The sequence below is a fragment of the Gastrolobium bilobum genome, unplaced genomic scaffold (assembly GCF_033153095.1).
Source record: "Gastrolobium bilobum isolate Gb01-03AN ecotype WA unplaced genomic scaffold, APGP_CSIRO_Gbil_v1 utg7290, whole genome shotgun sequence".
NCBI lineage: Eukaryota > Viridiplantae > Streptophyta > Magnoliopsida > Fabales > Fabaceae > Gastrolobium > Gastrolobium bilobum.
Window position 1 is genome coordinate 458,428 of NW_026898915.1, and position 120,277 is coordinate 578,704.

Below are 120,277 nucleotides of genomic sequence, written 5' to 3' on the forward strand. Positions count from 1 at the left end.
TAGGGTTTTACTCTTAATTTTTTATTGCTAGGCTTGGCTGCTAGTAGTGCATAATAGCCTAATCGGTGCAACATTTTTAGTTCCTTTTTTTTTGTGATCTCGTGTTTACAATTACAATAAGATTTGGAGCACTTATAACTCTATAGTCATTGGACCCAACATGATATATTAAGTAATTATAAATAATTTCAAATTAAACAAATTAAAAATAGCATTTAAGAATTAATAATATTGATGAATTTGTACATATATACTCAAAATATTTCAAAGTTAAATATTTTGAGTTAATTAAAATATCTTTTATTAATAATTTAGTGTAATTTTATTTATATTTTTAAAGCAATAAAAAAATTATATTTAAACAGTTAATATATAAATTTTAAAAATAATAATAACAAAGTTTGCTAGTATAAGCACTCAGTTTATGTTGGTTTACAGTTTAAGTATTATATTACATTCACGCCAGTTTACTCTGATTTATATGATTATGAAACAAAGCATTCAATTATAAAACAAAACTAATTCGATGGATACGAAGAGGGGCAGCGAAGACTTATTACTGTGCTTATAATAATTGTAAAAAACAACGAGCACAAGAAGGGAGTTAAAACATCTTATGCTTTGTACTAAAAAACAAAAAAACATCTTATGCTTACCATTCATGGATGCTTATAGCTTTCGGTTGTTCAAGTAAAGCAAATTAAACATTACATTTCCAAGGCCATTTACTAGAGAGAATGGCAACTCATGGAAATGTAAGATACCTCTTCGCCTTAATGTTCCTTGAAAGCCAACATTGGTAAAAGAAAAGGAAAAAAAAAAAAACAGAAAAAAAAGAAAAAAATAGTTGCGAAAATATAAAATTATAACCAACCGAAAGGGAAAAAAAAATGTAAATTATGTAGTTGACGTCCGAATGTGCCAGTTTTGAGTGAAAGAAAAAGCTTCTTGCTATTAAGAAATGAGTGTTATTAATCTCATGTTAAAAAAGATAAATTATTTCATGTCATAAAGATAAATATGTGAATCTCACTATTTGTAAAAATAAAAAAACTCATGGGACCCACTTTTTTATTAGTGTAGGAGAGAGAACATTGTCTCCTTTAACATAAAAAAAAATATTTTCCCTTAAGAAATGGCCATCTTGGAGCAATTAAGCAGAATTGTTAAAGGGTTTTATAAGAGTTATGTTGTAGGAAAAGTAATTGTGTAATGTTATAGAGATTCGTTTTGCGTGCTTTAATTTTTTATTTATTTTTTTTGTTTTAAAAAGTGTGGACCCCACAAAATGTTGTGAGTATAAGAAAGTTTGTTGTGTTATGTTAAAGGGTAAAATGAAAACCCATTGTTAAAACTATCTTTCTCTTTGTGTTTATGATACATAACTCCAATGACCAGAAGAAATATATTTCCACAATTGTAAATTATACATTTAGCTAAGTATATAAGAGAAAACGATGAACTCTTTTTTTCAAAAGGTATCTTTTTCTTGTTTTTCTAAATACTGAAAGTCAAAACGTATTATACGATTAAAATCCTAACTAAGTATTTCACGAATGACTTATATAACATATACGACTAGTCCTCGTTTCTGTTAAAACAAAATGTAACAAATAGGAGAAAAAGACAAGGCATTTATACGTTTGCTATATTTGTGCATGCCTACATTGTAATTTTTAAAACAACATCGTGTGTTTCTCTCATTATACGAGGTGAGCTTTATCTTATACATGCCTTATCATATATAAAGTTAACTTTGATATCCGACATTTTTGTATTAAAAATTAATATACATTTTATGACATAAGATTTATATGAATATATAGATATATAAAATAATTAAAAATAGTAAAAATAATAATAACACTAGAAAGCTATCATGGCGACCATTAATTTTAACTAAGTTGATCAGAACAAATAAATTCAAAATTGTCCTAATTTTGAAGTACATATATACGAGGAATGTTATATTTACAAAATTTATTTTTACAAACTACACTGTATTAGGGGTAGTACATTGAAATGTATCACCCTATTACGTAGTTTGTAAGAGTTTATAAACTAAGAGTTTGTAAATATATTTTCTACATATATATATATATATATATATATATATATATATATATATATATATAGGAAAATATTTTTCTTATGTTGTAGAAAAAAGTTACCTCATGTTGTACAGATAAAATTAAAAGTGAGACCCACAAGTAAGAGGAGAGAAAAAAGAGAGTGTGATGGAACTCAATGCCTTTTTATGTGTGTAATAACCCATATATATATATATATATATATATATATATATATATATATATATATATATGAGAAAGTTATATTAAAAACTTTTTGTTTACAAACTACACTAAGTATAACCGATCATACTTTAATCAAGAGTGCATGACCAGTCATACTTAGTTTAATTTGTAAAAAAAGTTTGTAAATAGATCATTCCCCTTATATATATATATATATAGAGAGAGAGAGAGAGATGGGGGTAAGATCCTTTGACACCAGTGTTAAATTTAAAATATGACACATCATCTGAGAGCTGTTAGATCAAAAAAATCAATGGTGACACATGCTTACAAATCAAAGTCGTTGATTTTTTTTATCTAACGACTCTCAGATAAGGTATCAAATTTCAAATTTGAGACTGGTGTCAAAGGATCTTACCTCATATATATATGGGGTAGGATATTCTTACACCGGTATAAGAGTTAAAAGTCTTACACTCAATCTTGACCATTGATCCACTTGTATCTAATGGCTCACCATACTACCAAATTTGAGCCCTTAGATATAGATGGGATCAACGGACAAGATTGAGAGTGTAACTCACACTGGTGTAAAATGATCTTAATCCTATATATAAATATATGTGTGTGTGAAAAAAGTGTTTCTCTGACGGAAGATAAAATTATCTCTTATAATCCCAAAACGACGTTATTTTAGGGTTTAAAATAAAAAATAAAAGATATTTTGAAAATTTTATTTTCCTATTGTAACATATATTTTACTAAAAAATACTCTTTATTTTTTATTCTAAACCTAAAATGATCATTTTGAGATTGTAAGAGATAATTTTATCCCATGTAACATGAGAAACATTAATCTCTATCATAGGAGATAATTTTATCTCCTGTAATAGGAAAAATACTTTTCCATATATATATATATATATATATATATATATATATATATATATATATATACACACACGATCCTTTGACATCAGTGTCAAATTTAAAATTTGACACCTGGTCTGAGAGCCATTAGATCAAAAAAATCAATGGTATCACATGCTTACAAATCAGAGTCGTTGATCTTTTTTGATCTAACGGCTCTCAGATGAGGTGTCAAATTTGAAATTTGAGATTAGTGTCAAAGGATCTTACCTCATATATATATATATATATATATAATGTTGATGACCATTGTACTCAATATGAATGAGAAAAAATATATATCAAAGAATGTGTTAATGGAACAAAATTCAAATCACAAAGTGCAACTTTTAGAATCACATTGACAAAGTGAGACTAGACCAACTTATATAATGGTACTAAGATTTATAGGTATAGGATTATAATACCAGAATTATTAAAATATACCCTAAACAGATCCATTGCTAACAACCAAGGGATCATGAAACCGGGAAACAACCGGCACCGCAACTTAAAACTTACACACTAATATTATTTTAAATTTCCATTTACTGAGCAATACCCTAATCAATTCAGTACAGGAATAAGAATTATAATTTTACAGGCAGAAAAAATAGTATATATAATCCTACGTCTTATAATTTAACAAGTAAACATGTAATGTTTTTCTGGTTGGTACTACATTGACCCTTCAAAGGTTTTATATAAATCGAAGATCATTCATGGATCAGCATGACCGGGAATGTCATCATCACTGAATCCACTTTCTTCTTCACTGATCTCCTCCTCATCTCCACTCTCCTCATCTGCTGTAGAGGTGGTAATGTTTTCCTTCTTAGCATACCTCTCACAATACTCTGTCCCCACAAATAGCAAAGCAATGTTTTACATATCTTTTGTCACCACAAAACACCCCCCATTCACCAAAGGACCGGAATTTTTTCAACAAAAAAAATTCAAATATTCAGATATTATGAGGCAGTCTCAAGTACAAAAACTATCATCATGTTTGAATAATTCATCCATTGCTCAAGATATGCAGTAGTAAAGCATTGCATGATATAACTTCCTAAGTGTTAGAAGAGGGAATACATAAACTCAAAAAAGCAAGAGACTGTTACGCACGGGTTTAAAGCATTAGTACGGTTTTATCATCATAAGACAATTATACCATCAATGAAGGACCAAAATTTAGATAAGTTTCTTCCCAAGATATTAAGCTATTCAATCAAAAACTAATTAATTTAGGAGATTCACATTAAGAATTACTATAATAGATTACAGGCACTACTCCACAAGCTGAGTCAGTGAAGTGGGATCATGGACTCAAATAGCAAAACCATCATAAGATTTGGTCTTAAAAGTATGAGAAATAGTAGCAGCTCTTGACAAACAATATGCTCACCTTTAACTTTTTGGTCATACAGCTTTTTATCCTTCATCATTAACGATGCTGCATCGCCATTGAGAGGATCTGAAGCATTTGGATAAAGCAAGAGTTGTGGAAGAAATACTTCAAAGACATTTAGAAGATCTGAAAAAACAGAAACCTTGGTCATCTATAAAAATCAAATACAAAATCAGAAAAAGGATAAATGAAGGCGGTCAGTCCATATAATCCTGTTAAATTTCACACACATAATTATGCATGCAAAAAGTTCATAAACCCTCTTGTGGTTTACTCTTTTATCACTTACATCCCCATATTTTTTTTCTTATCAATTAACCCCGTTTGATTTTTTTTCTATCCAAGTCCACTTTGAACATTGTTGATAGTTAAATTAACTTGCCCTTTTCACCCCTATGCTTCAGAAGCAGCATGTTGTTGTGTTCTGTCTTCTTGCAGCTGGTTCGCTCGAAGAACTTGTTTATTGACGTCAGCTGTACAAGCAGCAGCTCTCAAACATTGCTGTCTCAGGAAAGATGGAAAAACGATATTTTGAAGGTGTCTAGGTACCAAAATCTATGTCTTTTGGTTTGGCATTTCTTTTCACTTATTTCTAATATTTTTTAAAATAATTCCCAGAATTGCTTAATTAGTTTACTTGCAGGACTGCAAGGAATTCCAAGGGGAGCTTTTTGGAATTAGCAATTTATTTTGAGATTTATCTGATAAGCTATTTACCAGTGAGATCATTGAATTGAGTAAGGAACATAGGCAAAAAACAGAACAACAGGAAAAATTAAATATCTCTGAAGAAACATATTCATTAGTATCAGACTCTGAAACTGGGTTATGTACTGAATCTGTGAGGGCTGCAACAAGTTTTATTTAATGTTTTTACTTAACTAAAATCCTACTGTGAGATCAAGGGTAAAATGGGCAAGTTTGCTCAATTACCAACGGTGTTAAAGGTGGTTTGCATAAAAAACAACAACAAAAGGGTAATTGATAAGATAAAAAAACACAAGGGTAAAAGTGATAAAAAGAGTAAAATACAGGATGTAAGTGATAAAAGAGCAAAGCATAGAGGGTCATTCTACATGTCGGCGTACATACACAAGAATATGACAAAACAATAGAATCTTTAGATGCTGAATACTTGAAACATTTACTATGAAAAGCCTATAACTGCATTACCGAACATTGGGCTCCATGATTGGTTAATCACATCCAAGCACACAGAGCCAGATCTGCAGTTAACGAAATATACAAAGCAGAATTAGCCATAATCCGTGTGAACAAACTCCTACCAATAGCAAGTTGTTGCTGGGACGTAATCCTTTTAAGAAATTTTATTTCCCTCTTGTACAAAATCTCAAAATCAACACCATCTTTATCCCAATCAGGGTCGATGGTAGATGAACCCAAAAAATGGTACGGAAAGATTGTGAAAAAAAAAAACCTAAGAAAACTAAAAAAACTTTAAGAATATATATAATATTATCCATAGAAAAGCAGTACACAATTACAAGGAAAAACAAATTAAAATAAAATACAAATAAGAATATATAGGAGGACAGAAGAGAATAAGAAGGTAAGAAATAAAAAATCAAAAAAAATAACATAAAAAAGGATATAGGGAAAAAGGAAAAGAAAAACACATAAATAAATAGGTAGGAGAAAAAGATTAAAAGGAAAAATGGAATAAAAGAGAAAAAGGAAGAAGAAAGATGGGGGAGATAAAAAGGAAAAAGGATTAAAAAGGAACCATCCAGAACATAGGAATAAAAACAGGTCTAACCCTCCACCATGCTTATAGCTCTTCTCCACTCCGTCCTAAGACACACTGTCCGTCAATTTATATCCTACTCCATTAAATCTTGTTTTACTACCTTCCCTCAAGTAAGTTTCGGTCTACCTCTACTTCTTTTTATGTCAAACTCTTGGTAACAAACCTTTGTTCTTACGGAAGCATCCAAGTGTCTTCTCATTACATACCCAAACCACCTCAATTTATGTTCTCTCATCTTTTCCGCCACTGATACTACTCCCATCTTTCATCGAATATCTTCATTTCTTATCTTATCCAACCTTGTATAAGCACACATCCACCTTAACATCCTCATTTCCTCTACTCACATTTTATGCTCATGTTGCCTATGTGCTGACCAACATTCAGTTCCATATAATATTGCAGGCTTTACTACTGTTCTATAGAATTTTCCTTTTAGCTTAAGAGGGATTTTGCGATCACACAAAAACCCAGATGCACTACACTATTTCATCCACCCTAGTCTATTCTATGATTTACATCCTCATCAATCTCTCCACCTTTTTGCAAAACTAATCGCAGATATCTGAAAACATCTTTCTTGAGTACCTATTGTCCAAGCAGACGCACAAAATCTTAGTCTCTATCTCCAGCCAGAGAAAACTCACTTCATATACTCATTCTTACTCCGGCTTAACGTATATCCTCTTAACTCCAACGTGCTTCTCCACAATTCTAGTTTTCTATTAACACCGGCCTTGGTCTCATCAATAAGTACAATATTATCTGCAAAAAGCATATTCCATGGCACTTGCTCTTGAATATCTTTTGTTAGTTCATCTATAACTAAGACAAAGAGATCAGGACTTAGAGCAGAACCTTGATGTATACCTACTGTAATAGTGAAATAATTTGATGTTCCATTACACGCTTTCACACATGTAGTAGCACCATCATACATATCCTTAATTGCATCTATATACTTTGATGGTACTTTTTTCTTTTCAAGAACCCACCATAAAACTTTTCTTGGCACCCTATCATATGTCTTCTTAAGATCTATAAACACTATATGTAAGTCCTTCTTCTTTTCTCAACATCTCTCCATTAATTGGTGTATCAAGAAAATAGTACATCTTCCTGGTATAAAGCCAAATTGATTTATAGAGACCTTGCTCTCTCACTTCAAGCAGTGTTCAATAACTCTCTCCCACATCTTCATAGTATGGCTCATAAGCTTAATGCCTGTATAATTAGAATAATTTTGAATATCTCCCTTGTTTTTGTAAATAGGCACAAACAAACTTTTCCTCTGAATATCAGACATCTTATTTGTTTGAAGAATCTTATTGAAAAGATTGGTCAGTCATTTTATTACCACATCCCCCAGGCTATCTTTTTGAAAACAACGAACAACAAACCAACAGAAAAGCAGTATGTACACTAGACAAATAAATGAAAGTAGTTGATATGACATATCATGGGACCCAAACCTAAAAGTATTAAATCCACCACCAAAAATAAAAAGATTGGTTAATAGCGTATGGAGTGCTCACAACTCATCAACATTTGGGTGGAATATTTTATTCACAAATCCTATAGAAGGGGATTTGTACGGATAAGCGTCAGGGAGCTCAACTCGAATTTTCCAGACTCCACCTTCATAAAGGCCTGCAACAATCACATAAATGTAATAAATCAAGGAACAACCAGATAGCTTAAACATGATAATTAGTCTTGGCACTCGCAACCCTTTTAAAGATAAGGAAACCAATACCAAGCTAAAAGACGAGGTAAAACATGGAAAGATTAGATGGAAATTTATGCTAATAGAGATAAAGGAACTCCCGATTAAGGGTTTTTTGCCCTGCCTTTTTTGTCCTTGAGAAAGGAAAAAATGAAAAATCTTCGTCTAACAAGCATTTGATTAGTAAGAAATTCTTCATATACATGTGCAGTTTCATCAAACAAAAGACTAAGTTAGCTCTAGAATGTCAACAGTACTTTCTTTTGGACCATGAAACTCCACATTGAATTCATTGAGTCCATCATTTATCGTCTCCACTGTATAATCACTCATCATCCTGTAAAAAAGGAAGGAATATTTGAGAAATATGACTACGAATTTTTTTGCTAAGAGTGAATCATACATACGTGTACAAGAAATGGGTAAGATGTAAACATAATGCTAAGAGTGATAGTCTGAGTTCTCCTAACAATATAATAGGGAACTATCATGGGCATGCATCTACAAATTAGTACTTGCATATGCTTCTAATTCTAGACTGACGATGGTATCATAATTAGGATTGTTTGGGCAATGCCAAGTGCCTCAAAAGTACAAGCCTTTGTCATTTGCACATACTTCATAATCCTCACCATTTTAGCAATGCATTAAAGGATGTAAAAGTTACTTGATATTTTGTTCTAGGTACATATAACTAAATTAAGTCCATCCCATATAACTTCATTATCAATTTCATCCATGCTATTCTCGCCATAAATTTAGCAACTAATTCAAACTCTGTCTGCACTTTCCAATCAAGCATCTACAACAACACCCACCAGTCCACTATGATGCCAAAGCCCATAAGCACCGTATTGCACCAATACAGCATCTTTCTCCATTACAACCTTTATTTGGGTAACAAGAATATGCCCAAAAGATATTTCCACCAAGAGACCAACTTGTCACCGTTACTCAGTTTATTACCTATATTTCCCCATTGGGAGTGGGTCCTCTCATGCTCCTTTTTAACATGATCATGACATGTGAAAAATATGTAATTCATTGATAGATCAATAGCCAACAATTAAAGTGACCATGTTCTCTTTACAATCTTTGTTATTACACTTATGACCATTGATCTTTCAATGAATGACTGAGATTTTTTAATGATGTGATCATGTTAAAAAGAGACATGAGAGAGTCCATTCCTTGACTGATGTCAATAACACCAACGCAAAGGGAAAACTAAAAATAAATAAATGGATCCATAAATTTGTAATGGAGAGCATCAGATGTCATTAAGATTGGTTAATTTTTAGGAGGAAGAAAAGGAAAGTGGAGAGAAGGAAATCATTTTATAATGAGAATTTACTTTGACAAAGTATTACATGGTTTTCAATCATTCAGCGTTGAAAAAAAAAACAAAAAGGTTGCATTAGAAAATAAAATCATCAAGAAAAGTAGTGTTTTAATCCTATCACGGGGCAACATGCTGGTATAGCATTCACCTTCAGGCTTCAGCCTGGCAACACCACCACCTTCATAAAATAAAACAAAACACACGATTCAAATGAGACGATTACCCAACATTGCTGAAGCATTTTATTTATTTTTATTTTTTTGGGGGGGGAGGGTGACACTAGGGTTATCACAATTCTCACAGAAACTGCCAACAGGCTAAGACTAAGCAAGGTAGTTTTCAATTAATTTGAATTTCTTTTCTTCATTCTTTCCTCTATTGTTCTTAGTAATCTGCAAATTCCTATCCTAGTGAAGAAGGGTGACATATGTGTTATGACCAAAAAAAAAGATTATGCCAAAATGTGATGTGACGGAGTAAAATCATAAACAGTTTTAATTTTTTTATTTTACGGTAGGTTTCTACGTTTGACATATCATGCGTGACGAATTTGATTGGTTTCTACTGTTCTTAATTTGACAGGTTTGATTCATGTAATCAGCCTCTTGCGAATACAAGGTAAGACGGTCTACTATAGACCCACACAATGGGTTGAACCCTTTCCTGGACCTTGTGCATACGGGAGCTTTATATAACTTTATAGCACCAATTTAAACTGCCAAGTTTTGTAAACGGCTAAGATACATTTTACCTCCCTGAAGTATATCCCTTTCTCAACTTACCCCTAAAGTTATCTTTTTGTCACTTAAACCTCATGTTTGGTTTTAAGAAAAAAATTACTTTTTCAGTTAAATCAAATGGAACATAAGGCATTAGGAATGTTCCCTTACCATTACAAAACTGAGGTTTTTCTTTATCATTTGACACCCCCTCCCCCAAAGTTTGTCTATTTATCACATAACCCCCTTGAAGTTTGGTTTTAGGTGTCTAGAGGTTAACTTCTGTTTGGCTAACTAAAAATTAAATGATTTCAACTACAAGGGGTTAGGGGATAGCAAAAAGACTTCGAGTGAGTAAGTTGAGAAAGGGCTATATTTCAAGGGAGTAAAGTGTATTTTACCCTTTATAAATCTTACACTCCTTTTTTTTTAGTAATGGATGTCTTACTTCACACAAGCAGTCTAGGTCATTCTGTCAAACTGAAGTCTACTTTTGTGAACAGGCCCAAAACCGTAAATGAATCTCACATGTAAAGAAACTACAAATTCTTCCTATAAGTCAAATTACCAAATTCAGAAAAATCTTCCCATATTAAGAACTTGGGTTCAAGATCAAGCGATAGCAGAATAGAAATGACCATATCAATGTGCCAAAAGTGCTTCTACACGGTATGAATAATCAAAACAGATTTCAACTATAACATATTTCAATTAATTTGGTAATGTACCGATTTCCACCAACTTATGAAAAGGTTATCAAAACTAATTCAACAACAGTTTAAAAGAATATAAGTATCAAAACACAGTAAAACAATCTACTTACAATTTCATAACATCCATTTCTCTTCTCTTGCTCGGAGATGACATTTTGACTATAACAAATCACTTATTTCAACCTGCTAGAAGGACAATTAAGCAAAGTTAGTTTTTGTCAAATGTACATTATAGTTTCCATCTTGACTACGATAGAAGGTTCAAAAACAAAAGTCACTTCCAATATGTAGCCTATAAGCTCAATGCATTTCCATTAAATTTAAAAGAGGACGGGGAACTTGTTGATATAGCTCTGTTGCGGTGTGTCTACATAGCAAACTGACAATAGTTTTGCCCATAAAGATTCACAAGACGCTGATGAATGAGATAGAGAAGTAGAAAGCTAAAGTATAAGAAACCTTGAAATTGATTTGATGTCAAAAACAAGGATCAACAGATGTGTCTCTATTGATCCTGTTAGAGAATAATATAAACTATTAAAAAGGCCCTCACCCAACACCTTAAAGTTTTGGGTTGAAGTGGTTCTTTACATGGTATCAGTATCAGAGCCTCAATGACCACAAGGTCATGAGTTCGATCCTTACCGCCCCCCCACTTTCTAGTAAAATTAAATAAGCACAAGGTAAACCAAAAATTGAGCCTGTGTAATATCCACACTTCAAACCCAAAGGGCCCTTGCGTGAGGAGATGTATTAGAAAATAATATAAACTATTAAAAAGGCCTTCACCTAACACCTTAAAGTTTTGGGTTGAAGTGGTTCTTTACAGGTCCATAAAAAGAAATCATATGAGTAAACAAAGACATCATCTATCATATGAAAGAAGAAGAGAGTAAAAAGGAAACTGAATAAGCGTTCTCACTATGCAACATAAAAGAAATACGAATGCGTATACAAATGAAGGACAAGACCTCGAATAAAACAAACCAAAGGTTTTCATTCAATAGTGTGGATCCAAACAAGATATATATGAAGGACAACAACTTGAATATGACAAACCAACGATTTTCACTTCATCATTGATCCCCAAAAAAAGGACAAAGTGGACAAGGCGAATTTTAGAGCCCAGAAAGTTTACACTAGGAAGCATCACAGGAAACCACAACCCCCACTTGATGTGTCAGCATCCAGGCAGTTAGGAGAGAATATTCCCCAAGAAGGTGTAGGTGAGGGAATACACATTGATGCCAGCATGGATAACAGAATGAGTGAGGCAGTTGGAGGTCTTGGCAGTATTAAATAGGTGAATAGGAGTTTGCGGTAGGACACGGTGAAACTTGGGCTTGTATTGGGAGGGTCACAGAGCTCCTCGAATTGCTCTGTACTTTATCATTTTCGTTTACTGCCATTGTTTATTGTTCATTTTACAGTTCCTCATTTCCGTTTTCTTTTCTATTGATAATTGGTGACTGTATCACAATCTTCCATAATCAAAACATCAGTCATTTTTCAGTTCACAATTTCTTGGTATTGGTTGATTGTATCAGCAAACTATTCTATATTATGCTTGGTGCAACGAATGATCAATATGACACTCAAAGTCATAAAAAGCAAAAACGGATGAACACAAAGAAAGTTGGGATCCAGATTATGGAAGGAACAATTAATGCTCAAAATGTAGGGATCACCCACTAGACAATCACATCAGGCATAAGTAAATTAACAGTCCTTTAGCAATGGTTAAGTTCCTGCCTTCTTGTAGAAGATTACTATGTGTATAAAGCAACAGATAAAACAAAATCACTTCATATATTAGGGAGCACATAGCAAACTTGACAGAAAAATAGACACAATCATTTTGAGGTATATAGTTCTACTCATCGCAACACGTATTTAAGAAGTTTATAGGCAAACTTACACTAAATTTCAACAAAAATATAAACTTAGTATTGAAGAAGGCATCAAATGGTGAGAAATTCTATTACAATGATACAAGCATCTATGTGAATAAAAAAAGTGGACAAATATTTTCATCATTTAGTGTATTGAAAGACAAAGTCAAGAGATCCAAAGGAGGACACTAAACAACAGTAAATAAAGGCAGGGTCTCATAAGCTATGGAAATTTGGCAGAAACAAAAGCTATACAAAGTATGTGATACACAATGTGGCAAAACTGCTTGCTTTATATGGCACAAAGTAAAAATATAATCTTTTGTAAATGACTACGTCGATTCCAAACACAGATAAATACCCAGAATTCCTTAATTTACTTTGATCAACTTCCCAGCAACCAATGCGGCAATAATAGGCAAAATGAGAAAAAGGCATATGCACTGTAATTAATCAAGAGCAATACCAACACAGAATGCACCGACCCATGTTACAAAAAAATCAACATAGATTCTGATGTGAAGATCTATGGTTGACCCATTTAACCAGAAATAAAGAAAAACAATTGTGGATTGTTAACTATGCTTCAGATACTGGAAAATCAAAACCCAGAGAAGATAGAACAGGAAAAGTGGATTGATATCTTAGAACTGACACTAAAATTTCGGGAAAAATAATGGCTTGCCTGAAACACTTATTTGGCGTTTGGCGATGGGCTTCAAATGAGAGAGTAATTGCAGGGGAAAAGAAAAAAGGTCACAGAGAGAGAATGTAAATGAGAATGAGGAGGAACACATATATAGGGAGTGGGTGTGGGATACAAGAAGATGGATGCTAACGTTGGACATACCACGTGTTATCAAAAAGTTACCACAACGTGGCCATCAAGTTTCTGGTAAGTCCTAATTAGTAATTAGAATTTATTAAGGCACATAATGAAAATAAAATTATTAAATATGAAATAAAGTATTTATTATGAGTAAAGTGTGTGTCATTTTAAAGAACTAGTGTATTACCCGTGCGTTGCACGTAGGAAAAAAAATCGATTTATTTGTCTCGTAAAAACTAACGTAACATATGCAAGATGTCGAACCTACATTTGTGATCCTTCATCCTCTTAGAAATGAATTAGTAATATAATCTACAAATGAAAGTATGAAGAAAAAAAAACACATGAACATGTGAGTACAAATAAAAAGTGTTATAACAATACATCCATATATTGATAACCATGGAATATTGTTGGTTCAAAAATAGCAGTTAACAATATATCATGTGTGCATGAAAAGCGATTCCTGCATGAGAAAAAAAAAGTAGCAATTAAAAAAACCTAACGTTAACGAATATAAATAAAAAAGCACTTCATTGCCATTTTTTTTTGTCTTTACCTGTACCAAGGAGTGATGTTATCTCATAGTAGACAGAAGGAAATTCACAAGATTAATCTTTGAAATACTTGCTTGTAAATTATATTAAGGGTATTATTTATAACACAACCGTTTTCATCTAGGTTTTTATATTTTATCTCAGAAATGAACTTTCATTTACTACAATCAGATTTATAAAATAATAATAAATAATTATTATTATTGCAAGGATTAGTGTCGTTAGTCTTTGGAATTTCACAAATTTGTATTTACAAAAATTGAAATCAGATTTAGTAATTTAATTATAAAAGAATAAGGATAAAATTTCAGTTGAATTATAAAAATATATTGGCGGGCTGGCCCTCCGGGCCGAGCTCAGTTTTCCACCTCTAACTGTCATTTTTTATTTAAATTTAAAATTTAAAACTTTTTATATTAATTATACATATTTAGATAATTTTTTTCCATTTTAATTTATGATATTTATATATTTTTTTAATTGGTTATACATGTATATTTAAATTTTTTATGTTAAATATAATTTAAAAAATACATGTATATTATTTTAATTGGTTATACATGTATATTTAAAAATTTTATGTTAAAATTTTAATTTATTTTTAGTAAAGTATAAATTACGCCATTTCTTATTTTTTTTTTAAATTTAAAATTTTAAATAATTTTTATCGACTATAAATGTATTTTTATAAATTTAAATATTTTATTGTTTAATCTATAATTTTATATTAAATTTAAATTTATTTTATATATCTTTTTTCACTGCATAAATATTAAATGCTGAACTTTTTTTTCCACACATCAAGTTCACATAATTTTTCATTTAATATATTTACAGATTTTGAATTTATTTTACAATATAAATAATTTTGTTATTTTACAACTTTTTTCATGTTTTTGTTTTTTTATGCAGCATTAATAGGGCTAACAAATATCCATGCAAAAAATAGTGGGACATTGAATGAGTTGTCTACCACCATAAATGATTAACTTATTTTTTCATTGATTTATTTTGATTTTTAAAAGAAATTATTATTTATTTAATTTTTTATTTCCAAATCCTTTCCCACTGTTACAATTTGAAATTTAAAATTGAAATCCAAAATTTGAAATCAATTCAGAATTCGAATTTCAAAAGAGTGAGCAATTTCATTGCAGAAAGCATTTAAAAGAGCTGAATAATTTCAATGTACAAATGAGTGGGACATTGGATGAGTTGTCTGCATAAATAATTAACTTAATTTTCCATTGATTTTTTATTTTTATTTTTAAAAGAAATTATTATTTATTTAATTTTTTATTTCCAAATCCGTTCCCACCATTACAATTTGAAATTTAAAATTGAAATCCAAAATTTGAGATCAACTCAAAATTCGAATTTTAAAAGAGTGAGCAATCCCACTTCTTTGTGAGAGTAAAAAGATATAAGTTGTGTCATTTAAAAGGATAAATATTTTTTCAATTTATTATATTGAGAATGAGAAGTTAAAAAGTATTTATTACTTTTTTCGAAGACCTCTAGTAACTGCACAAATTTAGGTGTGAATTGGATTGAAATTTTAATTGATTGTTTTTAGACGAAAAAATTTATTGATATTTAATTAAGATTACAAAAAACTTATATGGTATTCTATTAGAATTTTAAAAGATTGTTTTAAAGTCCACCCAAATTAGATGATATTCAATCAAGATTTTAAACAGAGAAAAGTAATTTTGTGGTAATCAAAAAGGGTTCGTTTTTCTACCGTCAATGTAGATAATTTATCTACATTAAGTCTGAAATGACGTCATTTTGAAGTTGAAATCAAGGTATTTTTGTAATTATAATTTATTTCAATGTTATAATAGTCTTTTTCGTTATAATTTTTAATTTTTTAACCCAAAACGACGTCGTTTTGGGAGCGAATGTAGATAACTTATCTACATTCACCGTAGAAACATTAAAGCCATTCAAAAATATGACAATTTTAATGATTTTCTATTAGTATGGATTTTGTGAGACTTTTTAATGAGAAGTATAAATAGCATGCCTTTTTCACAATCTCACCCTAATCTCTGGAATTTCTTGAGATTTCTTTATTGCAATATCACACAATCTATCCTAGCTTTTTTCTCAAAGCCAAGGTATGTTCTTTTTTGACTTTCATACATTTTCTCTAGTTTTGGCATTTCTCCTTATGCTATCTTCTTCATGATTAACTGATAATTTATGGTTGTGTTTGTCGTCTCTAATGATGTGTTACATTTTATTTATTTATTTATTTATTTAATCGTAGCACTGGTAATACGTTGACGATAAACATGTTTAATAAACAGCATGTTGCCGATAAAAATTTCTCAAGACTTTTATGCATCATATTAGGCACACAATGAGAGACAAAATTTTAATATTCATTTGTTGAATAACAAGGAAAAAAAATCGTTGTTGCTATTGTATAACTTGCTTTCGTCACTGATTTAAAAGAGCATCTACTCAACAATGTTAAGAATTCTCATAACATAATGAATTCAAGTTACTATTTGGCAAGACAGTGAGTAGAAGAATAATGCACACTACATGTGACAGCTTTTCATTTTATGATCTATTAAATTGGAATAAATACATTTGCATTTACTATAATTCATAAAAAATATTTTAAAAAATATTGATAAAAAATAAATACAGCTTTTCATTTACTATAATTGATAAACATTTTTAAAAAATATTGATGAAAATGAAATACAAAATTTTAAATGTGAATAACATGCTCCATCACACTAATAACATGCAAAGGTATCACAAATTTTTAATTAATTTTATGCATACAAATTTTTGATTTGATTATCCTTCATAAAAATCAGTTTGAATGTTCGTTAAAAATTTATATATTTTTAAAATCTTATAAATTTATATTGTCCTTTCAAATATTATAAATTCTATTAAAATCTTTTAAAATTTAATCTTATAAAATCTTCATTATAAAAAATATCTTTTAAAAAAGACTTTAAAGTCACTATAATTTTATATAATCTTTTAAAATCTATAAGATTTTTTATATCAAAATAGTTTTTTAAAATTCTAATTCAATACCGCTCCTTACATTAGCCTCCACTTAGGACAATTGTATGATCTAAATTCGAATTTAGAATCCTCTGTTTATATGTGATATTTTTTTTCATTATAAATCTGAGATAATTACATTACCTCTATGTGAGGCTTAAGTGACGATAAAATTAAAGATCGACAAACTTTTACAATTCTATACTTTTCTTTTGCGCAATGTTTCTAAATTCTATACTGATAATGGCATTGTAATCAGGATTGTTTGAGAAACGTCACTCAAAATCCAAACGTTTGTTACTCGTTTTTATTTTTTTATTGGAGCTTAATATAAATACACATAGTTCGTAAACATCACCATTCTAGCAATCTATTCTATGTGGATTTCACGAAATTAACTATGAAAAATATTTTTCTTATGTTGTATGTTATCTCACGCAACATAAAAAAAGTAGGTGAGACCTACTAAAAAGAAGAGAAAAAAAATGGATCTACGTAATTCACATTAAATATATCCCAAATCCTAATATCCTATCACAAATTTTGCTACTATTTCAAACTAAGTCTTCACTTCTGATGAAGCATCTATAACAATAACCACCACGACGCCATAGCCCATATACTCCAATTAACACAAACACCGCCCTCTCTCAGTAACAATTGACAACCATTTTAGGAACAAGAATATGCCCTTCCCACCAAGAGACCAACATGACATCATCACTCATATTACAACTTCTATTTCCCCACTAGAGGATTGACAAATCTCATATACGAGGATAATATATGAGACATTCTAATTACTTACGGATAAATCAATAATATTGAGATATGAGATAAAAAAAATATTGTGATAGCAAGTAATAAAATCATCATAATTGATTTGCCAAGGATTAAGATCACCATCTCACATAAACTTCTCTGAAGAAAAATAAAAATAACTTAAAAATGCATAATTAAGTTTCTAATGGAATGCATCATATATGACTCAAACAAAGGGGAAGGTTATGCGTACAACCTATTTTCGTTTACAACTTCTTACAATCATATCTTAACCGTTGATTTTCGTCAATCAACGATTATCATTTATTGCGAATTAATAATTAATTAATAAATTTAATTTGCGAATATCTTAACCGTTGATTGACGGAAATCAACGGTTAAGATATGGTTGTAAGAGGTTGTAAACGAAAATAGGTTATAAGTATAACCTTTAACTTTTTTTTGGAAAAAAAAGAAAGAAAGTGTAGTACTTTTTTTATAATGAGAAATTTATATTTCTAAGTGGATGTTTTTGTTTCTCCCCTGGAAGAAGGGGGACGAGTATGTTGTTAAAACTTGTAACCAAAAACCAAAGAGTAAACTACTAAATCACTTCCTCGAAAATTTTGAAGGGAACAAATTAGAGCATATTTAAGAACTTTTGTTAAAAGATATGCCTAGTTAAAGCACGTCTGATATATTTAGCCAAAGTAATGCAATCAAACATATAGGTTGACTGTACGGGACCAGTAATGTCAAGTATCCTTACGGGACTAACCTCCATGTTAGCTTCTTCCATTCAGTCACGTCACCTTGGCCAACGGGTCTAGTTCCGTCAGGCACCCTGATGCCACTCATTCCCTTTTCCCCTCCACCTCTGCTTGCCGACACTTAAAACACTGAAAGTGTAAGAGACTAATATCGTAACTGATCCATACGGGAGTAGTCACTTATACTAACCAATCCCAAACTCTGTATATATACCCCCCTCTTGGCTACGAAAATGAATTGTTCAGTGTTTCATTCTCACCTTCGTCATTTCTGTATTTGATATTTACGTTGTGTTTCCTTTCATTATTATCATCCATTGTCACAGATTATGACTCACAATTTTTTTGGTTGTTTATCCCATCCCCATTTTGAGCCATAATCAACCCTCTAATTTTTTGTGTTTTTTTTTTTGCATAATACATAAGCAAAAAATGGATCAAATTCATTCATTCGTATATTACAATGGTTCTAAAATTATAGATGCAGGCGGATTGAGCTTTGAAGGGGGAAAAGAGCAATGTATATTGTCCAAGGCATGTCCGTTGAAGATTTAAATGAGAAGATCCGTCAAAAGTTGAAGCTGCAACAAAATCAGGTAATATCTTCAGTGACCAGCAGAGTTTCGTGTGGAAACCACAAATATGCGGGTTTTGAGATATCTTATGATGAGGTCGTGGATGTTTTCCTTCGAACATTCGTCGATAACCCTACGCCTCAATTTGTTGAGTTATACATGGATATTGAGACGTTAGAAGATCTATCAATATCGATTCATGGACTGGACCTTAATAGTTAGTCACATTATGTATCATCTTCTGTACCCTAGCCCACATAATCAATCGTTGCACATGGAGAAGAGAACGACTATATGGTAGATGTTGAACCTGACAATGAGGAGCAAGACGAAGATGAAGACACTCTGTTGGCCATGACCATGATCAGAACGATAACGATGCAGGTGATGAACGTCATGGTAATCCCATGTCACAGGAGATTGGTACCACTATATCCAATCCCGTAGTTGTTCCACAGTCATCAAGTTAGTTAGTGAGTTGTATTATTATATATATTTTTATTAGTTATCATGTTTTTGTATCTACCCTATTATGTGTGAATATGCATATGTTACACCATTTTGGAATGCGATTCCACATTATGAGGCTGTTAATTGAGATTACCCGAATAAAGATATATTGGATGTTGAAGGCTTAGGGTGGCGTCTGTGGACAAGAGGGAGAGAAATTGTATGTGAAAAAAGAGTTCGGGTCCAAGCACGATGTCTAAGCCACAATAAAACATTATTGCATGTAGGAATATCAAGAAGCTGTAGTGGTTAAGAGTACTACGACCAAGTTGTCTATGAAATGTCGGAACCATGAACAAGGTTACAATTGGCGAGTAAAAGCAATTAAATCGAAGAATAACAACACTTGGGTGGTTAGTAAATGGGTTGGAAATCATAGTTGTGTGAGCAAATAACTCTACCAAGATCACAGATAACTTGATTCTAGATTTATTTCTGAGGCCATAATAGGTACAATGTCCAATATTATGTGCTCGTTTTGATAATTATCTATGTTTATCAATGAACATAAATAACATTCCTAATGCGCAAGTGTAATGAATGGTTTTACAGAAATGGTCAAGGCTTGACCTTCAGTAGCTGTGATCTTGCTACAAGAAAGGGTGTCTGGTCTCTTTGGATTTCATGTTTCTTACAGGAACGCGTGGAAGGCAAAACAAAAAAACAGTTGCTAAGATTTATGGTGATTAGGATGAGTCATATGTGTTCCTGCCAAGATGGTTCGAGTACATATTTCATTTTTCCTCGGGATCTGTTTATCATATTCAAGATGAATCATATATCATCAATCTGTAGGTTGTTAATGGGTTTCAAGTTTTTCAACATGTTTTATGGACTTTCAGTCAATGTCGTGAGGCGTTCAAATGGTGCAAACCAGTTATACAGGTGGATGGTATGCATCTATACTGGTCCAACCCTTCAACTCGGGTGGTTCAGATCCTATTCGGGATGTGTATACACTGAAAAAGTGGAGGAAGAGAGACACAATACAGTGCAAATTTAATGACGAACATAGTTGTTTGAAGGCATTCACATATGCCCAGACATTAGGATGTATGTGAAATGGGGCGAGATGGAGATGATTCAATAAATCTATCTGGAATTCGGAAAAGGGAAATCGAAAGCCGACCTTGGTAAATAAGTCGCGATAAAAGAAGGAATGAGGTTTTTTTGAATTTCTCCCTGAACAGACATGCTCATCCTCAGTAAGGGGAAGACATTGTAGCCCACTGGGTTACCAATGGGAAGCCCTGCTACATCCTCGACACTCATGTTAGATTTAATGCTTAAAACCTCAGGAATGACCCGAGGGTATTCTGCTATCTACTCGGCACAGGGTGGTTCATGCCCTGGGTCAATTGAGGATATCTCAATTTCTACCTCTGCAGAGGGTGAGTCTATAAAAACCTAGAACAATGAAAACTAAAATCAAAAAATGAATTCACATACCTGAAGAAAAATAACAACTATTAGACGAGCTAGAAGTCTCATCTGATATCTCTATTGGTCGGGATACATTCCCAAAGATAGGTCTTGGCTCCACTGGATTCTAACAATGGATGCAATGCAATAAGGTTGATTCAGCTAGAGACTTCACGCCATGATTGGCGAGTTTAGAGCTTAATAAAGGACAAGCAAGACAAGCTCCAGAATTAAGATCTTTGATCTAGGTTGTTAGGGCTAAAGAGGTAGCTACAGAGGGAGGATCTCGGATCAAAGGATCAATGATTGGATGCTCAGCATTCTGATCCTTCGTGTTTTTGGAGGAAGCGCAAAAAGAGGCACTAATATCTCAGATCCTTGTTTCCGAGAAGTAACATTGGTTGCAAAAATAATGGCAGAAGAAGTTAAAGGGTTAAAACCCAGATTTATTGATTGTCGAGCATGACCTTGGCTTGATGGAAGTTTTGATTTAGCTTTTTTTTTTACCACCTCCACCACGGTAACCTTGAAGCATTAATGCTTGCTTTTCTTCTTCGGTTCGAGGAATACCCCAAAACCAAAAGTTTGGCCCGGCTGGTAAACTTTCTAGAAATTCTTTATCATCCTCTTCCATTTCATCACCTCGACCAAATCCCCTTTGACATGTTGGTTTTCCTCGGTCACTGATCCTTCCTAACACTCATTTATGAATTTTTTGGGGAAAAGAGTATATAAAGAAATACCCATAAGGCGTAAAATTACCCAAGAGATCCTACTCAGAAAGCGAATCCCAAGTGGTGGAAAAACACAAAAATAGTCTTCTTTAGCAACTTTAAAGAACCCAGGAAGACAAGAATGAATTCAAGGACAAGAATTTATCAATGGTGCTAACATGTTCAGCAAATATACGAGTATAACAAGTAAATGAGATTTCAAAAATAAACTTGGACAAAATGCAGGTACACTGAAAGGTAATCGGAAACAGTGACCAAAATACCACTGTTCACTGACTTTTTTACCTAAATGCCACGCGAACAGTGTTATTTTTCAATATGGCACGCGGGCAAGTTCGCTACAGTGTCCAACGAACTTCATTTGCTGATGTGGCATCTTTTTCATACTTAGTTCGCTACTGACAATAGCGAACTATGTGTCAGTCGTTGACTTGAATAAGTTCGCTGCATAGTGCAGCGAACTACATCCCTATATGTAGACACAGTACCCTATATGAACAACAGTAAAAGCTGGTCCTTTTTTTTAGCGCGTTAGTGTCTTAAAAAGTGCTCCTTGCTTTAGCTATTTTAATTTGGACTTTCTTATTTGCAGGTAAAGGTCACACAATTTTTATTTTTTTAAAACTAAGAAAATAAATAAAGGTAGAAAAAATATATTAGTTAAAATTAGAACGCTAGTAACAATTTTCTAAAGACTTAGAAATAAAGTGGATAATTTGTACGTTAAGTTTAAATACTTACTTAAAATTTTCATTGATTTTAAATTTACTTTTTTTTTGTGAAATAGTTTATACTTAAAATTTTATTGAAAGAGTTTTTAAAGACAACATAACTTTTTTGAAAATTTAATCAAAACCAAATATACATAAAACGTGTTAATAGGCAACAAAGCAAATATGAACAAAATCGCCCGAACAAACATAACATTTGTGTATATTTATTTATTTTGTACATTAAATATGAACAAAAGCTGGTCTTTTGCCAATAACAGAGGTGAAAATATTTTCAACCGAAAGCATTAACAGAGGTGAAATAGAAGTGTGGTTGAACCTTTTGCCAACTATTGGTCTTTTAATTTGACTAAATGTTAAGAGAATAAAGTTTCCATTATTTTGGGGCCAGCTTTTACTGTTGTTCATATAGGAAGCTTTTACTGTTGTTCATATAGGAGACTGTGTCTACATATAGGGATGTAGTTCCCTGCACTATGCAACGAACTTATTCAAGTCAACGACTGACACATAGTTCGCTATTGTCAGTAGCGAACTAGATATGAAAAAGATGCCACATCAGCAAATGAAGTTCGCTGGACACTGTAGCGAACTTGCGCGCGTGGCATATTGGAAAATAATACTGTTCGCGTGACATTTGGTAAAAAAGTTAATGAACAGTGGCATTTTGGTCACTGTTCCAGGTAATCGTAGAGGTACCTGAAAAGGTGAAGAGATTCGAAGCTCTGCGAAGTTGGAGGGGAGGAATGAACTAATGAAGTAATACCAGATAGGAAAATGATGATATTGAAAAGAGTAGGGGAAGTTGAAGCGATGGAAATGATTGAATGGTTTGGTGTGCAAAATCAAAAAGGTGGGGGCAAAATTGTCAAATCACCGCAAAATACATGGTCGAAAGAGACGTTCTGACAACCAGCACTGAATGCGAGCAGTGTGCTAACACGGCAAGCAGTCCTCAAAGCATGTCGTACCAATAAAAAAATGTCATATGTAAAGGCGTTATCATTACTCAGAAGATATAAAATGTAAAGTATGGACCCGAATTTGTAATCCAGGGTGTGAGTAAAAATCCACACAAAGAAAAGCTCAGTCGCAAGGCATAAGACGGGATATATCCAAGAGTCGTTTAAATTCAACCAAAATGTGAAACCTTAGATTAAAACACGACCAATCTCCATATGCATAAATGGTCGAGCTTCGCGCAAAGCTCGCATACTGGGATCTACATCATCAACATAACATTCAAAGATTTACTTGAACCCGGTTCGTCATCAAAATCATAATCTGGTTATATGAGCCTTGGTATAAAGCTCACCTCAGACACATCAGCATCCTGATAGCTCGGATACTCAACTTATCGAGTTGGGGGGCAACTATTATGGGCGGCTCATAAGAGGCCCATATTTTAGAAGACCCAATAAGGGGCAACATAAAAGGAAAGTCATGTGAATAAGGAAGATAAACTCCTATTTATGACAATCTTATCCAAACAGCTATGCAGTTGGACTTGAGCCCCCAAATAAGGTCCAAGATTCTGCTACCCACAGGTAAATTCTATAAACAAGAGATAAAGCCTACAGGTATTATCTAATCTCTCTCTTACTATTATGCGGTCACTGTGCACACATACCACCCTATTGGCAAATGTCGTTCATACTCGTGCACAGTGATCTGCAACCTCAAGGATATCTCTTTTATAGACATCTTAGAGAGAACATCAGATCCAAAATCAACTTACTAGTTGACTAGACACATCATCCCAACAGAACAACTACCATATACACTAATTTAAAAGAGTTTAAAAACTTTGGAAGAATGAACCAAAAACAAAACCTTCGGAAGCCTAGAGAGACCTCGAGTCAGGTTAATTTTTTGAAGAAATAATTTGCTTTGTCAAACTCTTTTCTGGAACTAAAATGGATGCACTGAAATAAAATCATGAAAGTTATAGTTTTGCAGCTTTTGGTTTTACTAGTTTTCTTTCCTTTTGGCTTTTTCTCTTTTGTTTCTTTATTTTCTTTTGTCTTGTAGTGTTTATTTTTATGTCAGACATATTGTGCTGTAATGGCATCAATAGGTTTGCAAGAAAAATGTTAGTCGACTATACATTTCTTTTAGACCTAAAGTGGAAAATACACATTTTCCTTTTCTATCTGTCCCTTTTCTCACGAAAGAAAGGTGTTAAGAAAGTGTAAAAATTCAAGGGTAGCTTCCATAATCAAGATGATTCTCTCGCTGTTTAAGCTCCCAACCCGATTCCTCCAGATTGCAACAGTCAATTGAGAGTTGTTTATTTTATTGAAAAAAGTATATATCAAAGTACACTCATAAGAATTCAATTGTTATGCATTGTAAGAAGTTTCAAAAGTAAGATGTTGGAAAGGATAAACTCAAACCAACAAGAAACCAAGCAATTCCAAAGTTAGAACTTTTCTTTTTTGGCCATTCAAAGTTTAACTCGATCGCCAAGGATTTTCTCCATAATAATAGGCAGTGCCAACCATGAGCGCCACCGTTGCACCTTGGACAACCACACGAGCCCTCATTAACTTCTGACCTAAGTGAGAATTACCTTGTCTAAAACTGATTAAGCCAGCCGTTAGCACACCAGCAGTGATAAGCGCACCTGGAATTAACACAGCAAAGTTAATAAAAGCACACTAACCAACAAAAGTTCAATGACAAGTCAAAATAAGCATAAAGAAGAACCAGCTCCAATCACCAAAACAAAAGAAAAAACATTAAGATAATACCTACTCGAGCAATCACCAAGCAATGTAAAATTGATGTTCCAACTTCCAACTAAGCCAATTCCTACTCGATTTGCAAATGCAAACAGAGACAATTTCAATTTCATATTTGCATGCAGTGGTGGACATTACGCAGGCGCGCAGGGGGGGGGGGGGGGGGGGGGGGGGGTTGCAAAAATAAAAAATATATTCTAAGTAATATAAAAAAGGGAAATAGAAGTGTCATGTTACATGACACTACTTCTTTTTCCTACACACTCAAAAAGGTGTAGGATCCACTCCAAAAAAAATTTCTCCTTTTCTAGGCAGTGGGACCCACAATGTTTATGTGTCTATGACAATACACAAGAAGTGTCATGCAAAATTATATTCATAAAACCCTATAAAAATACTTGATAAAGTTCATGTGATTTGCCAGCAAAGACAGGGCATTAGCCTTGGAAATACACTTGTGTTAGTTCCTCTCTTCAGTTGAAGCTTGCTTTGATCTCCATTCCTTTTAGTTCACTCCATCATGGCTCATATAATAATTTTACATAAATGGTGTCCATTACCCCAAGTGAATGGTTTGAATCTTCATTGGTCAGTTGTCCTGCTTTTGTGATCACTCCTGTCTCGAGTACTTTTGGTGTCTAACTTTATAGGTGAATAGTTGTTAGGAGAAGAGTAAAATAAAGGATTTTTACTAAGGCAGAAGTCGTAACTTTTCATTCAAACAATAGATTTTTAAATTACAAAACTTGTAACTCTACAATAAAGACACTTAACATCACAATAAACTCACATAATTTCAGAAACTTAAAAACATAAAACTGACATTTAACGTTTGCTGAATTAAACCCATTAAAAACTAAATTGATTGCTGAATTAAACCCATTAAAAATTAAACTGACACATAACTCCACATTTAACGTTTATTCAACAAAACTCCCCCGTAAACTTAAATGCTTCTGCCATCATTCATGCCGATCAATTTCTTGTAGTTGTCAAGGAGTACCGTCGGTAGTGGTTTCGTGAAGATATCCGCGACTTGCTCTTGACTGGTCACGTGTGTTAGCTCCACATTTCCTTCCTTTACTTGATCCCGGATGAAGTGAAATCGGACGTCAATATGCTTGCTTCTTTCATGATTTACCGGGTTCTTGGCTAGCTCTATAGCCGACTTATTGTCAATTCGGATCACAGTTTGGCCGACTTGTTTTTCCTCCAGCTTGCTTAGCAAATTCCTGAGCCACATTGCATGACAAACACACCAAGATGCAGCTACATATTCAGCTTCACATGTCGACAGTGTCACAATAGGTTGCTTCTTCGAAATCCAAGTGAATGCCGTGTTGCCCATGAAAAACACATAACCAGCCGTGCTCTTTCGATCATCTACGTCTCCACACCAATCACTGTCAGAATATCCAATCAACTTGTATTTTGCCGAGCTCGAGTAGTGTAACCCGTGTGAAACTGTACCTTGAACATACCTCAGAATTCTCTTTACCGCCTTCCAATGTGTGTATCTTGGCTCCTCCATGAACCGACTTACTATGCCGACACTCAACGAGATATCCGGCCTCGTGCATGTGAGATAGCGTAGGCTTCCCACCAAACTTCTGTACTTGCTTGCATCAACACGGTCTCCTCCATCAAACTTAGAAAGTTTTGAACCGGGTTCCATTGGTGTTGAAACCGGGTTGCAATCTTCCATCTTGTACTTTTTCAAAATCTTTTTTGCATAAGCCTCCTGTGACACGAAAATTCCCTTCTCATTTTGTTTTACTTCCAAACCGAGAAAGAACTTCATAAAACCGAGATCTGTCATTTCGAACTCTCTTGTCATTGTGCTCTTGAACTCTTGTATCATCTTGGCATTGTTTCCCATAAAAATGAGGTCGTCAACATAAAGAGCCACAATTAACAAGTCTCCTCCATTTTTCTTGACATAAACAACATGTTCATATGGACATTGTTCAAGTCCATTCTCCTTGAAATATTTGTCAATACGAGCATTCCATGCTCGTGGTGCTTGCTTCAACCCGTAAAGTGCTTTCTTCAATCTCAGCACCTTCTTCTCTTCTCCTGCCTTCATGTAGCCCGACGGTTGTTCCACATAAACTTCTTCTTCAAGAACACCATTCAGGAATGCCGACTTTACATCCATTTGATGTATTGGCCATCTGTATTGAGCAGCCTGTGAGATGAGTAGCCGAATTGTCTCCATCCTTGTAACAGGGGCAAACACCTCGTCATAGTCAATTCCAGCCTTCTGCTTATAACCTTTTGCAACTAGCCGAGCTTTATATCGTTCTATCTCCCCTTGAGCATTCATCTTCTTCTTGAACACCCACTTCACTCTAATGGGCCGACTTCCTTTTGGTAGCTCGGCTAACTCCCATGTGTTATTTCGGTCAATGACTTCAATCTCCTCATCCATGGCGTCTTGCCATTTCTTATCTCGGATGGCTTCTTCAAAACTTTTATTTTCAGAATCTGCAAGAAGACAAACAAAATGTACCTCACTTGTTGACTCATATATGTCTTGTATGCTCCGCATCCTGGGTTGTCGTACCTCGTCTTCATCATCAGAAGCTTCAGGACTCGCCGGGTTGATAATTTGTGTTGTGATTCCGTCTTCAAAGTTTATCTCAGATGAATTGCTCCAGTCCCACTCATTTGCTTCATTGAGCTTTACATCTCTGCTCACTATGACTTTCTTGTTGACGGGGTCAAACAGCTTATACCCCTTTGTTTTTTCATCATATCCAATAAAAACATATTTCTTGCTTTTATCCTCGAGCTTGGTTCTGAGCTGGTCCGGTATGTGTGCATAGGCCACACTACCAAAAACTCTGAGATGAGCCACTGAAGGCTTTTGACCGCTCCATGCTTCCTGTGGTGTTTTGTCATCCAAGCTTGAATGTGGACATCGGTTCTGCACATACACAGCACACTGCACAGCTTCCGCCCAAAACTCCTTCGGCATCCTTTTGTTCTTCAGCATTGACCGAACCATGTCAAGAATAGTCCGGTTCTTCCTTTCAGCCACGCCATTCTGTTGTGGTGAGTATGGTGCTGTTAGAAACCTCCTTATCCCCTGTTCCTCACAGAACGACATAAACGCTGTTGAGGTATATTCCCCACCTCTGTCAGACCGCACCGATTTGATATAGCTTCCTGTTGCTTTCTCAATCATCACCTTGAACTTTTTGAACACATCAAACACCTCGGACTTCTCCTTCAGAAAGTAAACCCAAGTTTTCAGTGAGAAATCATCAATAAAGGAAATAAAATACTTCTTACCGCTGAAGGAACCCGGATTGATGGGTCCACATAAGTCGGTATGTATTAGTTCCAGAGGTTGCTTAGCCCGGAATCTTGCCATCTTCTGAAACGTGGTCCTGGCATGCTTGCCAAGTACACAACTCTCACAAAACTTTCCTTCAAAGTTTATGTCAGGTAACCCGTCCACCATCTTTTTCTCTGCCAACTTGGTTAGACCACCATAATGTAGGTGACCAAACCGGAGATGCCAAAGTGACGCCTTATCTTCTACCTCGGCTTGTAAACATTCAACCTGTACACATTTCAAATTCAGTTTATACATACGATTCTTACCCATTTGAACTCGGACTATCATCCGACCTTGCTCATCTTTCAAATACAATACCCGGTCTTTCATAATAACCGAGTAACCTTTCTCCATCAGTTGACCCATGCTTAAAATATTGCTTTTTAGGTCGGGTACATAGTACACATCTCGAATTGAGCCAATTAACCCGTCCTTTTGTAGGAAACAAATCGTACCTCGGCCTTTTACCTCAACCTTTGAGGCATCCCCGAACGAAACATGTCCGGTTTCCACTTTTATCATCTCCTTGAAGAAGTGTTTATGTCCGCACATGTGGTTGCTCGCACCCGTGTCAAGATACCACTCCATGTCATCGTCAGGACTTCCTTCACTGTGTGTCATTAACAAGACACCATCCTTCATCTCGCCTTCTGTGGCTAGGTTGGACGTCTCCTCCACCTTTTTCTCCTCTCTGCATTCTCTTGCGAAATGTCCGACTTTGCCACAGTTGTAACACTTGTCCGAGTTACAATCTTTCGCATAGTGACCAAACTTTCCACATTTGTGACACTCGATGTTTGAATAATGTGACCGACCTCCTCGTCGACCTCGTCCTCGTCCTCTCCAGTTTTGTTGATTTGACTGTCCTACCTCATCACCATACACTTCTTGACTTCGGCCTCGACCTCTACCACCACGGCTAGTACCTCGTCCACTGCGGCCACGTCCTCTACCTCGGAAACTTTGAGAATAGAGCATCTTCTCATCTTTAATTGTTGCTTTGGTCTGAAGTACCTGCTCAAGAGTTTCCTCCTTCTTCTTCTTTCTTTGTTCATGCGCTTCAAGGGAACCCGCCAACTCGTCAATGGTGAGTGTAGACAGATCCTTGGACTCCTCTATCGCACAAACCACGTTTTCGAACTGGTCTGTCAAAGATCTCAAGATTTTCTCCACCACTCTGGTGTCAGGTATATCTTCTCCATTCCGTTTCAACTGGTTCACAATTCCTTGAACCCGGGCAACGAACCCGGATACTCCTTCCGTGTCCTTCACCTTCATTCCCTCCAACTCGGCACGAAGGGTTTGAAGCCGGACTTGTTTAACCCGGTTAGCTCCTCTATAGACATTTGCCAAGATGTCCCAGGCTGCCTTTGAGGTCTCACAATTTGCTATCTTCTCAAACCCGGATCCGTCTACAGCTCAGAAGAGCATGAATAACGCCAGCTTGTCTTTTGCACGCGTCTCTTTCAACGCTTTAGTTTGAGCCGCTGAATAGCCTCCAGTATCCTGTGGTTCTACAAAACCTGCTTGAACATTCTCCCAAGCGTCCTGGGATCCGAGAAGAGCCTTCATCTGGATGCTCCAATTCTCGTAGTTCTCCTTCGTCAACTTAGGTAGTGCCATATCACTCCCCCTTTCCATAGCTCTGATACCAATTTGTTAGGAGAAGAGTAAAACAAAGGATTTTTACTAAGGCAGAAGTCGTAACTTTTCATTCAAACAATAGATTTTTAAATTACAAAACTTGTAACTCTACAATAAAGACACTTAACATCACAATAAACTCACATAATTTCATAAACTTAAAAACATAAAACTGACATTTAACGTTTGCTGAATTAAACCCATTAAAAACTAAATTGATTGCTGAATTAAACCCATTAAAAATTAAACTGACACATAACTCCACATTTAACGTTTATTCAACAATAGTTCCCACATGACAACTTTTAATTCTCTAACTGTCTTTGGTAAGGTATCCTCGCTATCATTTTTTAGCAAAAAAAAAAAGAAAGAAAGAAAAGAAAAGAAAGTAAAAAAAAAATATTTGTCTAAGAATTCTAAAACAAGCACTCAGAAGTCATGTGATTCAGATTTCAGACCAAGAAAGGCCCAAACCTGCCAAAAGATTTGAATGAAAGTTTGAAAATAGACCATATAAAACTGGGTCATGTACGGGCTTCGGTGGCACGTGAGAGGAGATGCACGGAACGGAACAAAAGCTTCTGGGGTCTGTTCGATGCCGTTTCAAAAGGGAGTTCTGAATTCTGAACTAGAATTAGGGTTTGGTTTCAATTATCTTGCACAGATAATTACATATAATAATTTTTTTTTCAAGTTTTAGGGGTGTTTTTTTTGTGTGTGTGTGTGTGGTGGTTTTGGGGGGGGGGGGGGGGTGTCCGCCTCTCTTTGCATGCAGGGTGAAAGATAGCGTTCATTAGAAAGATAAATCCCTACCAAAATGCTACCATTACCCCTATGTCCTTCACAATTTCAATGTTGAAAAACTGAACAACAATCCTTGATCCACCCCCCCCCCCCCCCCCCCCCAAAAAAAAGAAAAAAGAGTAGTAAAAGTTATAATATCTAGGTTGCAGGAATCATTTCTTAAATCCTAGCATTCAATGGTCAGCAAAAGCAATCTATGAACTTGATTGATTACATCCAAAGTCGGTAAATTCAAGCTTTATGTATAAAATTCAGCAACCTCAGTAATGGCCACTAATATCTCATCCTTCACAAAGTAATGGCCATGCAATTAATCCTGATGATATATGATCAGATTCAAGATCAATAAAACAATGAAAATCACACACATCAAGATGCCAACTAAAACAGGTAAATCTTAGCTTCTAAGTTATATCTCACGCATATGAGTAATGCAGCATTATAAACCTATATAATTTCCACTCAACACTGTATTCGTCAGGAACATCTCCAAGTTATAAAAAAAATTCTCATTAGACAATTCCAGTAGCATAATGCTCCCATTTCCATGTTACCCTCATTTCTTATAGCAATCCTAATTCCCCAACCCTCCTACACTACACCACCTGTAATTGGCACCATGGGAGATAGGCCCCTCCTAGGTCATATTATAGCAATTCCTTACACCCCAAAACCATCAAATAAATCTTTTATACCAATGTTCTTCCCTAATTATAAAACTTCTCAACTTTTTCTCAATCCCATCCTCTTTCCCTTTATTTCAGTAAAAAATTTGGAGGCAAAAAAACTAAATAAATAAAATCCCGAAATTCATTAAAAATTTCTGCAATATCAATATGCCATCGATAAATAAATTGAAATATGAAAAAGCGTACATGAATATAACCAGACAAGGATATCAACAACTAAAAATGAAAAGCGTAAAATCCAAGATAAATAATAAGCAAGGAAAACGTAAAATAAAGTGATGATTTTTCTTTTTCTTACCAACGGGCACAAAAGGGTTCCTGACGCGCTTCTTCTCTTGAAAAAATTCTTCGGTACTGGGTTCCGAACTACCCATGATGATGCAAAAAACCGACGATCAAACCACGTTGAACCCTAATTGGACAACCTTGAAGAAGGGAAGCGACAATGAGGTTCTCTGGTTATGAAATAAATGAGATGAAAAAAAAAAAAACACCGAACCCGTGGGTTTTGAAAACCAGGTTCCGTTTGAGTGGATAAAAGGTTTAAGGCAACTTTCCCAAGAAGAGAAAAAAGTTTAATGGGGTGCGAGAAATTTTTATTTACTCGATTTTTAAAAATATAATTTTTATATTCAATTTATGATAATATCTGAAAATTTAAAATTTTAAAAATTTCAGTTTTTCGAGAATCCGAAAAAAATTCGTTTTCCAAACAGCCCCTAAGAGCCTATTTTATATTTTTTTTTTGAAAATTATTTGTCCTCGTAAAAAATATAAACTTATGATATTTTATTTTTTTATAATTATAAACTCAGAAAAATGCATAATTATAATATTAAAATTATTATTTTTTCTCTTCAAATTTTTTTTAGAAACTTATCAACTGACTTAGAAAGAGATAAAAAAGTAACTTTCATATTATAACTGTAAGAGGTAAAATGACATAAGTTTATATATCCTTTGAAAGAACACACTTTGTCCCGAAAAAAAAAATAAATACACATACTAACTCTCTCTCTCTCTTTTTAAGTAAAAAGTTATTTTTAAACTAAAACTAAAAAAAAAAGTTTAAAAATAAAGCTACAAACTGTTTGATGATTATATAAAAATTTTAGCTTAAAAAATTTTCATTTTAAAAAAGATCTAATACAACTTAAAAAAACTCATTTAAAAGTTTTTAACTTTTAATTTTTTTATTATTATAAAAAGACTCTTTTTATTATAAGAGTTTTTATAAAAATTTGTTTGGCCTAATTTTTACTTATAAGAAGAAGAGAAACTATAAAAAAATCTTCCAAACAATCGCTAATTAGTTTTTTTTCATTAGTTTTAGCAACTCAATTATACTTAAAACTGCTTTATAGGTGCTATTTTTTTTATTCATATATCTCAAACTCGTAATTTTTAATTAAAAGGATAAACTAATTACTTGAGTCAATAATTATTTATTTATTGAAAAGTATTTGTAAATTCATGAACTAATTTAAAATTTGGGGCGGATCCAAATTAAAACTTTAAATATATCCTAAAGATAAACACTTATTCTCATTTCTACTCTTATACGTCAAGTGTTTGGTAGCTAATAATTATTAGTATAGGCCCGATTTAATCACAAAATAAATTCACAATTTCATCAACGACACAAGTCAGTTCGAGGCAGCTTATTATATATAAATATATACACACGAGAGAAGTGATTCAAATACACGTTTTCTTCCATAAAATAAAATAGAAAATAGAAAGAAAAAAAATAAATAAAAATATGATATCGCATTCAATATTTATTTATTTTTGAGATGGATATCACATCTAATAGTTAATAGGATGGATGTGTTTGTACCTACCTCTATTGAATGTGATTTTGCTACATTTGCCCATGATCGATTGAGAAAAAGATTAAGTAAAAAATATTCAAGACATTCTCGGATTCAAGGTGTGTCGGAAACTTCCAAGAATATCTTTCTTGGCCTAAACTTTTTTTTAAATAAACTCCATACCTCTCTTTCACATTTTATAATCCAGTTAATTGTTACTTTAGTTGATTTCTATGTGCTAAATTAATGGATTTTTATTTCCTTACCATTTTTAAAAAAAAAATATACTACTCAAATTTTACATAATTGAATAAAGGAAGGAGGTTATATTTATAGGAGTAGGATAGTGTAACAACCAATTAGTATTACTACCAATATTACTACCAATCAATTACACCGTTAGATCAATTATGTTGATCCAACGATTATATTTATTTTCATTTTTATATGATTATGATTCCTCATATTTAATGTAAAAGCATTAATTATGAAAAATCATAACCATACAAAAATGAAAATAAAAATAAATATAACTATTGAATTAACATAATTAATTAAACGATTAAATTGATTGGTAGTAACATTAACAGTAACGTTACAATATTCTTTTCCATATTTATAACCTAAAATGACATTAAATAACAACAGTAAATATAACATCTCCCTTAATAAAAAGAAATCAAAATTGTTTACAATTATATCTGTAAATAAATTTAACAGATAAGTTTGCTACTTTTTTTTTTTTTTGTCAAAAAGATATAATTTTTGGAGAGGAAATGGTTTCCGTACAAAAGTAGATATGGCTGTATGCGTTGACCAGAGCAACATTGCAACAATGAACACTTGGAACTCTAGTAATCATTGCTTTGCTTGCTTACAATTTCGGTAGATTCTCTTAATACCCAAATCAAAAGATCTGTTAAACTTACACACACACACAGAGAGAGAGAGAGAGGGAGAGGGAGAAAGTTAAAATGGGACTGAGAAGCTTTTTGGTTGAATGGACTCCATTTGCAGCCATGGTGATTGTGGAGTTTCTTGATGTTGGGTTAGCAACACTGAGTAAAGCAGCCATGTCCAGAGGAATGAGCCACTTCGTCTTTGTTGTTTACTCAAATGCTCTTGCTACTTTGATTCTCCTTCCTTCCTCTTTCATCATCAACAGGTCTAAGCTTCTTTCCCTCTCCCCACTATTTCTCTTCACCAACACTATCAAGTTCTTTTCTTCTTGTTTGCAGAAAATCAACAAGACCCCCCCTTTCTTTCTCCCTTCTCTGCAAATTCTTCCTCCTTGGCCTTGTTGGGTATGTATGTAATTGCATTATATCCATTTTACTTGTTCCTTTCTGAGTAGAAAAAAAATATAAAGGTAATTTTGGGTTATAAAGGTAATTTTGGAAGATTTGCAGCATAACTGTCATGCAGAATTGTGTTTTCACTGGCATAAGCTACAGCTCTCCCACTCTTGGATCTGCCATGAGCAACTTGACTCCAGCAATTACTTTTGTGCTAGCTGTCATCTTCAGGTAATTAGGCTCTTTTCTTTTACTTTATCTTATATAATATAATTATACTGGGAAGGTTATATTTAGAAATTTTTTGTCTACAAACTCTTACACGTTACATTATGTTTGATCGATAATACACTCTTAAGTAGAGTATTACCAATCAGACGTAGTGTAATTTGTAAGTTCGTAAAAAAAAAAATTGCAAATATAACTCTACTCTAACTATATAGATAAGGAGTTTTCCTAACACATTGTACCACATGGTTTATAATTACAATTTACAACTTGGTTTTATAAAATATATGTTGTTGCTTGTTACTTGGAGCATTGGGAATGTAACGGAAATATTTTGTGGAGGTTCTTTGGACAACAGCGAAATGATCATTTTGGATATGCATAACAATTGGGTGATATTTTTACTGCATTAAAAACCATTCTAGGATGGAGAAGTTGGATATTGGAAGCTCAATAAGCCAGATCAAAATCATGGGCACAGTGCTTTCGATCTCAGGAGCATTACTTGTGACCCTTTACAAGGGCACTCCCATTGGCAGCTTTAGAATTGAACCCTCTCCATCACAACCATCCCCATCAATGTTGGCTGAAATCAGTAGCTGGGTCATTGGGGGTATCTTCCTTGCCATTGCCTCTTTATCTCTTGCAGTTTGGAATATTGCTCAGGTGAGACGCCTAGTTTGATTAGATATTTAGACCACTTAACTAAATAGGTGCTATGGTCTTCAATTTTAGTGATGGTTTATAAGAATATGGATCTGAATTGGTTGAGCATATCTGCAGGCAGCAATTCTTAAAGGATATCCATCTCAGTTGACCATAGTAGCCTTCTATTGCCTATTTGGAACCATCCAATGTGCAATACTTTCTGTTATTGTAGTCAGAGATTCAAATGCTTGGAATCTAAAGCCTGACATTGAGCTCATCTCCATACTCTATTCGGTAAATATATACTAGCAACCAAAAAAAAAAAAAAAAACTAAGAAAGTACGCACATATATAGTTGTAAATCATGAGGGTTTAATGCAAAACTCATTCCTATGTGGAAACCAATGTTGCAGGCAACTTTCGGGAGTGTGGTGACATTTTCTGTACTGACTTGGTGCATAAATAGGAAAGGACCTGTATTTGTTACCATGTTCAAGCCTGTGGGGATTGCCATTGCTGCCTTTATGAGTGTTGTCTTCCTTGGTGAGACACTTTATGTTGGCAGGTTACTCCCTCACTTGGAAAATATTCTTTTGCTATCTTGTTTACTTGGACGATGGGATTTGTTATCAAATGTCAAGTTGTCGCCAGAAGAATGCACTAGAGACTACCGCAAAAACCATTATAAAATGCCAGCATCATATTTTTTCATACATTTTTTTTTTTAAATGCACTCTTTATTATTGAGTAAATTTTATATGAATCCCATTAAATGATCAGAACCCACTCTCTATGTAGTAAAACTCAAATAAAATTCACCCATTCCTAAAAACAAAAGTACATCAAATAATGTATTCAAAAGAGTATATTAAATAGCGCTTTTTGTCACACCTATTAGAGAAGTAATGGTTGATGTGTAATTGAAATTTCAGTGTAACCAACATCTCTGTCTTATATGTAACTTTGCAGACACACCTGCTTTCTATTGACTTTGTTCATTGTATTTCCATTCTGCTTTCAGTGTCATTGGCGCACTAGTAATCGCCCTCGGATTTTACACAGTACTGTGGGCACAATCCAGAGAAGGGAATTACAAAAGCCTCGAAGTTGATACACTATCATCCCCGTCTGCCCAAGCGAGTCCTCTACTAGAGTCGCCATGAAAGCAATGTTATAGCATAACCATTGACCGGTGTCTGCTAGTTCATCTTCGTCAACTTATTCAAAAGAGATCAATTATGAAAAAACCTTTTATTTTTCAGGAGACTTTTAATAGTATATGGTTCTGTTTTGTATTGCCCGCACTGGGCAAGTCAAAAAGATATCATTGGTGAAAGTAATAGAAACTCTTTGCATAGCTCAGTTCCCTCAAAATTCAAAAAGGAAAATGTAACTTAAGACAATTAATTGTAAATCCTGCTTAGCTATCTACGATTCCTTGCAAAAAGCGGAATCATCAGTCCCAAGATAAATTACCACTAACATGAAACACTCCATAACTCCCAATATCATGCAGGGAAACAATCTAACTAAAAACATAAAATGAAACATTCCAGCCTACACATCTGTATCTTTTTTAACTAGATGCCGAATCTACCTACAATATGATCCAGATCATGACTTAAGATCATCAGACATTGCTGATGGAATGCAATGTGTTGCAAGAATATCTAGAGTAGCTGCTTTTGCAGTCTTCGCACGAAGGACCACTATCTGCATAGAAGATGATGAGTTAATAAAAGAGCTCATGCCATTTTCGCATAAACACAAAAAACACAGGGATGGAGAAGGCACCTGATCATAATCTAGATCAAATTTAAAATATTCATCATCGCAGCTCTCTACCATACTGGCCAAGCTCTTAAGATTTTTCACGGGTTTACTGTTGAAAGCAAGGACCTTCACAAGTATACGGAATAGAAGGCAGTTAACAATTAAGTGGTTAAGCCAATATATAGCTATCAACAAGAAAAAAAAATGGAGCATAGCCATTATCAACCTGGGTGTTAACAATATCTTCATATCCAATGTTGATATCAGCCACCAGCACCTTCAATGTGTCAAAGAGATAATCAGACTCAAGAGAAACAGCAGAAAGAAAGACTGACAGATAGAGCGTACCTGAGAGAGTACAACAAGTTGTTCATCTGGTGATTGTGGCAATGAATGCAGCAGTTTATCCAAAAGCTTGACTGGAGCTTCATACACATACTCCTTTCCATACTGTTCATACATGAAAAAAAATGAGTTGGAAATGGCTCCACAGGAAAGCATAGCAATTACAGGTTGTATTAATGAATTTAATAATTAATCCCTAAGTAAAGTATCTCATAAAGCTACAAGTTACAAGGTGTAATATGCACAGCTCACATCATGATTGACACCTTAATAGTGAAAACTTCAAATAACGGTAAATTATAAAACCCTACATGTCACTAGATAGACTAGACTTGATTAGATTTAACACAGGAAGATACATATTGAACTGGACTAAATACATATCTATTGTAAACAGCTTAACCACCAGCTCCAACTTTTATACAGAGGACCATGTCCCTTACATAGAGCTCATTACACATTATGGGCCATCTAAATGCAGCAGATAGCAGGAAAAGAATTTATATTGCAATGAAAACTGAACCACATTACTCATCCATGAAAGCTGTGTAATAAATTTACCAGCACTGTTCATTATATCACTACAGTAGTTAAGTGTAACATTTTTAAATCACACTGATAGAACCCAGAAAAATGACCACAAACCACTGACATATTTCTATAAATGCAATTGTTCGGAGGAGACAAGCTCCTTTACAATACTGATAACAGCAAGAAACAGAGCCTCAACACTCTGAATACAGACTCAAACAGCAACAAAAATACAAGACAGTAATTAAATGACAATGCAAGAAAGATAAACCAAAAGACCTCAACTCACCCTCAAAGCCAACATACCTAAGAAATCCTTACCCAGATCCACTCCAAATTTACTCAATACATGCATACCTCACTACACACACTCCCCTCCCTTATATCGTATCAACCAAGAACCTTCTAGAATATTTCCCTAACTAACTAACTAATTCACTCATTCCTTCCCTTTCAGCCCACATAGGCCCATCAGACACAAATAATGTTAAACTTCTAAACATCAATAATCTCAGCAATAATGATCACTGCATTAAGTTTCATGCAGCAATAACAAACAATTTTCCATTTATCAGACACTTAAATACCACTTGGAGTCTTGGACAAAGAAACATACAGAGAACAATATATACTATAAACAATAGAAAAAACCAACAGCATCACCTAGTCACCCAATAGCTGCACTATTAAAGCATAGGGATGCTGGATTAACCACAAACCTCAGAACGAAGATATGGAACTGAAACAGTTGTAAAAACAAATCCTGCAATAATATAATATGAGGGAGGCCTGCCCTTGCTGTGTGCTGGAATAAGTCTTTTGTGACTATCGAGTTTAATGTCAAATTTGAAATTTTCTGAATTTCGCAATACTTTAATTGCTGCCTCGTCCCCAGTATACTTCTGGGATATGAGATAACTGAAACCAATGCGCTCTCCATGACGAAAAGGAACTGAAAAGAACACCAGGAGTGTAAAGCATTACATGACAGACTGTTAAGCTCAAACTGTTGATATATTTAATATTGGCCACAGGCAAGATGATTCAATTACACAAAGTCTCGTGATTGCTACCTAAATACACACATAAAACAGTGCATGGATATAGACTGGCTCTATCATTAAACTGCATAATAAGATCTAGAAGTGATCAAGAAAAGTATTATGACTAATTAGAGATGGCAGAGTTTCGTTTTTCCTCTTCTTTGTATCTAAACTGAAACTAGTAGAACAGAACCTAAGCCATATAAGAAGTACTAATCCAAATAGCAAGTATTAAAAATGGACAGATCTGCAGAGATAGAGATCCCAACAATCGTATATATACAGTTGTGGAGTGTTTACATTCTTCACAGAAGTTCCAAGTTATTACGATATTTTGCAAGGCACTTTCTTAGCCACAAAACTGGTATTTTATGTAAAAGATCAAAATATGAGAGCCATACTGTGGAGAATGCTGTCATTGTGACTAAAAGCAGTCACACGTTTAAAACTACTTTCTTATCATAGTTGCTATCAAATAAGAAATGACAAGTCCTCCCAAGAAAAAAATTTAGTAGCTAAACAAATTGCACCTAAACAAGTATGAGCTACATAGCATGCATAAATGTATAAAGAAACTGAAACATAACCACTAACCTGTTCCATCATTGGCAATATCAACTCCATCAAAGCTAAGGATAACATCTGATGGCTTCAAAACCTTAGATTCTGGAGCAGTAGGATCAATTCTTTTAATACGCACACCTTTCTGATCAGGTCTCATGCCCATTGCCATTCGTAGATCAGGATTTTCCATTTTCTGCCACTCAACCCCAAGAATAGGGAACCCTAACAGCAGATTGAGAGAGAAAGGTCTTAGTAGATAAAACTTCAATGCTTGAAAATTTTACCATGCTGAGGTAACAGCTTGTTAAAGTAAAATATACATCTTAGTTCATAGCAACCATATTTACCAGTATATCCTCCATTCTTCTCATAATCCTGGATGAAATGTATGATAACTGGTGTCGGAATGACATATCCTATATTCTCCACATCTTCGTTCTTGAGGGACTGAAATGCAATCCCCACACACATTCCTTTATCATTAAATGCAGGCCCACCAGAATTGCCAGAATTTATAGCAGCATCTATCTGCAAAAACAACATTGATGAAGGAAAATCAGGATATGTTAAATGAATCATAACTAAATGAAAAAGGTGAAAAATCAATCATTTCAACATAACCTGTAAACCTAGAAGTTCAGTGGAGCCATGGACATAAGATAGAATCTCAATGCGGGATACAACACCACTGGTCACAGAAATAGTGTCTCCACCAATTGGGTAGCCCACAACAGTGACCGCATCTTGAAGTGTGGGCAAATCCCCAAACTCTACAGGTGACATCCCTTGCCAGAACTCATCATCATCAACTGTAAGCATGGCTGCAAGTGTAAAATCAAATGCATTAATTTGAATTCATATTAGAAAGTTTAGCAAAGCCCCGTTTATGATACTTTAGACGTAGTCCAAGGAGCACGGACACTTTGGATACTCTTAACTACACTTTGCAATTTTGTTACTTTTATTTTTTGAAATTTTTATATAAATACAAATGGAAATACTAAAATAATTAGAAAAATGATAATATTTCACTAACTAATGCTAACTTCTAAAACATTGATTCTCTCTTCTAATTGAAGATTTGTTCTTTTATGCTAAATTTACACTAATTTTATTGAGTTGTACAATAGCCGAGTTGTGTTCAATAATTTCTAAAATTCAATGCACCCCCTTGTTCTTCATTGTATTGTATCTATGTCCCAGTGTCGTATCCGTGCTTCCTAGTATGTATCTGTGCTTGTTAGGATGTAGTAAATTAGTAAAGCTAAAGCCACATAATGAGGAGGCTCCACACAACAACTTATTCTTCATCCTCACAATTATTGTTTTATGATCCTTGTAACTGCTTTCATATAATAGCTGTATCCTTCATTTATTCATTATTGTCTTACGATTCTACTCTATTCCTCCTCCTGAAATATTCAAAGTTAATACATTACACAAAATTAATTATGCTCGACTTTTCAATATCATGTACACCGAATGATTCAGTCTTCACATGCAAAACAAGACGCATAAAATTGAAGAAAGACTGAGCAATAACTAAGCAAAGTGTAATAAAAGAAAATGCAAAATGGAACTCTATTAAATGTTCGCTTCCCAAAAACTACATTACACTATTCTCATAGAAGAAGACATCTTATTATCATGAATCACAACTCCAAAACTAATTTTTTTTTTTCCAAAATTAATACGATTTCCAATTTGATACATATTAACATAAATTAATAAAAAAATAAAAAATCAGAAGACGAATAATACATAGAACCAACTTGGTTACAGATAGAGATATGTGTGAAGGGTGAAGAGAAAGAGGTTACCAATGTCACACTCAGTTCCGATGGCAAGTACAGTGGCCAAGTACTTAGTGTCAGAGCCACGTTTCTTGAGCTTGACCTGTGTATAGTGCTCCACAGAATGCGCATTGGTGAGAACCCTCCTTCCCCCGATCACAAACCCACTGCTACTTGAGCTGTACTGTCTCTTCCTCTGCCACGGCAGCGAAAAATTCGGCTCCGTGTGCACGCAAAATACCTTCACCACCGAGTCCATCGCCGGCAACACCCTATCCGAAACGCTCTCCCACGCCGGGTCCACTTCCGTTTCCATGGCCACCGCGGCGGAGCCCCCGACTTCGCCGCCGGGAACCGTACAATCGACGGAGTTGTCAATTGGGCGAGCGAGGCGGCGCCCCGTGGCAAGAGCGGGGGGCTTGTCGGAGTGGTTGGGCAGCTTCTTGGGTCGGCCGCGGCGGCGACGGAGATCGGGAGAAGTTGTGTTGTCGATGAGCTCGACGTTGCCGACGGAGAAGACGTCGTCCATGGTGGAATGGTTGGTATTGTTGTTGTTGGTGGTGGCGGCGGTGGTTGTGGTGGTGTTAGGGGCGGCGGCGGCGGCTGTGGTGTTGGAGGGTAAGTCTAGGGTTTCGGAGGCGGGGTTTTTGGGTTTGCGTCCCCTCTTACGTTTGTTATCTCCCATTTTTGGAGGTATTGTTTATTAGTTAAGATTATAAAGAACCCCGATTATGTGAAAATGGTGTCAATTAGTACGAGGTTCATCCTCAGACCTCTCAGAGACGCAAAGAAGGGAAGACAAGAGAGAATTGAAAGTACAGAATGTGCAGAGGAGGGAACCCAAACCAAATCGAAAATGGAGTGGGAGCTTCATATAATATAATATAATATATGTAAACGAGGTGGGATGCTTTCGCACAATTTGAAAGTTCACATCTCATTTGATCGTTATCAGAGGAAAAAAAAGATCAACGACTCTGATTTGTAAGTATATGATACTATTGATTTTTTTGATCTAAGAGCTCTCAGATGAGGTGTCAAATATATATATATATATATATATACACATAGAGGTAGGATCCTTTGACACCTCATCTGAGAGTCATTAGATTAAAAATGATCAACGACTCTGATTTATAAGCATGTGACACCATTAATCTTTTTTGATCTAACGACTCTCAGACGAGGTGTCAAACTTTAAATTTGACACTGGTGTCAAAAGATCCTACAGCATTTTGAAATTTGTAGGATCCTTTAACACCAGTGTCAAATTTGAAATTTGACACATCATCTGAGAGTCGTTAGCTCAAAAAAAATCAATGACTTTGATTTGCAAGCATGTGACACCATTGATTTTTTTTATCTAGCGAATATTAGATGAGGTGTCAAATTTAAAATTTGACACCGGTGTCAAAGGATCCTCCTACCTCATATATATATACATACATATACATATATATGTGTGTATGGTGGGGGGACAGGTTCTTTTTACACCAGTATAAGACTGACAAATCTTACACTGCATCTCAACTGTTGATGGATGAAAATCATCGGGTGGTATTTATAGTGTCATTAATGATTAATTAATTAATTAGCATGACTTCCAAAATTATAATCGATGGATGCACGGAAATCAACGGTTGAGATGTGGTGTAAGACTTATTAGTCTTATACTGGTGTAAAATGATCTTGATCATATATATATATATTAGAAATCATTTGACTTGAAAGTCTTACTCTCCATCTAATGGTTATTATTTAGGAAGTCATGTTAATTAATTATTAATTATACTACAAATGACAACCGTTGATTTCCGTCCATCAACGGCCACGATGTGTAGTAAGACTTAAAAGTCTTACACAAGAGTCAAAAGAACCCCCACACACACACATTCCTGTTGCGTGCGGATGTAGCTAAGTGTCTGACTCTATTGGTCATAGTTCCCTGCTGTTGCGGCCAATGCTCGTTTGCGCGCGCATGAACCGACCCAACAAACAAGGAAAGGATGCCTCGAGGCATATAAGAATGATTTGAGTCGTATGAAGGGAAACTATCACGTACAATTTGTGTTTTTTTTTGGGGGGGGGGGAGGGAGGAGCCCGAAAGGGTCCTAACTGGGATTATCCGGGAGAACGCTACCTGCTCGAAACTCCCGCTGCACGGGAGTGGTGCCTCTATATGGCAGCTGTCGATACCGGCACTGGCTCCATACTCCCTATCGGGAGATTGGGAATGTGATAAATGTTTTAACTCACTTACCACTTCTCTCTCTCCTTCTAAGACTACGCCCTTTCTTACCTTTTGAAAATCCGATAAAGAGGCTTTAGTCTTAGGGAGTGGTGAAGTTGAGGCTTGAGGCCTTCGCCCCTGAGGGTTCTGTTGTGTGTCTTATGATGCCCGGGGGCTCTTATCTCATTACATACCTCTTAATTAATTATTAATTCTCAATAAATGATAACCGTTGATTAGCGAAAATCAACGATTAGTATTTGTTGTCAAATTTCAAAGTTTGACACAAGTATTAAATGATCATATATATATATATATATATATATATATATGGGTCAGGATTATTTTTTATTTTTTTTTGATAACATTGATCCCACTTATAATTACTACCTCTTTTTCTTAATACCTTTTACTATCAAATCTTAACCATTGATTTCCATCAATCTAACGGTTATAATTTATTAGAAATTAATAATTAATTAATAAGTATGACCCAATAAATTATGACCGTTAGATTGACAAAAATCAACGGTTAAGATTTAGTAGTAAGAGATAATAAGAAAAAGAATTAGTAACTATAACTCTCCATATGTGTGTGTGTGTGGTATGAGAAAAAAAATGCTCTCACATACTTATATACATATATATATATGGGATTATCATTTCTCAAGCTGCTTGAGATAATTTTCTCTCCGATTACTAAATCATAACCGTATAAAGATTGGTCAATGGTGATAAAGGAAGAGAGAGAAAAATAGAATCATAACCATTCAAAGGTGAATAAATTAATATAAGGAAATAAATAAATAAAATGACGTAGTTTTGGAGTGGCTGGAGATAAACTTATCTTAAGCTGCTTGAGAAATATTTTTCCCTATATATATATATATATATATATATATATATATGTAGAGAGAGAGAGAGAGAGAGATCATTTGATTCTAGAGTAAGACTTATAAGTCTTACTCCCCATCCTAGCCGTTGATTTCCTTCCATCCAACGGTTATAGTTTAGGAAGTTATATTAATTAATTAATTACATTAAAAGAACCCTCCCCATATATATATATATATATATATATATATATATATATATATATATATATATATATATATATATATATATATATATATAGGGGATAAGTTAGTCTATCACTCTATCTATTTTTTTTCTATCTTTGCCTACCACTCTAAAAGACCATTAGATCATAATCTTAATTAACATTTTTTTTCTCTTCTCTTTAAATTCTGATCTAACGATATTAGAGAATGGTAGGTAAAAGTTGGCAGAAAATATGGTAGATAAAATAACATATTCCTATATATATATATCTATATGCCGCCTCAATAGAAAACTGAAGAGTAACGGCAGCAAGTGATTGAGTTCAGTAGCTCTTCATATAAGATTATGGACTCTAGAGATATAGTAATATGGAGAAGACAAAATTGTTTCAAGCACCGATGTGAAAATTGTTATGGATTAAATTATAAGAAATTGTTTCAATCCAAAATGAATATTTGTGAGCACTGTGGATATCATTTGAAAATGAACAGTTTAGATAGAATTGAACAATAAGAATTGAATTTTTTGCAATGGATAGTTGTAACTCCCGAAAATAGAATAGGGTCCATTTTCTTACAAAAAATACTCATATATGTGTCTATAACATATCCATTTTTTCTATAGATACATTCGGTTCATTTGATTCGCGCTTATATATATATATATATATATATATATATATATATATATATATATATATATATATATATATATCTTCTACAACATAATAAATAATAAACCCATAAATATATATAAATTTGTACATTACCCTGATCTATATTACCGTGAACCAAATATTACATTGACAAATTAAAGGGGTAAAAACCTCAAATGGGTCAAAGAGCCTATATATGTCAACATAAGATATCCTTTAAATACATGTCATATCTGAAAATAATTGTAGTAATTTCTGTGATTCCGGAAAAAGAATGACAAGACTCAAAATTAATCACATACTACCCAATATTATCCATTAGAGATATATTAGTCTGTGAGCAAAAGTTGACGAAGTACAATTTAGCTGCGTGAGATAGTGGATGATGCAAACCCTTCTTCACCCACCACGCGTTGCTGAATGCTGACTGAAATTCTTTGTTGCGCTTAATACAAAATATTCACCCACCACGCGTTGCTGATTCTAATAGTTGTTCCTTGATAGTATTATTTTGTTAAGTGGCTATTTTTTTTATCATATTATCGTCCTACAAAGTTTTGAAATAAATAGTCAACAAGGAGACAAATGCTTTCCTATTAGTTGCTTAATTGGCATCTTTAAGCCTTAGTAGTTTATATGACTTTGTTTGTTTGTCTTTATTAAAGTCGCATAGAATAATAGAAATTGAATTTGTGGGATCCAATTTCACGAACTATATATAAAACATATTACAAAGTTCATGATAAATGTAGGCCAGTGTGTCACTGCCAGAGTGGTAGGTGTTTGGTGGTTGCTTAATATTTCAAAGTTGAACTTTTCAATGCTTTTGTTAAAATAAGTTAATTGCTTGTTGCAATAACACTATTGGATATTTGAGACATTATACATCTTCATATATATACTCTAGTAGTAAGTGTCTCATGCTCATGAAGTAATAATGAATATTTGAAAAAAATTATTAGATATTTGATAACATATATCATCCTGCCCCTGAAGTAATAGGTATGAAATGATATTAAGCATTTGACAATGTATATCCTCTTAGTCTTTAAGTTATCAAATGCGAATTGTGGCATGACGCGGCCAACATAGCGCTATAACGGGTTGCGGTTGCGAAAATAACGGAATAGATATATGACAAGAAGAAATGTTTTTTAAAGACAGAGATAACATAAGTGAAAAAGAAAGATGCAAATAGACTAAAAAACCCTTAAAAAATTTCAGTTATACATTCAAATTAGGACAAAATTGATAATCGCCTTATGACAACAATATGGCCGCGATTTGGCCGCAAATGTGATAGCATTGGCCGCTATTGCCTTTCAGTGCGGCGCGACGCGATTTCTTGCGGCGAGGCACTACAACGCCCATACGGCTCGATGGTGCCATTGCAATGCAATTACTACTATGCAATTAATCCTGCAGTAGTAATGAGTGTTTAAAAATATCCTTATTGGTATATGAGAAATTATATCATTTTGTTCTTTAAGTAGCAGTGAATGGTTGACAACAATCCTTATTATTAATTTAAGGATTTTTCAATATAATGTTATGTCTAATGTTGAAAAGTCATATTTTCACATCCTTGAAGTGAGTGAAAATAATTATAATTTTAGACTTGTTGGTTCAAAAGCATTTCTTGAAGCGAATGCCAAATTTATGAAAATCTCTAGCTATTTTGACGGCTATGAACGCAAGCAATGATATAACCATTGAATGGGTGGTTAAAAATTCAACATTGGGTCAAATCATGAAAAGGAAAGAAGTCAAACGAAAGTGGCTAATGAAATAAATATGGTTAATTAAATTAAAGGAGAGCATGGTGTAATATTAATATTTTGGTTAATCATATTTTGGTTATCTTCAAGTATCTACCCATGATATTAATATTTTACATTGGTGGAATATTTTGATGCTGAATATATGTCTAATAATCACAGATTAAATATGCATTTCTTTGTGGAAGCACTACAATGTAATGGAAAGCTATAAAAGCAAAGCCTAGTTATTACTTCCTTAAATCACTATGAGACTATTGGATTATATCTCAAGAATGCGTGATTTATCCACAATTGATATTACCCCATCGTCTTCTTGGGTTAATGCATCTTAAATTGCACATATGAATGACATATATTTTAAGAGTGACAATCCCACAGATTTATTCGCTAAATCCCTCATCTGCTTACAAAATTGAGAATTTAGTATATGAAATAGGTATACATAAACTTAATATATTACTTTCATCAGGGGGAGCAAATTAATCATGATTATCCCCGAAGGATAGAGCCTTGAAGGTTTATTACTATACTCTTTTTTCCTTACCAAGTTTTTTCCCAAAGGGTTTTTCTTGGCCAAAGGTTTTTTTAATGAGACAGTTTATGCAATGTTTTGGTAACGTATGTCATGTACTCTTTTTCCTTCACTAGTTTTTTCCATTTGGTTTTCTAGCAAGGTTTTAACGAGACATGAATATTAGCGCAATGATGTCCATGTGAAAGTGTTATAAATGGACATTACTACAATTTACTATAGGAGAAAATTAAGATATTGTCATTATGGAAAATTGTAATTGTTGCTCCACTTCCTTAGCTCTAGTAGTAGCTATATAGCTTAATTGAGAGAGTTATACGCATGGTACTCGTTTTTTCTTTACCAAATTTTTATCACACTAATTTTTTTTGGAAAGGTTTTTAATGAGTCAATCTAAGTTAGGTATAAGAAAAGATTGTATGTTAATTATGAATATTGTACTTTTTTTCCTTCCTTAAGTTTTTATTCCTTTAGGTTTTTCTTCGCAAGGTTTTGATGAAGCATATTCATATATAGTGAAAAGTGATCTAAGGGGGAATATGACCTTGGGCTTTTCATATGCCTGATGATGTGTGGATAACCATTTGATTCCCCATGACTTCTAATATACTATGTAACCACTACACTAATGGTGTATTGAAGTGTATTTATTCGCTTATTCTCTCTTATTTCTCCTCACTTCAATCTCTTTATTTTATAACATGTTGCACATTTAAGTCTTAAGTGATACAAATTTTAACCATACTAATCAGTTTCAATTTGTAGGAGTTAAATGATGTCAATGTAATCACAAAATGTTAGAGAGATATAATATAAAATCATTGAAGGTCCGTTAAGCTTAAGTTTTTGAGTTGAATTGGTTGTTTTACATTGTCGGTGATCACAGAGTCACGAGTTTGATCCTCGTCGTTTCCCGCTTTCTAGTGGAATTAATTCAGCACTCCTATGCAATATCTACGCTTCAAGCCCAAAGAGCTTCACACCATCATGACTGGGGGTATAGTCGACCTTCCAGAGATTTAAGCAGATGGTATCTACGACTTTGCACACCAAAAATCTGCAAAAGCTGCCATTGCACATAGCTCTATCATCCAGACCATGTGTCATCGGGAAGGATTAGAGATACCCACAGAGCACAAGCTAGTGGAAGTGTGCCCCCCATTGATGCTGCTCTCATCAGAACCAACATGGGCGTCCCATCTTCCCCCCATCATCTCCAGCACCTCCAGTACCGCCAACAGCACCAGTCCGACATGCAAGACAACCAGATCTCCTTGCTATATGGGAAGCGTTGCAATCACTGCAACGCCAGCAGGGATATATGCAGAGGAGAGATATATACTCTCAGAGCAGACAAATAGTGTTTCAAGACTACATGAGTGCACAGATGGTGGAGTTATGCTGACAGCGGGATAAACAGGCATTACCCTTTGAGTATCCAGCATATTCTGGATCTGATGAGGAGGCTACAGGCATGACCTCTACACATGCTGCTGACACCGAGACGGCTGTCGCTGAGGTCGATACGGTACACATTGATGATGCTACTGCTGCTGAGGCTACAGTTAGAGATGACCAGGAGGATGCGGAAGATGAGGACATACCCACGACCGATATGGAAGAGGATTGATCCTCATATCAGCTTATCAGTTTTCGGACTTTTATATTTTGTTTCAGTTTATTTTGATGTTTTTGCTGTTAGTTTAGTGCATGTTGATATGGATGTATATTGACACTGACCTTGACATGACTATGATTGTTTTGGATATATGGCATGCTGACGTAGTTTCTTATCTGTGACATGTGTGCAGAGTACAATATCAAAATTTTATGATTTTTTTGCTTAGGATTCTTTTAGATTTAAATTTATTGCTGAGGACAACAAGATTTAAATCTGGGAATGGGTACCATGCAGTTCATCAGACCACAAACTTCACACGGTCGGAAGGAGAAACTCATGATTACACAGAAATATCCAAATTACAAATGCAGTGATTCAGGGGAGTTTCTCAATATTATTTTCATACTATTTTAAATATTTCGTATTAGCTTATTTTAGAAATTATTTTGATTAAGTATTAGTTTATTTTAAGGTTTTCATATATATTAGTTTACTTTAAAAATTTAAAGTTTTCAAATTAGTTTTAAGACCCCATCCATCCTTAATCACTAAATATTTAGTGAAATTTTAAAATGGTGATTCTTTTTTAATATTCCATTGTGCTTGATGTATATGCATAGTGAATAATTACAGTAGATTGATTGATTACTGAAATTAAGAGTATGATGATGTAAATTTATTTTCACACATAAATGAGCGTCAGCCAAGCATGCTTCATAATTCACTGGAATAAGAGAAAAATAACTAAAGTGATCAGATAGTGAGCGGAAAAATAAGTCTCACACCCTTAGCCATGAGCTATTGAGCCAAAACAGAATTTTTTTTTGTGTGGTGTGAACTTCACTGTATGAATCACTCTTGAACTTGTTTTAATTCTCCTTGAGATGGTCTGTGATATACAATTGTTGAAATGATAGAGGCAGTTCTTTCTAAAAGCTAGATAGCCAAATAGCCACCCTGATGTTTGTTCTTAGATTAAGCCCCTTTGAGCCGAGGCCTGTTTGTTCATTGACAGTATATTATGAATAGCCACTCCATATACATCCTCACTTGATATGATTAAATTTCAAATTTAAATGAGGGACTAGATATGATTGAAACAAAAAGAGAAAATCAAACTATAGTGTATGGAAGAAAAGGTGAAAAAAGGAGAAAGCCACAAGTGGTAGAAAAAGAAAAATGAAAAGAAAAAGGTTGAACTGTGTATTTGTACAAAAACAGAAAAAGAAAAAGAAAAGGAAAAGAAAAGATTCATGTTATATGAATAAGTGGAAGAAGAAAAGAGGAGAAAACAAATAAGAAAAATCTGTTTGTTAAAGTATTGAACAATTATATTAGTTCCTCTTTGAGTTTGACTTTTGATTAGTAAGCCACTTATCCAGATAATTCTTTCCCTTTTACCTAAGCCACATTACAACCTTAACAAAGACCTAGTGATTGACTTTGTATACTTACTAGATTGGGGGGAGTGAGAATATAAACAAGCCTATAGTAGTGTTAATTCAGTGAAGTAAGAGTGAAACACAAACCCTCAAACATTTGAGTGTGAGTGAATAAATAAAAATCCCAGTGAGAGGGTGTTGTGGATCTGAATGATACTACTCTTTATTTTGAGAACTCAAGTTATGATTCTATGACTGGTAAATGTGAATGTATGCTTGAAATTGTTATGTTATTGTTTTCAATGCAAATACTCTGATATCTCATGATTACTTAGTTTTCTGTCTGTTATTTATTAAGCATGATTAGCCGTCTCCAAACTTTCCCATGGTTTTATTCTAGTTAATTGCTGAGGACAACAATGTTCAAATCTGGGAATTGTTTGATAAACCTTTAGTTTATCTTGTTTTATAGACTAAAATAATATGAATTATCTAGTTGAACTAGTTAAAAACTAGGGTTTTAATAGGATATTATGAACATTATCTGATTATTACTTAATTAAATAATATTTGCTATTTTTAAGGGATTTGATGACAAATGGAGTCAAATATGAAGAGATGGATAAAGGGAGATCAAATCAGAAGATATGAGGATCTATCCAAGAAGATCAAAATCATCAAGTTGTTGAAGAGGAAGCTTAAGCCCCCATAAATATCCCAAAATTAGCAAAGACCACTGCCTCTGGGCGCTTAAGCCCCCAACTCAAGGCTTAAGCGCGAGCCAAGAAGAAAACTTCAACTCGAGGAGCGCGCTTAAGCGCCTTCCAGAGCGCTTAAGCGCGCAACGCGAACTCTGCAATCACCGTTCTAGGGGGCTTAAGCGCGATGAAGTAAGCTTAAGCGCCCCAGAAACCCAACTTAGGCCCAATTCGAGTTATTCATTGCAGGCATGATTCTTGGCCATTAAAAAGATAGTTCTAGGCCAGAATTAAATAACTTTTGAGATTGAAAAACAACTCTTGGTGCTTGAAGGCGGAGAGGACGCGGAAGATTCATCGGTTCATGTTCGTGAGCGGCGGAGACGGATCAACATCAAGTTTTCACTGGAGATATTGAAAATTCACCAATCACCTATAGAGTTTGGGGGAGCTTTTATATTGTCTTTTGTTCTTGATTTTGCTATGTCCGGCTAAATCTTTAAGTAGTTAGGGTTAGATGGAATTTAATCGATTTATTATGCGTTGAACAATTCGTATGTTAATTTTCCTTTATATCATGAATGAAATTATCTGTTTTTAATGCTTTACATAGGCTTGAATCTTATATAATGATCATAGGTAAATGCATGACAATAGGAATGTTGGCGTGTGATCCCTATATGATAATTTCATCGTACGCTTTATGATTCTAGGGATAGACATAGAGTTTGCATAATCTTTAAGATTCTTGAACTTAATGCTCACGTTCTTGGAGAATAACCGGGAAACTAGGGTTCTTCTAAGATCGGGAAGGTTTAGGGTAACAAGGGATTGAGCCCTAATTACATGTGAAAGAATTGATTAGATTGATACTAAGGACGATTAACGTAAGGAAGGAATTCAAACGTAATAAAGAGATTGAAGGAAATCGAAACCCTAGCTACGTTTTTATTTTATCAATTTATTCAAATCTTACTTTCTTGCTTTTAATTCTTGCAATCAATTAGTTTTAATATTTTAATTTTTCAACTCAAATTCTGTTTCCAAATACAACTTTGATTGTCCAACTAAATTTGCGATAGTGAATTAGTGCTTGAGTATAATCCTCGTAGGAACGATCTCTTATTCAATCATTATATTACTTGTACGATCGGTGCACTTGTCGTGAGTAGCAACAAATTTAGTTTTGAATAAAATTCAATCATTATATTTCTCTCCCGTGCGTAAAAAGGTGTGTTAGAGAAATATAATATAATTTTATTTCTCTATTAACTATTTAAAATAAAAATTTCATGAATATTATATCATGAACCAACTTCTCAAAAAATCAAGTTATTGGGTGATGAATAATTTCTATACCTTTTAATCAGGATGGAAGTATCTTCTCCAACTCATGTTATATCTCCAGCATATCAATTATTTGGTGCAAGTTAAGAGCGAGTTAATAGTTAATAGAGAAATATATAACGGAATAAATATGTGGTGGTTTTTTTTTTTCTCCCTCTTTGTTAGGATTTTTTTGCATGGCGTCAACAAGGTCTTCAATGGGAGCTACGAGGAGAAATCCAGACAAAGATTCAACCATTTCAAGAAGAAGTGTCAAATGATCAAAGAATGGAGAAAAGTTATCCATCGGCTCACCAAATCGTTTTGGGGTTTGTACCCAAAGCGCAAATGGATCAAAACACAAAATCTTTTGTCGAAGCCTTGGGAACAGAAAATGGCATCTCAGGCGAGAATACTGCCTAGATACCAGGAATGGAAGATGATGAGTCTAAACCGGAAAGGGTTCCTCTGTGTAATTTAATATGATCATGTCATGTAGGAGGATCTTAACCATTAATAATTATAACAACGGTGATGATTGTGTAACTTTTTATCCTTATATTTTTTCTCTCTCCTTCCTTATCACCACTAACTCACCCATTAACTCACCTATGTATGATTATGATTGCCCCACATGACATAGTCATGTTAATTAACACATGAAAGAATCCACTCCCGTCCAAACCACTAGTCCCCATGCTAGGGGAGGTCTCTGAGTGGGGCTTTCAGGTTGTAGTGGGACTAGATGGTTCAGTAAACATGAGATGTTCAAAGAAGACCAAACAGAGGATAAGAAAACCTTAACAAAATGCTCTAATGTGAAGCTCGTACGTGAGAAAGAAAATTGGAGCGGGGTTTATGAAAAAATGTTGTAGTCAAAATTTGGTGCCACATTATTACAAACTTGGGGGAATGATTTATACTCAACTAAACTTGTGAGCTATGATGCACGGACACGGGACACGACACGACACGACACGCCGACACGTTAATTCTAAAAAATGTCATATTTTGACACGTTGGGACACGTTTTGATATTAAATAAATTTTTTAATATATATAATATAATTTATATTTAATACATATAAGAGTCCATAATAAGTCATATAAATTAACCAATCAAATATTTAAATTTCATAACATAAATATAAATATAAATATTTTTTCATACTTTATTAATTTTTCATGTCAAATTTCATAAGAGAAAAAAATTAATTTACAAATTATTTCTTTTATATTTAGTTAACAAAATAAAATTAAGATTTTTTTTTAAAAAAAAAAATGTGTCCGAGCGTGTCCCAGAGTTGACCGCGTGTTGGAGAAAGTTGACTGCGTGTCGAAAAACGTGTCAGAACGTATCAGAGAGTTGACCACGTGTCCCCAAATGTTGACCGTGTGTCCGAGCGTATCCGTGTTGGACACGTGTCCGACACACAATTTTTAAAAAAAATAACGTGTCCGTGCTTTGGAGCTTGTGAGCTTGGAGGACCTAATCTTGCAATTATAGGAGAACCGTGTGTTATTCTGGGTCACTATACTTAACTATCTAAAAATGGGAACCTTGCTTCGACCCGAAGGGAGCCAATATTCATAAAGTAGCTGTATGGATTCGCTGCTAGGTATTTCACATGAATTTTTTCAATATCCTTTTTCAAAATACTTAGGTAATAATAATATAGGAAAGGTGCCGAGAGTTGACAAAACTACCTCCGCTTGTGAGAGAAATCGTTTTGCTAGGCTCTATGTTGATTTGAACTTGTCTACACCCTTGAGAGCGGAATATTAGTTAGAGGGGTGTAAGAGAATGGATGAATAAATTTAGAATTTCATATGACATGCATATAATTGTGAATAATTGTGAATTTGGAATATATATACATAATTTAAGAGAACTTAATTTAGATTACCAAAAAAAAGAGAACTTAATTTAAACAGTATAATTTTACATGAATAGTTAAAACTGATTGTATTTAAATTTAATATTATTTATACATGCAAGGCTGCAAGCATTAGATTAGGTTCTCGCTCTTATTTGATTCATCAAAACGTACTCATAATTTACGTGTCCATCCATAAAAAATTCTGTGCTCTACTACATTTTCAATGAGCAAAAAAATTTCTGCGTAAGAGGTTTTTTTTTTTTTTTGGTAAACTCTGCATAAGAGGTTAATAAGGGTATGTGGGCGATACAAGTTATATATTCTTGCAAGTTGTGGTTTATTTTAGTAAAATATTCAATTTTCACAGTTTGAGAACTTGCTGTAGTTTTGAAAAAACGCATACTTTTCATTGTAGATTTGTATCACTGCCGCTAAATAAATAAATAAAAGTGACATGTTCCATTACGTACGTTGGAGTGTTTTTTTTTTTTTTTTAACTTTACCTTAGCGTGTACTTAATGTTAATTTCATTGACAGCGTGTTATATTGTTTAATTTGAGAATTTAATTTTGTGTAAAAGATTTTATATCATAATCTAATATTTAATGTTAAATTGTTAAAAAAATAAAGATTTACAAAAAAAAAATTGTTAAAAAAATATAATAGAATTATTCACATGTCTTTATTCAATGATTTGAAATTTTTGAAGAGATGATTTAACATATGGTACCAGAATCTATAATTAAGTAATGTAAGGTTTAATCATTGTCGTCTTCATTTCTGATAAAAATTATTAAATTTATGCAGAATGTGAATTTATATATAGTTATTAGTATCGTACGATACACGATACAATTCATACTATATGATACGATTCACAAGTTTAGTGATATGTATCATGGGATGTATCAAAAATGAATTTACATCAAACGATACGAAACAATACGTGTATCATACGATACGAAAATTCAATTAATTTTTTAATTTTTAATATAAAAATAAAGAAATAAAGATTTGATTTATAATTTAAATTCAAAAATCAATATAAAAAATCTCTATTAATAAAGGAAATAATAAAGCCGACATGAAAGATAAAAGTAAAGGCATCATCATATAAGAATAAGATAATGTCAACAAACTTGATAAACAAAATAATACTGCCAACAAGAATGACAAGGGAAAAAGACCTCAGATTGTTGAACAAAAAATAAGAGATGAGTCAAATGACTACCCTAATGAAGAGGATGATGGATTAGTTATGCCACTGATAGATGTTGACAGTGATAGTAGTAATAATATTAGTCTTATAAAGAGAAAAATAATTGATTTGCATTTTAGTTACTTACGTATTTTGTTTATTGGATTTTTTTTGGAATTTGGATTTATATGATTTTATTTATATATATATTTTTAAATTGTTTTTTTATTATATTTCTGTATCTTACAATTTAATACGATTTACGAACAAAAAACCGATCAAACAATACACGAAACGTATTGCGATACAACAATCTTGAATCTGTATATTATCCAAGAATCAAAACTCAAAGGAATATTGTATGATATGTGGTGGCACTCAACAATTTAAATTTTTGAAAGAGTTAATTCATAATAAAAAATATTTGACAATCATTATTAATACATAAGAAGACCAACTATTTTTATGATACTATGCATCATAAAATAGTGGAAGGAGATTTCCTACACGTCATAAAAGCTCTTCAGTCCTCTGCTGCAGAAAATAGAACATCATATGTTTTTCTTGATATTCAATCCTGAGTTCGCAAAGAATGGGAGGTTCGTGGTCAACTAATCTCTAGAGAGGCCAACAAATGTGAACACTGGCTAGCTTATCAAGCGTCAAAAACAGGAACCACAATGCTCCAGCTTCCTAACCCTCCTCGGAATCTTCATAGGCTTGTGCTCAATGACATCTCTGTTATCCAGTACCGTGTTCCATTCTAATTTAGTTTTTTTTTTTGGGCTAATGCCCTTGCCTTCCATGCTATGATACACTGACATTGACACGGGACACGACACACCGACATATTAATCTAAAAGATGTCCAAAATATTGACCACGTGTTGGACGCGTATCAGAACCTGTCGGAGAGTGTCGATGTCCGATACACATCGTGCTTGTTAGCCTCCATGTATACAAAAAAATAAAATAAAATAATACCAACTATTTGATACTATTCATCATTGAATAAATTTTTTAAAAATATAATGCATCACTTTAAATTTTTAATTAAATGTGTGTTGGTTCGAGTGGAAAGAACTTGAGTATTTTTAAGTATGTGATCTCAACTTCAATTATGGAGTTTCATCTAGTAAAAAAAAAAAACTAGATGTGATCTATTTGTTATAAACTAGGAAAAAAAAATACCCATGCATGCATGCGTATTTGCACAAAAAGAAGGAATTTTTTTAATTCTTAAAAAAGCTACAAAGAAAGAAAAATTTGGAGAAAAACAAAATATTTATGAATTAAGTAGAGAGAGAATGTTTTAAATGAAAAAATATGGAATACAAATAAATAAATAATACAATTTTTATTGTTTCGAAGTTTTTTTTTTTTTATAAACTCGAAGTTATTTTAACAAACATTAATGATATCTTTGTTTTAAGTTTCAAAATAAATTATAAATGATTATGGTATTTTAATATTTTTCAATATTGTGAAAATAAAAAATTAACCCAAATAATTATCCTTATTAGTAAATGAAATATTGAGCTAAATTAAATAACATGCAATGAATTCACTAAAACTATAAAAAATAAACATGCAATGATTTTCATTTATCATTTTGAGCACTATAATATACATTAATATATACATATACATGCACAAATATATAATATATTTGGATTTTAATATAATAATACTTATGAAGATTATTTCATAATTAATTAAATTCTTTTTTAAGTTTATGCTTAGGTTTTATTTAAAAGTCCGTCTTCAAGTTGAATAAATGTATGTTTTTTCTTGCTTACGAAAACATTGTCTTGATTTCTCATAACTTTTTGTAATTGTTTTCCTCATTATTATATCAAAATTAAAACAACGGCTATAAAACGACATAACAATAACGTGGTTAATTTGAATTAAATTATATCAAGTTAAAGCTGTTAATCTATGTATAAAAAAACCTGTTAATTTGAATTAAATTTTTTTTGGTGGTTAATTTGAATTTAATTTAAACATAACAATAACGTGGTTATAAAAGATTGAAAGAAAAAAATTATAAATATATCCTACCTCCTATAATGATTAGCTGTTTCTTGGACTTAAAATAAAATTTTCAATAAATTGAAAGTGCAAGAACATCCATTCAGACAAGGTTTTTGAGATATATATTATATTAAGTAAGGGCATTAAACCTCTCATGTTATATGATAGGAGATACCTCATGCTACATGAGAATATTTTTTGTATACTGTATTTAATGCAATAATCTATTATAATTATATATTATGAGTAGTACATAGTTATAATTGTAAAATTATTATTTTTTCTTTGTCATGTAGTTGACAATATTTGAGGAGAGAAAAAAATAATTTTATTGTTATAAATATATATTATCCGTAATACATAATTATAATATGACTGTTGAATTAAATATTCGGTGCAATGATGATATATTAATATTTTTTCATGCTATAGACACATAATGGTAGGCCCATCATTAAAAAATAAAATAAAAATAAAATGGTGCACATTGCAGGAAGATTCTCTTTCTCCAAATGATACTTATATTTCCCATTAAGTAATTAGATGATAATTATGATATTTTCTTCATCTGAGATTTTATGTAGTTTCCACTTTAAAGCATATAAAAATGGGGGTTTATATTTATATTTTTTTCGTATAATCTCTTATAACTATTTTTTTATTAAGTTTAAATTAAATTAATAGTTACAAAATAATATCAAGTGAGAACATTGATTTTATTTTAATGTAATAATAATAAAATTGATGATAAATATAACCTACCTCCATAAAAATATTCTTTGTTCTGCATAAATAATTTTTTACAAGTCATAACAATTGATTCATCATTGAATATAATTGTTCATTAATTATCACACGCTATAAACTAAAAAAGACACCCATCGTTATTTATGATAATTGAATCGAAGACGTTACGGAGCAACATAAATGCCTCCTGGTATTTTTCAAATCAATCACGTACGGATTTTTATTTCGCGTCATTTTCTTTTGATTAACCAAATAGGTCTTCGAAAATATTTTATTAAAACCAATAATTGATGAATGTAATGACGTCTATACGTGGATAATCAAAGTTTATAAATGTACATGAAAGGGTATCCCAAAAAGAATAAACTAAAACTATATTATATAAAATTAATTTTATATTTCACTGTTTAATCCCACTCATGACAGGAATTATTAAAATATAATTTGTTGTTACTTTTTCTTATACAACAGCAATTAGAATGGTTGATGGTCTTAGAAAATTATATTTGTGTTAGTGGGTTATATATTATATTAATAATTATATTATGTTATTTAATATATATTAGGTAAATTAAAATGATCAAATAACGATACTCAAATAAATTTCTAAGTAAGTGTGGAATAAATATGTTGATATCAGTGTTGGATTAATAAGGTATAATAAAAATTTATTGACTCAACAATAAAGAAAAAATTATAAATAATAACTCTAGTTTCTCTTCCTTATCAAAAGAGATAACATATTAAAGAATAAAGATTAGAGCTATTTGACTGTATATTCCAAAGGAGAAGATTAAACTTATTTTTTTTTTGGTAACCAGATTAAACTTATTTTATTGCTAGGTAATTTTCACCTTTTTATTAATATTTTTTTATGATTTGATATAACGAATCTTGGTACGGAGTCATTTCCGGTATTTAGTGTAATGGTAGTACCAAGAGAAAAAAATGTTCTGATATATCTTAAACAATAAATGGAAGATAATAGTAAAAATGAAAAATTTATGTCACTTCACATTTGCAGGTGGAGAGTGTTTCCTGTTTCGTTTTTTATTGCAGTGAAAATGAGAGCCTAACGCAACTTCTTGGCCGCTTCTCCATGTAAAAAATAATGTAGATTTCTTCCGTATATTGTCTTTTGAACGCAACCCGAAGCCTTCTAGTCCAAATTACTCTCCTTTCCTTGCGTTTGTACTTTAACATGACACAACAAACTTTTCTACACACACAACATTTTGTGGGGCTCATACTTTTTGAAGAAAAAAGAAAACAAGAAAATTACAACACACAAAACGAATCTCTATAACATTACACAATCACTTTTCCTACGACATAACTCTTATAAAACCCATATGAGTAATATGACAATGTCATATTATTAAAAACATATATAAAAATAAAATTAATAAACTCTACCTAATTCATTTTTTTGAGTCTTTAAAAAAAAATTATTATGATGATTTAATAAATAATAAGTAATACAAGAAAATTCAAATCCCAAAACAATATCCACATGCACCCCCTAATTCATCTCCCCCATTTTTTAATTACTCTCTCTCTTGTTTGTATATATATACATATAAACACTTCCCCATTCTCCAACTTCTCAGCATAGCATCTAGCCCTCCCTACCCCTTGGAGACAATTCTTGTGAAATAAAACCAAACATCACCCATGTATATATAGTGGAAACATTTTCCATACACCTGAAAAGTTGTGAAGCATGGATGCTAAATGAAAAAATGACCGTTGATATTGCAGTTAAAATGATCAACGACTGTCATTAAGCACCTTTTACTTGGTCTTGCACAACAGGTAAGCCTTATTACTATATTTAATTAATTTCATGTTTTAGAGAACATGTTTATCATAGCTGCATTGCAAACAGCTTATGTCATAGCATAATTCTCCATGGCTCTAGCTTGGCATGTCATAGTGATAGTGGCACCTCACATTTTCATTAAATATGCTTTTGTTTATTACATACAATTTTAACCTTTTAATTAGTAGTAATCAATATTTTTTTTATCCAATATTGAAACGGTGATGACAAGAACATATTTTTATTTTTATTATTATTATTATTATTTTGGGCTGATTTTCTTTTCATTTAAAACCATAAAAAAATTTATTATACCGAGCATTAATAAAGGTTGGAACTGATCAAAAGATTAATAGCAATAAGTAGCTAGCTAGCAATGGAGATTCAAGAAAACCAACAAGAGTCGTGGTCGGAGACACTTCCGGCCAACCAACTTCAGAAGCCGCCGGCATCCTTGTTGGCTCGGCTGAGACAGGTTTCGGAGGAACTTAAGTGCATGAAGAATTTCAACAGGGAAGATAGAAGCAAATCTGGTGCTACTTGTGCCCTAAGAGATTCCAAATGCATGACCAAAAAGGTTGGAACTGATGAAAGTTGGTCCCTGGTTGAGAAGCGCTTTGATGAGTTGTCGGTTGATGGAAAATTGCCCAAAACTCGCTTTAGCCAGTGCATAGGTATGTATATGTATTCATCGTTACTTTGCATTTGCATTAGGAATGGTTTACACCCCGCTAGTTCTACTTTAGTGATTAAGAAAGTCTTATTGTGTTAGAGATATAATAATATAAAATCATTAAAGTCATATATATCAGTTAACAGTTTTAAGTTTTTGAGTTAAATTGATTCTTTTACTTATTGAAACTAATGTTGTTGATGAATTTTGGTTTGGAAATTAATGACAACCAGGAATGCATGAGTCCGAGGAGTTTGCCAGTGAGTTATTTGATGCATTAGCTCGTCGTCGAGGCATAACATCAATTTCCATAACCAAGGACGAGTTGCGTGAATTTTGGGAGCAAATTACATGTCAGAGCTTTGATTCGAGACTTCAAACTTTTTTGGACATGTAAGACTTCATTTCATCTTATTTTATTTATTTATTTTCTAAAGTTGTCCGTTTTCATCAGTCACTCTAATACCTTCACCCGACACTCAAAGTCATTGCTAAGTGTTTTATGTCCAATTTTGCATCATATTTTGGGTAGAGAATTTAATGAGGGTCTAGACCCGAAAGTACTATAGAAAGAACCAAATTTTAGTGAAAGGCAATATCAACCTTTGGAATTGATTTGATTACTATTTTGAGTCATAGATGATCAGTAAGCAACTAATATTTAGTCTAGCTAGGAATAAACTATAAGAGAGAATCATAAAATGGAATGATTCATGAACTCATTGATTTAAGATTTTGAATTAAGATGTTGTATGGAACATATTATTGTGGTAATTTTTTAACCCATGGATAGTAGTTTCTCTTAAATGGATCCCCTCTAATTGCACCAAAATCTAAAGGTAATGAGTTCATAAGATATTTCATTTATATGGTCCACGCTTATTTTATTCTTAACTAACGGAGGACATTATCCCTCACACTTGAATTAGCATGACCCCCTCAAGCACAAGCCTCTTTGATTATTAATGAGATGATCAACCAAGAGTCAACTCTTGCCTCCAAAACATGGGTTTAGTTATACCAAACAAAAATCAACACTTTGACTCCATAACATAAGCTTGACAAACATAACCAAATATCTAAACCACATCTCCAAATTAGGTTATATCCTATACAAGTTAGGGCCAAATATGACTTATAATAATAAAGGCTCGTGCGGACCAAAAGTCATATGGGCTAAGACTAGCTCACAGAACATCAAAAATTATAATTTCAATTTTTTTACCGGAATGTAATTCAAATTTATTTTAACAAATAAATATTTAACATTTTCGTAAAATATTCTATACAAAATATATAACTTTTAAAAATAAATATTTTTAATGAAATAATATTTGCACACAAAAATATAAATGAAAATGTAAGCAAAGTATTAATTATTTTTTCAATAATCCTTGAAAAATTGGTTCTATATTAAAATCATTAAAGTATTCACTTCTTGTTATAATTTAGAATAATGATAATCGCTTATTAAGTAATACTTATAGTGAATATTTTTATTATTTAATAAAATTTTCAGTATATAGGTGAACAAATTTAATAATTTGATATTTTCAATAAAAATTAGTTAAGAAAAACTTTGTATAACAGTCAACTTTTCTATAGTAACAAATCAAGTAATGCTAAAATTTTAAATAATTTTTCATAACTTAATTTTTTTACTATAATTTTATACCTTTAAATATTTTTAAAAGTATAAAAGGATGTTGATAACCATAAAAGTTATTCTGTGTTGCTGTTATATATTTTAAAAACTTAGTTATAATTTTATAATTAGTAAATATTTAATTGAAGACTTAATTATATTATTAAATAATTAGAAATTTAATATCATACTAATTTTTTTAAATTATATGAAAATATTTAAAATTTAATTAGATTATAAAATTTAAAAAATTAATTACCTATTTATAAAGCCTTAAAAACAAATGTCAAGAGTTTATTATTAGTTATTTTGTTTAAAAGAAATCAGGAATGAATTCTATCATGTTTAATTTTAACATGACCAGTTTATATGGATCTCTACACAAATCAACAATTAATTTGAATATTTCTTCTTTTTCGTTTTATAAATTTTGTCAATAAAATTGTCAACATCGATTTGTTATTGAATAGTTGAGATTCATCACATGACATGTGATCATGTTAAAATTAAATATGAGATAATTCATTTCTATAAAATTTATTTCTACCCATAATATTAATCATTAATTATTAGGCAAATAATATTTTTTTAACATTTTAGACCATTGATTCAAATTTGGAATATTCCGAGAATATAGATCCATATTTTGATATATTTTATATCTTTATTATTATTTAAATTTTGATAAAAGCGCATTTTTAAGTATTGGATTTATGTATATTTTATCTGGATAGTTAATTTTATTGCAAATTCACATAAGAATGAATAAAACATAATTATCAATAGAGAACGTAATTTTTCACTTAAAATAGTTCAAAATAATAATTAAAATAAATAGAAAATAATTATTATTGAATCGTTAAAACATATATTCTATAAAATTATATGTGTGAAATATATTTCATTATTAGATTATATTTATAATTTATTTATATTTTTAAATATTTATATATATATATATATATATTTATATATTCCTTATTTATTAAAATAATAAAAAATTTAATGAAGGAAAAAATTTGCAAACATCTATTTATAATTATAGAGTTAGAGGAGCTCATGATTAAGTAATAGTCCACCATAATAAGTCTTACGATTCTACTTTATTCCTCCTCTCTTAAATATGAAAATATATTCTACTATATGATATGCAATATGGTATGAAAACACAAAATTTTGAAAGCACTTTTAAAAAGTGAAAGACAAGCAATGCTATTCATAAGAAAAGTGTTCCACCCATTCATTGCATCCAATTAGTGATAACTATTATTTACCAGATTCAACCTGCCAACATATATAGCAGGTTTTGTTCTTGGTATGCTACCCTTCCCAGTTAATGAGGAAAGCTGGTTTTTTCATTTTATACAAAAAAGAGTTCAGTTAATAATGCATATCACTCAACTTGTCAAATTTGTCTAGAATTTGATTTTATATTGATTGATTATCTAATTTTCTTTTTATAATCATTAAAAATTTATACAGATTGTCATATCAGAACTCAGGAGAAGAGTATTTTAGTTTTGACTTTGATGACAAAGAAAAAAGGTCAATAATAGTTATCAATTATTAGTTGGGACCAAATGCTAAAAATAAATAACACATTAATTAATTTAATTCTTCTGCTAAATAACAGCTATGTGATAAAATAAGTTTCTGAAAAAATCAAAGAAAGTGCAATTATAACATCAGAAGGCATGAAGATAAACAATAAAAAATTGATCTTACAAACAAAATATAAGGTCTTAAGGCTAATTCCTCATTGAAATAGAGAATGCATTGCACCACGGTTACCGGAAGCAAAAAATTGACATTTCAACAAAAAAATTGGCAATTTTTTTTGTAATTTTGTTAGGTTCTTCTTAATAGGTATTTTTGTATTTTTAGCGTGATCATCCAACCAAATTTGACATTGCCTTTTCATAATAATAATATAAATTTTCGCCCCCCGTCATATAATTTTCTGGGTCCGCCACTATTTAGCACCAAATCTTAATCTCAAATCTTAAAGCAATGAGTTCATTGATCCTTCCATTTATATAATCTCCACTTAATCAATTCCTCATCAATGTAGTTAACAACAAATAAAAAAAAACAGATATATGCATGAATTAACGAATCAATTGCAGGTTTGCTAAAGGAAAATATACATGCATAGAATTAGCAGCTATATTTGAAGAACATTACATTTGCATATCTAAGTGAAAGAATAAGCCAAATGTCCAAAATATTGAATCTTGATCAGGTCTACATGCACTTTATGTTACTTATTCCCTAATTTAATAAACCTAACTCATGTCAGGGTGCACAAGAATGCCAATGGACGAGTAACCAAAGAAGAAGTAAAAGAGGTAAGAGTACATTTATCAAAAAAAAAAAGAAAAAAAAAGAGGTAAGAGTATATAATATCAAATAAAAAGGGGGAAAAGGCCTAATGGTTTCAAATCAAAATTCCAATTTCTAATATGTTAGTTTGGTTATTTTACAAGAGACATGTGGAGGTAAATATGAACTCTGAACATTAATGTTGTATATACATATATGATTCGTTTTGCAGATTATCTCCTTAAGCGCTTCAGTTAATAAGCTGTCAAAAATACAAGAACGTGCAGAGGAATATGCTACCGTTATCATGGAGGAGCTGGATCCGGGCAACCTTGGATACATTGAGGTTTCTAACTTAATTTATATTCTATATATAAACAAATTCGAAACAAATTATAAAATTGGATCACTTAGAAAATGGCACTCATAAGTAGTTTGATGGTGGTGTTTATATGTTTAATTTTCTTAATGTAGATACATTTTTTATACATTAGAAGTAGTTACCCAAATGACTTTTCAAAATAGATTTATTGACATAATATACAAGTTGTTTTTATAATTTTTTTTTTTATAAATTTAAGTAAAGTTTAGTGAAAAAATTACTGTGAATTATGAAATGATCCCTATGGTAAATGTGTGGCCTCATGCAGCTTTACAACTTGGAAATGCTTCTTGTGAAAGCAAAGGCACAATCAACCCAATTAACCACGGTGCTGGACCAGAAGCTAGTCCCTACCATAGAGCACAACCCCATCAAAGGAGGCTTCCGAGCGTTGGCATACTTAGTTGAGGACAATTGGAAACGTCTTTGGGTCATAGCCCTATGGCTTTCCATTTGCGCAGCACTTTTCACTTGGAAATTCTTCCAGCTCAAGCACCATTCCGCTGTGTTCCATGTCATGGGCTATTGTGTCGCAACAGCTAAGGGCAGTGCTGAGACCCTCAAGTTCAACATGGCCTTGAACTTGTTGCTTGTTTGTAGAAACACCATCACTTGGCTCAGGAGCTGGACCAACCTAGGAGTAGTGATCCCCATTGACGACAACATTAACTTTCACAAGGTACATATACAAAAATAAAAAATATAAATTATATATTTACACCGATATAATAATAATAATAATAATAATAATAATAATAATAATAAATTTTGCATCCATATTAGTGGTTGATGTATTTTGCATATAAAAGTTCTATTTTATTAGTAACATAAAATATGGGGTAATACTATTCTCCTAATACTAGAGAATAGTAATCCGAAAAAAAATTCATAAGACCCACCAATGGAATGTGTCTGCAGGAAGGGGACACTGTTCTCCAGTAACACGAGAATATTTATTCCTTAAAATATGACCTTTTATAGAGTAAGGATATTCTCACTATTAGAAAAATTTATTACCAATTCACTGCCTTCTAATCATCATTGGATCAACATTTTTTTTTTTCAAAATTTTTTAGCATTTTCTCTCTTTGATCCAATGATAATTGTAGAGGTAATGGGTTGGTAGTGGATATTTTTGGTAGTAAGAATATCTCTCTTTTTCCCGTGTATCCCTATACTAATAGTTTCACTGTTTGTTGTTGGATTAAATTGCGGTACTAACTTAAACATTTTGGGCCTTGTTCTATTTATCTAGGTGATAGCTTTTGGAATTGCTATTGGAGTTGGGTTGCATGCGATTTCACATACGGTATGTGACTTCCCAAGGTTATTACACTGCACGGACGCAGAATATGACCACCTGAAACCCTTTTTTGGGGATAAAAAGCCCAACAGTTATTGGCTGTTTGTGAAAGGGACCGAGGGTTGGACCGGGGTGCTCATGGTGGTGCTTATGGTTATACCCTTCATTTTGGCTCAACCTTGGTGTCGTCGGAATACGCTAAATCTCCCCAAAGCCCTCAAGAAGCTCACTGGTTTCAACGCATTTTGGTACTCCCATCACCTCTACGTCATAGTCTATGCCCTTTTAGTCATTCATGGATACTACTTATACCTCATCAAGGAATGGTACGAGAAAACGGTATGCCACCTCATCACTCAAAACATGCACGTTTCCTTTTCGTTTTGCTTAGAAATTTTCATCACCTTATTGATTTGCTGGCACAGACATGGATGTATCTCGCTGTTCCCATGATACTATACACATACGAAAGGCTACTTCGTGCTTTTAGGCCCAGTTACAAGTCTGTAACAATTTTGAAGGTACATTTTCAAGAATTTCCCTGACACATTTATTAAAATAGTACAATTTAAAAAAAAAAATTATCCAGAAATTATATTGACAAGCTTTTTTCTTATAAACTTACAAACTACATTAAGTCTGACTAGTCTGACTTCAATCAAGAGTGTATGACCAATTAGACTTAATGTAGTTTGTAAGAAAAAAAATTTGTTAATATAACCTTCTCCTTATCGATATGATATATTATACAAGTTTGTTTGTGGGGTCACATGTTAAACAGTGATTTAATTATGAAGAATCTAATTTTTATGTTGCTGCAAAAAAATTTTTTATGCCGACGATTATAATTATGTATTCCAGAGAGTATATAGTTATAATATTAAAGAAAATTTTTTTTCTCTCTATTCAGAAGTTATCGGCTGATATGAAAAAAAAAACAATAATTTTCATATCATAACTATGTATTCTTCGGAATACATAGTTATAATTGATAGCAGAAGATTTTTTTTTTTTTTTTTTTTTTTTGTTGCGGCAGAAGAAAAGAGGAACCCGTCAGTCTGCTAGATAATTTTCAAACTACATCATATTGTAATTTTATTAAAAAATTGTACTAGTTTGGTCATTCTCCCTGATTTCCCTAACTTCAAATGTATAACTAAATCAATTTATAACCAAAAATCCAGGTTGCGGAGTACCCAGGGAATATACTGGCATTGCATTTGTCTAAACCACAAGGATTTAAGTACACTAGTGGCCAGTGTATTTACGTTAACTGTTCTGATGTCTCCCCATTTGAATGGTATGCATCTAATTTAAGTTCAAAATTTCTGTTCTCGTTGCTTTTATTAGTATTCGTACGATGTGGGTGACCACAAGCAAAGTTAATTTAATGGTGTGGTATACTGGTATTATTGTAGGCATCCCTTTTCTTTTACATCTGCTCCGGGAGATGACTACTTAAGCATTCACATTCGGGCTTTGGGTGATTGGACATCACAGCTGAAGGCTGTTTTCTCCAAGGTGTGAATTTTGCACAAGAGAAACAATATATGTTCTTTTTTATTTGGAGAATCCGTAGATGTTATAAGCTGTACATTTCTCAAATGTTGTTCATGACATAAATGCTTGATTATTAATTACTCCTTCAACATGATTCATGCAGGCATGTCAACCAGCAAGTGATGACAAAAATATTGGTCTTCTAAAAGCTGATATGTTCCAATGTAACAATAAACCAAGGTACGCTAAACTCTCTTTAATTTCATTTTATCCAATAAACTCTCGGGCGGAAGATGTGTTAGTAAATATAATATAAAATTATTGATATGGCTTTACCTAATGATTTAAACTTTTGGGTTGGAATAATTCTTAACGGGTATTCTTACTTTTCTTAATTTAATTTCTAATCAATTAGGATTTTATTTAGAAAATGACTTCTTTGTGAACCTAATGAAATTAAAATGAATTGTAGGATGCCAAGGCTCTTGATTGATGGACCTTATGGAGCTCCGGCACAAGACTACAAAAACTACGAAGTCCTCCTTCTCGTGGGGCTAGGAATTGGCGCCACCCCTTTGATTAGCATACTAAGAGACATGCTAAACAACATTAAGCAACAACGAGACATAGAAGAAGGTGTAACAGATAGCAGAGTGATGAAAAACAAGAAGACAAAAACTTTTGCTCCCAAGCGAGCCTATTTTCATTGGGTTACTCGTGAGCAAGGTTCTTTTGAGTGCTTCAAAGGGGTGATGAATGAGATAGCAGAGAATGACAAGGAAAGAGTGTTTGAGCTTCATAACTATTGCACAAGTAGTGCGCATAAAGAAGGAGTTGCTCGTTCTGCTTTGATCACAATGCTTCAGTCACTTCACTATGCCAAACATCACGTGGATATAGTTTCAGGGACAAGTGTCAGAACATACTTTGCTAGACCCAATTGGCGTGAAATATTTATACACACTTCCCTCAAACACCCCGAGAAAAGAGTTGGTAAGTATTGATTTTGTTCTTTATTTGATTGCTGAATTTTACACTTTAGAGATATATTGCTTAGCTAACACTTTCAATGTACTTTTTCTATTTCAGGTGTTTTTTACTGTGGGACGCAAGGATTGACTAGGGAACTAAGAAGGCTTTCTCTGGACTTTTCCAGGAAAACCAGCACCAAGTTTGATTTTCACAAAGAAAACTTTTAGATTTATTCTCATATATATAGTTCCTTTGTTTTTCTTCATGTTTAACACATAGTTATATATTGTTGCTTCATTTTTTGTTGTAAAGGAATGTAGCTAGCTATCTGCATTTGATACATGGAACTGTATACACATAACAAAAATTTGTAGTCACTTTAATGTAATATAAAGTCGTGATGTTGTTTGCTTTCATATATGTAAGCAAATCACATTATTATTATTTTGAACTATATCCTACTTACTCTGAGCCGAGTAGACTTCCCACAGTATTTCCACAAACTTTAACTTTTAGAACCGGCTATAGGACTAATCCGAAATACGGGACGGACCAGGGATAAAGAATTTAAATCCCTTCCAAAAGTAGTATGTGGAGATCAAACCGAAGCCCATTCTTTTCCATTGCTCAGCTCTCATGCATCAACTAATCTGCCACCATTTAATACGAATCAAATTATTATTGCAATATATAACAAGCTTCTTAATTTATTTAAGTCAACACTAAATATATTTAAAAAATAAAGGACATTTCTACAAAATGGGAAATTACCTAGAACTGGGGCGATTATGTATAGTATATCCCAAATATATACTTGGAGGGTTAATGTCATTAGGAATAATGAAAAACTGGTACACATTTTTTTAATACTAACAAATTCTTTTTCTCAGAGTCTTTATATTTAAAAATAATATTATCTTATCTTTGTTGCCTTCGTATTTAATTCTTAAAATATAATATTATTTTTTAAAAACAAATTCAATTGCACTTACATGAATTGTTTTCTCCGCATCATTATTTACTATTGTTTTAATTACATTTTGTTATCTCTTAAACTTAATGTCAAATATTTTTATGTAGAAGTTGTATCTTAAATAAATAAAACTTATATTTCATATTAAATATAATTAATATAAAAATAAAAAATAGGATGAAAATATTGATAATGAAATAATAAAATTTAAGAAATTTATCTACAAAATTAATTATATTTAATAAGTAAGAAAAATACCATTGACCTGTTTGACTTTAATTTGAATTTGGGTTCTTAAATATCTTAATTCTCTTTTGGCACACGATATTTATAAGATATATAATCACCAACAAATTATATATTACACATAAAATTATTTACAATGCTTCACTTAAAATTTAAACTTTTAAGATCCTAAGTTAATGATAGAAGTACACACCTTGCACTTAAATTAATATTTTATTACATTATCGTATTCATCTTTCTTTAAATTTATATGCATGTAATTACATTAAAATTTTCTACATGAATCTACATACAATTCAATAGTTTTTATTTTATTTTATTTAAAAAAAAACCTTTTATTATCCCTTTAGCACTTCTCATAATCCATTTTTCATCAAAGCATTGTTTTAAGGAAAAAGGCTTATTTCATCCTCCAAAAGCTGCTGTAGGGAACACCAGAAACAAATTATTATAAAGATTAACATTCAAGCATAAGCATCTTAAATTGCCTAAATGAAAGCATCAACAAAGTTTGGAATAAAGGAAAAGGAAAAACAACAATAATGAGTCAACAAATTGTTGAGAAATATAAAACACAAAAATAGTGAATTATTTCCACTATTTTGTGGTCAAATATGGTGTGCATGAATAGTTATTTGTGTTCATAGCGTGTCCCTTGATCCTTTGGTGGGCGATCCCCTTTTATCATTCATGTTGCTTAATGTTTACATAAACATCCAACCAACCATGTTAATGTCTGTAATAATGCCTAGTCCCCTATCCTTTTCTCCTCATAAAGCCAGCACAATCGCATAACCCTTTAGCTATTCTTTTTGCTTTTTCTTTTTTCATGGAACACAATAACAAAATAGAAATGATCTTTAACTTTAAGAATTTCCTCTTATTGTTATTTTATTAATATTTATACTCATAGAACGTAATTAAAATAAAGTCTTAAAAACTTAAACCAATGCTAATTAAGTTAGGTCGTTAACTTGACATTATAAGGAAAAATTTAATACTGTAGTTATCAATAATCATATACCTTAAATCCAAAAAATGACAATAAAGACACCAAGAGTGCAAAAACTCAAGGATGTAGACCTTGATTGGTTCAGTGAGCTAATAAGAATCAAAGCATTGAAAATTAGACCTGAGCAAGCACTTGTAGGTGTCAAGAGTGCAAAAACTCATGTAAAGATATAATTTTTTTATTTGTTCACTGAGCTGTTAAGGATCAGAACGCATTAAAAATTTAGACTTAGATTTATGCTGCTAGCTCGTATATGCAATATATAAATTTGTTACTATAAATTGTAGTAGCGACTTGTGACATGCACTCCATTTATAATGAAATAACCTTCCTTACCCGTTCCATCTAAACTTAAGAACATGAATAAAATAAGTTTGTAAATATTAATCACTATGTTGATGATGGACTACCCCACACACATTATCACAAGGGTCACCATGGTGTTAAGTTATAAATATAAATGCACCTAACTAACTTCACCCCCACATCCAAATAAAAATAAAATAATAATTGAAATAAATCTATTCACATTATGTAAGAGTGGGTAGCCAACCCATTATCTAATTTTAACTACTAAAATTAACATATATATATATATATATATATATATATATATATATATATATATATTTATTTATATTATTTTCATAATTTTAATTTAAATAAAATATCTAATTTAAATTCACAAAGCATAAAGATGAATCAAATGGCACAAGTGATAAGGAATTTGTGTCCCTTGATCAGAGATTTCAAGTCCTGGAAATAAAAAAAAATGGTCTTAGAAGAGCCGACCCTACCCTCCAACAATACTCAAACTGGACGAGTCCGAAGAAGGAATTAATTGAGCAAGTGGGGTAGAGCACGTGTTCAATTCTCTCCAGTATCATATTTGAGAGGGGTTTAAAATCTTAATTCCAACACCTCACCCTGAATGAATCAGACTAAGCGATAAATCAATTAAAATATCTCAAAAAAGATATATAAAAAAATCCGAAAAAATGAGGCAACTTAAAAAGAAATTTTATTTTTTTTTTGATAAAAGGGACTTCAAGAAAGAAAAGCTACACCAACATGAGTGAATGAATGAGAATCATGTGAAGCTACACACAAATACAGACTCACTCACTCTCTCAACCTGTCAAATTCAACAAAACACACCCTTTTTGAGAGTTTCTTCTTCTTGTTGTTGTTTTTGTGGTGGTAGTGTTGGGAGCAATGGCTGCAACTGCTTCAAGGTTCATCAAGTGTGTAACCGTTGGGGACGGAGCTGTAGGGAAAACCTGCATGCTCATTTGCTATACAAGCAACAAATTCCCCACTGTATGAATTTGTTTTGCTGCATTCATATATCTCTCTCATTCTTTGGCTTTTTGTTGTCATTTGTATAATATTTAATAGCTACGGTTCAGTTTTAGTCCTAAGATCATAGTAAATTTCATGAAATCAATGTCTCTTTTGGTTGGGGAAGGATGGAACGCTGTAATTCCGGTTGGAAAAACCAAACTTTGTCATCTGGGTTGTTCCTCCTTTCCTTGCTTCTGTTGAATCTTTCTCTGTCTTGTGTTTTGGACTCTGATTTTTGCTTTTCCCATATGCTGGGTATCTTATCAGGACTATATTCCAACGGTGTTTGATAATTTCAGTGCAAATGTGGTCGTTGAAGGCTTCACTGTCAATTTAGGCCTCTGGGACACAGCTGGTATGCTTACATAGACTTGTTAATTGTTGTGGTGTGTGTGATCATATTAATTGAGGGGTAAAATGTCTGCAATTTAATTTCTTATGAGCCTTAAGGAATTTTGTGATATCCATTGTTATGTTCCATTTGCTTCCAATGTCTTCCTTAGGTCAAGAGGATTACAACAGGCTCAGGCCTTTGAGCTACAGAGGAGCAGATGTCTTTGTCTTGGCTTTCTCTTTAGTTAGTGGTGCAAGCTACGAGAATGTGTTGAAGAAGGTATGTTTGTTGTCTCTGTATTAGTATTTTGACATGTCTTGCAGGTTTCTCTTTTATTTTCTAATTGTGTACACTGTTCAGTGGATCCCTGAACTCCAGCATTTTGCTCCTGGCGTTCCAGTGGTACTAGTTGGGACCAAATTGGGTGAGTAGTCAAGCACTGGCCTTAATATTTGTCTCATCCCTGTGCAATTTTATCTTCTGTTTATAGCTTTTTTTGCCAAAATTCTTCATAAAGCATGACCCAAATGCAGTACAAATGAGACCTGTTCAAGTAGAACCCGTCTATATAAATTTGATGCTAGAACCATAGCTATATGCCTATGTAGATAGATTAGATTCTTTTTTCTTTTTTTTTTTTGGAAAATAATAGATTAGATTCTTTAGACTGTCATTTTGTTATGCTGAAACATATGTGCCCCTTTCGCATAGAATTACAAGATATCTTGAACTACATAATTCAGTAAAAATCTGCACAAAGTGAAACTGTTTATAAATTTTAATCTTTACAAACTCAATTATCACAAAACTTGTCCATGCAGGTTTTTGGTATAGTCAACATGAATTTTGTTTTACATATCATGTGTTTGTGATCCATTAATGAAAATATATCCATCTATAAATGCCAATTGCTTGACAGGATGACCTTCTAATGCAAAGATGTCTCATACCATTGATGCTGTATAGTATGTACTTTTATTACAGTAAGGAACTAGTTTGACGCTGTAATGTCTTTAAAGGTTAACTCATAGCATAGCTTGAATACTCTTATTTCTTTTTAGTTTAATCCCTTTCAAGATCATCTCATATGAAAATTGTATATTGCTCATAAAAGTGATGTCTCAAGCTTTATAACCAAAAACAGAAAAGTAAATCAAGACCATGAGGAGAGGCCTAATAGCAATATTACAAGAAGGTTTAATAGTGACTCAATATTAGTCGGGCTTCTTAATGCTGAATTTTGACCATGGAATATAGCATTGCCATACATTATATTAAGACTTCAGAGAAAGTTTAGAGAGAGAGAGAGTGACTATAGCAATAAAGGGCAACATAATTACAATCAATTATGTGTTAAATATGGTTATCTCCTCAATTTGTTATTGACTAATTGATAATTTCAGACAACTTCATATTGTGGTTATGAACAAATTTCACAGTCTACATTTCCTCATGGAAGACTTTTGGCCACTCATGTCCCTTCAACAGTGTTGGTACCTGATTCTGATACTTGGATAATTGCAAAGAAATAACAAGAAGAAGATGAATAACAACTTTTATTATAATCAGACTGAGGCATACACCATCGTGTCAACCCTCAGATTCATGACAGCAAATTAACAATGCAGTAAAGATTAAGGCCACTTCCTAACAATGGACTGGCCGATTATAAAAGAAGATTACACTCCCACCTATCCCTTACAGCAACCGAGGCATATACCTTCTCAGTGCTCTAACCCACATAATGACAATAATCTTTTATGCCTTCTCTCCTTTCCCGTAACCAACTTATACTGCCCTCACCTCTTTTCCCATTTCTCCAATATCTTCCTCTCCATTCATCGCTTGCCATGTGTCCCCATCAGTAACTAACTGTGATGTGTCCATACCCTTCCTCCTATGGGCCTTTCGACTGTACACTTGGACATATGGCTTGAGAGGCCCATCAATACCCCCTTCTTCAAAATCCACCTTGTCCTCAAGGTGAAAATAAGGAAATGCAGCTTGAAACTCCTCTAATGGCTCCCATGTAGCATCACAATCATCCAACTCTGCCCATTGTACCAATATTTCACTCGTACCATCCAGGAGACGACGAGCTTTCAAAACAGCAGCCGGTTGTAACTGTAACTCTAAGTCAGCAGACAAGCACCTAGGCAGGGGTAGTACCACCAAAGAAGGATGAATAGCTCTCTTTAATTGAGAGACATGGAAGACAGGATGGACCTTTGAATATGAAGGGAGCTCCAACCTGTAAGCCACGGGTCCAATCTTTGCTAAAATTGTAAATGGTCCATAAAATCTTGGGCTTAATTTCTGATTAATTCTCCTAGCTAAAGACCTCAACTTATAAGGATGGATCTTTACAAAAACCGTATCACCAACCACATAATTCTCCTCCCTTCTCCCTTTGTCAGCCTGCAGCTTCATTCGCTGTTGTGCTTGACACAAATTCTGTTTTAGTTCCACCAAAATAGCATCCCTAGCCAACAACCATGTATCCACAGCTGCCACGGTTGTGCTGCCAGGTGTAAAAGAAATAAGAGATGGCGGGTCACGACCATACACCGCTCGAAATGGGGTCATTTGAATAGACCTGTTATATGTTGTATTGAACCAAAATTCAGCCCAAGACAACCACTTAGCCCACCCCTTGGGATGTCCACTAGCAAAGCAACGCAAATAAGTCTCCAAGGTACGATTGACAACCTCGGTTTGGCCATCCGTTTGGGGATGATAGGCTGAACTAAACTTTAATTTAGTGCCCGTTAGTTTAAAGAGTTCACCCCAAAACTTACTCATGAAAATTCTGTCACGATCCGACACAATGGACTTGGGAATTCCATGCAGCCGAATCACTTCCCTCAAGAACACAGCAGCCACGGTCTGAGCATCATATGGGTGTTTAAGAGTCATGAAGTGGGCATACTTGGAAAGCCTATCCACCACCACCAATATGGTATCCGTCCCCTTGGAAACTGGCAAGCCACCAATAAAGTCAATGGACAACTCCTCCCACACTTGTTGAGGAATAGGCAACGGTTGTAACAACCCAGCAGGCTTCAAATGATCATATTTTTGCTGTTGACAAATAGCACAAGCTCGCACAAAAGCGGCCACATCCTGACGCATTCCCTTCCAAAAAAAAACACCAGCCACGCGCTTTAATGTCCTCAATTCCCCCGAATGGCCACCCCAAGGAGAGGAGTGAAACTCCTGGAGAATGGCAGCAAGATGAGGAGAGGATCGAGGGAGAACTAACCTGTTTTTATACCATAAACTTCCTTTGAGTACTTGATAACCCGGATGAGAAGTAGCATTTTGTACGACATCAGTGAAATTTTTTTTTGTCACTGGATCATGAAGGACCTCTTCAGACAGTCCTTGCAAGTCAGGGCTGGTGACCATGGTGAGCTCCTTGCAATCCATAACACGAGAAAGCGCGTCCGCTGCTGTATTTTCCTTTCCGGGTTTGTAACGTATTTCAAAATCATATCCCATCAATTTAGCCACCCACTTTTGCTGTCCTTCGACCATTAATCGTTGCTCCGTCAAATATTTGAGACTCCTATGATCGGTTGTAATGACAAAATGACGCCCCAACAAATAGTGACGCCACTTGTAGACGGCAAACACGATAGCTTTTAACTCCCGTTCGTAGACCGAGAGTACTTTATCTTTGTCAGAAAAAGCCTTACTGAGAAATGCTATAGGGCGGCCTACCTGCATTAATACAGCCCCCATCCCCACTCCTGATGCATCTGTCTCCACAAAGAAGGTCTCATCAAAGTTAGGCAGTGCTAATGTTGGGAACAACAACATCTCCGCTTTGAGAGCTTCAAAGGACAATTGAGCCTCCTCACTCCATACGAAGCTGTCCTTTTTGAGCAGCTGAGTCAATGGGTGTGCAACCTGACCATATTGTCTCACAAACCTCCGGTAATATCCCGTTAATCCCAAAAACCCACGAAGACCTTTCACATTTGTGGGAGTAGGCCATTGTGACATAGCCTCCAACTTATGGTGGTCGGCCTTGACACCCTCCTTGGAAATAAGATGACCCAAGTATTCGAGTTCGTTTTCCACAAAGGTGCATTTTTTTTTGTTGGCAGCGAAATGATTTTGTCTCAAGACATCCAACACTATCTTCAAATGGTCACAATGTTGGTCTAAAGAGTTGCTGTACACCAGGATGTCATCAAAAAAAACCAAGACGAATTTTCGCAGATAAGGCTTGAAGACCGTATTCATCAGTGATTGAAATGTAGAAGGGGCATTCCTTAAGCCAAAGGGCATTACAAGATATTCATAATGGCCCTCATGCGTACGAAATGCGGTCTTCTCAATGTCTTCTACCCTCATTCGAATCTGATTATAGCCTGATTTCAAATCTAACTTGGAGAAAATCTCAGCCCCATGCAACTCATCAAGCAATTCATCAATAACAGGTAAAGGAAACTTATCAGGAATAGTTACCTTGTTCAAGGCCCTGTAGTCCACACAGAAACGCCAGCTCCCATCTTTTTTTTTCACTAAGATTAAGGGACTTGAATACGGGCTGCAACTGGGTCTGATCATGCCCACTACTAACATCTCTCTGACAAACTTTTCAATTTCTTCCTTCTGATAGTAGGGGTAACGATATGGCCTAATATTAGGGGTGTCTGCCCCCTGTTTCAGTAGAATTTTGTGATCACATGCTCTAGAAGGTGGTAGTTCTGAGGGGGGTTGGAAAACATCATCATATTGCAGTAGAAGCTCTGCAACCCGAGGATCCTCATCGGGAGTACCAGTTAACTCCATTGCTGAATACCCCAGTTCAATATAATACCCCTCTGTGCTCTTCTTCCATGCGCGATTCATGCTCTTGTAAGAGACCTGACAATAAGATAACTCAGGATCGCCTTGCAAGGTCACCATGCTCCCTTTCCATGGAATCCGTAAGGATAATTTCCCAAAATTAGCTTGAATGTCTCCCAGGCCTTCCAACCACGAAAATCCCAGCACCACATCCACCCCCTTAAGACAGAATATGTAGAAGTCTTGAATGATTGACACATTAGGCAAGACTAGAGTGACTCCCTGACAAACTCCCATACCTTGGACTCGGTGGCCATCTCCCACCTCCACCCGAAAAGACCTTGATTGCAAGGATGGGATCCCCACTGTATCTACCACATGCTCCCCAATGAAGTTGTGAGATGCCCCGGTATCCACGAGCACCATCACCTTATGGCCCTGAATCTCCCCCCATAACTTCAGTGAACGGTTGGAGGTGATACCCACCACACTTTGAATGCTGAGTTGAAGGGTCTCCAGTTGGTCCTCGCCCCCTGTCTCCTGAATCGGATCTTCATCTCCGTCGGCACCCCCATCGTCGCTCACAAGCATCACGCGCAACTGTGGGTTAGGGCACACGTGCCCAGGACCAAAGGGTCCTCCACAACGGAAACATAGGTTGCGACGCCTATGATCAGCCTCCTCTTCCGGCGAAAGTCGACGAAAATTGTTTCTCCGGCGGCCGTCTGACGCGTTGGCTGTCGCTCCTGGTGGTTGAGTACCACCTGGTTCACTCGTAGCCCCCCCAACGCGATTAGGATTCGCGAGGGTGTGGCTGGCTGCTGACGACACCTGGGTATTAAGTGTGTTGGATGTAGGGCTTTGGGCCGACGTTACAGGCCCATTTTGTTGCCATCTACTCCCACCTCCCTTATTTCCCAACGCGGGCCTACTTCCCCCCATATGACTATTATGAAGCCCAGTCCCTGTACGGCCTACTCCACCATCTCCCCTTCCTAACACAGCTTCGCGTTCTTCAACCCGTTGAGCCAAGATCATCATCTCCTCAATATCTCCAGGTGAGTGCAAGCGAATTTCGGCTCGAATTTCCGGTCTCAACCCAGTCAGGAATGCTGCTTGCATTAATTCCTCATCCGCTTGTCCTAACGGAGCGGACAACACTTCGAACTGTTTTCTGAACTCAGCCACCGTCCCCAATTGCTTCAGTTCCATCAACGCTTCGTATGGATTTCCAGAAGGAGATGCATGAAAACGTTGTAACACTGCCGTTCTGAAGATCAACCACTCCGCCAATGGGTTTCGCGGTTCCCACCACTGGAACCAACTCAAAGCTTCTCCCTCCAAGCAAATCGATGCCGTCTCCAACTGTTCCTCTGGTGGAATTCGATTGACCCTGAAGTACCGTTCAGCTCTAAAGATCCAACCGTAGGGATCCTCCCCTGAGAAGTAAGGGACCTCCACCCTTTTCATTCTTTCTTCGTTCCTCACTATTCTCGCGTTGTTGTCGTTGTTTCCTCCTTGGCTTCCACTGCCATCACTGTTAGATCCTCCGGGTCTCCCAGCTCGAGCTATGTCCTGAAGGGTTCTCATAACTTCAGCCAGATTTGTTTCAATCCGACGAACACCTTCTTCCGTTCCTCCTACCCTAGCTTCCAACGTCTCCATTCGGTGGTCCATATTTCTTGTCAACACCATTCACTATTTGTTTCCCAGAAAAGAGCTCTGATACCAAATGTTGGTACCTGATTCTGATACTTGGATAATTGCAAAGAAATAACAAGAAGAAGATGAATAACAACTTTTATTATAATCAGACTGAGGCATACACCATTGTGTCAACCCTCAGATTCATGACAGCAAATTAACAATGCAGTAAAGATTAAGGCCACTTCCTAACAATGGACTGGCCGATTATAAAAGAAGATTACACTCCCACCTATCCCTTACAGCAACCGAGGCATATACCTTCTCAGTGCTCTAACCCACATAATGACAATAATCTTTTATGCCTTCTCTCCTTTCCCGTAACCAACTTATACTGCCCTCACCTCTTTTCCCATTTCTCCAATATCTTCCTCTCCATTCATCGCTTGCCATGTGTCCCCATCAGTAACTAACTGTGATGTGTCCATACCCTTCCTCCTATGGGCCTTTCGACTGTACACTTGGACATATGGCTTGAGAGGCCCATCAAACAGTTTTACAATTTTAGACTTAAGTCTGTCCTGAAATGAACCTTATCAAGTTCGGTGGCCTTGGATCCTTGCTGCAATCACAAATTTGTAGACGTAAAAGTAATGCTAAAATAGTAAATCCACCAATTGTATAGATTTCTTTTGACACCCGTCTTTCATGTATTGTAATAATTAGTTCAATGTGCCCTGTTACTGACTTCTGCATGTAATACTGTATTTATGATATTCGTGTAGATCTCCGAGAAGATAAACACTATTTGGCTGATCATCCTGGTCTGGTGCCTGTGACTTCTGAGCAAGTACAATACTTACTTTATTAGTTGTGTACAGATTTCAATAGGCAGTGTTTATTAAAGCTGTTGCATTTTGTTCATAACCAGGGTGAGGAATTGCGTAAACTGATTGGAGCTACCTATTATATTGAGTGCAGCTCAAAAACTCAGCAGGTATGACTATACTGCCGTTGTATTCTTACAACACTTGAATGTCTCAAACAATATAAAGACAAATGTCTCACATTCTCTTCTAATGAAAACTAAATTCTCCACTTCAGAAGCGTTTTACCAGATTGTTCACCAGTGCATTACTAAATAAAACATGCTTCAGATATAGTACTTATTGCACTGAGAAATGCTAGGCTAAGGGAACATTTTATTTTGAAAATATGCTCGGGAGAAAAATATGGATCAAATCGAAGATAGTCCAATTAAAAGGGGTAGTGGAAGACCTAAGATAACTTAAGGATGAATAATAATAATAATAGAAGATCTTGTTTAATGGTTTTACCGAAAATTTGATTCTTGATATAGTCCAACTGCGCCAATGGATCCATGTAGCTGACTAAACCTACTGAGAACAGGCCTGGTTGTTGGTATAAAAATGGTTGGGTGTGGAAGTTGAGCAAAAAGTTAAATCAGTTATGCACAGGGACCATACTATTATTGTCTTGACAGGGTTCCTCACTTGCTCTGGCAAGTTAAGTTCTCATGAGAGAATATACAAAAGATTATGATTCACCCTAATGATTATTGGCTTATTGCTTTGGATTTGAAATATCTTTTATAAACCCAAGCTTATGGTACAGTATCCACATGATATTTGGTGGTAAATGATGTATGATGTCTCGGTTTTGCTTCAGATGATAGTGTTTATAATTTTTACAGATAAATACTTCCCAGTTTTTTCTAAAAAAAACTCTGCTTAAAATGATCCTATTCTCAATGCAATTGCAGAATGTCAAGACAGTTTTTGATGCTGCGATCAAGGTGGTCATCAAGCCCCCACAAAAGCAACAAGAGAAGAAGAAAAAACCTCGTCGAGGGTGTCTACTGTTAGTACACTTTTATTTTTATACAATATCTCACAGCTTTGTTTTGGTGAGCTTTTTGTTGCAGATTTATTATTGATTGTATGTTGTTTAATTTAATCCTTCTCAATGAAATTGCAGAAATGTCATCTGTGGAAGGAATATTGTACGTCTTAAATGAAATATGCCATCTGTATTTTCATCCAAAGGCAAACTTGCGAATGTGAAAACTCCGTTATCATTCGGTAGAAATTATTGAATTGGCTAGAGGTCGTTTGGCTTTTTTTTTTTTTTTTTTTTAATTTCTTGATAGGCTTATGTCTTGAAGAAATACTATACTTTTGGACCAGATTTCTTGTAAGAAAAGGACAGTAAAAAGCTAAATATGCTTGGCTAGCTATTATTTTATTTCTGTTGATAAGACATACATAATACACGATTTGAAGTCATCTTCAAGAAATAGATGAATCACGAGTGAAGAAATTTTTACATTTGTTTATATCATCCATGTATATGATTAAAAAAACGATTTTTTTTTAGTGATCAATATATTTTTATGCATTTAGATAAGTTTGATAATGGTTGTTTATTTCGGCCAAGCAGCAATTGGAGGTGGCTGGAGGAACTGACATACATGCCCAATTGCTCATGCAGAATTATAGTTGCTAGAGAGAGACATGAAATTTACAATAGCATTTTGTAACAAGTAGTTAAGTATTTTAATATATTTACTTTACCAAAAAAAGAAAGTATTTAATGTATTTTATTAAATATGTTTAATTACTTAACAATGGTTTTAAATATTTTTAGTCTTGACAATGTAATAATTATTTTACTTTTACTTCTATCACCAGTATCTCATGAGTATTCATTAGCAAATTATTTTTTAATATTATATCAAATGAATTTTTATAATAATAATTTAAAAGATTTTAAAATAAATAAATACTACTATGTGTTAGAGAATTCAAAAGAACTACCAAATATATTATATCCCTCGTAAGAATCTCGTGAAGTATTTGAAATTTAGATGAAATTTAAAAACTACAAATTAAAAAAATAATTTAAAAGAAATAGATACTGAAAATTGCAAGAGTATGCATAATTAATTGCAGGATTTTAAAATCATAAATTAAAAAATAAAAATTATTAAGAATATATGCATAATTAATTTTAAAAAAATTAAATTTAAAATTGAACAGAGAAATTAATAATAAGTTATTCCTTGAATGAGAATACACTAAAAGATTAAGTCACTCTCAATCTAATTAAGTCCAAATTAATATAAAAAAAAAAAGAGCAAATGAGGTTTGAACTAAGAGAATAGAAAAAATTAAATTTTAAGTGGCATAACTACATCTTACAGCGAAGCACCCGAAGATTAATAAAAAAAGCGAAGGATATACTTATCACAAAAAAAAATTTACAACATTTACAACTAACATAAAATTTTCGTCAATCTAACAATATAATTTATTGAAAATTATTGGATCGCATTTATTAATTAATTATTAATTCTCAATAAATTATAATCGTTAGATTGACAAAAATCAACAATGATTAAATTGGTTATAAAGATGATAAATTTTTTTAGTTATAAGTATATCCTACCCCAAATAAAAAATAACAGTGCAGTGTTTTCCAGCAAGAAGAATTAAATGCGAAGCATAGTAAGCTGACAAAGAAACTGGATTTCTCATAGAGAAGGGACAGAAAACTCAGAGAAAATGAGGCAGCACTTATTCCGATATCATTAAAAATATATTTTTTATTTTTGCTTTACGGGAAAATATCCCCCACTTTTACGCTGAATTAAATCAGCACAACACAGGATATATTTTCAAACATCCTCCTGTCAAACGCCTACATGTTACAACAGTTGAATATACAAAACTAAAAACTTACAAGCATTTGTGGGTGGGTGATCTCAGATTCTAAGATTACAAATTTTGGTATTGCCATGATGATTGCTTGTAGCGATCCCACCCCCCATCAGGTTCCTTCCTCTTAAGAACACCACCACCCAACTGGAACATCCTTGCTTGCTCTTCAGCAGGGCCCTGAGAACTGGCAACAGAAAGCTGCCGTGGTACAAGAGGTGAACTATCATCTCTCCCCTCAAATTCTGAACTGCCAGGTCCAGCATTAAGATCTATATCCTGCCTTGCCCATTTCCTACTGTTCTCAGCACTACTACTACTGGGGTAATGGGATGAAATGGTACTGGCAGGCCCTATTAGCTGTGAATTTACTGCAGGGAAGCAAAACCTCCCTCCTGAAGTTGAATCTACGTAAGTAGTTGATGCACCAGAAAATGATGCTGCTGGAAGAGGAAAGCTAGAATTAAAAGGGAAGACGGGATATTGGAATGGTGCAGATGGATATGGCACTGCAGGAGATGATAAAACTGCCCCCCTGTAAACATCAGTTCCAAATACGTTGCCACCGGCTGCAGGACCCAACATCCTTTGCGGTCCATTAGGGGCACCAATTGAAAAGGACTTATCCCCTCTATCAGGCATAATTGAAGATATCGTTACAGCTGAATACGTGTTCCCAGTGGAAGGAAACCATGATGAGAAGTTCCCTAGTTCTGGATTACTCATCCTAAGTCCAGAAACAGGTGGTTGACATGGCACACTGCTCCTGGCAAGCTGAGCAGACATCGATGGTTCGGTGGTGACTTCATCAACAGCGGGTCCATTGTTCAGATCAAAATCCCTGCAGACACTCATCTCTCTATTTGGAGGACCACTGGCTGATGACTTCACCTGCAGGAGTGGCATATCCATTTTATGACTCCTGCTCATGGTGCAATTGCCCGCATCAGAAGCCTCATCCACTAGGTTCAAGTCAAGACCAAGTCCTCCAAAGCAAGGAACAGGTGAGGCCGTTGATTTATTGGGATCATGACCATTGGCTGCACGAGTTCCACAATCTGTCTGACAATCATAGTTTTGAGAAGAAACATGATCAAGTGTTCTTTCATCAGGCATATTCAAGTCAATATCCAACTGTGCCCAACTCTGCCTTCTACCTGCAGCATTAGGGATAGGGGTGGTAGGTATACCAAGAGGCTTTTCCATAACTTTCCTGGGCTCAGCTGGCCGGAATGCGCTAGTGGCGGCTGATCCCTTCCAACCAAGCTCCCCTTTACTTTTCAATAAATCTTCATGTGGCCCAAAGGGACCCTTTGCAGCAGCAGCCACTGTGATTGAGAGAATACCAACAGACATAGATGAAGCAGAAAATGGAACAGGACTGACCAACCTTACAGCAGGTGCACATCCAGGCATGTCAATGCTGTTGAAGTCACCACATTTCCCTTCATCTGTATTGAACCCTTCATTTAAATCAAATTCAACTTTTGCATCCACATCTGAGACATCAGCAGCAGACATAGAAGAAGCATCTCTAGTGGTAGAGGTGCATTCCTCTGCTTCAACGGCAACCAATTTTGAACCTTTAGGACCCAAACACTGATCCATTTCTAGTGAAGGAAAGCCAGGTGAAGCTGTGTACGGAGTTTGTCCAGCATCTTGATCAAAAACCTCTTTCATTCCTGAATTCACTTCCACGTACTCAGCAGCTAGACCAGTCACACCTGAACATAAACCTCTATTCTCAGGCACTTTAACAGCATCACTTTCTGACTCATTTCTTTGCTTTTTAGACGGACTAGCCTGATCCTGAGCAGCCATATCATTTTTTTCAGATCCCCTTTCATTTAGGTCTTCAGGAACCTTATCAACTCTATAACTAGATGCATGGAGTAAATTTACATCTGTTTCTTTTACTGAGTCAAACTGTGTAAGAATGGCAGGAGGCTTCTGAGTTGTCTCTACACTGCTTAATCCCTCAGTAATACAGTTATCACACTTGACATCAACTTCTTCAGGGGTCTGTGATGATTTTTCAATTGCTTCTGCCTTAATTTCTCCTGCAACATCACTGACCTTAACATCAAGATTTCCAACTGCATTCACTCCCAAAAGAACCTTCTTTTCCTTGAGCAACATGCTAGAGTCACTATCTCTAGCTTCCTGAATGGTGCTTTTGGGAAAGCCAGAAAAAGAAGTATCAGCTGGTTTCTCAGTTAATTTTCCTTTACTTTCAGAGCAAGTTTCAGTAACCTGCAAATCCATACTAGATGAATTAATATCTATATTATGTTCTCCTGCAGCTTTCCCTCCAGATGCCAGAAAACCAAAATCATTATCATCTTTGGTCCCTAAATCACCAGATAAGGAACTTTGCTTCTTATGCTCACCATCATTTGAGTAACACTCATCCTTAACAAGACATTCTTCAGAAGACTTGACCATGGCATCAGCTGTGCATGACTGTTCAACTGTAGTGATGTTTTTTTCAGGGGATTCAGCTGGCATTCCCAATTCAGATTTGGAAATCTCTCCAGCAGCCACACTAGCAAGAAGATTCATTCCAACATCGTCAGCTTCAGAGTATTTAACACCTTCAATTAGAGCATTTATGGAGCTGTAAGAAGCATCCTGCAAATTCCTGGCTTTACTTTCATTCCCAGATGAGGAGGAAGCAACCTTTGATACATCTAATATTTTCTTACAAACACCAACAGTCCTACAGTGTTCTTCATCAGTAATGGCCGCTGATGATGCATCACCCTCATCAGACCCAGTCAATATATCTTTGAAATCGTTACTCTGCCAGGATTCTGTTTTTATATCTGCACCAATATTAGCTCGATAAAAATCACTCTTTTCCTTTGAACAGCGATCAAACTTATCATGCTTCTCTGAAAGGACAGGAGATGAAGCTCGACTGGTCATGATTGAAAGGTCATCAAAACAACCTGCACTGGCACTTTTTGCTGGACTTCGACCTCGGTTTGGGATCTTTACAATCAGCTTGGGATTATGCCCCTCAAGAGAAGTTCCATCAAGTGCCTTTTCCATCAATCCAGATTGAGATATTTTCTCTGAAGTTAAATTTTTGTTCAAGGAAGAATTTCTGCTTGACCCAGTTTCCCTTTGCCCTCCAGATGGAGCCAACCCTGGAAATCCATTCATAGGTTTTCGGTGGCGTGTAGAGCCACCTGATACTTTATTCACACTCATTGCAGTAGAGCTTCTGCCATCCTCCTTACCTGAAAGACTCCCAGCTTTAGCATGGTCACTGGAATAAGATTGACTGTTATGCGATTGACTAGAACTACAGCTTTTCTCATCCCTTGCATTTGTCACAGGAAGATCAGAGGAGCCACTAACAGCTGCAACACGGGACTGTACTTCCTTTAAGTTCATAGTTGCAGAAACAGGTGAGGGAACTGACTGTACTTCCTTTAAGTTCATAGTTGCAGAAACAGGTGAGGGAACTGACTTCACAGACCTTGGAGATGCAGATGTTGACAAAGATCTAGTAGTATTCTCACCCTGGACAATCTTCAGAGAGGCCTTTTTGGATGCAGAAATCTGTGTAACTGAGCTCTTCAGGGCAACATCAGATGACCCACCTGAAAGTCTATTCCCACCATGAGGAACTTCAGGAAGGCATTGTCTGGCAGGCCAGGGGACAGTCTTAACTGAACCAGACTTTGCATCATTTATAATCATTTCAGCTTCAACACGTTTCTTCCATGTGTCAACTAAACCCCTTGCTTTCTTCTGAATTTCAGAGTTTTTATGACTTCGTAAATGATTCACAGATTTACCAATGTTACATGCTTGTAGAGCCTGAAGATTTACTGGAAGCTTATCGAGTGCCCGGAGTAATACCAATAGAAATTCATCAACAAATTTATCACGATCCCTAGACCCAATACCATCACCAATCTTCCCTTTATGAGCCTCTTGGAGCCATTCATCAAATACAGGTAAGCCCCTCAGCTGCACAAACCGATTAAGGCAGTCAAATTTATCTGTTGCTACAATAACAGCTGCAAGCATTGACCGGCTAGCTAAATCAATCTTTTTCTCATTTCTATCAGGAACCATCAGCTGCACCAACTTCTCAACCCCTTCAGTATCAACAAGCCGTCCCTTTTCCGTAACTTTGGCAATCTCTGTCTTTAAAATGCTATCCTGCCCAAACTGGCCAGAATCTCTGTCATCATGTTTTGTTGAACGTTCTCGCTTCACAGACTCTGGCCCATGATCTACCCTCTCCCTTTTCCTACCCTTAACTTGAGAAGGAAAGGAAGAAACACTGTTCAGCATGCTATCTGAACCAGATTTTAACTGTGATGTTGATGTTGGACTACTCGCTGGCTTAGGAGATTGACCGCCTGGCTGCACTGTTGCATGCATTTCTACACGAGTCCTGTATAATAGCTTATCTACTTCTTCTTGGCAATCCTGGGATATTATGGACAATATAAACGGTAAAAGTGTTAGGCATGATAAAAGGAACATTATAGATTGCAACATAAGTCAGAAACTTACATTAATATAATCTTGATCACTTAGCCAACATAAACACTTGTTCGCAATATCATAAACCCTCCTGCATACAAATGAGGAAATCCCTGATGGAAGCTCAACACCTTTAGGAAGAAATGAAACTTTACAAGGATGAAGCAGCAATGCAGCAGGTATCTCATCCTTATGAAAGGAGTAGAAAATTTCGTTTGGAGCAGTCTCCAACGGCACACCTTTGCCAAGTCTTACTTCAATGGGTCGATAAAGCCAATTTACACCTAACTTTAATTTTTTCTCTTTAACAACTGTCACACAACGAATTATTCCGATAAAAGGTGGGCAATCTTTAGGTGGTTTGAATAGAGCACAGTCACCAGCACTAATTTTGCGACCATCCTACGATTTGAAAAAGAAAGAAAATGTTCAGTGAACCATTAAAGATCAAGCAAAACAAAACCATTTGCAGTTTGCTTTTTGAGCAATATGTTTTAAGACCAGATTGCATACATCATCATTATAATTTATTTCATCACAGAAGACTTTAAGAGAAAGAAGATTAAAAGAAGGATAATTCCAAATCCTCCTAGGACAACAGTAAAAGATTAGAAAGGTAAGAAAGAAAATAACATTAGCTAAAAACAGTTCTCTAATCCTATGAAACAAGCCAAGAAAACAACTCTGTCCCAGAGAATATGGGAGGAGAAATATTACGTTAAAACAACTCAGGCAATCTCGTGCTACACACCCACAACTATCATTTTTATAACATTGCACCAAAATAGTAATCTCATGATATGAAAATAAGTTCTCTGCCATTTCTTATAATTAAATTTAGAAAGCTTCCAATTCCTTTTAGGATAGATTACTGTTATCAAAAACAGCATTTTCATTTAATCTTTTAACAACTATTATACAGTTTATCTCTCTAAAAGCATATTGTCCATCATAAGTACACATTCTTCTTATGACTCGGAATAATAGAAGTTTATCAAAGGAGTAAGAAATCCACAACTAAAAAAGAGAAATCAATATTTACATTATATAGAATTTTTAAGAAGGAAAAAAGCAAAAATTTGCAGATAAGTACCTTGCATTGACAAAACACGGATGCAAAGTACTTAATGTTTTTAAATAAAATGTTCACACAATTCACACTATGAAGCACCAAAAAATAAAATAGAGAAGAATAAAGAACCACGGGAAAGGAATCAAGTTTATAGTTCTATGCAGATTTTATTCTTAATCATCTATGCCTTCCATAAGTTATAACAGCTTATTTTAAAACAGATAGAGAACCAAGTATCCAAAACGGCAACCCCAAGTTAAAGTAAAAAAGCCTGGAAAACACATTTATTTAGCAATGGAATAGAAAGGCAGAAAGAGAAGGGGAAAAAAAAAAGGAAAAAAAAAAATGTGTGAAAAGCAATTTTGTTAGGAAGTGATCAGAATGATATTAAATTTCTTATATTAATCTTAACTCAATAAGCATTGAACTAGGTGATTTAATACTCCCAGAGAGAAAGACCTTTGAAAACTATAAATCCTACCTGCAAGATACAAAAAAAAAGTCTCCCTTCAATCACCGGCCTCTGATGAACAAATTCGTGGCATCCATTCCCTCATTCACATAAATCAGCTTAATTAATAAGCTCAATTATAGAAATTCGGTCATATGTAACTTAATTAATAAGCCCATTTTAATTGATAAGCTTTCTTAATAATCTTTCACATAATATTCCGATTGACCAAATAAATCAACATACAGACACACTGCACAAATACAGAGGTAACCAAAAACCTTCCGATACAATTACCCCAAAGCTGTTCCAGAAAAAAAAAAAAAAAAAAAAAAAACATAAAAGCATTGAGGGATACCTTATAGAAGGAATTAACTGACGATGACGACGAAGAAGAAGAAACATCAGCGCTTACAAAAGGGTGAACACGCGTGGTGGATTTCCACATGTGCCGAGTCCTATTTTTTCTCTCCTCACCTCGAAGCCCATGCATAGCCAGCGCCTTGCATGTTCGCCCTCGATCCCACCTTCATAACAAACAAATACCATCAATCCCACCTTAATTCCCCAACCGCGCACCGCAGCCAAACCCTAGATCCACCCAAAACCCTAACTCCAGCAACATCCTCGGCCCCTCAAAAAAAAAAAAATATTCAGAAACCCTAATAATGCTCGGGAGAACTCGAAATCGAACGCGAATCGAAATTTCTCAGCAGCGCGATAATCAGAAGCGAGTTCTTTAGCCGGATTACGAACTTGAAAGTTGAAAAAGGGAAGAGCGATGAATTTTAGAGAGAGAAACAGAAGAGAACAGAGAGATAAAGATGATAGACAGATAGATAGAGGGTGGTGGTGTACTTGGTACTTGGGTTGAGTAGGACGGGCAGTTAGGGCAGTTCGGGCAGGGAGAATGATAACATCCCCGGATGGTGAGGCGAATGAGAATGGAGATTGGTCTGTATGGTGTTGGGAATCACAGATGTAATATTGACTGGACCCTTTGACTTTAATTATCTCTGAACTGAATCACTCATTGCTCTCTCTCTGTCTGTCTCTGACACAGACCACTTGTGTTTTTCTTTGTTTTTTTCCCAAAAATATTATTGTAACTGTAAGGCTTTCTTTATTGATATTAATGTTATCCCAGTTCCTACTTTTGCCTGGACCTGGTCCTAAAATGGACAGGAGGTGAATGCTGATTGCTGATTGATTATATTATATATTTTAATATACATATTGCTGTCAATTGCAGAGGGTAAGAGTGTAATTTCAGTGTATTAAGATCACATGATAGCATATGATGGGAAGTTAAGGTTGTCCACCATTGTTCCAACACCTCATACTGCAAGTAATAAAGTGTGATGTGATATTTATTTATTTTTGTTTCAGGTAATCAATCAGATTGGAAATTTGATGATTGGGCTCCCATCTGCTGCTGCTAGAACTAATTGCTACAATCGGCACCGAGTTTGTTTCTCATTGGACAAGTCATTACCCCCAACGCTTTTTTGGTAAGATGAGAGTTTTAACGGTATGGTTGGAAGGGTTTTTCCTTAAAAAAAAAAATATTTTTCATTATAAATTCATTTGGATATTTATTTTTAAAAATAAAAGCAAAAGTCATAAAAAAAAAAGTTGAAATTCTTTTTTTTTGAAAGCTAAAAATTTTAACTTCTATAAAAAAAACAGTAATCAAATACCAAATATTTTTTTTTAAATCTAAATAGTTTTTTAAAAATCTAAATAACTTCAACTTTTATAAAACTACATCTAAAATAAGCAAGGCATAAAAGTTGCTTTTTAAAAAAGGCCAAACAAACAGACTCTAAATCCTAATGCATCAGGTGAATATTAAAAGTATTAAATATTAAATAAAAAATAAAATATTTAATATGAGAAAAATATTTTTACTGTCACTGGAGATAAAGTTATCTCTAATAAACTCAAAACGACGTCGTTCTGAGATTATAAGATTAAGAATTATAATGATAAAGACAAATATAACACTGCAATATATTAGAATTAAAAAATACCTTAATTTCTGTCCCAAAATGACGTCGTTTTAGGCTCACCAGAGATAATTTATCTTCATTAACTGAAGAAATTATTTACTCATTTAGTATACTAATAATTTTCTGGAAAACTTATTTAATACTTCATATTTTTTCTTAACAAGTGTGTTGAAAACATTTGTTAATAAAGTTATATTATTGTATTATAAAAGGCAATGTTGAAAAAATCGGACCGACCTGGCTAGGTCGATCTGAAAATCAGTAAACGAGTCATATGATCGGCCGATTTTCATGTCAGATCGGTCAAGTATGTGACCTGGTGCGACTCGGCCGATTTTTTGAGAAAATCAGTAATTCGACCCGGTTCACCAAAAAAATATCCAAAAAGAAAATATATAAAGGATGTCATTTTTTTTAATTCACAAATGATTTGTTTTCTTTTGAAATATTTGAGTGATTTGTTATTTATTGACTTAGATAGGTTAAGTACCTACAGCACTAATATATTTTTTTGGTAACTGATCATAATTACCTCTTTGAGGCGAATCAGAACCCCATGGTATCCCCACGGGGTCGACTCTTTGAGCCGCCTATGGGACTAATCTAGAGTTCGGGTGCGAGTCCAAGGATTACGGTACTTATGCACCTCCCCAGATGGACACTAATATTATTTTGGTTATGCATTATGTAACGAATTTTAATTTAATTTATAACTATAGATGTCGTCTATTGAATATGAAGCGTTAGTATCTCAAGTATTATATGTTTATTTGAGCCTTTGTTGGATAATAATATATGATTTATTATTTTCATATTAAAATATTTAAAATTTATATTATTTTTTCACAGGTATTTGAGTATGTTTAATTTTTTTAATATTAATTATAAATTTGCATATACTTACCGGGTCATACGATTGAACCAGTGTTTCACTAGTTGAACCAGTGACCTAGTGTCTCGACTGGGTCAATGACCAAACCGAGTTTAATAACATTGATAAAAAATGTCATTGCTTATTAAATATAATTAACCAAGAAACATGAACCAAACAAATTAGGGCCTGCTTGATAACTGTTTTGCAAAACAGTTTTTTGTTTTTAAAAACAAAAAAAGTAAAAAAACTTGTTTGAAAAGACTGATTTCACGCATCTTGTTTTTAAAACCGTTTCCATTTTTTGTTTTAGAAACAGAAAAAGCAAAACAACTCCGGGGTGTTTTCCAAGGTTGTTTTATGGTTTCTTGTTTTGTGCGGTGGCATTTTTGTAAATAAGGAAATTTATTAAGGGTTTTATTAATGTTATGTGACATAATATAAGTGGGTTTTCCAACACACACAATAATGGAGAGAGAAAGTGGAATGATGAAAGAGAAAGAAAAACATGTGGACCCCACCTATTTAATATGTGTGTAGGAAAGTGAAGTTATGTTATGTAAAATAATAAACATAAAACTCATTCATTAATGACATTTTCGTAATTAAATTGATTTTATTTTATTTTAAATTATTTTGCAGTGACAATTTTATAAATATGAGGATTTATTAATGGCATTTTTGTAAATAACTACATCCTCTTTATAACTTTAAAACTAACCATATTCAAATAAGTTTTATTATTTTTTTACTCTCAAAATCAGTTTTCAAACTTCATTTTCAAAACAGTTTTTAAAAACAAAAAAAACAAAAACACATTTAAACACACCCTTAGACTCTGTTTGACAACTATTTTTTTTTTAAAAAAATTGGTTTTTAGAACAAAAACACTTATTTGGTAAGGTTTGTTTTGTAAAAAAAAACTTTAAAAATCGTACATATTTTTTTTATTTTTAGAATAAAATTTAGTAAACATGTTTGAGTTATCTTAGTTTTTGGTTTTGGTTTTTAACTTTCAAAAAAAAAAAAACATAAAAAAACACTTATTTTCATAACTATTCTATAAAATATTTTAAGAATAAAAAAATCAAACATAATCAAATAGACCCTTGTTCCCTGGTTTTACACCCAAGGAAGGAAATCACAGTCCCATATCAATGTTATAAAAAAATGGACATATGATGATCCAATTAGAGTATTGGATCAATCGATTTCTGATCCAATCGATATATCACTGGTTGAACTGTATAATTTGAATTTATATGAAAATATATAGCAAATATAATACTAGTAATAAAGTATCTCAAATGGGTCATTGGCATAGTTTTTTTTTTTGAATTTCCCAAGGTATCCTCCAGCCGACAGTCGAAGACTAATTCTTTCGAGGCGGAAGATCACATTAAGTGGGTAAACTTCTCCTGATAAAGCTTTTTCCATACGCACGACCAGAAATCGAATCCCTGTTAGCATGCTTAAGAAATTCGACTATCTACCAACTGTGCTAAGCTTTGTTGGTCATTGGCATAGTTTTTTGTCTCCATGCAATGTAGTTTGGGTTCAGCTCCTAATGGGTGCATATTTTATAAAATGATTTTTTTAAAAAACCAAAAATGGTTCTGAGTTTTCATTAGTTAATCCTGAGTCGCAAGGTGGGTTACGGATTTTTCACAACATGGGTCCAGATTAGCTATTAACTCAATTGGAATATTGGGTGAACAAGTTATTCGGTTAATAAGTGACTCACCGATTAAATTGAATTTATATAATATATATTGAGGGAAAACATTTTCTCATGTCATAGGAGAGTTGTTCTTTCTTATTAGTGACCTTTCGATTTTCGTGTAATATTTTTTTTTATTTTTTAATTGATGTGGGTCCACATAAGATGTGTCTACAACATGAGAAAATTTTCTTTTAGCGCATGAGAAAATCGAAACCCGTATATTAAATTATGAACGTGTTAAGCCATCCAATTATCAAATCTCTTAACTAAAGTTTGAATCCAAGTAATGACAAAATGCATGTATTTTACACAATATGACATAAAACTGTTTAGAGGTCCAGTTTTCGAATCAACCTGTCAAACTAGCCGGTTTGATTGAATGATCCGATTTTTACAATAATAAACCAGATCTTTTATCGTATTCTCTTCTGCTTAAAATATTATGTGACCTTATTTTTTTGAAAACAATGGTTGCTTTGAAGTTCAAACCTATGATCTCATATAAATTATCTAAATTTCTCACCACTACACCAATGTCAGTGGCTTATTATGTGACCTTAATAATATTTAGTATTTCTTATGTTTTTTAAAAACTCTCAATTTTTTGGTATGTTTGAATTTTTGCTTGTTTTCGAAATTTAGTGATTTATATTTTTAAAATAATTTAAGTACTTGTTTTATATCTCTAATTAAGCATGGAATTGGAATTGAGTCTAGTAGTTTTAATTTTTATATTTGGAAGTATTTTTAAAATTATATTTAAAATTCTAACAAGTGTTACGTGTTAGTAGGTTTATTTTTTCTATATATATATATATATATATATATATATATATATATATATATCAATTGCCTCCAGAGTAAGACTTACAAGTCTTACTCATCATCTCAGCCTTTGATTTTTGTCCATTCAACAGTTATAGATTAGAAAGTTATATTAATTAATTAATTATTAATTACATTACAAATGACAATCGTTGATTTCCATTTATCAATGGTTAAGAAAAGGAGTAAGACTTAAAAATCTTATTCTAGAATCAAAAGAACTCTCTCTCATATATATATATATATATGGGTTTCTCTTTTCTCATTTCACATAAGATAATATCTCTCATGCTATAGACACAACAAGTGGTAGGTCCCACCACTTGTTAAAAAAATAAAAAATAAAAAGAAGATAGCAAGAATTTCGATACCTTACAACATAAGAAATCAATTTCCAACAACATGAGAAAATGATTTCCATATATATATATATATATATATATATGGGATAAAATCATTTTATATCAATGTAAAAATAAAAAAAAATTATGTTCAATTTTAATCGTTGATTTGCTTATATTTGATTGCCATAATTTATTAAGTTATACTCATTAATTAATTAATAAAATTTTAATAATTACAACTGTTAAATGCATATAAACTAACGACTAAATTTGAGTGTAAGACTTATTTGTTAGATGGAGTTAGTTTTTGCCTTGCATAATTTAAGGGTATAAGTGATTATGATTTTTATTTTTAGTAACTGTAATGTTGAGGAATATGGATATATTTTGATTTTTTTACTTTTTGGAAGACATATTTTGATTTTTTAAGTAATGATTATTTTTTTCTTCAATTTTCATGAATGGGAAATTTTATTTCATATTGATATTTTTTCCCTTTTAACAATTTGTGTGTAATTAAATTTAGTCTGTATTTTAAAAATACACTTAAATAAATTGAGGTTGAGGTTGGACAAATTTTTAATTTTTATATATATATATATATATATATATATATATATATATATATATGACTTTTAATTTCTCTTTTTTTAGAAGCTATAACTTTTAACTTAAAAAATAATATGTTGACTTTTTCATTAGCTTTTATTTTTTTAAAAAACTAACATTCAAACACTTACTTATTATGAAAAACATTAAAACAATTCTACCCAAAAAAAAAAAAACATTAAAACAAAAAACAAACACCCATCCAAAGGGACTCTTATTTAAGAAAAAAAGCGCTTTGGTATATGTCGTTTTTACTTGCCGCTAATGCATTTTCTTCTCCCAGTGGTACAATTAATATGCGTAGCTTGCTTTTAAGAATTTCAGTTCAGCACTGCACGTTCTGATTAGTTGTATTTGTACATCAACTATGTCTATGTCTCAAGGAAACGTGTAAAAGTTCGACCCCAGGGTTGCGTGACTTAGTTATAAGTGTTTAAATATGCACACGTTTATGTTAGTCTCGTAGTATTAAGGATCATAGTTAAGTGTTTGGCACACTATTATGTTATCCAAGCATCTAAATTATGTGTTAGATGCTTGCGGGACATAAATATATAGCTACACATGTGCATCCAATAAGGTTGGCCTACAGGGCATGTGATTCGTATCACTTATGAAGTATCTAATAGTGGGATCACAGTTAAGTGTTAGGTTCACTATTTTCTTATCCAAGCATCTAGCATTCTCGATATCTGAGTTGATTAGGTAAATACTAGATACTCGGCTTTTTTACCCTTATAACCCTTTATTATTAATTAATTACCGATTTGACCTTGATTATAAACTATTTCAAAAATTTAACCCCCTTAAAAAACATAACACCAATCTGCCCCTGTTTGACCGTTGACCACCAAGCCTACCCGGGTACACCCCTCTGTACCCGGGTATTTTTTGAAAAATTTTGTCTACCCGGGTAGGGAGGCGTGTACCCGGGTATTGTTCTTCGCACCTGAGAAATTGCTTGAATAATTTACCCGGGTAGAGAGGGGTGTACCCGGGTAAATCTTCAACCACCCGGTATGATTACTCTTTGGATCTCCCATGCACTCTTCTTCTCCAAGCTTTGAATATGGAGGCATCACGTGCTCTGCCTCTGCAACTTTTTTGGGTCTGTAAAGCACACAAATATTTTTCAATGATTATTTCAGAAAGAGAATTCTCAGTTAACAGTATAAATCCACAACCACAAACCTTGTCTCATGCATGTCTTCCCTGAACGTGATAATTCGTCATTTACCAGTAAAATGAAAAGCTGCATGCTCACACTAAATTTCTGTACCATGAACCCTGTCTTTATTTTCTTTCCGTCTCACTCTCCCCAATAGACTCGGTACCACATTTATATATAGGAGCGCGATTTTGACGTACATAAAAGTAGACCCCATCATAATCGATACGAACAGAGACCGCTTTGATGAGCAGTAAAGTGTTGATGTATGGAAATTCCAAATCCATTCTCAAAGCTAAAAGCTCTTCAAATTGGTTAGGCATGCTTAACTTGATAATACTGATCTATCTCATTAGCTGTAAAAAAGAGAGAAAAAATACCAAATGGGTGGTCGAAGATTTACCCGGGTACACCCCTCTCTACCCGGGTAAATAATTCAAGCAATTTTTCAGGTACGAAGAACAATACCCGGGTACACGCCTCCCTACCCGGGTAGACAAAAATTTTCAAAAAATACCCGGGTACAGAGGGGTGTACCCGGGTAGGCTTGGTGGTCAACGGTCAAACATGGGCATATTGGTGTTATGTTTTCTGAGGGGGTTAAATTTTTGAAATAGTTTATAATCAAGGTCAAATCGGTAATTAATTAATAATAAAGGGTTATAAGGGTCAAAAAGCCCTAGATACTCCTAATGGCTAAAAATGTCTTTCCAAGTCAACTTTTAGTTAACCAAACTTAAAGGGGACTGAATAATAATCAACAATAAAATCGTTGGATGATGCTGCTTACCTGTCTTTACTTCTACTATATCTCCAATAACTTTGTTCAGGATTAGCTCTTGAAACTCTCAAATTATGGAAACTTATATAGCGTTATAGGCTAAAGGACCATTTTAAATTTTTTGAGTAAAATAATTGTTCACTTAATGATGATTGGATAAGTTTTTCTAAAATAATGCAGTCAAACATGTCACATATGCTGACCGGACTAGTTCCGTCACTGACACTGATGAGACTCGTGTCACGTCAGCGCCACATAAGCAGTTTCATTATAGTAAAACTTCGGAAGGCCATAACTTATGATTTGGGTATCTAAATTAGATAATTTTTTTTTGATTTCACATAACTTTTCGAGATCTACGCAATGACACCTCTTTTGACATATTTTATCTCCCACAAACATAATTTGAATTGGTAACAATTGTACCACAATCACGCGTTTAAATCTAGAAGATCTTCAAACTATGTTTGTGGAAGATAAAATATGCCAAATGAGATTTCATTGCGTAGATCTTGAAAAGTTATGTGAAATAAAAAAAAGCATCTAATTTGAATACCCGAGTCACAAGTTATTGTCTTTCAAAATTTTACGGTAACGAGACTACTTACGTGGCGCTAACGTGGCACGAGTCTCATCAGTGCCAGTGACGGGACTCCCGTCAGCATATGTAACATGTTTGACTGCATTACTTTGAAAAAACTTATCCAATCAATTTTAACTGGACAATTCTTTTGCTCAAAAATTTTAAAATAATGGTTTTTCCCGCGTTATAAGTTTCATTCACCATTGTCATTTGGAACATCTGGGCAAGAGCTGTTTTGATATCAGAAAATACAAATCGTATGCTTCGTTCCATACTAAACTTTTGGCTTGAAATGAATTTTTATATTATATTAGAGTCTTTGTGGACAAATGGTTATGAATTTAATCTCACCACTTTTATTTTATTAATAAAATAATAAAAAATTAAAAAAAATAAATTAATATGACATTCACTTAATAATTTAAACTTTTGAATTGAAATAATTTTTTATAATAAAGATGACAAAACCCTTTGACATTGTGCATCGCATACTGTGATTTGGGATTTATCATCAGTGAAAATTCAGGATTTTCAAGGACATGTATTTTCCGTGGCCTCTTTTATGGGATTAAGTATACTTCTTTTCTCATTATCGTGCTCAGCCAATGGCTATTTACAGTGGCCGAGCCGCGTAATAGGCTGAGGTGGTGTCCTTTCGAGTTAAATTTTAATAAATTATACGTATTATATATAGTTTATAATTAATTATAATTTTGTCCGGATTAAAATTATAATTTGATTCGAGCTAAAATTTGTATTTGGCCTTATCTAAAAATTAAAATATATTTGGTAAGAGATTTGGGTAAGTTGTATTAGATTATGTGTTCAATTCTCACTTGTATAAAAAAAATTAAAAAATATTTAATAAAATTATAACTTTTCTTAATTTTGTCTGCTCAGATGCTCTGTATTTAACATAATTTAAATATATTATAATATGAACTAATTAAAATTAAAAAAATAAATACACATATAATTTTTAGCCCAGACTCAAATTGAAGCTCAACTCGCCACTCTAGAGTTTATTTCTTGGATATAAGACACTCATATAGGCTAGCAAGCTTTGCTTATTTTATGTGTTTTTCTTGTTTGTTTTGATTTTTGCATATTTTCATTTCTTTTTCGGGAGTATATTCCTTAGTTCCCACACTTATTAATTCTTCCACTTTTCAAAATAGTTTTTTTAGAAGAATGATTTGTTTACAAATTATATTATGTACTTTCGAAAATACATAGTGTAACCTCAGAAGTACATAGTGTGACCTAGTGTATTTTCGAGAGTACATAATATAGTTTGTAAGAATTTATAAACAAAAAATTTGTAAATATATTGCTTCACTTTCTTTTTTTGGTTTAAAAAAAGGTGATAATAGAGGATGCATTGCGTGTCAGAAGAAGCCATACATAAATCCAATTTCCGATCATTACTTGTGATTATACACAAAGCTGCATCACAAAATTGGGATGCCTTTTTTGATTCCTTAGTTACTTGAAAATCTTTCCTATTTAAAACTCCTTTAACCTCCCATAGAAGATTGTTCAAACCCCACAAAAATTCCCCATCGTTCCCGTTACATTTACCACCCATCTCTTGTACTTACATTAACGGAACATTTGTTTTTATGTGCTCGAGAATCATGCTTCACAAGAATAAGGTAAAAAAGTTTTTTTTTTGAAAATATTACCAAAAAATTGTTTATTAAGTTAAAATATTACCAAAATTTTGTCCTCCAAAAAAATGTAAATTTTTTTCAACACTTGAGATTTTAAGAATACCATCCTTTTGATGATATTTTGAAAGAAAAATTATACACAAAACAAATTTTCGGAAAAATTATAATCTTAATTTTTTTTCAAAAATCTTATATCAAACATGGCTATATAGAATTATCGCTATCACTATTCCAGGATTCACAAAAAAATTCCCAACCAAACATCCACCAAATAAAAGATCCGTACAGTAGACAACAGATTTGTCATCATAGCCATGGGGCTTCTATCTGCCTGAAATATGGGATTTTCTTTAGCTACACGGGTAGTGAACACTGGATTTTACCCAATAGCCTTGCACCAAGCAACCTAAAACATAAAATTGAAGCCCAGAAAAATACCAATGTAACATTCTTCACTCATCTCATAAACAAATGGATCATTCCCAAGCCCCATTGGATTCTTAATTAGACAAGGGTTTAAATGGGCCCTTTTTATCTGACCAAACACAAGTCTTGCTTTGCCAAGCTTGTCCTCCAAAACAGGCCTTGTTAAGTCTGTATGGCTATCTTTAAAAGAAGTAGAAAATTATACTTATAAATTTTTTATTTATAAATTTTTATAAACTACATTATATATTAGGGATAGTATATTTTAGCACACAACATATTATTCCTATTATATAGTATAATTTGTAAGAGTTTATAACTATAGTATAACCCTCCCCTTAAAAGAATGTCTCTGATATCAATCCACTAAAAACATACCACAGTACAAGTTATTTGATTAAATTTAGGGTTTAATATCTGGAGATAAAATTATTTCTTACACACAAATAAAAATATATGGAATCCATGTTTTTTTTTCTCTTCTCTTTATATGGCCTCACATGGGCCCTACACATTTTTATGTGTATATAAGAGATAATTTTATTTCCTACAATCTAAGGGGCTGTTTGGTTGAGGAGAAAATTTATGAATAATAGGAAAATGTTATTACTAGGGAAATGGTTGCGAAGTGAGTTTGATAGGAAAATGTAAAAAAAAAATTGTTTGATTGGAAAAACAATTTACCGGAAAAATTTGGTAAATTTTATAAAGTCTATGTTTGGTTTTACGTAAAATATAGATGGAAAAAAAAGTTGCTATTACAAAAATAACCCTGTTTTTTAAAAAAATTCACTTTCACGCGCTCTAGCAAAGGTACGCTGGTCATCTGATTATTGTCCAATGTAACCATTTAGGTAGACAACCCACAATACCACATCTCAAGTGGGAATATGTGGCCATCTCTATCTTGGTCTAATAGACATGCAAATTGGTAAGCTCGGATACTGATTTAGGTAGACAAATATTGAAAACGGTTCAACCAAACAAGGTCACCCTACAATTCCACTTCTCCAATGCCTATCTATCTCATCAGATTCCTCCAACCAAACACAAACATCAAACCTTAAATTTAATGAATAAATCTCAATTATTAATTAGTGGTATTTCTCTCCTAATATATAAGAACTTTTCAAGAGAAGACATATTGTCACTCCCAAAGCCCCAACCCAAGACATAACTACACGAAAATGTTGCACGGAAAACACAATGGAATGCGCATATGTATAATGTTATATTTAGTAGTGATTTGTCCGTGTGTCATGGATGTCAGGACACATGGTATTTTCTTCTTATATTAAACATTGCAATCGTTCAGCTCAACAGATTGGGCACTATTCCCAAATATAAATCAATTCGTATTGCCTCCGCAAAATCATGAAAGAATAATTAATGTTTTTAAAACAAGAACGGGTAACATGCAAGGTGGAACACACTAATTGTGAGGTGGGTCTCTTGAATAAAAACTTTTAACTTTAGCTACTAAAGATATATACACCCCCCATAATTGTTACCTGATGATAGTGACCCGTATATTATTTGAAATCTTAACATCACACAGTCCTTTTTGCAACCGTAAAATCCTTAACTTGTTAGGTGTGAAAGAGAAACTTAAAAAAAAAAAAAAAAAGTTTGAATTTAATTTTTAGTCTTGAGTTGAAGTTTTGGGTATACAACCGAGTTAAAAACTTAGTACAAAGAGTTTTATTGGTGCATAAATTTCAAAAAAAAAAGAAAAGAATAAGAAATTAAAAAAATTAAACCATCAGCCAGGTATATAATTGAGGTTAGGTCACTTCAAAGTCTAGAGAGTCACGAAAGAGCCAAGGCAAATGCATATTGCATGTGTGTAAGTTCTCCCTCAGCACATGGAGAGCAAGAGAGAGAGGGTACCAAGTAACCAACAACCATATCTCATGTTCCAATTAAGAGAACTCAGTGATTTCATGACCGAGAGAGCCTTTGAGTTTTACATGAGCATCCATAGTGAGAGTGATAGCAACAGCCACGTTGTGTCCCTTGTCTTCTTTCTCTTGGCTCATCACCAATCTCTATTTGTTTTTCCTCTTAACCGTAGCAATATTCTACATTATTGTTTTGGATAATGTGGACATTTCCATTGTCACCTCCTTCTTTTTCGGGTTAACATGTATTAATCCTTTGATTAAGGTTTGGTATATATTTCCAACTACTTTATCATATTAATACCCACTTTTGTAGTTATCCCACAAATATAATAATCCACCTATATTAATTTGACATGTCTTCAATTGCAAGAGAAAGGTGATGTTGATTACAAAAACTCATACAAATAGAAAAGGACAATATTAGGGAGCTCCGGTTCTATTACTTCACTTCCAAGCTTCAATAATAAAATCCTTTTTTTTGTTGCTTTTCGTTTCTCCACTAAAGACAAGTTGCATTGTGGAACCAATAATATGTCAAACAGATCTTTCAATATGACATAAATGAAATAATCATGTGAGTTTAGAAATTAAAATTACATATACGAGGGAACAGCACACTGATTGTTTCTTGAAGATTTGGAATGAAAATTTCATTACGTTTTGACTCACAATTCTTTATCAAAAGCAAGTTCCGTTTCAAATCAGAAACTGCTTAATTTCTCCAAAGCGATCCTCAATGCCATTGACCCGTTTTGATTTCCAACAATATAATATAGAAAGGCTTTAGCTTCGCAACCTTCCTCGGTTTTGGCTTAATAAAATCGATCGTTGAAGAACATTTTTATTTCTCTAGTAAATAACTAGAATCTGATCCCATTAGATTATTGGATGAGGACGCATGCATGCACTGTCAAAGTAAACAAAAACTTCGCGTCCATTGCAAACATGATACTAATATACATTTTCCCTACAAGTGGACTATATTATGTTTTTTTTTTTTTTACTGGATCAACGATTATTGATTCAAGCCTTCGAGGTACTTATTTCTCTCACTTAAATGTCTCGAATTCAAGCTCATAATAAAAAGATGGTCTTTAAGAGAGCAGTCTCTATGGATTTGACAAATTCAAAACCGGATTAATCAAAGACAAACTCAAATCGAGTTAATCAAGTTTTGATGAATCAGGGAAGCAATTAAAAAATTTACCCATAGGATTTTTAAGGTATTTATCATATAGATTTATATTTAATATAAATAGTACATTTTTTGGAATATTCAAATATGATGGAGTCTCACATTGTTGGTAATAGACTAAGTGAAATTCATATAGATGTGAGGACTCATGAATCTAATTCTTAAGGTTTTGGGTTGAGACATGATGTCGGACCCTCTTACTATGACAATGTAGCTTAGTCCATTGACGTAATTCCCCTGCCATGGGCTTCCTCTAGCCCGCGTGACAGTGATATTTCCGTTGAAAATGATCAAGTGTGAGTAGTAATGAAGTCTCACACCGGTTAGAAATATTCTAAGTGAGTATTATATAAGTGCAAAAAAACACTCATACAATTTGAGTCATAAGATTTTGGATAAATGAAAGGACTCATGAATCAAATGCCTTAAGATTTTACCTTGAGAGGACCCATAATTTTAATACCATAAAGTTTTGAGTTGAGATACGATGATGGACTCACTTCCTATGATTGATATAGTTTAATCCATTTATGGTGGTTCCCTCGTGAGCTCCCTTGGCTCGCTTAACATTGAAGTCATCTTACGATATTTACATTATTTGGCAATTTTTTACAAAATATTCATATATAAATTCTTCAGCCGTCAAATCATATAGTATATTAACACATCAAACCCTTGCACAACAAATTTTAAAAAATTTAAAGAATTACAAACCCGAAATATATATGTTCAAGTAACAAATACATTTCAATCGATCGATCAATGAATTTCGTAATATTAACTTTAATTTTGTAATGATGTCGACTAATCTTAACGTACCTTGATCAGCAACTCAGCATGATCTTAAAAGAATTCGAAAGTCCGTGATTTTCTTTCTAGAATGAAGACGAGGGACTTTTGAAGGATGACTCCAGTTGATTCTCTTTCCACACTCGAAGTTCATGTAGAAGGAAAGAATTGAACATAATGAACAACCGACAACGAATTAAAAACAAACCACTCACTTTCTGAGAATGCACTTTCCGACAAGGTCATATACAAAAAAGGCATCTTCACGTACGTCTTTCCATATTGCCATGCCTTTTCACTCGACTCAACCCTCGCAACAATATCCAAGTTCAGATAAAGGACAAAAGTATTGAGAAAGAAAAAGAAAAGTGTAATATAAGTCTTTTATCGTCTTCTTTTTCTTTCTTGCTTTGCAAATATTTGGCCTAAAGGCAAATGATATATTTATCTTTGGCCTAAAGTAATGAGATTATCTTTTATATACATAAAAGTACGTGAAGTTCATTTTTTCTATTTTTCTCTCTTTTTGCTCATATAAATCTCTTATACTTTTATATGTATATATGAGATAAAATTATTTTCTATAATATGATAAATACTAATTTCTTATATTTTATGAGGGGATGAGAGAAGAAATCTACAAAAATAATGTGATAGAGGGTAAGACTACGAAGACTAAATCTACAAAAATAAAGAGACAAATTTGACTAGACAGGTAACTGAATTTCCATGCTGAGGAATGTGAGAGCGAGGCCAGCGACCGCAAGATACTATGGAACATGAATATGGATAAGACTAGCTAGCTGGAAACTTCAATTATAATTTGAAAGTTTTTTTTTTTAGTTTTGTCTAATTTTTATATAAGAAATAATTAGCTAGAAGTCTTTTTTTAGCATTTTGAATATTGTTATGGCCAGCCCAATATCAGAAGGCTCATATTATCCCAGTTGCACCAACCCCACAACATCAGTGCTATTATATTAGCACTGATGTAGCAGATTTTCCAACATAAGACATCAAAATATCTTAATTGGGATGTCCATCCCTCCCTTTTGTCTACAAGACACCAAAATGTCCCCTATTTTATCCCTCCCCTTTGTTTGCAAAATGCCTTGTCCCAACAAGGCAAGCTACTACGGCTTTTTCCCATAATAGTTGACTTACTCATTCCCCCACCTAGATGGAGCCTAACCTTAACTATAAATACCCCCTCCTTTTTCACCATGCACACACACGATATCATAACTTTCATGAGTTGTCAACTTGGAAAGTCATTCTACACCACCTCCATCGATATACACAGCACCTAGAACTTTCTTAGATAGCCTTGATCCATACTATTGTTGTAAAGGGCACCCCTATAGTGATTATTGTACAACCCTTAGGGTTACATACGCGGCTTTCTCACCTCACTAATAGTTCAAATACAAAGCTCGATATGATCATTGTTCTAAAAAATATTTTTTTTTAAGAATAAAAACATTGTCCCATCGATGACTTTTTTTTTAAGTATTAAAAACATGTTTCACAAATGTTCATTTAAGAACAACAAAATAGAAACATCTTAAAGATTGAGGGCATTTAGTAGAGGAGAAACTCTTTTGTTCTTGGGAATTATGATTTCTAGGAATATTCTGGGAAAATAACATTTTCAGGAATGTTACCAAAAATCTGTTAGGTAGGTCAAAATATTACTAGAAATATTAGCTCAAGTTTCCTGATTCTATGTTTGGTTGATTGTCAAATATTGCCAGAAATGTAGGGTGATTTTACAAAACTAACCTCTATAACCCACCTTTGCTTTCATCCTCACCGTTAAAATTCTTCTCCATATTCAATCAAGAAGGTTGAAAAACATGCCACCAGGTCCACGAACTCTTCCATCATCGGAATCTCCACCACATCAAGCAACCAATCCACCTCACCTTCTCAACCCTCTCCCAAAAATATGGCGACATCATTTCCTTCTGCATTGGTTAATGTCTCGTGGTGGTGGGTTCTTCACCATTGTTTGTCCAAGAATGCTTCACTAAAAATGACTTCGTCCTTGCCAATCGTCTATGTTTCCTCACCAGGAAGTACATCTTCTACAACTACACAACCTTGGGGTCCGCCTCCTACGACAACCACTGGCGCGACTTTCGCCGTATCACCACTATCGATGTCCTCCCGAACGATCACCTCTTCTCGTTCTTGGGAATCCAAAGGGACGAGACCAAGAGGCTGATACAGAAGGGAGGGTTAATTTTGTCAATAAAATCATGTGAAATTTTTCCACCTCCGCGGAATCTAAAAATACCACTCCTTGTGATATTTTTGGATAGCATTCCCTTTCACATATTCAATTCTTGAAAATCTGATTTTCGAAAATTTTCACAATCCTTATACCAAGTGTGAGTAAATAGGATTCTCAAATGCCCCCTAAATTTTTGGTGAACTATTTTTTTTTTGGGTCAACTATCTTTTTGTTCTTTCATTTTTACGGGAACAAGTATGTATAAAACTAAATTTATAAGCATACTATCCTAAATTTTCATCAAAATTTCGCGCACTTAAGATGTTTTTGGGTTAGGCTAAGGGCTAAGGCTAAAACAAGTATTGGCCCAATTGGCTTATAGTTATCGTGCGAGATATAAAATGAGGTTTGAGAACATTTTTTTGTTATTTAAGTTTTGAAAACTAATTTTAAGATGCTTTTGATAACAATTTTCAAGAATAAGAATTTAAATAAACATGTTTGCATAATTACATTTTAACCCTTGAAATATGATACTTCTTAATTCAAATAAACACGGATTTTTTTTATCACAAATTTAATTTATGTAATATTTTAATTTAAAATTGAATTTTAAAAATTAAGTAACCAAAAGATATATATATATATATATATATATATATATATATATATATATATATATATATATATATATATATACTATGATGTACCGATACCGACACGAGACATGACACGATATGACACACCGATACGTTAATTCTAAAAAAATTTATTTTCCGACACGTTGGAATACATTTTGATATTAAAAATATTTTTAATATATATAATATAATTTAATTTTAATACATAAAATAGTCCACAATAAGTTATATAACCAATCAAATATTCAAATTCCATAATATAAATATAAAGCAAAAGTAATTTTTCATACCTATTTTAAATGGTCCGTCCACATTATTTTAATCTCTATATATCTATTTTTAATTTTTTTTTGAATTACAAGCAATAGATGTGAACACGATTCACAGTGAACACCTATACCTATTATTGAACTCTTTGTAGTTTGTTTCTGTTTTTGAATCTGAATCACCAACTGGGGTCGACCCTTTTCATCCCATAAGTGTTGTACAATTTGTTGTCTTTAGTTTTTTTGGACTATTCCACTAGATTCAAGTAAAAAAACAAATTGGGGCTTTCATGAATCATATTTGTAAAACCTGAAATTGTTGAAGAAGGAAATGTTAAAAACAACATCTGCATTTTTCGGAACTTCGGTCATGAAAAATGAATGAGATCAAAAGACAGCCTAAAAACATCTGATAGAATAGGTATAGGTATTGGTAGAAGAGGAAGAGAGAAAGGGGAGGAGAGAGAAAGGGAAAAAAAAGTTTTTTATATCACAAATATCGATCATTGGATGAGATTGTAATCGAACGGTATTAAAAGGGGTAGACAAAGATGGGCAAAATAAGAGTAGGTAGAATAACCTATCCCATGTTTCTTATACAAGCAATTTGTTTTTTTGTGTGGGAAAGAAGACGCTTCTTCTTTGGCAGTAAACTAAGAGAGAAAAAAAACATGATGGGAAAAAAATTCAAGCTTAAGCTTCCAATTCCAATTCAAGTTATGTATAAATTATCTACCCGCACCATGCTTGCACTTAGGGGTGTTCGCGGTCTGAATTGGATCGGTTTTGAAAGCAAAAATCATCCGATCCAATTCCTTCGGTTTGATCATATAATCATCCATTCGGTTTTAATTTTTTTTCAAATCCGATCCGATCCAATCTAATTTTTTTCGGTTTGGATTGAATCAGTTTTCGGTTTTTTGAAAATCCTAAAATTTATTTCATGATTACTGTGCAAATAGTATATTTTGTATATATTGGCTTTGTAATTTTTTTTTTGTTTGAAATACAAAAGCATTAGTAAACTATAATATAATTTTTTTTTGGATAATGAGATATGAAGCTCTAAAAAGATAATAAAAAAAAATTGATGAGATGTGACTAGATTTTTTCTTGGGTTTAGTTGATGGATTAATGAGTCTTGGTTTTAAAAATTTTTGTGCTATGATTGGGGAAAAACCCAAGTAGGTAGAGGGGAATTAATATATTGGATCGGTTTGGATTGGATCGGTTTTCATCAACCCATCCAACCGATCCAATTCAATTAAAAATTGCGATTATTTTTCGGTTTTCGGTTATTCGGTTATCGGTTTTTCGGTTCGTTTACCGCGGTTTGAATCGGTTTGGATCGATTGATGAACACTCCTACTCTCAACGGCGTCTCCGCCGGGAGCCTTGGAGTTTGAATCATATTTCACGGTGGTTCTGGCAAGCTTCTCTGTGCCCTCATATGCATGGTGGCGATCCATGGCACGTGACTCCGAAAACTATTTGTATAAGAAGTGAGGGTATAATTGTAATTTTAGTTCATATTCTCTGCAATATTTTATCATCAACCAAATATTAATTCAAAAATATTGACCCAATATTTTTGGAAAAATTGTAACCTACCAGATAAATTTTGGTAACATTCATGAAAAAATCAATTTCATACCATATTTTAAGAAATGATGATTCTTAGGGGGCGTTTGTTAGCCAGATTATATTGAAATTCCTTGAAAAGTTTGATATGGAGAATTAGAATGTTACCTTTAGTACCAATAAATGCAAATCTTTTCCTAGTAAAAAGTTTGCCTGGTTTTTGTTTCTTTGTGTAAATTGTTGTACGACTATCTTATTAGAAATTTCATAAATTAGGTGGTATAATTTTTTGCATGGGGAAGTAAAAAGTAACCAAAATAATATTGACCAAATTAACCCTACTTTTTGTGTACTAATTTTGAATGAAAAAGTAAAAGTGGAGTTATGTTTGTAAAATGACTCACATTCCTATTATTATTTCATAATCAACCAAACATCAATTTAGTAAACTTAATCAAATATTTTTAGGATAAATTTTATTTAACTAAACATATTTTTTAACTTACCTGGCAAAAAAATATTTTCAATCACATTTTGACAAAATTATTTTTTCAATATTTTTTTTTCTCCTGCAGCAAACATCCATTATGGTGTTATGTTTCTTTCCCAATGACAATGCGGAATTCTTAGTCAAAAGTTACGTTCAAGGTTTGACTTAATTCTAAAGGGAGGAGGAGGAAGAGAAACAAATTTATTTTCTTAGTGGGGGAAAAAGAAAAAGAAAAAAACATGTGTATTCGTACCGCCAGTATGCACCGAACCTTTTCTGTTTAGTAAACAAATGGTATACATTTTTTTTTTTTTTTTTTGGATCAAAGGAAAGTTAACAACAGAAAGAAAAACACAAATAACATAAGAGTTCGCTTTTTATTCGGTTACTGAAGATAAATTATCTGCAGTAAGTCTAATACGATATCGTTTTGGAGCAGAAATTATGGTGTTTTTGTAATTTAAATTTATTTTACGGTTATAATAGTCTTTATACTTATAATTTATTAAAATTTTAATACCAAAATGACATCGTTTTGAAAATAAATACAGATAATTTATCTGCATTAACTGTAGAAATATTTTTCTCATAAAAGAACTAAACTCAGACCAATCTGAGGGACGCAACCCCCATCTGGTCCCTCAACAACAGCTGGATCAATGGTATACATTTTCAATAACAGTATGCGGCATACTTTGTACATCTATGTTTATTATTATTTTAAGTTCTTTTACTCGGTGTATAAATAAGTTTGTATTCAAAACAATTTATAAAAACATTTTTATTTACAAAAATTAAAAGGAAAATAAAGTGTTCCCAAAATTATTTTAATTAAACATGTTATCAACTTATATAAAGTGATAATGGGCAGTTCAATTCTCAGCAGCGACGTTATGGTGTAATTGTTAAATCCTTAATAATGGTAATTTTTTTTTGTCTATACAGGTTGAATTAGGCGTCTAAATGAGATAGAAACAAGCTAATTAAAGGTGCCCATTAAAAAACTATATCTTATAAGCTAATTTTTTTCCTTCTATAAAATATTCTTATGTTTTTAGATGTGAGACTAAATATTACTTGAATATATGTGGCCCAAGTTACCCCGTGTTTCATTTGTAATTCAAATAATTTTATACTTTAAACACCTGTATCATTTCTTAACTTCCTAAAATTTAGGGAAGAAATAGGTGTTTTTACATTCAACATTAAGGGCCCGTTTGGATAAAATTGTGCAACTTTTTTTGTTCAAAATAGGAAACGAGAAAAGAAAATATACCAATCTGTAAAATTTATGGTTGGGTTCTGATGGTAATATTGTTCATCATAGGGTAGTGAGGACTGTTGACGCATAAAATGGTGGTATATATAGCACTGGAAAATCCTGCTTAAGATTTTTTTAGAGTCATATAGGCATGTTTTAGCATATTCCTCCCAGCGAACTCCTTAAAAAAAAATGGATAACATTGGCTTTCCCATAAATTGATTACTCTATATCATATCAAGAAGAAGAGATTGACCGTAACAGCGAATATAAGAATACTCATTTAAGTTACATTAGCATGTATAACTGTGATTCTTGTAGGAAATCTTAGATTTATGCGGAAGCGGTTTAGGACCTAGTACATTGGTATGCTTACCGAATCATCCTTGTTTCACAATTATCTCTCGGTGCGCAGGTCTCGTGTAGAATCTTCCCTTGTAGGATTCCTCCTCACGAACAGCTCACCTCAGCGCCGCAGCACGAACAACCTCCTTGAAGCTGGACTGTGGCAGATCTTCCAGACTATCTCTCGAGGAGGATGAGATAGTTGTGTGGGCAACCGTTCAGATGATGAACGTCTGCCTCTTGGGGTTTGTTTCTGATGATCTGTTCACCTTGGAGGCACAAGAGGAGAAAACTATGAATATATACGCTTAGGTCTTAGACATAACTCAACCCTAAGCCACATGGGCTCAAGTTTCACTGAAGCCCAATAGGACTTTAGTGACCAAAAGAGCATATATCCAACAATCTCCCACTTGCTCTTTAAGATACAAACTTGAGTTCGTAAACCCAAGACCATGTAGCCCATAAGCTATCATCATCTGATAATATACCCCATCCCTTGTCTCGAGCTAGCCTGGGGACCTACCATTTGTTATTAATCAAGGCTCTTGATAATCAACGAATGATTATCTAATTTGGTGCTACTCCACTAAAAGCCCGAACTTGAACTCCAAGATTAACAACACTTATAACATGAATATGCATCGCCCCTTTGTAGAATGTCTATAATTGATTGACAAGTTTTCTGTAACTCAATCAATTATTTATTCCATTGACTATGATAGTTTCTCTAATGGATTACATGCACTGGCCAGTGTCTTTAATATCCAAGTACCGAAACATATCAAGGGGACATATCCTACAAATTCCATGTTGTTTATCTCATAAATACCGATAATCAAATAATCTCACTCCCAAAATACCAAGTTATTGGCCGTCAATAGATCGAACCTCACCCGTTGGTAAATCAAAGAATGAAAACTATTTGATTACCTATTTATAATAAACTCAGGATTAAGAGCAATTACATAACTATAGTTAACTAGAGATTTGATACCTTATGACAGAAAAACAACCTTAATCAAATCTCTCCTTGATCCTTTCAATGTGAATGTTAACTCACACCAATATTTTACAATGATTCAGACAAAACCATTTCATAAAATATTGCAGCCTAAATAAAGTGCCCAACTTTATTTAACAGCTGTGAATCCATTCATCAATTGTGAGAACCTATGATCATGTCCTGTATGAACGTATTCATATGATCATATACTCCACAATTTGATCCGGACCTTTATGTTTGTAAACAGTGCGCAAAATAAATAAATAAAACCTTATTTATGAAATTTAGAAAATTATTTTATTGTTTCATCGTCTTACTCCAAGAGCACAATGAAACCAATAACTCCCACTTGCTTAATGCAAGTCTGGAATCCTCCTAAGACCCAAAGAAGTAACATGCCTCTCGAACACAAGTTCAGGCAAACTCTTAGTAACTGGATCTGCAAGATCCACCTCTAATGCCATCTGAGTTTAGTGAAAAACTCATAGCTAGAGGTTGATTTTCTTGAGTCAATATCCACTTGAAATAACTGAATTTTTGAAAACTCAGCTTTTCAAGACTCCCACTAGAATATACCAGCATATAATCTCTCGTTCTCCAAAGATACTTGAGTACATGCTTAACAATAATCTAGTATTCCTCTAGGTTCAAAATGGTACTATCTCACTACTCCCACTACGTGACAGATGTCTGGTTTATCGCCCAACATGATATGCGTGAGTCTACCTTTGCCAAAGCATAAGATATCTTGCTCATGCATTCTTCCTTCTTAGAAGTATTTGGTCACTCCTTAGGAAGATGAATTCCACATCTGAGAATTATAATTCTTCTCTTAAAATTCTCATGTTGAATTTTGGGTTTTGTCAATGTAAGTAGCCTGAGGTGATGCCAACAACTTATTCTTCCGGCCTCATAAGAGTTTTATACCAAGAATATAATTGGCTTCCCTAGTACTTCCATACCAAAACACTAACTTAGCCAACTCTTTATGCTTGATATTACCTCCACATTGTTTCTAATAAGGAGCATATTATCTACATAAAGTACCAGAAAAGCTACTGTCTTCCGTTGTATCATTTACATACAAATACACATCATTCATCAAGGTTCTCTCAAAATCAAAATTTTGATAACCTGATCAAAACTGATGTTTCAAGACCTGGATGCTTGCTTAAGTCTATGAAATAGACTTTCACAACTTGCATACCGTGTGTTCCTACTCATTTGCTATAAACCCTTTTGTTGTTGTATGTAGATATCCTGACATCCAACTCCCAAAATAAAATCTCATAATTGAGACTTATAGCAACTAAGAGAATCTGGATAGACTCAAGCATGACGTCTGGCAAAAATTGCCTCCAAGCTAGCTTTGAAGGTTTTCACCTTTCTGTCCATCCTCTATTTGCCTTTTATGTCCACACCTTGTGGGTTTTACCCCTCTTGGTGTCTTTACTAGGACCGAACGGAGTTGAAATACAAGTATTTCATCTCATTGTTCATAGCTTGAGCAACACTTATCATCAACATCTTCTAGTGCATTATCGTAACTAGTAGGATCAATATCACTCAACAAGAGACAACTTGAGAGTTAACAAGGTTCTCTCCCACTACGAATGTACTGCACTAGACCTTGTCTATTTATAGGTAAAACAAAGAGTGGGTCAAATGATGGATCTTCAATTTCTTGAGGATCCGCTTATCCTTGATATTGTTCCTTTACATGTGATACTAATATTTCTATTAGTTTCACTTGTATATTATCATGTTGAATTTCCAATCATGGTTCTCTTGTTTGTTCACTAAGAGATATATCTATCCCCTCTTGAACAATCAAGGGAACAATGGACGAAGCTTCTAGAGATTCTGGAAATTCTTGATCTGATATAAATCTCATCAAGAATATCCTAACTTAAGAGCTTATAATTTCTTATCTAGTCCTCCTTTAAGAAAATCATGTGAGTGCTCACTTAGATTATCTTGTCCTTAAGACTAAATAAGAAATCATCCCTAGTTCTCTTAGGGTAGCCAAAAGATATGTACTCTTCCATACAAGATTCCATCTCATTTGACTGTTGTTGTAGGACGTGTGCCGTAGCACCCTAAATCCGAATATGGTTTGATCTGGGCTTGCACCCTTTCCATAATTCTTTAGGTGTCTTTACAACAAACTTTGACGGAATCAAGTTAAGAAGGTACATTTCCTTCTCTTAGGCATCTCCCTTGAACAACATTGACAAAGATGAATAACTGAACATGATCTTCACCAAGTCTAGAAATGTTTGATTTTCGCATACTGCAACTTCATTCAACTAACGCGTTCTTAGAGTTGACAGTTACAAAAACTATCCCCTCTTAAATCAGGTAAGACCTGAACTTACCAGACAAGTAGCCAACACTTTAGTCAGACCAAAGTGTTTTTGATTTGAACACTTACATGCTTTTCTGCCTCAGACTAAACCTCTTGGAATTTCCAAAAGCTTTAGACTTATGGCACACTTGGTTCATCTGTCCAAATCCAGAGTAAACATTCATATAATGAAGTACTCATCACCTCTTATGGTCTGAACGCTAAGTGGTCCACATACTTTAGTATGTACCAGTTCTAGTTGAATAGTTACGCAAACCTTTTTGGCCCTAGTAGGATTGCTTGGCCACTTTACCTTCCAAATAGGACTAACATGTAGCTGTTAGTTAAAAGATTATTGAACTTTCAGTCCTTCTTTTAACTAAAATATGTTTCCTACTTGAGATAATATGACTCAATCACAGAGGCCAAAGTTATGTTTCATTTGAAACTTTTATATCTTTGGTGAACGTTCTTGTTCATCATCCTTTCCATTCAACATAACAAATTTAAAAAGGGTATAGGACATAGGTAATAAAGACTATTTAAACAATGTACCAGAACAAAACAAGACGAAGATGAACTTCGAAATGTAACTGAGGAATCAATTGCATTGTCAAACCATGTTTTAACCAAAACAACTAACAAAAATTGAATTCCACTTGAAATCCGGAACAAATAAACAGTCACTCAAAACCATAGTCGTATAAATAACTTGTCCTACTGCAAATGCAGACACAAGTTTCCATTTTCAAGCTTAAAATATCTATGTCCATTGCTGACAGGTATGCCATGTTTGAACTACTACAAAGAGTAACAAACATAATCAGTGATTCCTGAATCAATAATTCATTCACTGATCAGGCCTTGATATGCCCATGTCAGGTTCTTTTCATCACCTCTGGACAATTTTTCTTTCAGTATCCCTTCAGTCTGCACTTGAAGAACTTGCCTTGCGGCTTCTTCATAGCAACTGGTTTGACAACTGATAAACAAGTCATTTTGTTCTTGTTACCACCCTTGGATTTCCCTTTGGATTTAACAAGACTCTTAGCAAAAACTTGCACCGACTGCATTCTGTCTAGCAGAGCTGCTAGACGCAGCAAACATGTCATTAAGAGTCTGAAGCATTTCTACTCCACTCTTAATCATGTACACTTGCTTCTGCAAGTATTTGGAAAGACTGACAATAATATAGCAGCGAACTACCATATCTGCCCTTTCCTAATCTGAGAAATGCATCTTAGTTTCCTAAGACGCATCCTCTGCAGGTTGCTATGACCCTCGCATTGTCAGAACAAATTTTAGCTTCCATGTTTTAGAACAATATCAAAAAATTTGCTTTTCACTTATTCATAGTTGGTACCATCTAGAGGTTTTTGACTCAAAATCATTTCTAAGATATGTTCTGAAAAACATATAAAGCACACAATTACAAACAAATAATGCAATAAACTAACGAAGTGCAAGTAGATTACGATGGGCAAGTCACTTGTAAAAACCAATATTGTTATTTGGGCCTTCAGTGCCATTGCCAGAGCCTCGATGGGAGGGTTAACAATTTTACCAAAGTTGAATGTTATTAACCATTGTTTAATTTCAAAATTATCCTTAGTGTCTAAGCATTGCCGACGATGGGCCGTACAATACTTTACTAAAATTTTGAAATTATTAAGATTTAATCTAGTGAAATCTGATTATCCTTATTCGATGGGGCTTCAGCGATAACCATTTCACTAATAAACCCACAAATGGAGCCCACAGGTTTTAAAATTAATTAATTTTAAAAACCTCCACCCATTCAACATTTTTGTTTGAGAATTTTCATAAGCCCTGTCGAATTCATTGTTTAATTTCAAAATTATCTTTAATAACTTAGTATTATCGACGATGGGCCGTACAATACTTTATTAAAATTTTGAAATTATTAAGGCCCAATAAAATCCAATCATGTTAATCCGTTGGGGCCTCACATGATTATATTATTGATAGGCCCACAATGCGCCTGGAGGTTAAATTAATTTCTTAATTTAAATCTCCTCCCATAATTATTTAGGTCCAATCTAATAAAATTCAATCATGCTTATTCGATGGGACTTCACATGATTATTTTATTAATGGTCCTTATAATGCGCTTGAAGGTTAAATTAATTTTTAATTTAAATCTCCTTCCATTCAACATAAGCAACATTTTCTAATTTCCAAGAATTATTTAATTTAGAGTATCCTTTGTTTGATTTCAAAAACTATATAAGTAAGAGCACCGATAAACGTGCACTAAGCTTAACATAATTTTGAAAGCATTAAGGTCCTGAAATCCAGTCACTTTACGTCAGCGTGTGCTCCAAACAATCATGATACATGAATGTTGTATGCAGCGTGTGTTATTCCATGACCATTTCAGAAAACCCACAAATTACTCGCAAAATAAAAGAATTCTTTTAGGAAATTTTCTCTAATTATTTTTCTAGATTTAAATCATCCAAATAGCTGATTTAATTATTAATTTAGATTGCAACAATCATAATAATTATCATTTACGAGGATAATTTGAAATCAAAATAATTTCCATAACGATTATTTGTCTTGATGTTAATTATCCAAAATTAATTAATTCAATTATTAATCTAGATTTTTAATAAAAATCATAATAATTATTAATTAATTTCTTAGGATGATTTAAAATAAAAATAATCCCATAATAACTATCATACTAGTCGTTGAAGACATAATAGCTATTATGCTCATGCAATCATACAAGTTATGCAACAATATGGCACCACCTATTCTATATGGCATGTTATCGCAATAAAGCATGTTATCAATCATATAATCTATACCAATCAATAAAAGCATTAAATAATAAATCATAATTACTTTAATCCATGGCATGGCCTTCCTATTTTAAAAAAAATAAGATTAAATTAAATTGAATAATACAACTTTGGAATTCGACTTTCGCCTAGTCCATAGTATCTGTCTCAAGCCCCTTTAGGGTTTCATGGGCCCAAAAGCCCAAAGACCAAATCCTTTGGCGAGAAACCCTAGGACGCGAAAGAGGAACCCTAGCCGTCAGGTCTGTCGCGCCGTCACCCAAAGTCAAATCAGGCTGAAACTCCAGGGGAAGGACCACCACGTAGAGACGAGTGCACGGCCGCCAGAACCACCCAAAAAGGTGGCCGGATGCTCCCTCACTATCCCATTCTTTGCCGGAGAGTGGCGGCCACTCTCAGCCTCTTGTGGAGGCGCGTGGTGGAGCGTGGAGTCTCCGATGGCGGTGATCCACCCACCGTTGCGTTCGTCTTTCCGTCCTCTTTCCAACCATATATAGATTGCCCCATTCCGAGATCGGTAAGTCCTCGAAAAGTCTCCGAAAGTGCTGACTTCGCATCTTCCTCGCGATTTCTCGATCTTGAACTTTTACAAAATATTGAAAAAATACACAGAAATTCCAAAAATAAACAAAAACAGCAAGGAGGAAACCTAATCATATGGGATTAGCCTCCTTGTTACAAATCGAGAAATACACGAGAGACCCTAACCATGGATTAAAGCATTTTTACCGATTAAAATTTAAACTTTTATGAAAATGAATTATAAAATACACATGCTAGATTCATACCATAATCCTAGAACCCTAAGTGCCACATTTCAAGAAGCAAAACTAATTACATGAATAGTGAAACTAGATTCACATACCAATGTACAGCCAAGGCTCTGATACCAATTGTAGGAAATCTTAGATTTATGCGGAAGCGGTTTAGGACCTAGTACATTGGTATGCTTACCGAATCATCCTTGTTTCATAATTACCTCTCGGTGCGCAGGTCTCGTGTAGAATCTTCCCTTGTAGGATTCCTCCTCACGAACAGCTCACCTCAGCGCCGCACGAACAACCTCCTTGAAGCTGGACTGTGGCAGATCTTCCAGACTATCTCTCGAGGAGGATGGGATGGTTATGTGGGCAACCGTTCAGATGATGAACGTCTGCCTCTTGGGGTTTGTTTCTGATGATCTGTTCACCTTGGAGGCACAAGAGGAGAAAACTAAGAATATATACGCTTAGGTCTTAGACATAACTCAACCCTAAGCCACATGGGCTCAAGTTTCACTGAAGCCCAATAAGACTTTAGTGACCAAAAGAGTATATATCCAACAATTCTATCAGTTGAAAAATATACAGCTCAACAGATTATATTGTTGTTCACAACTTAAATCTTCTTCTTCTTTTTTTATTAATTTGGCACATTGCTTTCTCAACAATTATATGTTTTACATAAAAAATCTCCAATACTTTGATGACTATCTTTTCATCACGATAGATCTTTCCCCTAATAATATCAATGGTTCAATGGGGTAGCCGAGTATTTCACTTCCAAGGAGTTTTCTGAATTGGTTGATCTTTTCACAAAAGCAGGGTAGATCAAATATAATCAAATGAGTGAAACCTTGACTATAATCTTCAAATAAAAGAGACAAGTATGGGTAGTGAAAAATGAAAGTTATCCATGATATGGGTCATTATGGAGCACAAAAAATATTTAATCTTCAAATATTTAACATCAAATATTTCTTGTGCTCTATAGTGAATTAGTGATCCATATTTTGTACCAATAATTTTTGTTGTTCAGTGCATGTACTTGTCTCCTTTATTTGAAGATCATGGTCAAGGTTTCATTCCTTTGATTATATCTGCTCTACAAACTTGAGTCTGGCATCACAGCTGCAGTCATATTTATAATTGAGGTTGTTTCCTAAGGTGATTCCGAATGATAAGGATTCTGTTATTATGAAAAAAATGGTGTGGAGATTACCGTAGACACGAGTTAATCAAAGTTGTTGATATTGAAGTTAAGATGGAGTTGTCCTAAACTCTCTTTATAAGAACCCGTGAAACTTGCGATTTAAAGAGCATAATGTTGAAAGAAATAAATTGTGTTCATTTTCAAATTCAGGGGCGTTATTATGCTCCGTGTGCATGCCTGCTGCTGTGCAATTAATGCCCGATGCACGTCTTACTGTCATGAAAATGGGGTTTGCAGTACCAATTTTCACATTTTTATGTTAAAAGTGCTCCTTGTGTCACACAAGGAAGCTAAAAACAGTGCCACAAGATTACTTTTTTTTATTTTCCATATCTTATGTGTAAGTTTGACCAGACTATGCATAATAATTTTTTTCCATCTCCACAAAACAACCAAAATACTTTTAATACAACTTTTATCACTATTATATCAGTTTTTTTACACTTATTTTTAATATTATTTTTTATTGTTGAATGAAATCTTATATTAACATAACTAATAAAAAATATGCTTAAATTATTTAATAAAATTTTATTAAATAATAAATAAAAAAGTAAATGAGAGGATAAGGAGAGGGAAATTGATAGA

The 120,277-nt window shown here is 33.7% G+C and overlaps 7 protein-coding genes across 13 annotated transcripts; 3 read left to right on the forward strand and 4 right to left on the reverse strand.

The window, feature by feature from the left end:
• Positions 1-3,657: 3,657 nt before the first annotated feature.
• Positions 3,658-13,531, reverse strand: LOC133285402 (ubiquitin-conjugating enzyme E2 4-like). Of its 3 annotated transcripts, none has more exons than XM_061482610.1 (7): positions 13,418-13,487; positions 10,951-11,026; positions 8,324-8,403; positions 7,876-7,990; positions 5,746-5,798; positions 4,570-4,698; positions 3,658-4,021 (listed from the first exon to the last, which is right to left on the reverse strand). In XM_061482610.1, exons 2-7 carry the CDS (start codon positions 10,992-10,994, stop codon positions 3,885-3,887), a joined length of 558 nt encoding a protein of 185 aa, XP_061338594.1. In that variant the 5' UTR covers positions 10,995-11,026; positions 13,418-13,487; the 3' UTR covers positions 3,658-3,884. The 3 variants fall into 3 exon arrangements, with proteins under 3 accessions (XP_061338594.1, XP_061338593.1, XP_061338595.1); XM_061482609.1 differs by having other exon boundaries at positions 3,659-4,021; positions 10,951-11,023; positions 13,418-13,523; XM_061482611.1 differs by having other exon boundaries at positions 3,923-4,057; positions 10,951-11,023; positions 13,418-13,531.
• An 11,409-nt stretch (positions 13,532-24,940) lies between these two features.
• Positions 24,941-32,423, reverse strand: LOC133285403 (RING-H2 finger protein ATL48-like). Its single transcript, XM_061482612.1, has 2 exons — positions 32,187-32,423; positions 24,941-25,287 (listed from the first exon to the last, which is right to left on the reverse strand). Exons 1-2 carry the CDS (start codon positions 32,260-32,262, stop codon positions 25,115-25,117), a joined length of 249 nt encoding a protein of 82 aa, XP_061338596.1. The 5' UTR covers positions 32,263-32,423; the 3' UTR covers positions 24,941-25,114.
• Positions 32,424-34,543: 2,120 nt separating this feature from the next.
• Positions 34,544-37,055, forward strand: LOC133285415 (WAT1-related protein At3g28050-like). 3 transcript variants are annotated; one of them, XM_061482629.1, is made up of 7 exons: positions 34,544-34,867; positions 34,941-35,006; positions 35,112-35,228; positions 35,651-35,891; positions 36,009-36,167; positions 36,287-36,438; positions 36,895-37,036. In XM_061482629.1, the coding sequence occupies exons 1-7, from the start codon at positions 34,677-34,679 to the stop codon at positions 37,034-37,036; spliced, it is 1,068 nt and encodes a 355-aa protein (XP_061338613.1). In that variant the 5' UTR covers positions 34,544-34,676. The 3 variants fall into 3 exon arrangements, with proteins under 3 accessions (XP_061338613.1, XP_061338614.1, XP_061338612.1); XM_061482630.1 differs by having other exon boundaries at positions 34,544-35,006; positions 35,104-35,228; positions 36,287-36,416; positions 36,895-37,055; XM_061482628.1 differs by having other exon boundaries at positions 34,544-35,006; positions 35,104-35,228.
• Positions 37,056-37,449: 394 nt separating this feature from the next.
• Positions 37,450-42,758, reverse strand: LOC133285414 (protease Do-like 9). Of its 3 annotated transcripts, XM_061482627.1 has the most exons (10): positions 42,532-42,758; positions 41,950-42,459; positions 40,751-40,950; positions 40,477-40,657; positions 40,160-40,351; positions 39,242-39,474; positions 37,995-38,096; positions 37,873-37,923; positions 37,668-37,772; positions 37,450-37,586 (listed from the first exon to the last, which is right to left on the reverse strand). In XM_061482627.1, the coding sequence occupies exons 1-10, from the start codon at positions 42,605-42,607 to the stop codon at positions 37,488-37,490; spliced, it is 1,749 nt and encodes a 582-aa protein (XP_061338611.1). In that variant the 5' UTR covers positions 42,608-42,758; the 3' UTR covers positions 37,450-37,487. The 3 variants fall into 3 exon arrangements, with proteins under 3 accessions (XP_061338611.1, XP_061338609.1, XP_061338610.1); XM_061482625.1 differs by having other exon boundaries at positions 41,950-42,758; XM_061482626.1 differs by having other exon boundaries at positions 37,474-37,582; positions 41,950-42,758.
• An 18,615-nt stretch (positions 42,759-61,373) lies between these two features.
• LOC133285406 (respiratory burst oxidase homolog protein B-like) lies at positions 61,374-69,916 on the forward strand. Its single transcript, XM_061482614.1, has 12 exons — positions 61,374-61,566; positions 61,799-61,958; positions 65,510-65,558; positions 65,765-65,878; positions 66,183-66,593; positions 67,170-67,556; positions 67,643-67,738; positions 68,402-68,517; positions 68,636-68,738; positions 68,881-68,957; positions 69,190-69,710; positions 69,807-69,916. Exons 1-12 carry the CDS (start codon positions 61,389-61,391, stop codon positions 69,914-69,916), a joined length of 2,322 nt encoding a protein of 773 aa, XP_061338598.1. The 5' UTR covers positions 61,374-61,388.
• A 3,096-nt stretch (positions 69,917-73,012) lies between these two features.
• LOC133285407 (rac-like GTP-binding protein ARAC8) lies at positions 73,013-82,321 on the forward strand. The gene is made up of 8 exons (XM_061482615.1): positions 73,013-73,240; positions 73,532-73,619; positions 73,768-73,877; positions 73,959-74,022; positions 80,828-80,892; positions 80,974-81,039; positions 81,826-81,923; positions 82,041-82,321. Exons 1-8 carry the CDS (start codon positions 73,136-73,138, stop codon positions 82,078-82,080), a joined length of 636 nt encoding a protein of 211 aa, XP_061338599.1. The 5' UTR covers positions 73,013-73,135; the 3' UTR covers positions 82,081-82,321.
• A 1,328-nt stretch (positions 82,322-83,649) lies between these two features.
• On the reverse strand, positions 83,650-90,630 carry LOC133285411 (uncharacterized). Its single transcript, XM_061482621.1, has 3 exons — positions 90,170-90,630; positions 88,319-88,690; positions 83,650-88,231 (listed from the first exon to the last, which is right to left on the reverse strand). Exons 1-3 carry the CDS (start codon positions 90,302-90,304, stop codon positions 83,840-83,842), a joined length of 4,899 nt encoding a protein of 1,632 aa, XP_061338605.1. The 5' UTR covers positions 90,305-90,630; the 3' UTR covers positions 83,650-83,839.
• Positions 90,631-120,277: the final 29,647 nt, after the last annotated feature.

Excerpts from the sequence above, each read along its gene's own strand:
- LOC133285402 (XM_061482610.1), bottom strand. The coding sequence starts at position 10,994 with ATGTCATCTCCGAGCAAGAGAAGAGAAATGGATGTTATGAAATT. Across the intron at positions 8,404-10,950 it reads GAAATGGATGTTATGAAATT|GATGATGAGTGATTATACAG; the intron begins GTAAGTAGATTG and ends CCTTTTTTACAG. Across the intron at positions 7,991-8,323 it reads GTTTCATGGTCCAAAAGAAA|GCCTTTATGAAGGTGGAGTC; the intron begins GTACTGTTGACA and ends TGATTGTTGCAG.
- LOC133285403 (XM_061482612.1), bottom strand. The coding sequence starts at position 32,262 with ATGGGTAGTTCGGAACCCAGTACCGAAGAATTTTTTCAAGAGAAGAAG. Across the intron at positions 25,288-32,186 it reads GAACCCTTTTGTGCCCGTTG|GTGCGCTTATCACTGCTGGT; the intron begins GTAAGAAAAAGA and ends TGTTAATTCCAG.
- LOC133285415 (XM_061482628.1), top strand. The coding sequence starts at position 34,677 with ATGGGACTGAGAAGCTTTTTGGTTGAATGGACTCCATTTGCAGCCATG. Across the intron at positions 35,892-36,008 it reads CAGTTTGGAATATTGCTCAG|GCAGCAATTCTTAAAGGATA; the intron begins GTGAGACGCCTA and ends GCATATCTGCAG. Across the intron at positions 36,439-36,894 it reads GAGACACTTTATGTTGGCAG|TGTCATTGGCGCACTAGTAA; the intron begins GTTACTCCCTCA and ends TTCTGCTTTCAG.
- LOC133285414 (XM_061482625.1), bottom strand. The coding sequence starts at position 42,607 with ATGGGAGATAACAAACGTAAGAGGGGACGCAAACCCAAAAACCCCGCC. Across the intron at positions 39,475-40,159 it reads TATTGCCAATGATGGAACAG|TTCCTTTTCGTCATGGAGAG; the intron begins GTTAGTGGTTAT and ends TGTTCTTTTCAG. Across the intron at positions 37,587-37,667 it reads TTGATCTAGATTATGATCAG|ATAGTGGTCCTTCGTGCGAA; the intron begins GTGCCTTCTCCA and ends TCTTCTATGCAG.
- LOC133285406 (XM_061482614.1), top strand. The coding sequence starts at position 61,389 with ATGAAGAATTTCAACAGGGAAGATAGAAGCAAATCTGGTGCTACTTGT. Across the intron at positions 61,959-65,509 it reads CTTCAAACTTTTTTGGACAT|GGTGCACAAGAATGCCAATG; the intron begins GTAAGACTTCAT and ends AACTCATGTCAG. Across the intron at positions 68,958-69,189 it reads CAATGTAACAATAAACCAAG|GATGCCAAGGCTCTTGATTG; the intron begins GTACGCTAAACT and ends AATGAATTGTAG.
- LOC133285407 (XM_061482615.1), top strand. The coding sequence starts at position 73,136 with ATGGCTGCAACTGCTTCAAGGTTCATCAAGTGTGTAACCGTTGGGGAC. Across the intron at positions 73,241-73,531 it reads CAAGCAACAAATTCCCCACT|GACTATATTCCAACGGTGTT; the intron begins GTATGAATTTGT and ends GTATCTTATCAG. Across the intron at positions 73,620-73,767 it reads AGGCCTCTGGGACACAGCTG|GTCAAGAGGATTACAACAGG; the intron begins GTATGCTTACAT and ends TGTCTTCCTTAG.
- LOC133285411 (XM_061482621.1), bottom strand. The coding sequence starts at position 90,304 with ATGCATGGGCTTCGAGGTGAGGAGAGAAAAAATAGGACTCGGCACATG. Across the intron at positions 88,691-90,169 it reads CAGTTAATTCCTTCTATAAG|GATGGTCGCAAAATTAGTGC; the intron begins GTATCCCTCAAT and ends TTCAAATCGTAG. Across the intron at positions 88,232-88,318 it reads GTGATCAAGATTATATTAAT|GATTGCCAAGAAGAAGTAGA; the intron begins GTAAGTTTCTGA and ends ATAATATCCCAG.